General features: G+C 43.1%; 2 protein-coding genes across 4 annotated transcripts; both read left to right on the top strand.

Annotated features, from left to right (window-relative positions):
• The first annotated feature begins 1,752 nt into the window (after nt 1–1,752).
• tgfbr1b (transforming growth factor, beta receptor 1 b) lies at nt 1,753–42,748 on the top strand. Its single transcript, XM_082545795.1, has 9 exons — nt 1,753–1,855; nt 21,873–22,118; nt 23,334–23,597; nt 28,462–28,692; nt 30,678–30,845; nt 31,943–32,099; nt 32,417–32,541; nt 32,629–32,759; nt 34,401–42,748. Exons 1-9 carry the CDS (start codon nt 1,792–1,794, stop codon nt 34,524–34,526), a joined length of 1,512 nt encoding a protein of 503 aa, XP_082401921.1. The 5' UTR covers nt 1,753–1,791; the 3' UTR covers nt 34,527–42,748.
• A 12,319-nt stretch (nt 42,749–55,067) lies between these two features.
• On the top strand, nt 55,068–136,378 carry LOC309713866 (uncharacterized protein). 3 transcript variants are annotated; one of them, XM_082545770.1, is made up of 9 exons: nt 55,068–55,113; nt 56,443–56,521; nt 73,650–73,697; nt 81,143–81,223; nt 83,229–83,359; nt 88,632–88,746; nt 124,349–126,731; nt 126,815–126,906; nt 134,277–136,378. In XM_082545770.1, the coding sequence occupies exons 3-9, from the start codon at nt 73,653–73,655 to the stop codon at nt 134,358–134,360; spliced, it is 2,931 nt and encodes a 976-aa protein (XP_082401896.1). In that variant the 5' UTR covers nt 55,068–55,113; nt 56,443–56,521; nt 73,650–73,652; the 3' UTR covers nt 134,361–136,378. The 3 variants fall into 3 exon arrangements, with proteins under 3 accessions (XP_082401896.1, XP_082401897.1, XP_082401898.1); XM_082545771.1 differs by lacking the exon at nt 55,068–55,113 and having other exon boundaries at nt 56,322–56,521; nt 124,352–126,731; XM_082545772.1 differs by lacking the exons at nt 55,068–55,113; nt 56,443–56,521; nt 73,650–73,697 and adding an exon at nt 74,498–74,510.
• Nucleotides 136,379–144,179: the final 7,801 nt, after the last annotated feature.

Genomic DNA, 144,179 nt, shown 5'->3' with positions numbered 1-144,179 from the left:
TCCGTTTATCATTTACTGCAATTTTCTTTGTTTTGCTTTTGTAGTTTTGTTATATTTGATTTTAATTAAAAAAATTTTTTTACAAAATTGATGGAATAGAAACAAATGTCATCTTTTTTTGACATAAAACTGTTTGTCAATAATGTCACATTTTGAAGTCCATAATGGCATTTCCTGTCTGCTTCTCCACTTGTAAGCATTAACCAATCAAAGAAGAAACACTCAACTCTGTGAAGCTGACCAATTTGTCTTTGCTGTCATACTACATGTTTTGTATGTAATCAAATTGTCTACATATTTCGCAGATACTGTAGGTTGGATGTGTTTTGAAATTCCATTGAAATTTTTTTAAATTAATTGTGTTTGCTGTTTTTATACTACTACTACTACTAATAATAATAAACTTTACCCAGGACTCTATAACCTTTGATAAGCTTAAGCTGCAATTTTGACTGCAGCTGTTGAAGATCCAGCTATGGCTGCGTTGCTGGGGCCAGCACTCATCTTTATCATGTATGCTGCCTTCATTGCTCTGTTATCAGCAGCTGTTTGCAGCCTGGACATAGTTTTACTTTAACGTGTTCTTATGGCTTGTTCTGGAAACTACAAACAAGTTATTTAGGAACTCTTAAAGCCATTTAGAAAGTCCAAGTAAATGTTTAACAACATATTTAGATGCACATTTATACATGCACAGATTATGAAATGAGGGTTTATGTGTTATTTCATTTTGCAATTCATGGCTAATTCAGGTATTTACTAGTTGTTAATTAAGTATTTTTATGAAGTGAGTCAACCAACTGAGCCTTCAAAGCATTTACAACTTAAATCTTAAAATGCAAAAAGCCTTCCCTATCGTCATAACTGAAAAAGCATAAAGGAATACAGGACATACAAATATTTGTTGTGTGATGCAAACATAACTCACCATTTGTAGAAAACAGAAATGTATGTCAGACCAGAGCCCGAGTTTGCAGAATGGTTTGAAAGGGAGAGGATGCAGACTTGCAGAGTATTTACTCTGTGGAAGCAGCTTCCAGTTTGGATTCAGGAGACAGACACTATCTCTACTTTCAAGATCAGGCTTCAAACTTTCCTTTTTGCTAAAGCATATAGTTAGGGCTGGACCAGGTGACCCTGCATCCTCCCTTAGTTATGCTGCAATAGGTGTAGGCTGCCGGGGATTCCCATGATGCACTGGGTGTTTCTTCTTCACTCACTATGTGTTAATACACAAATCTGCAATAACATTTTTTGGAATTATTCATCGCTGGCTCTCTTCGACAGAGTCTTTGTCCTGTCTTCCTCCCCTAAACCCGTTTGGTTGCTATTTGAGTTTGCTGCTAATATTAACAGAGCAGCTGGTGACATGTTCTTTCTGAATGTTAAAGTCACCCACAATAATTATTTTGTCTGCACTAAATCAGATAAAAACTCTGAGAAATGAGTGTAAAGAAAAGCACATATCACCTTTGTAAGACTTTATTATTCTATTCTCTAAGAATGGTTTGGTTTCTATTAGAAATATACGAACACGGTGTAGTACTGAAGTAATATAAATGTAACTGAATTATAACATTCTTTGTTAATGCAGTGAACACGGTTTGTTTACAGGCGCGTTACAGTTGCTCTAGTGGGCGGGGTGTCGTACGTTCATTGGCCAATCAGCGCGCTCTACTCCTGAGCAGGTCCCGGCCAGGCGGGCTCGTTGCTCCGTCAGCCTATCAGCGGCCGTCTTCTTCTGCGCAGGGAGAAGTTAGCAGTCGAGTGGCAGTCTGGTTCGCAGCCACGATGGGTGCAGTACGGCTTTTTGTGGTCGTCCTTCTTTTTGGGACAAGGATACAAGAAAATAATGGTAAGTGATCTGAAATGAACACAGTAGATGTGCGTGTGTTTTCGTGTATTTGTCGAAACTTGCACTCTTGGTTCGACTCGCTTCCCTTAGAAGTGCTCTTTGTTCAAGAACCCCCAAGAAGCGGGTTGTGTCTAACTAAAATGGCGTAGGGTCTGCGGCCAGTCTGCTGCTGTCTGCCTGATGAATGTTTATAGTCTGGGGGGAAAGGATAAGGCAGCAACAAGTCACACGGCGCTGAGACGGTTCAGCGTGCTAAGCTCGGTTTTGGTCACCCGTTCCGACCCTGCTTTGGACCAGCACAGGACCGTCTGAAGGAACAGTCCGAGTGTGGCTGATAGAAAGTTGGCCGCATCACGGACGGCTGTTTGCTTTTTGTCAAACATTAATTGAAATTGGGAACAAGCATTTTTTCCTGCTGGGATTTATGTAAATATCTGTATTTACCATCTCAAACGCGTTGTTAGTGTTCTGGTCGGGACTCATCTTGAGGAGCATTACTAACCTTTGATGTGAGTCTGATAAATAACTCCGTTATTCTACGTGGATAAATGCTTAAAGAGTAACTTGCTGGTTGACTTCAGTAGTTTTCTGCCTGACGAGCAGACGCTAGCCCGTTAGCTTCTGTCAGACTGTAACTTTCAACAGGAACTCGTGTAAATAAAAGTCGCTGCTGCGTAAATGCCAGAGCTGCATCGCTCCGCTGCATGTTTGCAGCAGCGTAGTCGGCTACAGTGGAAGTGTTTAAGGAAACGCAGCTTTGAAGTAGCCAGCACGGTTAGTGACGAGGGCAGGCGCGTGCACTGCTGCTCGTGCACTGCTGCTCGTGCTCGCGAGTGTTGAGCCCAGATTTTTATTCGTTTTTCATGAAAAAAACATCGTGGTCGCTAAAACCATCGCGTGACTCTTACAGGTGAAGGGTTTTCTTAAAGGTACAGCCTTCACCTGCATCTGTGTTCTTTGCGCTTCATTGTGTGACATTCCTTTGTGTATACAGAGAGGCTCGTGATGAGTGGGGAAGCGTGATTTCAGCTGAGGTCATTAAAGCCCCCCGTGGGGTCCTCATATACTCATGATATGTTGGCTCAGGGACACAAACAAAGGGGAGGCACTTCTGCTCTTTGTTCAGCGGGAGGCTTGTCATGTTGCACGTTTGGAGCATCATCAGTCCTTCTTTCTTTTGTTATCCTCACATTAACGCAAGTCTGATTTTAATTGGACCACGAGTGGCTGTGGATTACAGTGTAGACTGCATGAGAGCATCTTCACTGCCACCTCTGTGCCACGTTGCTGTTCAGCACCACACCCATGCAGCTCCCACTCCTGCTTCAGCAGCATCCGCACACAGCTGAGCACAGGCAGCAAGCTAAATTGGATGGTGTCACTAGTACTCATCATCCTCCACCCTAACGGGCACGAGGTGGTGCTTTGTCACTTCCCCCCCTTCCTTCTTCCCTCCCATTTTCCTCCTCCATTTTTAGCACAGTAAGTAATGAAAATCGTGACATATCTTGAGACGTAGAAACCGATCTCCTGCAGACTAGCCCACGTACACAGTACTACATACAGAATTCAAAGTATACGCATGTTTGCAAATGTATAAATGCAGCAGATGAGCTGGAAATGGTGCACGAACCTCAGAGAAGCAGTGCCATTCAAGAGCTGTTGTTTTGTTTCCTAATGTTGAAGTTTTGCTAGAAGAGTGGACGCTCAGTAGAGTAGACGAGGGTGGGTGACGTTCAAGTAATTATTGAATAGTGTTAGGGTTAGGCCACGATGTCACATGGTTACAGTGTGGTAGGAAGCTAACTTTGAATCGATTATGATGTTTGTTGCTGTTAGGGCTGCCACGATTGGTCGACTAGTCACGATTACATTGACGACTGATTTAATAGTCGACGCGTCGTTTGAAGCTGTGTAAGATCCAGAAAGATGCAGGAATAAGTAGCAGGATTTAAGACAGGCTTCGCAGCGACGCGGTGAAGCCTGTCCAAATTCAAAGACTCCCCCAAACGCGGCCGAAAAATGCGTTCTTCATTTCCCCAGATTTGAAGGGTGGGTCGGGTGTGTCCTTCGTGGCCCACCATATCCCAGAATTCATAGCGCGGCCCAGCCAATTCCAGTGTCCAACAATGGCGGCAGCTACTTAGTGTTAATATTACTCTTATTACTCTTTCTGGGTCACAAAATAAACGTTTAACATATTTTCAGGGGAGAATGTAGCTGTGTAAACCTCAAACATCTGCTCAGTTTATCAGGACACCGTGTTTGCAAAAGTGCGCCGATGTTTTCAGCTGTTCCCCACCAGCTAGAGGGCTCAGTGGAGCCGGCGAGAACAGCGGACTCCCAGCACATCGTTTTCAAACCCACCGCTGTCTTTCGCTACTGAGGTTAAACATGATATATGAGTCACTTAGATAACTTACAAATGTTATTGTTTGGCTTTTTTCAGTGTTTTATTTGTTGCTGAGTAAATCGGTTTGGCTGAGATTAAAGTTATAGTTTTCACACAGCTGAATAAACATCAAGCAGACAGCTGATTAAACAGAAGTGTGAGACGGTCGAGAGTTTACTCCGGTGTCCTGTTATATTTTAGATAGCAAGGAGTTTATTAAACTTCACCGAAACAATCTGCAAACTTCATTAAACTTTAATAAACTATCATCTTGTCTTTATTTGTAGTTAGCACCTGAAACACTTCAAGCTGTAAGCTAATGATAGTTATATAAGAGCAGATGCTGCTGGTGCAATAAGCTGTAGGTTTACGTCCAATGGATGATGATCTGATTAGTCGACTATCACAATAATGGTCTGTGGCAGCCCAGTGCTGTGTTTGCTGAATGAGAGGAGAGCCTCTGTGTTAATCCCGCAATGCTGTTTGATGAATCCTGCAATAAGAGCCAGGACGGGCTGTTTGTTAGTGACCCAGTGGTAATGGGATTTTGTTCCACCAGTGGACGCTCTGCTTCCTCTTTGATGGAGGGTTGAACAGATGTTTTTGTTAGAACAGTAAAAATCGACACAGACGGTCAGTTGCTGTTTTTTGCATCTGGTTGTGTTGCTCATGCGTCACTGTTGGGTGTTTATACAACATGTTATTGTTGTGGAGGTTTTTCCGTGCACCGTGTTCTCCCACCATCGGGACTAGCAGTGGAGGAATGCCAGGCATGTGGGTGACCCCAGACAGCCGTTGTCCTTGCTTAAAGAACCACAACTAATTTGAGTGGTCGTAGCCACACGAGCAGCCGCTGGCAACAACGTGTTGATGAATAACCCTCGGTCACTGATGGAGAGGCTGCTGCCCGTGTTTCTGAGGGAAAGCTTCAGTCTGGCGTATGATGTTAGGGCTGAAGCTGCTGGTTACTGTAGTGATCGATTATTAATGAGCAGTAAGAAGAGAAAAGTGTTTTTAAGTTTAACTGCACACGTCTGTCAACAACAGTTTGTATTTCCTTTGCTTACTAAAGTTTGATTTGTTTAAAGAAAACATTCTGTTAAATGCAAAAGTAAATAATCTCAACTCCAGTCAAATAAAGTAAGCTCTGCATGGAGTCTAAACAGACTCCGTCAGACTCTGGGAGCCAAAAGAGTTCAGACACTATTGTATCTGTGTGTTTTTGTGCGTCAGCATGTCTGTGAGTCTGTGCCCACTTTGCAAGAGACGTGACCTGGACGTGTCTGTGTGGTGGTCACAATGCGAGCTTTTCCAGTTCTCCAGATACTAAGGAAAGGAGCCTCGCTGCCTCCTTTAGCAGAGGACACTCTTTACCATCCTGTGTGAGTGTAGAGGAGAAGATGCTGTGCTGTAATCATTTCATGCCAGGACCTGACGCTCAACATCACACTGCTGGGATAAAAGCCACTTATTGTTCAGGTCAATATCTCAGCTCCAGATTAGGATGAATATTAACCGATAAAGGTCGTGCATTAGTAAAGTCCTTTTTACTTCAGTACAGTTCAGTGTGATGATTGGAGGGAATTTTGCATCAGTCGGGGAGGAGGGGCGGAGTTACACGGGAACACAGCAAATATAAGAACATCATTTTCTATGCTGTGATTCAGTGTTTACTGTGTGAGGCAAATGATGGTGATGATGTGATAAACTAATAGTAAGCACCGTCTGAGTGTTGGCAGCTGTTTCTGTCTGTAAGCTGGTTCACGTCATAAACAGCCTGTGTGGAGCAGCTGACCCTGACGTTATCTACAGTCAGGTCTCGAGCAGCCCAGTTAAGGTTGGGCGATACGTACATTTCTTTCCAGTGGACAATCGTCAGTCCAGTGAACGATGATAGGTGACATTTTGATGGGCGGAGCCTTGTAATCATGCACAGACTGATTTACACGTTTTGTTTGGAGGGGATATTTGACCTTTTGCTTGTTTCAGTATTAATGCAGCTGCTGTTTGGATTATTCGTTTATTTGAGGTAAAAGACTTAACGTTACGTCTGAGATTTATTAATGTTCGCTGGGTGAGACATTTAGATTTTTACTTACTTTGTGTTGACATTTGTGTCTGTTGTTTGGTGGAGTGTGTGAGACAGATAAACAGGTTTAGAGTGGAAAAACAAAGCCAGTGTCTCTTTGTTTCCCATCATTGTAGTTTTTAATTAAAATTCAATGTTTTTGTTTCTGAACGCAGGCTGCTGCCGGTCGTTCTGCTCTGAGTTTCAGTAACTGAATCGCTGTGCCGTTAATACAGCTCTATTATTTTTTTGCATTGACTCGTTCTCTTAGCTTCCACCAACATTATTAGCAAACGTACTCGTGGGCAGATAAATAAATCGCTGGTGTGAGAGCGATGGGCGAAAGGCTCAGCCTGTCGTCGAAGGTCGATATATTCATCCAGCCTTAATCCCAGTCACTGTTACTGTGCATGAACGTGCGCAGTGCCTTCAGTTGTAATAGCACATTGTAACTAGGGCTGAACGATTATGGAAAATAATCTAATTGCGATTTTTTTTGCCCCGATATTGCGATTGCGATGCGATATGCGATTATTTTTTTAAGGTCTTTGTCTTCTGTATTATTAAACAAAGACAAGCAATACATCATATAGTATGGCCAATACTATATTACATTAATTTTAAACTGTTCTTTCCTGGTAGACAGACCTCTGTTATGACATGAGGTGATGCATGAATTGATGACTGACATTTTTATTTAACTTCTTCAATCACAACAGTATATTTGAACATACACAATAGTTTATTTTTAGCTTACAAACATCCGAGCATAAAGTGCTGACAAGGAACCCTGGTGTAAACATTAAAATGAAAGTCAGTACAATGTGCAGATTGCAGAAATATACATAAACAAAATCAGTGGCTTTACCACACTCAGTTTTTCGACATCTGTGAACTACTAGACAGTCATTCAATTACAAAATAATATTAAATAAATAAAACTAATAAATAAAAAATACACACATCTTACTGATCTCTGCAGTCAGTAACATTACACATAAAGTGCAAACATAATAGCAATTGTATAAACACACACACAAACACGCCTTTAAAGTTTAAAGGCGTGAAATTGGACGGTCTAGTTCTGATTAGCTAATCAGAAGGCTAGTTCTGATTAGCTAATCAGAACTAGCCTTCTGATTAGCTAATCAGAACTAGCCTTCTGATTAGAATAGAATAGAATAGAATAGAATTCAACTTTATTGTCATTGCACATGCACAGGTACAGGGCAACGAAATGCAGTTTGCATCCATCCAGAAGTGCTTAGTGATATAGATATATTACAATATATATTAGCAATAATATAGATATGTGAGTATATTACAGAAATGGGTCTATTATGGTATGTTATAATGTACACGGTATGAAGTATGTTGTGAATATTCTATAAGTATGTACAGGCTGTAGTGAGTACAAGCTATGTACAGGATATGAACAGGATATAAATATGAAAAACTATACAGAATATGAAATAAATAACTTTACAGAATCTGGGATATACAGCTATACAGAAATGGGAACTATGCAAGTTGTAAACAGTTGTAGGGTTAAAAATTATCGTATGTACAGAATGATTATTTACACAGAGCTATACAGTAGTGCAGTTAAGATAAGTGAGGGTGTAGATAGTTTCTACAGAGGCTATATAAAGTGCTAGTGGTTGTGAGTGGTGGTTCAGTCCATGTTATTATTGTGTTTGAGGGTACAGTTGTCCATTGTGGGTGTGTGTATGTTCAGTCCATGAGTTAACGTGGGTCAGATGTCAGGAGGCAGAGTTCAGGAGTCTGACAGCTGTGGGGAAGAAGCTGTTCCGGTACCTGGTGGTCTTAGTCCGGAGGCTCCTGTGGCGCCTCCCAGAGGGCAGGAGGGTGAAGAGTCCATGTGATGGGTGACTGGGGTTTTTGATGATTTTCCCAGCCCTTTTCAGACACCGCTTCCTGTAGATGTCTTTTATGGCAGGAAGTGGTGCTCCGGCGATGCGCTGGGCAGTTTTCACGACCCTCTGCAACGCCTTCCGGTCCGAGGCAGAGCAGTTCCCGTACCAGACTGTTATACAGTTGGTCAGGATGCTCTCGATGGTGCAGCGATAGAAGTTCAACAGGATGTCTGAGGACAGGTGGTTCTTCCTCAGAGTCCTCAAGAAGAAGAGGCGCTGGTGAGCCTTCTTGACCAGCTTGGAGCAGTTGGTCGTCCAGGTGAGATCCTCGGAGATGTGGACTCCCAGGAACTTAGCTAATCAGAACTAGCCTTCTGATTAGCTAATCAGAACTAGCCTTCTGATTAGCTAATCAGAACTAGCCTTCTGATTAGCTAATCAGAACTAGCCTTCTGATTAGCGTCACCGCTGTCTCGGTGGAGTTTAATAAACTCGGCCGTCTGCTTCTTGCTATCTAAAATATAACCAGACACTGGTGTAAACTCTCGACTGTCTCATACTTCTGTTTAATAAGTTTTCTGTTTGACGTTTAGTCAGCTGTGTGAAAACCAAGGAGGAACCCACCCGGGGGATTAATAAAGTTTTATTTTATCTAATCTAATAACTTTAATCTCAGCCAAACCGATTTACTCACGAACAAACAAAACACTGAAAAAAGCCCAACAATAACATTTTTAGGTTGTCTAAGTGACTTATATATTACGTTTAACCCGAGCAGCGAAACTCCGCGGTGATCTGAAAATGATGTGCCGGGAGTTGTGCCGTTCTCGGCCGCATCAGTAACCCTCGAGCTCCCGGCTAGCTGTCGAGCTGGTGGGTAGCAGACGCCTCTGAAAACGTCGAAGCACTTTTGCAAATATGGGATATCTTGATAAACCGAGCAGATATTTGATGTTTACACAACTACTTTCTCGCCTGAAAATATGTTAAAAGTTTATTTTGTGACCCAGAAAGATTAGTATGAGTAATTTTAAAACTTAGTAGCGGCCGCCATTGCTGGAAACTGGAGTTTGGCTGGGCCGCGCTATGAATTCTGGGATATGGTAGTAATTTGGACAGCCTTCGGCGCGTCGCTGTGACGTAATCGGTCTACAAATGCGGCCTCAGGAGGATGCAGCCCATGAATTTGGACATGTCCAGAGTATAATTGCAGCCTTTGCGGTTAGAAAATTGCACTTGATCATGTCGCGATATTATCGCAAATGCGATATATCGTTCAGCCCTAATTGTAACATTCAGGCATTGATCTTACACACTTACATGTATTTGTTACAGCTTCAGCAGAGAGAAGCAACTCGCTGTGTGCTTTAAGGACGCCACATTTGTACAAATGGCTTTCGTGCTCTGTGGGCAGATGTTGGAGGTTGGAGGTGTTTCCCTCTGTGTTGTCATCAGTGTTGGCTCATCACACTCATCATTTGATGTTACTCTGTAAAATGCCATTTAACAATTTAAACCTACACACACCCTAACACATTTGTGCCTGTCCTAATGAGGACACACACGTGATGTTTTTCTCTGTCGAGCCCACAGCAGCAGATGAAAACGAGCACGCAGAGACTTGGAAAGTGATCAACACAGTGACTGTGCTCTACAAACAGGTGAAGATGCAGCCGACTGCTCATCTTGCTGAAGTTCAGGCTGCTGGACTGGAGTCTGCGTTCACTCAGCTTTAACAGCACTCTCGGTTCTTGGCTAGGTTAGCGTTAGCATGCTGTCCATGCTGAAGTTGTGCTAACAGCATCGTGCACTCGTTTCTGGCCTGGAGCAGTCTCCACTTTACCATCGCGCTCGTCTTTTTTTGTGCAATGTCCACGCTGTGGACTGCACCGCTGTTTCCCTCGTCCTCCGACACATGTACTGAAGTCAGCTGACCGTAGCGAGGGTGCGAGAACCAACAAGTGGGATGGATAGGCAGGCAGACGAATGATTCTAAGCAGCTAGACTACTGTTCGATATAACGATATATACCGTCTGATGATATGAAAACATCTATTGTTTCATATTACCCCATCGTTTGTTTCGTGGTGTTGCAAAACAAACTGTTTACTGGAATATTTTTCATGGTTTTGATGGTCACTGTAGAATTTCTTAAAGTTCTGTCTTTGTCTTATATTTAACCTCCTAACAACCGAACTCTTCCACGGCATGCATGTTCCACTCAACGTCCTCGTAAGTGGATATCAGGCCCAGAAACATTAAGTATTTTGGTCTAGACAACCCACATATGTGGACGCCAGGTCCTAGGAGGTTAATATAACCACACTACGGACGGACAAGCGTCTGCTTTTATGCGTTGTCGTTAGCAACAACGACGCGTGGCTCCGCCGTCCGCTTGTTTGCTTTCCACATAAACCTTTCACAATAAAGCTAAGATCCTGTTGAGATTTTTCAGAATAAACTGAATTATGTGAAATAGTATGCAGAGTGTTTACGGACCAGAAGCAAAAAAAACCCCAAAAACGTCGGGTGCTAAAAAATAAACCTTAGAACAGGCTTTCCCCCGCAGCACGCCGTGTAGTAAATACAAAGAAAACTCTAGGTACACGACGCCCAGCTGAAAACACTTCACACAAGTCGAGCTGATTCACAGAATATATATCGTTGTTGGGACGATAAATGTCTTCTGTCGGGATATGAGATTTTGGTCTTATCGCACAGCCCTATGGACTACTGCTGGGTTCTCTACAAGAACCGGTTCTGGATTCCCGTTCCTAACCAGGACTGACAGCACGTGGTGTTCTGCAGTAAACTGGACTAACCAACAGCAGGACCCTTTCAGTAAGTTATCGGCACGTTTGTAAGTCGATCGATAATGAACGTCCTTAGCTAGCTAGTTAAGATGAGCAGTTGGTTGGCGTTGGTGTTGGTTAGCTAGTTTGTGAACATAAATGAGTATAACCTGACTAAAGAATCACTCTGAGCTGAGGGATGTTCCTGCAGCTGAGATGGGTTGTGTCAAAACGTTACCGTTACAGTACTACAGTACAGTTTATTATTCAACTAAGAGCAGCAGGCTGGACTTTTCAGATCATGTGTAGAGCTGATCATTAAATAAGTGCAAAGAGCAGCATGTTTGTGTGCCTGCACATGTGTGAGGACAGTAAGCTGTCATTAATGGAGGATTTAATGCAGAAGAAGAAAATGTATTCTTCACTCACTGCCTGTAAAATTAGTGACATTTTCCAGGTTTGTTGTAACACACCTGATGGAAGTAAAAGAACCAGATGCAGGAATGGTGTCTGAGTTTTTCTCTGGGGTGGATGTATCTGTGCATAACAGTGTGGACTCTGGGTCCTGTAGTTAAATAAAGAATAAATTGTACGTCTATGAAACCTGCTGCTGCTGTTTTTATTGAAAGTGTCCATGTTAGCCGGCTGTAGAGGGCTCTGTGAGTGGACCGGATCGAACCTTCAGTTTCAGATCATCTTCAGTCTGATGTTAAAATCTGAAAGCACCGCTGGTTTAATTTCCAGATAATTCTGACTCTGGGCTTGTGTGTGTGTGTGTGCAGCTGATGCCATCGGTCTGTGGTGGGATAAGAACTCAGGAGAGCCGACTCTTAGAGCACGACAGTAACATAGGTGTGTAGCATCGCTAGCTAGCAACAAGCTTGTGCCTAATCTAATCCAGTCACCACGTTAAGAACAGGAGCCACAGAGGGATGTTACGTGTGGTATTGAACTGTAACATGTTCACATGTGAGTCTTTGTCATTAGAGTGATGTGGTTGGATTTACCTTCATGAGTCACAGTTAACCCATCAGCTAATCGTTTGAAAACCGCCACATAAATGTATCCAGCGGCTGCGCAGTGACTGCACCTCAGGTCACGACTGCGCAGACAACGTGGCAGCTCCAACAAACAGGAAAAGTTTGGCTTCATTTTTGTACCATGGGAGGAAGTAAAGTGGTGTCTTCTGTGTGCTACACACTCATTGATTCACACAGTGTGTGTTGTCATGTAGGACGGGGCCAGAGCAGCAGAGCAGACGCTTCAGTCTGAGCTGTGAGTCAGCGGCTTCAGACGCCGGCCCGTCGTGGCCTCCATTAAAGTGCTCCAGGTCTCCCCGCCTCTTCAGCCGGGCCTACTTTCACTCACTCACTGTCTGTGAGAGTGATGTAATCATCTGTCAGTGCCCCACTTCATGATATCTAAGGTTGAGTTTAGATTTTTGTATTTAACTTGTAATGTCTCTGCCTAACCAGAGAGGGAGCTAGTGCTCCAATGACTCATTGAATAACTCTATTATTTACCTTAAATCATAGACCCTCTGTGGGGTGTGTTAGCTGAAGCATGGTCGAGCACGGTGACTGCAGTAGAAACGTGTCTTTGTTTTTAGCAAAAAAGCCCGATGACAGCAGTGAAGATGATGTTTCCATCGTTTGCAGGAGTTTGTTACACACACTGTGACAAGTAAAGACACAGAGCTGTGACCAAGGAGGTGAAACACATTTCCCAGCATCCATCAGCAGCGCCTGTGATCACTGTTTACACTGTAACAGCTGGAGGGAGGGCTCGCTCACATCACCTGTTTAACTTCCACACAACTTTATTCCTTTGTTCTACAAACAGTTTTACAGCATAAACATTATTATATGATGTTCAAACAGAGACTGGTGCACAGTGCTGGTTTATAGGCTGAGCCTTTACTCTCCAAGCCTGCAGCTGACTGAAGCACCTTATATTGTTGTTTCACTGAGCTTTTTATTTAAAGCATGTTTTAAGTGCAACAGGAGTTTTTCTTATGAGCACTGTGTGTTACGTGCAGCTGTGGTTTGCATTGTCGGGAATATTCATGTAATCATTTGGTGATTTAGAAAGTGTATAAATGATGGTCTGCTCTACTCTAATGTGAGGCTGCGTCTCTGTAACACTGATGGAAGCTCGGATACTACCCCACACACACACACACACACACACACACACACACACACACACACACACACACACCAAGAACACCTGTTCAGTCATTACATTTGATGACATCTGTGACACTGACGAGGATCCTTCTGTATGTGACCTGTAGATCAGTGTGATGCTGGGAAACCCTGGGCTTGGCTAGAGGTGAGCTGATCATTACTAAAATAAAAGTAAAAGTCAGACTGTCACATAAAGACTCCCAAACTTTGGAATACAGATGTTCAAAAACTAAACAGATCGTCTGCAGGATCTATGAACAGCACCAACACGCTCCCTTTCCTTCCTCCTTAAATATTTTTATTATTAGTTTGAATTCAGGATTAACAGTTTGGACAAACACTCATCAGACCCGATGATATAAGCTGTGAGACGGTCAGCGGGGCTATGAAGGCTGTGTGTGGGGAGGCGGTCACATCACATCGTGCAAGGAAGCGACAGCTTAGACAACATCAGAGCACTTTTGCAAACAGGCCCCATCTCGACAGATGTAGCCGGGACCCCCCTCCACGTGACTCCTGCTGGTGCTTCCTGTGCTGGTGCTTCATGTCAGTGAGACGGCTCCTCAGAGAGCCTTGTCCTGTGCTCGCCTGTGTTCCAGCTGGTGACAGGAGGTCTTGTGGTCTGGACTTCTGTTGCCTTCTTGTCTCCGGGGTGGTGGAGCTGCAGTTTGTCTGCAGGGTGAACAGCTGATGATATTGCTCAGTTATTTCTTTGAAATTTGTGCACCCATTCCTCACCCCCCACAAATAGATCTACTGTATTGGGGCTGAGTCACGACGTGGTTCATAATTAGCATTATGGTAAAGAGCAAATCCCACAGAGCCCTTGTTCATCATGGTTGCCAGACTCACAGAATTAAAAGAAATGTGCACGTTTCACAAGCTGCAGCATGAATGTGATGCAGTGTTGATGCTGAAATGCTATATTGTGCAGCCCTATATAAAAATGAGAGGGTCCACCAAGCATGGCAACAAGAACAGTCTCATCCTGTGTAGCTGTTGAAGTCGTGGTTAGCAGACTGTTGATCACAGGCTCCACCTTTTCCTTCTGAAAAGTGTGAGGCGAGCAGCTGACCGGCTGCTGGCTCTCTAACCTTCAGCACCTTTAGCATAGGCTGCTCAATATTTATGAGCGCAGGGCCTCAGACAGACGTACGACCTATTGATTCTCTGTTTAATCATGCAGACTGTGGGAACAAGAAGCTGGCTCAGCTTTATGTTGCCTTCTCTGATATGATAGCTGGGTGCTGTGGTTGTTGCAGGTTGTGTTTAAAAATGCATCGTTTGCATAAGGAAGTGTCTGCCTCCAGTGTGATGGAGCACAGGCTGTAGGGATCTGCTAATGCCTCGGCTTCCACCATGCTTTCCAAAAATGGGGCTTGATCTGCAGTTAGTGTCACAGACAGAGAGCTGCATCTGTTATAGTGTTTGAATAGCCCAGTGCTCAGCTTTGTGTTCCACATAAACAATAGAGCCATCCACAGAGCAGGTTTCTCATCTGCTTTGTAAAAGGGGGCAGATCCCGGGGCCCCTTTCCCAGCATGCATGCATCCACACATTCAGTCATACAGAGATCACAGCTGGCGTGGACAAAGGGCTGGACATAAAGGAGCTGACCGGGTGGATGTGGCAGTGGGCAGGGCCGTGACCTTTGGAAATAACTGTGGGAGCTGAGAGGTACCTCTGAGGAAGGGGAATGAAATGAAGATGGGGGTAGGGCAACATGTAGGGTGTGTCTGTGATCAAAACAAAGCAAGAGCTTGTGTGTTCAATCGAGTGTGAGCTCCACGTAATGACCGATTGACCTAAGAAGAGAAACGACACCTCCTGCCTGCACACGTACTGATTTAAAGTATTATAACGTTGATCATTTGTACATGCTAGCAGAGATCACAGGCTGCACCCAGCTGACCAGGTGTTGACTAAGGCTCAGACACCAACATGGACAGCTGGAGACCCCGCCTGAGTGCACACATAGGTGCATTGTAATGGAAATCCTCTGCTGACGAGTCCACGAGGCTCTATCAGAGCTGAACGTCACGTCCAAAATATCATATCTGCTTAATGAGTAACTTGATATCAACTACTGTTGAGACTCAAGTGTTATGTGATGTAGTGACTCCAAGTTTCAAGGTACATATTAACTTGTATTATACATATTTTGGTTCAGAGGTCGCGACCTCTATAGATCAGCACAAACTGCTTTGTTGTGTGTCTGACAAACAAAAGCTAAACCAGTTCCACACCACTGAAGCTGCAGCATTTTTACAAACCAGTTCTGCTTCATCCGTTTCGTTCAGCGATCCGCTTTCGCCCTTCTCGTTCTCCGTCGCCGCCATGCTTTTTCCACCATGTGCGTATGAAAACACTGCGCATCTGCGTTTTACCCATATTCTATCGCCATATTTCATTTTCTTATCATTGCCCAACATTATACTGGCATTACCGTGAACGGTATGATATGGCCCAGCCCCAGTCAGAGGTCAAGTTTTCTGCAACATTTTTGAATTCAATGAATCAAGAAGGTCACCTCGGATCTTCACGTTGATATCGTAGGTCCATCTGCTAAAACTCCTGGATTAGTTAGGATCCCGGCCTGCTTGCTCTACGCGGCGCCTTCCCATCATGACACCACGCTGGAATCCACTGGTGTTTGTAGAGGCGTCTGCATGCCCAGGTGCTGGATGTTATACACCTGTGGCCATGGAAGTGACGGGAAAAACTGGATCCAGTCATTTGGTTGGGTTAGTGAATACTTTTGGTAATACAGGGTAGAAAGCAATACTGTGTTCAGCCACGCCCCAGGCCTAACGCCGTCAACCTGACTCAGCATCTGCCCGGCACGCACCAAGGATCACGCCCAGCCTTCATCCAGCTGTGCCCTCTTCTCCTCAACCAACTCAACCTTTGAATCTATTATTGTACGATCTACAATATAAAGGAGGCGACTGTTGTGATTTGGCGCTGTATAAATAAAATTGAATTGAACCACTTTAATATTTAGACTGTTACTCTGTCAGCCACTGGGCCTGTTCCAGTCAACCCACTGCTTCCAGACTGGGAGTCCATGTGAGGACAGATTACCCAATAGGTTTCAGATCTTTTCAATCATACTTACCTGTACATGCCCTTATCGTATGTGCAGTCCCTCACATGTGTCTTTGCACATGTTACACTGAGTGATGTACTGAACAGTTGTAAAGAGATTTCCTGTCATTGCTCTGCACTGCATCTCCTCATCCTGAGTCCCAGCAAACTTGAGGTTCTTGTGTTTGGAGCTGAGCGCTTCATTAAAGAGGCTGGTCGTTACATCGGCCCTCCCACCACGTGCTAAGAATCTTTTTGTTATATTTGATCAAAAACTGAGCTTGGAATAGTTCAAAGGTCATCTGTGGCTCCTGGACTACTTCCTGTCATTTACTTAGGAGGTTAAAAGTAAAGATGGCACCATACCACTTTTTTATGTCCAACGCTGATATCATAAGGTTGGATATCTGCCCACAGCGGTATGAATCCGATACAGTCTATTTTATAATCGATACAACTGTTTGAATGTTTCGCTGCATTTTGTAACATTGTAACACTAAAGCTGTTCTGTCACACCTGTATGCCTAAAACACACTGCAGTGCAGTGATGCTAATCTTTGCATTGAAACTTTTAGCAGAACTTTAAATCGAAGTATTTAAAGTAATATTTAAAAATGCATTTAAAATGCAGATTTCAAAAAGTGCAATATCAGCACAAACTAATGTTTATAGTCAACAGCTGAAAAGAAACAAACAGGTTGCAGAGTGGAGCCTTTTATACTTACAGCTAGGGCTGCTCAATTAATCGAATTTTAATCACGATTACGATCTGGGCTTTCAACGATCATTAAAAATGACTGAGCCGATTATTAGCCCCTCCCTCATTTATCCGCGACACCTTAAAGGCCGGTCCGTGAAAATATTGTCGGGCATAAACCGGTCCGTGGCGCAAAAAAGGTTGGAGACCGCTGATTAAGAGGACCCGAGGGAAGCTCGGAAAGCTAAGCAGAAGTTATTTGGAGAGGAGAGTGACTGCCGTTGGTTGAAAAGAGAGTTTAAAAAAAAAACTTCAGTGGTGTTGCACACTATTTTATATTATTTTTTAAAGTCATTGTTAACCCTTTAAAGCCGGTCAGAGCAGCACGCTCCGTTTTGCGTAACTATTGTTAAATCCCTGTAGAACCTGAACCGTGTAAGCTAGCGCAATAATTTGTTTTGCATATGAAACCGGAGGAGTTGTACTTACATCTGATGCCATCAGCTTGTCCTCGGTCACGGTTTCCTTCCACATATAGCTTTGCAAAAATTGCATAAAAAGCGCTTGCAGGAACAAAAACATAATATTCCAGAAACACGCTTTGCCGATCCGATCAGCTGTTCGTAACACTTCCCACAGTGAAATGATGCACCTGCTGTTTTCTTTGCAAATTTGCATCATAGGATTGTTTTTTGTTTTTCCTGCAGTATATAAAAATTGGTGTATCTCCAAAATAAAACTATGAAGACACTCAAAATAAATTTCCTGTTGTTGTAAACTATTTTTTGCAACTTTATTGTATTTAAAGTTTTGAGGGATAAACCTCTTAAATTTCTCCAAGTAGAAATATATGTAAACAAAACAAAAGCGATTTTCAATTTTTTTTGTAGTTTATTGCACTTTTTTGCAATTTATGTAGTTACTATGGACTTAATGCATACATATTATTAAAATATGGGCTATAACAGTTGTATTGATGTATAGCAACTTGAAATGCTCCCACAAATGGCACTACAGCATGTAAAAAATATAATATAAGCTCTGGCGGACTTGGTTCTATGGTAGGTCTTAAAGGGTTAAATAAATATCGTCAAATAATCGAGATCTCAATTTCAGTGAAAATAATCGTGATTATCATTTTTGCCATAATCGAGCAGCCCTACTTACAGCTGAGTATAAACAGACATCCAGAGTAGAAAGCAGTGAAATGCAAACATGACACTCAGTGTGAGCTCTTTCTATCACCTTTAACCTCAGACTGAAGTTAAACTCAGCCTGAACCAGGAAATAACTGCCAGAACATTCACCTTCTTTTGTTTCATTTTTTGTAAATAGATCACTTTTACATTTCCATATATGACATTTAATTTGTATCATATTTGCTTATCTGTTTTCTTTTACTTGGTTTAAATGTGTTGTGCAGTTTATTTCGGTTTGTCAGGTTCACACTGATGGTGTTACAGTCCCAAAAACACTGTACGTGTCAAATATGATACATATGATCTGAAGAAGTGTTCTCATAGTTTGTTTTTTTGAGCCACGAAACTGTTTATCCTGTAACAGTTTTTCACAGTAAAGCTTGAGCCTCGAAGCAACGACAGCGACCGATGCATGAAACGATACATTTTTAGACACAAGTTGTAACGGGTATTTATTACACAGCGTGCTGCGAGGAAAAGCGTCTAACGTTTGAGTCTGAGGTTTATTTTTTAGCACCTGGCGGCTCTTTTTTAATTCTCATCCGTCAATACTCTGCATACTTTTTCATGTGATTCAGTTTATTTTGAAAGGTCTCAACAGGATCTTGAGCTTTATTGTGAAAGGTTTACGTGGAACATAAACGAGCGGACACGCGATGGTGTTACCGTCGTTGTTGCTAACGACAACGCATAAAAACAGGCGCTTGTCCGTCTGTAGTGTGGTTGTATTAAATATAAGAGAAAGAGAGAACTTTAAGACATTAACACAGCCACTACAGTGACATCAGAACCATGAAAAATATTGCCGTAAACAGTTTATTTTGCGACACCACGAAACAAACGACAGTGTAAAATGAAACGGTAGATGTTTTTACATCGTCAGCTGATATATATGGTTATATCGAACAGCCCTACTGCAGGTTGTTTCAGGTTTTCCTCAGGTTACCACTTGAACCGTCTGTTATGCTATATTAATGTATTCACTTTAATATTTGGTGCAGCTGTGCACAGCTATTAGCTGAAGAAATCAGATGGATGGTAATGTCCCTGCTGAAAGGACCTCCCAGCGGGGTTTGGGAAAGAAGGAGAACATGGAAAACTGTAAACGGGCTTTGGTGACAAATGTTCCCAAGAATCCAAAGTGAGATGGTTTCTGTGGAAAACGCAAACAGCTGGACATGCACACACTTATTATTTTCATGGAGGTGCTGGCGCTGATACTTTGTGCTTATTACTGCTGTTTTTAAAGACTTTAACTTCAGTGTAGTTGGATTTACCACACACACACACACACACACACAGACGAGAGCAGAGATGTGGCTGTAAATAAAAGCCAGCTGACAGCAGAGTGACTCACACAGCTCGTCTGTCCCTGCAGACACACACTCTGTTACTCAGGTGTGTCTCACACGTCTAGACAAAACAACGGAAATGTTGCTGCGCCACATACTCGGAGACTTCTGCTTAAAAACCAGAGTGGAAACAGAAAGCGTGGCTTGCAGACGCAGATTAAAGTGAACCTCTGTGCTTTGTGTTGTTTGTGTTGTTGGGAGGCCACATTCCTATTGGTCTGTTTGTATGAGCGGGTTCATATCAGGTCAAAAATCACAGCTTTGTTTGAGATGCAGTGAGGCAATAAAAGAAACAGTCATAGTCTGGAATTGTGAGGATTTACATGAGAGGACATAAAGAAATCTCTGTAGCAGGTTTAAAGTCACCACAAATAAAACAAAAGCAGTGGTGTGTGGAACAACTACACCATCAATGAATGAATGAGACCAGTGACTAAAAATACCTCAGTAATCACTCACGACATAAACGTTCGAACTTTCCTTGTCGACACACTCACAGAGCACTCCGTAGCCTAGCAACATGGCAGAATAACAAATCTGTACGGTCCAAACAGCAGGTTTTAATCAGTGGCTGCTTTCAGGGGGAAACGAGTGTGGGAGATTATCATGGCAAGCAAGGTGTGGATTCCTTGGTCCATTGTAGTTCCCTGTGGACCCACTGAGGCAAGTCATTTAAGCTGATCAGAGGAGTCGAGCAGCATCTTCACCAGCAGCTCCCACAGACAGAAGTCTTTTCCACACACACACCACAGACACGTGCCATAACACTGACAGCCACTCATGAACAGGTTTTTCTACACGATCTTACACAGCACGCCTCGCTCAGTTAAGCACCTGCTCCTAGAATGAAGCGCTGTCCATCAAACATTTCCACACTAAACACATCAGGACCAACTCAGGCTTCACCTTCACCTGGCTCCTGAGCCGCAGACAGGAATGCTGGTTTCATTTTACATGTTTACGTAGTGTGGTACGTCGCACACAGACACAAACGACTTCACAGAAACTACAAATGATTATTGTACAGTCAGTGACAGCTGCCTTCTTCACCAGGAGCGATCAATGCGTCTCACACAGCTCTGCTTGGTGTTTTCTTTCCAAATATTCCCTCCTTCCTTCCTGATTCTTCCCACTAGGACAACAGTCCCAGATGCACCCAAACATTTGTTTTGTTGTTGTTTTGGTTTTAAACACCATTTAAACACCAGCTCACTGTGTGTGTGTGTGTGTGTGTGTGTGTGTGTGTGTGTGTGTGTGTGTGTGCGCGCGCGCGTGTGTGTGTGTGTGTGTGTGTGTGTGTGTGCGCGCGCGTGTGTGTGTGCGTGTGCGTGTGTGCGCGTGCGCGCGTGTGTGTGTGTTCGTCACATCCCAGAAGAGTTTAGGTCTCTGCGTCAGATCACTGCTGGTTCCCATAACTCCCATTCCTTAGAAATGTTGGTTTCTGTAGAAGTGCCCACACTGACATATCGTCACTTCTGTAGACGTGGAGGAAGTTCTCCATCACAAATTGGCCAATATGGGAGTTTCAGAGTGAATTATGCAGTGTCAGCATTCGTCACCATTGATGGCATTGCTGCTTCAGGTTTTCCTGATCATGTATCACGAGTTACTCGTTGCAGGTGTTGTGCTATCAGCATTTGTCAGCCTACTGAGACCCACTTGGGCCATAATACCAGCAAATGACCATCCTCAGCCGTGCATATGTTCCAGCACTGATATTAATATTGGTTAGCTCTGATGAGTAGTGCAACATAAAGCTGAGTGTAAAAGAGCTGAATGAGATACTCATTTAATGACTGCTTCTTAGTCACGGCCCAGTGAAGCTTTCTGAAGCTCAAAAAGCTTCATTACTCACAGCTTATCGACACAGTTGTCTTTGGTGACATCTGGTGGCCAAACGATGAAGCGCAGCCTGAAGCTACAGATGGAAATGAACTGCTTCATTGTGACTGCCCACTCGAGAGCTGAGTTGGCAGCTCCTGTATAATATCATGTGATGACACTATCGGGCTATTGTGGTGCGTTTGTGTCTTTGATGAATAAATGATCCATATGTGGCGTGTTCTCTCTCCGTCTGCGTGCGTTCTCTGGTCTCGTGGTCCAAACACATGCAGATAGGGGGCTTAGGTTAACTGCCCATAGATGTGAGCCTGGTTCTGCCGCACGTTTCTTCCTGTTTAAAGGGAGTTTTTCCTTCCCACTGTCGCCAAAGTGCTCATAGGGGGTCATATGATTGTTCTCTGTATGGTTTATTGTAGGCTCTACTGTACAATATAAAGCAGCTTGAGGCGACTGCTGTTGTGATTTTGTGCTGTATAAATAAAGTTGAAGTGAATTAATCCTCCCCCCTTTTTCCTCTTCCAGGCCTTCAGTGTTACTGTGACCGCTGCAGCACCAACTCCAGCTGCACGACAGACGGTATCTGCTTTGTAGCCATCCAAAAGTCAGGCAGCCGGATGACCATTGAGCAGCGCCAGTGTGTGCACAATCGTGACTTGATCCCACGAGACCGACCCTTCATCTGTGCCCCATCTACCAAAGATGACAGTGGCATTTACCCACTGTGCTGTACCACAGACTACTGCAACAAAGAGCCAGTGACCCCCACTGGTAAGAGGACACCAGCCATATTGCCTCTTCATGCCTTCCTTTAATTATAAAGTACAGCTACTACGCTACTGCAGGTGGAAAAGCTTCTCAGTCGTTAAAACAAAGTGGAGCGAGAGCGTTAGAGTAGGAGGGTCTTTTTCATGAGTGCAGTGGGCACTTAGTGGACTGGTGCTGTACTGGTCTGCTGTGGTGCAGAGGGAGCTGAGGGTGACTGCACTGACATGCAGTTTAGAAAAACTGTTTGCATGTTTTTTTAAATAAATAAAAAAACACAACCCAAGTAAATATAAAATGCAGTTTTCATTAAACGCTGATTTATTAAGGTGGAAACGAGCTACGCAAAACTATCACGTGAAAAAGTAATTATGCCCTAAACCAAAGAACTGCTTCAAGAACTGCACTCGTGTGTTTGTGATAACTGGGAGTGAGGCCCACTCGTCTTTTCAGAATCGTTTTACATCAGCCTCATTGGAGGACTTTAGAGCACGACTGGCCTTTCATTGGCTCAAGTCTGGACTTTCCCAAAAATAAGTGTTGTAGTGATGTAGTGCGAGGTGGACTCGGATGGGTTTCAGGTGCATTACCCAGCTAAGCTTGAACAAACTGAGGCTGAACATAGTATTTCATAGTACTTCTACTTTTGTACTTTTGTGTTAGAGGTGAGAATTCCTGTTTTTCTAATGATGACATTTCGTTCGTCCTCCTCGCTAAATCCAAACAGCAGCGACTCTCATTCCCTCGCTGGTCTAAAACGCCGCTGTTGTCTGGTAGCAGACGAACACGCTCGGCGCAGTGCACCAGGTAGATCGTTAGATAGATGGGGGGGATTAATGATGCGTTCGCGGGGTCACATCTGCTGGTGAAGCTGCTGTGAAGTGCACGGTTGTGATGGTTTTTACCATCATGATGACGTCAGTATGGGCGCTGCTGGTGAAGAGAAGGTGTAACCAGCTGATTGAGTACACAAACCTAAGCTACACGTAGCTGCACACCAGGTTCAAAAAGCCCGATCCAGTGGGGATGTGTTTCTACCGCACTGCATGACTGAGGTCCTGAATCCACGTAAACCTGTGTCGTGCACTCTGAGATCCACAGAACGAGGACTTGAGGCTCGTCGTCACATTAACCTTTATGCTTCCAGGCTGCAGTCAGGCCAGCGCAGGTCCAGGCTTTGGGTCAGCAGGTATTCTGACCAACACTCTTTGTGTCTTGCAGGCCCCACAGCGACCCCTTCTCCTCTGGGGCCGGTGGCCCTCGCTGCTGTCATTGCTGGCCCTGTATGTGTGCTCTGCTTGCTGCTGGTTTTGGCGTTCTACGTTTGCCACAGCCACAGAGGCCTGGGCGCCGGGGGAGCCGGGGCCCACCACCACCATCGGGTGCCTAATGAGGAAGACCCCTCCATGGACCACCCTTTCATCACTGTGGGAACAACACTGAAGGACCTAATCTATGACATGACCACTTCAGGCTCTGGATCAGGTAAAACGCTACATCTCAGGGTCTGATTTGTGCAGTGATCAGCTGAAGGAGGATTTAGACATTTCAAAGGTATATAAAGGTAAAACAGCAGCATGGATTCATAGAAGAGTCCAGGGGCCAAACAGACACTTGACTGAAACAGAACTGTGACAGAGGTCTCGGACTGAGCAGCTAGAAGCGTACATGTAACAGGGGCAGGACAACATCTGCTCAGAGATGCTTCCAGGCTTTTTGATGACAGCAGAGGAGATGCTTCACAGTGCTGAACGTGGCCCTGTCTTTGTTTACCTGCTCCAATTCAAAAAGTCAGACTTGCTAATAGGGCTGGGCCATATTATACCGTTCACGGTAATACCGGTATAATGTTAGGCAACGATAGGAAAATGAAATATCGCGATAGAATATGAGTAAAACGCGCATGCGCAGTGCCTTTGTTTTCATACGCACATGGCCGATTGTTGAGTGAAACAGATGAACCAGAATTGGTTTGTAAAAATGGTGCAACTTCCGTGATGTGGAACTGGTTTGGTGTTTGTCCGTCAGATACACGACAAAGCACATTTTTTTGCAGAACATGCAAGCGGCCGTTGTTATTGTCGTATTTGTCGGACTAAGATGCTCTTAAATCTGGGAGTAATCTGGGTCCCTAACTCTGTATATTTGACTTCAGGTCAAACAACACTGCAGCATCACTGAGAGTTGAAAACTGTCTAAATGATTTCATCTTTAATAAAACGATCAGCATTGCTGCTTATCCAGGTGTAACTATGAAGTTTAACTTCCAGGCGTCCATGAAAAAAAAGTTATTACATTTAACGGAGTTAGAAGTTAGCAGCAAGCTAGCGGAAGTTAGCTCGCTAGTTTCGCTAGTTACCTAAGCATGATATAGCATGTTCTGACTGAGAGATTTCTGAAAAAAATCAAACGTACAGCTCTGCTATCACTTCCAACATAAATGAAGACAGGAAACTAAACAGCAGTGACGTTTGTAGGGTTACTGAAGTTGGGCTAGCTGGTTTAAAATGATGTGCTACGTGATCGCTAGCGACACAGCTATGTTAGCATAACATAAACAGTGAAGCTGGAGGACGAACACTAACACTTTTCCACTTATAAAAGTTAACGTGAAGGTTCTTCATGGTTAGAGACAAATGCAATCGCATGGCAGGATACTGTAAACGGACCAAACTTCAGTCAGGAGAACAACTGAGATAATCCATCCACAATACGAGGTTAGTCATTAATATACTGCAGCAACATGGGAATAGAGCAGCTGCCAGAGAATTCAACATTAATGAATCAATGGTACAGAAGTGGAGGAAGCAAGAAGAATGAGTTTAATAAAGTTTGATTTATCTGACTGCTTTGTTTCGCTTAATGTGCCTTATAATCCCGTGAACCTTATGGTCCGAAAAATGCGTACTGCACACTGCAGTTTAATGTTGCAAAGCACCTCTTTTTAACTTCAGTGGATATTATACATGGTTATGCTCAGGATATGTCAGCCCATTTCTACTGGAAATGCCTTTGGGTTAAACTTTCAGCAAGGAATTTGCATTTGCACTGTTACATTTTTATAAAGCTTTAATGTACATAAAAACCAGCTTCTTGTTTAAGTGAAAATAAATGGAAGGTTGTCTTTTTGCACTAGTAATGTTGTGGAGTTGTATTTTGTCTCGCATCAATTATATCGTCGGTTATATCGTTATCGCAAATTTTCAAATATATATCGTGATAAATATTTTTGGCCATATCGCCCTGCTCTACTTGCTAACATATGCACAGTTTTTGACCAAAATAGGTTGATGAGCATGTTTCATAAATCTGACAGCAAGTGTTTGTTTTTTGCACAGGAAAGAAGTGATGTTAGTAAATGAGGGCCGTCGGGCCAAAGTGGACATGGTTTCTTTCCTTTAAAGCTTTTACCACGGTCAGGGTGCTGGTGATGTGTGCAGCACGACCCGGTTACTCGTCTTTGCACGTGGTGCAGTGAAAGAGTTGGAGGTTGGAAGTGCGTGCGTGCTCGGATCAGCTGCAGGAAAGGGAAGCATGTCAGACATTTGAAGTGAATGCAAAAGGTGACTGTAATTATTTCATTGTGCATCAGGAGGTGAAAAACATCACACTTCGTTCACAACTGCTTTGGGAAATGTTGATTAGTCCTAAAATGTTTCAAATGTTCCTTATTTATTCATAACCTCAAACTATCAGACTGGAGCTCGATGCTGGAACCTTCACAGCAGTCCCAGTTCCTTATGTGTCCCCTGGGAAAGTTCCTGTTCTGGCTTCAACACATCCACACGCTGCATCATTCCTGACAGGCTTTGCATTCATGCACACAATAAAGGTGTAATAGGTGGAATCACCAAAACTAAATTCCCGTGCAAACGCACGCATGAATCCCGCTTCGTCCAGCTGTCGTAGGGCCAGAATGATGACTTACAGGTAGGCAGTGTGTCACAGTGGGTGTGCACGCCCACAGACTGGCTCCAGACAGCTGTTAGGTGACGGCCGTGACCACGGCGCCATCGCGCTGTTTCAAACAGGAAGAAAACAGCTTTAAATGATACGAGATCTGGTCGACTGGATACGTTTTTGTATGCACTGATCCCGTCCTATAAAATGTGTGTTCAACGCTGTCCTGCATGGTAGCCATGAGTGATGACGGCACCTCCAACATGCTGCCGAGCATGTTCTGTGTGAGTCTGCACTTTTTTCCTGTGTCTCGTGAGCAGTTTTCCAAAGCAGTGAGACGATTTTCACACTTTTAGAGTTGTTCTTGGATCGTAGTTTGATGACTTTCAGTCTTTAACTCTGCTGCCATTAAAAGTCCATACAGTTGGATTAGAGCAGCATTCTGTCACAGGACTGTTTGTGCATACCTCTTCTTCACTGCTTCCTGTCTGTGATCAGAGAGCATGCACAGCTAGTACATCCCACCCATCCATCCACAAAACACCCACAGACTGGTCGGCAAACTCACCCTCTGATGTCACTGAGAGGATGACGAGCTGGTCCAGTGTTCTACCAACAGAACCCTAGAACCCTCGAGTGCCACAGACTTTCCCAGGCAGGCTGAGGACTGCGATCACAAACCCATCCTGGGGGGCTCTGCTCCAGATCGCCACGCAGCATTGCAGAGCTGTGTCAGCCAGGACATCCCTAACCTCCAGGGCCAATCTCATCCACCCCAGGGGCCCTGCTCCCCAGCCTCTGCTTCCATTACAGAAGGCAGATCCTCAGTGTTCCTTTCATTGTGTTAAGGTCAGCAGCATCCCACCACCACTGTAAATGGTGTGTGCAGAATACCACCTAAACCACTCCAAGGCTGGCCCAACAGGCTAACCAAGCCCAGTAAGACGGCTCCCTTCACCTTGCACCTTGTTGCAGCTGCAACTCCTTGCAGCAGCCTCAGAGGTGAGGAGCATGGTCCACTCAACGTCCTCAGCCTCCCTCAGAATGCGATTAAAGCAGATAAAGATATCATGGACTGAGATGTTGGCTCTCCCGCTGCACGTTTGGGTACACGTGTCCAACCACAGATCTGATGACACAATTTCTAAATCTGTTATTGACCTGTGACCTAGTGCGTCCTGGTGCCATGTGCCGCTATGAGCACCTCTGTGGTCCAACATCGGTTTGCACGGGTAAAGACTTGCCGTGGAGCCTGGGTCCAGGGTAGGTCCCAGACGGGGTGCACTGGACCCTCCATCTGTTGTGATTCACAGGAGTTAGACGGCTGATTCAGATGAAACCATCAACTACAGCAGGCTGTTTGTTTAGTTGATGGTTTTGAGAAAGTCTGTGAAATAAGAAATATTGGTTCTCTCCCCCAGTTTAAATCCCAACTCAAAACTCATCTGTTCAATCTGCATATTCACTGTGAATCCACTGTTTGTTCATTTTATCTTGTGCTTTTATTTTATTGTTCTTATTCTGCCATTGTTTTACTAAGTGTTTTATCCTATTGTAAAGTGTCCTTGGGTGACTTGAAAGGCGCTCATAAATAAAATTTATTATTATTATTATTATTATTATTATTATTATTATTATTATAAAAGCGGCTGAGGAAGGATCAAAAATCCTGTTTCAGTTGTTTTTATTTATTCATATACGACACAATGAAGTGTGTGTGTGTGTGTGTGTGTGTGTGTGTGTGTGTGTGTGTGTGTGTGTGTGTGTGTGTGTGTATATAATGTATTATTATAAGGGCAGCCGACAGCGCTGGAAGTCAAGTCGATAAATGGTAAATGGCCTGTATTTGTATAGCGCTTCACTCGTCCCTAAGGACCCCAAAGCGCCTTACACATGCAGTCATCCACACATTCACACACTGGTGATGAAGCTACATTGTAGCCACAGCTGACAGAGGCGAGGCTGCCGGACACTGGCGCCACCGGGCCCTCTGACCACCACCAGTAGGCAGTAGGTGAAGTGTCTTGCCCAAGGACACAACGACCGAGACGGTCGGAGCTGGGGCTCGAACCGGCAACCTTCCGATTACAAGACAAACTCCCAACTCTTGAGCCACGATAAATGAATGAATAAAGTTAAATTAAAGGAAAAACAAGTGGAACGTTAAAGTTCTCAGGGGTGTTGAGGTGGGCGTGGTCCCAGCACGGCAGGAGGATTTGTGGATCAGGAAGTCTCTCTTCATTTAAGGCTCTTAAGTTTATGAGTCATCAGGGGCAAAGCAAAAACATAATCACATAATCAAGTCACCTGGATTTGACCAGATCAAACTCTATGCTAACACTGATTACTGACAACAGTCATGAGGTGGATGTCCAGATGGGGACGCAGACTTCAGTTCTGGATGTGCGTGGCAGGACCATCACTCATATATCCGTCCACTTCCTTTCAGGTCTCCCACTGCTGGTCCAAAGAACAATTGCCAGAACTATCATCCTCCAGGAAAGCATTGGGAAGGGGCGTTTTGGTGAGGTGTGGCGCGGCAAATGGCGCGGCGAGGAGGTGGCTGTCAAGATTTTCTCTTCCCGAGAGGAGCGCTCCTGGTTCCGTGAGGCTGAGATCTACCAGACTGTGATGCTGAGACATGAGAATATCCTGGGCTTCATTGCTGCTGACAACAAAGGTGAGAAACCAGCAGGCAGCGAGTGAATGGTACACAGCACGGGGTCATAGTTCACAGTCAGGAGGACGCAGAGTTTACCACACTGTCTGTCACACACATAAATGTATTCATTCATGTGTCCATTTACCTTTAGTTAAGCAGCTCGACCTGGCCCAGGTAACAGCCAGACAAACATATTAGAAAGTGTATAAAATCCCACATCAAACACACCAAAGTGATCCCTTAAGCAGGTGGTATGCATATACAGTACAATCAGGTCCAAAATTGGTGTTTGTACTTTTGGTGCCCCTGAGCAAGGCACCGTGCCTGCACGCTGCTCCCGGGTGCTGGATTGGTGGCTGCCCACTGCCTCCCTGAGTGGCTTAAATGCAGAAGATTCATTTCCTACAAGTCTAATAGAGTCTACATTGTTATTATTATTGAATATCAGAGCAAGAGGCATTTGTCAGGAAGTGCACCCGTTACCCCTCAGCTGTGGAAGGCTTATGGTCGTCACCCTGCTGAGCGGGCAGGCAGTGCAATAACAGAGTTTAAGGCTACGTTCACACTGCAGGCGAAAGCACATCCAATCCGACTGTTTTGACCCTGTGCGACCCATATCCCATCATGCTATGACAGTGTGAACGGCACAAATCTGACCTGGGTCACTGTCGTATGTGGTCCTGAATCCGATACATATCCGATGTTTCAGAAAGCGACTGCTGTTTGATGATGTCGCATTAAATCCGTCTTTTACGTCACTGACACAAGACGGACGCCAATTATCAGCGCCGGAGAAGACATCGTGAACGCTTCCTGGACATCCGGTGTAGATGTCAGTGAAACTGTTGGGAAGACATTATGAACAAATCTGCAGCTATGCTTTGAAGCAGCGCTCCTCTGAAACAGCAATAAGGATCATTATTAGGCCATAAGCAAAATTGGGAAACGTAAAGTCCGAAGTCTTTACATTAAGGCCATCAGTCAAACATACTGTTGGTCTGGCGTTTGCTGTCACATTTTATTTGTAGTGTGAACAAGCAGACAAAAAAATCGCATTTGAGCATTAAGACCTGCAGAGTGAACGTAGCTTAAATGTCAGGCTAGTTTGAATTGGTCACGTCTTTATATTGTAAGGTAAAGACCCGACAACTATACAGAGAAAACAGCACAGCTATGAGCAGCACTTTGGTGACAGTGGGGAGGAAAAACTCGCCTTTAACAGGAAGAAACCTCCAGGCTCAGGGAGGGGCGGGGCCATCTGGGGTGAGCGGTTACAGGAAGGACACGCTGAGCCAGACGTTAATAATCACTGATGTTCTTTTTCTTGGTGAATTAATTTTACACTGTAATTGAAATAATTCAGCTGAATTAGAATCTTCTTGCTGTTGATTTCTTTCCTTTATCATCGTTGTTTTCATTGTTTATTCATTTGTCCCTCAGACCCACAGTTTCAGTAACTTGCTACGTGCCTGCACGTCTCTGTCGTGGAAGTTAAGGACGTTAACGAGCACGTCTTCAGGTTTGATGAAGTTAGTGTAACGTTCTCTGCACACGTTCATTCCAGTGAACGCAGACGGGCAGCTTTCACTGGTGTGCAAGAACCTTTAATATTGATTATGAATTTCATAATAATGGTAACACTGGTTCCCCATCAGTGGGGAAAGGTAGCACTGGTCTTTAGTTGTCAGCAATGCTGATCCCCAGCGTTATCACTCATCAGCCGGTGCAGCCCACAGCTGCCCACAGCTGCCCACTCTACAGTGAGCTCTAACTTGAGAGTGAACGCAGATGTTGGCATGTAGAAAGCTGAAGGTCTGATGGATGTAAACCCAGATTTGAATCATTTTCTTTCCACCCTGCACCTCATCCCTGAGTCGGAGACACAAAGGTTAGGGTGTGGTGCGTATCACACACTTCAATCAGCTGCTGGCTGAAACTTCAGCCACTGTGTCAGTACTGAGAGGAGTGTGATAACGATCCATGTTTCTGTGCCCGGCGTGTAGATAATGGAACGTGGACTCAGCTGTGGCTGGTGTCGGACTACCATGAGCACGGATCGCTGTTCGACTACCTGAACCGCTACACGGTCACAGTGGAGGGCATGATCAAACTGTCTCTGTCAACAGCCAGCGGCCTCGCCCACCTTCACATGGAGATCGTTGGCACGCAAGGTGAGAACCTCACGCCTGTATGTATCCAAGGTGAATCGGCGTCTAAATGTTTGAATAGTAAACACAAACGAGCGAGTGTGCCAGCTGTGCTGCTCAGCAGCCTGGAGACATGCTCAGAGGAGGCGTGACAAAAACCTCGTTCAGTAGCTCACATGAGGCGACTGAGGCATGTTTAAATCAGCCTGAGGAAACATGGAGTCTGTCAGATAGAGGCAGGCATGCTGGAGTATAGACATCAGTCTGAGCCGTCGCACACAAAGCCAGTGCTTATTGGTCAGAAATCACCCTTTGTTTTTGTTTTTTTGCCTGTCCCGTTTGGCTCTTTTGCATCAGAATTATTGTCTAAAGGCACAGCCCCGTCCTCCAGGGTATGAAGCAGGTATGGAGGAGATCAAGACTCCAGACATCCAGAGGCCCCCAGAACACAAGAGACCAAGGAAGACCCACAGAGGGGCAGCCGCGCCACTGTCCCTTTGTTGTCCAATACTGTCCCGACAGACGTGTATGTGACGCAGCTCGCTGCTGTAGTACACTGCTGTGTGTAATGAAAACTGGGTCACTGTCCTATTGGAAGTTTCTGTTCCTCTCATGTCCCCTGAAGTATATCAAGACAGTTCTGCAGAGCACAGTGGGGGCAGCTCTGTCCTTACAGGTCCCAGGCCGGGTAACTAAACATATCTCAGTGTTGTTTGTGTTTTTGTAATTATGGAACAGGGCGATACTGAGAGGACGGCATTCTGCATCGGATATGCAGTGATGCCCACTGTGGGCAGGCCTCTGAGTAAGGAGCCTAAAGGGATTTTAATTATAGCCCACGTTTGATACCAGTCACATGAGGACAAGCTGAAATGTGATTGGCTGCAGCAGAACAATAGGTTTGAACTGAAAGCACTTCATAGCATATTCATAAAAGGCCCAGTACTCACATTTGTCAGAAGCTGCGTTACATGTGCTTCACAAAATATAATACATGCACTAAAATATTATCAAGTTAGGGAGGAAACGATGGAACGAGTATTTATTGTAAGTTCATGTAAGCGTGGGTGTATGTCTTGGTTAGCTGTGGGCGTGTGCTGATTGTAGCTCTGGGTGTGCAGGGAAGCCAGCTATTGCCCACAGAGACCTGAAGTCCAAGAACATCCTGGTGAAGAAGAACGGGACATGCTGCATCGCTGACCTGGGTCTGGCTGTGCGGCACGACTCCGCCACCGACACCATCGACATCGCTCCGAACCACAGAGTCGGGACCAAAAGGTAACCTTTGACCTTTCACTCTACACCTGTAAAACGTTAGTAATGCAAGAAGATGATGGTTGCAAAGTAGTGGTAGTCCTTTCAGTTTTTCTATTCGTGTGTGTTTTTATAAAACCAGTATCTCTTCTTGATCTCCAGCACTGGTGTCATGAAGCTGCTGTTTGTGTCATTCTAGTACATTACTGCCATCTCAAAGCACTGTGGGTAAACACTGTGGGTAGTCACTGTGGGTAACAGTGCACAGTCTCAGTGGGGACTGTATTTGGTTGTGTTTTTGGACCAAGCGTTGCTCACCAGCCCGTCGTATCCGTCCTCAGGTATATGGCTCCAGAGGTTCTGGACGACTCCATAAACATGAAGCATTTTGAGTCTTTCAAACGAGCTGACATCTACGCCATGGGCCTCGTCTTCTGGGAGATTGCCAGTCGCTGCTCCATGGGAGGTGAGGGTCAAATAAAGTTCATTAGGTGGCAGCAATGAACTGACTAGAGCTAGTTTTTGCAGTATTTACAAGCTGTTTTTCTGTCAGGCATTCACGAGGACTACCAGCTGCCCTACTACGACCTGGTCCAGTCAGATCCATCAGTGGAGGAGATGAGAAGGGTGGTTTGTGAGCAGAAGCTTCGGCCCAACATCCCCAACCGCTGGCAGAGCTGTGAGGTAGGACGAGTCTCACTCACTGATAGTTATCACCCACTCACTTATCCACACCAAGACCAGTGGGCCCAGTTCATCCAGTGTTACCATCCACATAGATGCGAATGTTGTCATCATCCAGTACGACGATGACGTTACCAAGAGTACCTTCATGCAACTACAGTACTGTCAAAAAGTGTTCTTGTGTTTCGCTTGTTTGTCAAAGATACATGTTTAATATTTCAACACAAAGATAATTAAAGTAACGTGAGAGCAGTTTTGAACTGATAAGAGAACAAAGCTATGCTACCTGGCCCTGCAACAGAAGGTTCACGGCTCTGTCAGGTGCAGAAACCAGGCTGTGAATCATTGACTCTGCCTTGACCATCACATGTTTGACGGTTGCTATGATGATCTTTTTATGAAATGCTGTTGAACATGTAATAGTGTGCAAAGCTTCCAACGAGTTCAACTTCCTCTCAGATCTTGGTAGAATATGTTCCCAAATACTGAGGGATCATCCGGTTGTTTTTGGCAAACGTGAGACCAGCCTTGGTGTTGTCTAAGGAGCTCGTCTGGACTTCTTTAAGCTTCTTCAGTTCCCAGATTTAAGCCCTGTGGGAGTGTCCCCCCAAGAGGTCCGTGGGCCCCCTATTGATCCTCTACCTAATCACATGAGACAAGGTGTGAAAACAGGTGTGGGTCACAATCAGCTGTGAGACCTGGCCCCACCCTATCATGTGATTTCCTGAGGTCAGATGGCCCAGGATGTGAGTGGGTGTTAAGGATCTCAAAACTGGATTATAGATGGCAGACAGTTGGTGTGGTAAGCCCCGCCTCTGTTCAAAGATGGTCGCTCACAGTGCTTCTTTCACTCGTCTTTTAAACCAGTTCCTCTTAGAACTGAAGAAGCTTCTCGGATGAAACGTCTTCGAGGAAACGAGTCCAGATGCTTTTCTTTCCGAGCTCGACTACGACGAGCTGGATGACTGACAACCTTCACGCAGGCTTTTGTGTTCTTTTTGGTCGTCAGTGCTTTTGACCTTAGAGCTCTGCCATGTTTTCTCCTTCTTATTGTTCTGGACTGATCTGTATATCAGCTCTGTTCTCCTGTACCTGAGCTTGGGAACAGCTGAATCCGATGAGTGGGATGGGTGAGGGACTGTGTGTGTCGAGGTGAACATATCAGGTGGTGTTTCCAGCAGAGTACATGCAAAGGCAAGCCGTACAGATTAGAAGAGTCTGCTGGGAAGTTTCTGATTTACTGAGGGAAGAAAAAGACATTTCAGAGCGAGACTGGCTCAGACAGCCATAGAAAGCTGTAGCGTTGAGCAAACGAAGAGTAGTTTCAGCTGTGTACGACACGTCGCCATGGCTAACACTGACACAGCTATTCACACCTGTGGGCGACCAGTGTCAGAGTCAGGGGAACTTTATTAATCCCAGAGGGAAGCTGGGGTAACCTAACCCCGCCAGCTCCATGTGTTTGGAGGCCGGATTTGAACGAATACCTTTGGGACATGAAGGTGACAGTGAAGTGCAACCTCTATAGAAGAACAAAAAGCATCATTGGTTTGAACATGGCGCCCTGCAGCAAGTATGCAGACTGCACACTTATGTGTGCGTTGAGTTGATGAGGCTGATTGTGTGCTCTTCCTCCTGCAGGCCTTACGGGTGATGGCAAAGATCATGAGGGAGTGCTGGTACGCCAACGGAGCTGCACGACTCACTGCTCTGCGAATCAAGAAAACGCTGTCTCAGCTCAGCCAACAGGAGGGGATCAAGATGTAGAAACAACTACCACGCCCACACACACACACACACGCCCACACACACGCCCACACACGCCCACACACACACACGCACACGCCCACACACACGCCCACACACACGCCCACACACGCACACGCCCACACACGCACACGCCCACGCCCACACACGCACACACGCCCACACATACACGCCCACACATACACGCCCACACATACACACACACGCACACGCCCACACATACACACACACACACACGCCCACACACGCCCGCACACACACACACACACACGCACACGCCCACACATACACACACACACACACACACACACACGCCCACACACGCCCGCACACACACACACACACACACGCCCACACACGCCCACACACGCCCACACACACACACGCCCACACGCACACACACACGCCCCCACACACACACACACACACACACACACACACACTATGACTTTCATCCATAGCATTATTATCTTTATGATTCACTGATTGCCCCTCCTGCTTGTTCTGAAGGGAAGTGATACGTTTCCTCTGTCACCTCATTTCGTTCATGGACTGACTAATCAGGACTTAAACTGAGAATGTGTGTGTGGGCTAACACACACACACATGAACGGCTGATTGGATGGATCAGATGAAGGATGGCTGGAAGGAAGAAGCCTTCACTCATTGTTCCTTTTTTCTTTCATCGTATGAAGTGTATCCGTGCCTCCATCGCGCATCTCCTCCACAAACAGACACACACAGTCCCGAGCTGGTCAGGGTCTGTGAAAGCAGAGCGACAGCTGGAAGTGACCCGGACGCCTCTGAGTCACAGCCCCACATCTGTACATCAACATTGTGCTCTGACGCTTCAGTTCAAGAATCCATTTAAAAATAAGACTTTTCTGTGGAACATCTTGTTCTGTTAACATGTTCGCTCACACACCCAGCCTACAGTGCTGTGCAAAAGTTTTGAGCCAAGCCCATTCCTCTCTGTTTCCCTTAGAACATGAGAAACGTGTGCAGACACTGACGTTCTAATTCTAATAGGCTTAAAGGCAGGAGGTTGATATTTGGCCAATCAGAATGAAGACTAACAGCTGTGGCTGAGGCCCAAACAGATGGACGGTCAGTGTTGTGCTCTTTCCCTACACAGCGATGACATTTTGAACCAAAACCTTCACGTTTTCATCAGACCTGCTGCTGCTGATTCTTCAGCTCCCTCCTTGTGTAGTTTGGCATCCCTCAGCTTTGTCTCTCGGTTTATGTAAGAATGGCTCTTTGACTCCGCCCATCCACTGACACCATTTCTGACCACTGGCCAACCATAGATGTAGCAGCGGGAGAGCCAGAAGGATCTCGTCAGGTCTTTGCTCCAATAATTATCGTCTGCTGTAGATTGTAACCCTGCCAGTGTGTGCTTTGTCCTGATTTCCTCACATTGTTAAGGACACCACACACTAATCACCTTCATAGTGCAGAAATACACTTTCATGCCTCTTTGAATTTGTTCCTAGACTCTATTGAACACACCAGAGTGTTTTATAAAAACCAAGTGCCTAAAGAAATGACGTAACCTTAGTTTAAAGGATCGTTGTTAAGGTGCCTGTTGTGCACAGAGACAGCGCCGGTTCATCCTTTGAGTTAGGTTTTAATGCATGAAGGATTCACGTCGGTGTTTAGTGGCCCAACAAACAAACAGATTCCTTTGAAAATGGTCACAGTGGATAGAAAAGCCCAATTGACCTTCAGAGAGCTGCTACACTTTAAAAGTCAAACCTAAACAGTGTAGTGGAGACTTTTGCACAGCACTGTACATTTTGAATGTATATTTGAATGTACCTTTGAACACGGGCCACGTGCGTTTGGTTTGCAGCAGGTTTGGGATCACAGTGAGGACAGCATTGATAGGAACACTCTCATTTGTAGCTTGTACAGATTTCTCTATGTAGACGCTGCATTGGAGCTGGCGCCATGCGTCATATCCAGCCGCCATGTTGCTCAGCAGGTCAGACTGCTGGCTCTCATTTAAAAAGAAAAACAAGTGAGAACCACAGAACAAGGCTCCACCAGGGAATACTTTACTGCTATTAGCAGGATGTCACAATTCACATTTTAATTAATGTAAAATATCAGAACGATGTGGATATTTGTCAGCAGAGAACTGCACAAAGCATGTGCACAACTGTAATGTTTACTTCAATAACAGGAGTATCTTTGTTACTATGAATAATGTGAGTATTTTCGCAGCGAGTGCCCTGAGTACAGTTCAAAGACAAGCTGTGGCTTTCTGAACAACACGGCAGCTGTAATGACGCATGGCTGCTGTGGGCAGCTCTGTGGAGCTGAGTGGGTGCTGCCACCAGAAGCAGGACCAGCGTCTGCCGTGAGCATTCCCGTTTTCCTCGCTCCTCTTGTGTTACAGTAGCTCTGGGGACTGAACCGGCTCGCCGACCCGCTCTCTGATTTATGCATCACCTTTATACTTTCTGCTGTTCGAGCTGCTCCGCTCATTCAGTGTGGTTTTCAAAAAGCAAAGCGGACGTGGCGAAGTCATTCATTTCTGGCAAACATGCTGCAACATATGCAATATACAGTAGATAAATGTGTCTATTTTCTATACTGTGCTCTGCTAAACCACAAACGGCAAGAACAACAACCAACAGCTGCCACCATGCCTTCCAAGCCAGTCGTTACTGGAAAGTGCCGTGCTTCAAAGCCACCGTGTCCTGTGTTGGCTGTCGTGGGTTTTTGCGGATGCAGCTTTGTGTGTTGTGCATCAGAGGAGGCTTGGCAGAGACCCCACTGAGCAGCAAGCTCATCCTATGCATACCCGCGATACAGTGAGGATAGGAAGAGGAGACGCACACCGGACGCCGCTGCGCCCACGGCCCAACCGACACACTGGTGCCATACCATCAGACCTCCCCTGGAACACCTCGCCACCTCAACGAGAACTTCTCATACAGCTCATCCTCTGGAGCTCCAGCACCGTAGACTGTTTGCAGACAGAGCTCTCTCGAAAAGAACCATAAAGACTCGTAAGCATTAACGATGTCGCTCTCTAAGTGTAAACTCGGACTCTCCGATGTTCTGTTTCTGTGTTGACGACGACAGCATGAATCAAACGATGAACATTCTTTCTCTGTAGGATATTTAACAAAAAAGCAGTGAGGTGCATTCATTTAAATATAGCAAATGCATATTTACTAAGCCATAGGTTTTTCAGGTTGCATATTATTATTATGATTTTCTTTTTTGTCTTTTCTACTAGAATGTACATTTACAAAAACATGAGATGATCAAACTCAAACCGACAATTTTGTCATTTCAGCTTAGCAAGCCTTAAGGGACCAACACGTAAGAGTCAGGATATGCTCTTCATTCTGTGTGTCGTTTTTTAAAAATCGATAAATCTATTATACACATATATAATGAATGCTTTGATGGAGTAAGTGTCATTATTCTATGTAAAGGATATATAGATGTATATATCGCACCTGACGTTCCAGGTGTGTTTGTCCTGTTGCCAAATTGCCATGACATCAAACACACAGGTCCAGATCTGGGTACTTTGACTGGGACGTCTGCCACACCGTGATTTGCACAAAGACACCACAGAGTCTGTTTGTTGTTCAGCAATAAGTGCACTTCTGTACTGCTGTGGTGTTTATCTGTAAGTCGGCTGTCAGCGAATCAGTCTGTCTTCGTGGTTTCTTCTCCTTTTATCCATTTATAATGTATCGTTGTGCTGCTGCTTAATTGGCCAGCTCGCTTTCCAGGTCGAGGCGAGAGCTGCCGTTGGATGTGAATATCCATCTGTTGCCTGAATCATTGTGTGCTATGTTGCTCTAACGCAAACTCGCTCCGAGCGAGTCCTCTGCTTCTCTGTGCTGATCGGTTAACACGGAGGTCCGTTTATTATTTTAAGGAAGGGGCAGCTGAGGTTGGGACTTGTTCTTTGTTGTCAAAGCGTAAAAACTGCATCACTGAAAAGCCGTCATTATGGGACCTTTCAGTTGGCTCTGAAATCCTCAGTGTACACAACATTTTCAGGTAAAATCAAGACAAAAAGCTCCAGTTGGCTGAAGCTAAATATCATTTCACCAGCTTCTGAAGCCTACACAACATTCTCACAACCTGCTGCTGGCTTCTTACAGTTCTGCCTCTGTCATCATAGAAACATAAGACAAAAGAAAGATTGGCCCCTGCCATAGCCTCTAACTATCTGCTGGAGGAAAACAAAACAAGGGGACAGGCTGGTTAAATGTTGCATGTCTGCAAAAGTTGTTGAACTAGCAGGCTTGTCGAGGAGGTTAGGGCGTCACGTGTCCAAGCTGTTTACGCTCCACGGTGTAGGTTGGAGGTTTGCTGGTAGAGGTCTGGGAAAGAGATTACATCCCTTTAAGCTCTGCACAGGTGGGCCTTTAGGTTGGACTGGGAATGTGTGCCATCCACAACAAAAGCTCAGTGAACAGCTCTCCTTATATGCCTTTAATAGGTCAATCTTCATTTTGTCTTAAAGTCACCAGCAGCCTTGTACCTTCTCTTTTCCAATCCCAACATAAGTGTATAAAGATGTTTACCCAGCATTTTTCTCTCTTGAACAGAACCACTTCGGTCTGTTGAGTCTGTCTTGGCTTTTCTTGTTCCACGTTCTCGAACTGATCCAACAGCTACAACGGCCACGCTTCACTGCAGCGGTTTCAGTGGCTTAACAGCTCTGTACCGAGTAGAGCAACTCACACTCACCCCTGCTTGTTTTTCAGTTTATTTCTTTGTGAACTAACACGTTAAGGCTGGAGTAGGAGTCAAATAAAGCATTCGGCTTGACGCAGTGATTGGGGAAAAGAGCTCGCACTTGATGACAGTGCCTCCTCTGGTCTCTTAAGGCAGTGCAGAAGATGATCTCAGTGAAGGTGAAAATCTAGGCACTAAATTCTTTCATCAATACTAAAGTGGGCATGTTTATCAGATTGTGTTGATTGGACCAGACACGTTCCATCAGACACTTCATTTCAAATACACAACTTTTCTTAATGTACAAGTATATTTGATTTTCACGGTGGACATTTTAATGCATGGTTTAACTCTGATGTCCAGTGGCTACCTTTTGGGAAGCTGTTGGGTTTCTCCTTATAACATTTCTAGGCTTGACCTGGAGGATCATCTTACTGCTGTGATGATCACACTAGGCCCATAAGCTGTCCTGGTGTTTGGTCATGAAACTTGGATTTTTAAATATTTGTAATTTCTTTTCATTCATCCATCTGTTCCCTTTTACTAACCTTAGCAGGGTTGCAGGGGTGCTGGAACGTATCCCAGCTACCATAGGGCGAGAGTCGAGGTGCAGGTCACAGGGAGAGATAGCTAACACACCTGTGGGCAATTTAGATTCACCAATGAACCCATTAAATACATGACACTGGACAGTGGGAAGAAGCCGGAGAAAGGATGTAAACTTCATTCGTTTTTAGTTTTGTACGTGCTTGCTTGAAGAAGAATGAGTTTAAAACAGTAGAATTTGGAAACAACCACAGGTACAGTCAAATGCTCTTCAGTATTCTCCTTATAGGAACACTTTGAATGGTGTGCAGAACCCATTTAGTTTGCAGAGGCTTGCTTAATGACGAACACAATTCTGCACCAAGAGAGTTTAATACAATTCATTTTGTCCTCGGTGCTAGCGTCTGAGGGTTCTTAGACATAAGCAGCTCCTTCTGGAGACTAAAAAGGGCTTTTTTGTTCCCTAACACCAGTCACAAAATTCAGGAGATCTCCCAGTTGATTTTAGGTGACCATATTACTTATGAAACCTCCGTGACCATTCTGAAATTGAAGGTGCTCTTGGTCGGTCATTGTTCTTACAGTTGTGCAACCATGTAGAGCAGGGGTGTCAAACTCAAATACACAGTGGGCCAAAATTCAAAACTGGAACAAAGTCGCGGGCTAACGTTTATTGAAAAAAAAAAAAAAATCTTCAGATTCTCAGATATAAGAATGAATCTCTTCTTATAGACTCAAACAAGTTTTGCTGAAAAACTGAATATGGAACAAGCAAAGCTTAATACTAAACAATATATATATTAGCTGTATAATACCCGAATCATCAAAGCGTCCTTGTGGTTGGCTGACCGTGAAAAGATGGCGTACTGTCGGTCAAAGCTCCATCAGCACTACAGCTGTGTTACGTGATCGATGCTTTTTGGACCGTGGCCTTCATCACGGTGATGTTTTCTGGAAAGCAATGGGAGTAAACAAGTCCTTTCCCTTTAACACAGTCTGACAGCAAAATGGGTCATCGCTGCTTTGGTCCTCATCACCATTGCAGCCTAGCTAAATATGGAGCTTTGTAAAGTGTGATTAACTTTGCAGAAGTGTCTGTTCTAACCCAGTCCATGGTCTTTCATCAACATTATTGAACTGTTTGTTGCCTAAAACTAACCAAAGAGCTGGAGGAGGTGACCGTGGACCATGTCCCATCTTACACTGCTGCCCTGCAATCTGGCTAAATCCAACCAAAAGTATATGTTTAGTTAAAAAGCCCCAAAATAACCGGAATAAAAAGTCTGAATCGATGTTGGATGCCCAGTGTTAAAGTCCGGGCCACCACACCTCCAGCCTTCAGACTTTGTAGCTCTTTGTCTAAACGGGCACTTGACTTTAACACGAGCCGATACGAAAGGACAAAACTAAAACTCACATTGCTATGAGACTGTGTTGTTTCCTTCATACTTTTAAGTAAGAAGTGTTTGTTTAGTTATTTGGATCATCAACCATGTTTCAAACTGTTAGCAAGAAAACCTGTACCTCATTTTGGAGACTCGCGTTCTGCTTTCTCTCTTTGTAGCTCTCAGTTAAATGGGGAGAGGTGCGCTGTGACGTATAGCCATGCAATCTCAAACCTCACTCCACCGGTCAGTAGCAGCATGGCTCAGCTGTTTGGTGACTCAGACCCATTAAAGCAGCACCGTAGAATATGCAGCCTTTCCACGTTTTACTTCGTGTACACGTCAGGCCTGTTTTCCTGCTTTGTGCGGATTGATGGATGGCCACAACAGGGAGGTGTCGTGAACTATGCCAGCAGCTTCAAACCATGCACTGACAGCTACAGCTGCGAATGTATCAGTCATCTCAGAGTCAACATCCCAACCCGAGCACAACCTGCATATCTCAGCCCAAACTTGTGTCTGCAATCGTGCAGATATCGCCCGTCTCCTTCTCTCAATATGCAAAGCCGGGCTCGGTGGCGTCTGCCCACAGAGTCCCGTTGGATCACACATGTTCAGAGACCTACCTATGCTAGCAGCATCTATACACTGTGACCGCATTAGGGTGACGTGCTCCTCTCCTGAGTGCCCTCCATCATCTCACAGACCAGAGGAAGGCGGTGTGGGTCACTAAAGGGCTCTGCCTCTGCTTGGAACAAACCTTTTCCAACCTGGTTTAATACTGCAGCGTGGCCTCTTTGGCAGCAAAGGTAGTAGAAAGCTTTAACATGTTTTATTTGGTGCCTAAGTTTGACTTTTGCTTTTGACCTGCAACGACGAGACTGCATGTGTCTGCATAACCCGCTTCATAGATGTCATCCAAAAGCTGAACGTGATCTGTAAAAAGCATCCAGTAATTAAAGTGTTCAAAAGGACACTTAATCAAAAAGAAAATACCTCTTTGAAAGACCAATGTATTTTTACCTCACTGTATATATTCCTGATTTGTTTACTCCGACTTTGCAATTGATCTGTTTTTGTTTCTATGAAATGCTTAAAGATTGGTTTCTTCTTTTTCATGGTACTTTTCTGTCACATGGCGCTGTAATGTGTTAGTGTTGTGAGCGAGCAGTATACTCTCCTTCCTCTGTTACCGTGCTCTGTGTGTGACCTGTCGCTTGTGTTCTGCGTGAACTGTATAGTCGATGCGCTTTACAAATGTCCACGCCCTCTTCTCTGGTTACAAATGCCTTGTTCAGTATGGTTTTGTTTTTTTGTTGAACAAAGGAGGGGAAAAAAAGTGGAAGTGGGACGCTGGAAGAGTGGGGTGAGACTGTTGAGCAGAAACCCCTGAACTGTGGAGGTCACCTCAAAACTCTGGATTTCTAGACGTATGTTATAATCTTGAAATGTTTATATAGTGTGGAGAGATGAATGAGAGGTCAGCATAGAGCTAGAGGATAGACACATGTTAACTTCTAACGTAGCTGGAGTAGAAAGTGGTGTGAATAAAGGAACCCTGTTTCACTCTCACGTTTGTCAGCTTTATTTGAATGCTGCACACTCGGCGCTCTAACAGCACGTGGAACACATCGTTTAAAGAGCGCGATCATGATTATGTCTAAATGCATGCTCGACCATCCAGGCGAGGACATCCCCAAAGGTTGATCCTGTTCATGTGGACATAGCGTGACTTCTTCAGTCTCAGCTGACTGCAGGTTTCCCCAACCATATAAACAGCACCTCTGCACAATGACTGCAACCAGCAGCACTGATAAACAATGGGCTGGGAGGTCAGTTTGCAGTCAGCTGAGCCTGAAGAAGTCACGCTACGTCCAGATGAACACAATCAACCTTTGCAGTACATAATGACTGCTCCCCCCACAGTTTTTCACATACTGTTAGTGTAATACAGTATTGAGCCAGAGCCACAAAGCCAGACATACTTACACTTTTTACAATTAGTAATCTCAGTCAGTAGTTTTTTTAGACCTTTTAAAGTTTTTCTTCTTTGTGTTTTTAGTGTAATCATTTTCAGAGAAATCAGACCCATTGCTAATTCGAGCACCTAACTCTTTAAGTCATCTTTAGGTGATTCTCAAAGAGCTGTTAGTAGACACAATGGATGAAACTGAACAACACAGGAAGGCTGAGCCCCTAAAACTCCATAATGAAAACAGTGTCATGGAAATCTGAAGCTGTAAGAGACTGAAATGTATGGATTTGTCTTTGAGCGGACTAACTGGTAATTCCCCCACACTATCAAACACTGTGGCTTTGACATCGAAACACCTGGAAGCTACGAACCATCTAGTCAAAAGAGCACTATTTCAGTATCATGGGTCACGAATGCTTGGATATAAAAACTGTAACAGTGGAAAATATTCAATTCACTAATCAATTCAATTTTATTTATATAGCGCCAAATCAAAACAAGTCTCCTAAAGGCGAAACGTGGCAACATTTTATGAGCACCGGCTCTCAGTTTGAGAGTCATAATCAGTCTTTAGATAAAAATCATGCGTGTACGTGTAGCTATTGTTACAGTCTCTCGTTATTCTGAGCTGTAGTTATCCGTTGTTTATCCTAAACAGTGAAAAGATGAATCGGCTGTTACATCATTTTAAACGCTGATGACTCCAGTGACCATCTGTCATTTATCCCAGCGGATGTATGGGAGTCTTAAGGCTGTAAGAGACCTACTGACATCAATCCAAATGGAATTATACAGAACATCTGTTTGTGCACCACTTCATCAGTTTTACTGATTATTTTCATGAATGCTTTTGATGGTCCGAGTTCATCCTATGCTAAAGGAAGTAATCATGGGAATGCTCATTATAGTTAGCACTATAATGAGCACAATCAGTTCTTTCCCCAGTTTCAAAATATATCAGCGATTTAGCAAATATAATATGATCTATAAACAGACCTGTCCAGGTGTCCAGTGGTTAATTGCAAGTACCTGGAGGCAGGACCTCACAGCAGAGCATGCGCCATAATGTGTTGTATGTTATTATATGTATTTTGCATTTATTTTATTTACCAACATCAAGAAGTGACAGGCAAAGAAATACCACACCATGGTGCATGTTTACATAAGAACGGTTTATTGATTAAATCTATCCATGAGACTAATGATGGCCCGCTTGAAGCTAGCGCTCCAGTGCGTACCCAAAAAACAACACACTGCAGAAGCACTGTGTCGTTTGGCCAGAGTCACGTCATCAGTGACGTCCGAAGCTTCATTTAGAACACAAGTAATTCAGTGGTTTATAGGAAAGTGAATCATTCGCGGGATTTTGAGTTGATTTTGGTCAATTTATTTTATCTGCTGAAGTGAAAAACTTGAAATGTCCAAAATCATGTTTTCATAATGTAAATATTATTACAGCATATGACTTTAGAAACACTTCCATGTGAATTAAAGCTGATAAAGACTAAAAAAAAAAAAAAAGTATTTGACACTATACGTACATTACATTGCTACACATTTTAGAAAAATCATTTTGTTTATTGTTTTCAGGTGATAGTCTGCAGGACCCAGGAATACCTGCATATCTACCAACTTGCAGTGTAGTTCCTGCACTCCACAGCCTCTTCTGTTCCATGCGAGAGGATTTTCTCCAGGGCAGGAGAAACTATTTCTAAGAAAAGAAACAGACTCAGCCAGCGCACAGTAACACTAATCCTCTTTTTAAATGTAAATAACAAAAGGGCTACCTTACATAGATCATGTTTTTACTTTGCAAGTTCTTGATTAGGGGTGGGTTTTGATTATCGCCTTTCTGATTACAATCCATGCTAAATTGAATAAAGTGATATTGATTCATTAAAATCCCGTGTCGATTTGTAAATTAACGTTATTATGCCTGAAACGCCAGCATCTCAGGTTAAACCTCACAACATGTCGTCAAACACCATGCAGCTAAAACAGTAACTGGGAGCAGGTTTACGGATTCTGCATACAAACGTGAACACAGAGCGCGGACCCGACGCGTCAGAGTCAGATTTTGGTGCGTCGTCGGGTCCGCGCTGTGTTTGCCTCTTTTTTCTTCGCTGGCTTCTGCAGCTGCAGGTTTCATAACTCTGTTTACATCTCTAATTGAGTCTCACATGCGTCAGCTTTCTTTTAGATACGAAATTATGGATATATACTGATAAATGATCAGAATTGTAATATTTCTGACTGAGGCAAAACTTTCCAGATTCCAATCAAATTGAATCGGATCCTGTATCGAATCAAAATGATTCTACAAATCAGTGACGATGCAGCCGTACTCAGCTCCCTAAGCATTTTCCCTTTCCAGTTCACAATCAATCCCACCCCTAGGTCAAAAATATGTATAGGACAATTGGCCTCATCTAATATTTTGTATGAACCTGTCCAGCTGTGATTAAATGACAAGTAGATGGAGGCAGGACTCCACAGCAGGAGCATACTCCATAATGTGCTGTGCATTCTCATATGTATAATGTATATATTGCTCACTTATTGTATTTACCAATATCAAGGAGTCATGAGCAAAGAAAGGCCACACCATAGTGCATGTTTAAATAGGGAAAGTTTATTGATCAAAATGTATTAAGCAAATACGCATTACAAGCCCCCCCCCAATCTCGAAAAAAAACAAAACAAAAAAAACAATTGCATGTTCAAAGCAACGCAACGGTGGCCCAATATCAGAGAGAACTCCACTCTCTGGAGTGAGCAGTGATAATTGAGCAGTCCGTTTTATTTTGCAGATTCAAGCTGCTCTTCATAATTTTCACCACCAGATGTCACCGGAGAGGACTGTGTTGAAAAGCTTCGAGTAATGAACAGTTTTTCAATACAAGCTTCAGTAAGCTTCATTTGGCCATCACTACTGCTTCCCTTTCTTACTATTTACTCTTATTGCCACAGACTGCGGAAGTAGACTGTAGGAAGTTGACGTAGAGGACCCAAAATGCAGACAAAATAGAACGTGGAACAAAACTTGAATTAACAGAAAGCGAGCCGTTTAATGAGGCTGGTAGAAAAAGGTACAAACAAAGGGCAAGGCAAACTGAAATAAAACTAACATGAACCTAAACTGGGAGAACTAAACAAACAACATGAAAGCCCTAGACATGAAACATGGCGTGAACAACAGACAACCTCACAAAGAATGAACAAACACACTGGCTGTATCCCTATTCAGGGTCTGCAGCCTCAACGATCCTCAAGGGCCGCGTACTCAAAGACCGCTAAGGCCAGAAGTGCGAGGCTTGTGAAATGGGACGGTCCAGCCTCCGTCCCGCTGCCCAGGTTGCCTAGCAACCATGATACTAACAGCTGGAAACGTGTCATACAGCTGTGTTTGACAGAGATGAAGGAGAAAATCTTTTGTTCATTTGTTTGTTTCTACATGAGCTTTGATCATTCTCTGTGAGATTAAGCTCAGCTATTGAACGGCGTGTATTTTAAAGTAAAGGCTTTAAAACCAAGTTAGTACAAACGTCACTGATGTCACATGACTTTGCCGACATGTGGCCAACAGTAATGTTTTAATGTTCTTCGTTATTAAACATTTGCACATAAATAAGTGACATAATATTCAGTACTTACTTTTCACAGTTTACTCTTCGGCCGCTCCGCTTCTGCCGTCTGCGGCAGAATTCTCCACACAGACTGCCGCGCTATGAATTGTGGGATATGTGGGACCACGAAGTCTACACTGCCACAGCCTTAAAATTCAGGGAAAGGAAGGACGCATTTCAGGGCCGCATTTCGAGCAGCCTTTGAATTGGGACAGCCTTCGGCGCACCGCTGTGACGTAATCGGCCTTGAAATGCGGCCTTTAAGGCTGCAGACCCTGAATTGGGATACAGCCACAGACTAAATACACACAAGGGTGATTAGGGGAAGTGGAAGCACATGGGGCAACAGCTGACACTAGTCTGACATAACGAGACAAAGGAAGCAAAGCTGACTACACTGACATAGGACACAGACCTTCAAAATAAAACAGGAAACATGAGACGCAGACGCGACAATATAAACTTGACAACATAAGACACGCAGCATGAAACAGGGAGAGGGAAACTCAAATACAGGGGTAGAAAACACAAAGAACCTAATAAACAAATGAACTTACCCTGAAGAACTTAAATATAACATCCAAACAAACGAAAACTCAAAACGCTGGGCCAACAGACCCAGGACCATGACACTTATGTCGTAATCGCCTTACTTAAGCATGGCGAATGGTATTGATGTGGGGGTGGCTGCTGTGCGATTCATTAGCTGGAATGTGAAGGGTTTGAATGGGCCTGTCAAAAGAGCTAGGATTTTTAATCATCTTAAGTATCTAAAATGTGACATTGTATTTCTCCAGGAAACCCACCTGTTGGTAAAAGATCACATCAGACTTAAGAAAGGATGGGTAGGAAAAATGTCTCAGACCCGCAGGGGCGTTTTGTGGTGGTCTCAGGACTCCTGTACCATAAGCCTGTGGTCCTGATAAATATTTATGCCCCGAACTGGGATGATGAGAAGTTTATTGGCAAAATAATATCACTAATTCCAGATATGAACTCAAAACAGCTGATTTTTGGTGGAGACTTGAACTGTGTGATGAACGTAGCACTTGACCGTTCCAGCTCTAAACCTACAAATCTCTCCAAAAAAGCCAAGATATTATCTGTTTTTATGGCCCAAATAGGATGTGTCGACCTCTGGCGGTTTTTATTTCCACAAAGTAAGTCATTTTCTTTTTTCCTCTAATGTACATCATAGTCGAATAGACTATTTCTTCATTGATCAGAATCTTCTCCCCTTCGTCAGGAAAACTGAATATTTAACCACTGTAGAGTCAGATCATGTCAAAAGAAATAGATGACTTTCTCATTTTTAACCAGAAAGACAATGTTTCACCTTCTCTCTTGCGGGAGACACCAAAGGCTGTAATCAGGGGAGAAATCATCTCATATTTGTTTAGAAAAAACAAAATGAATCGAATTAGGCAAGAGGAACTAATTACACCATTTCTATGGTAGATGCTCAGTACTGTCTCTCCCTCTCCTGAGCTTTATAAAAGGAAGCTAGACCTCCAAATACAATATAATTTGTTATCAACCGAAAAAACTGAACGTCTTCTGTTAAAGTCACGAGGTTATGTATATGAGCATGGCGAGCCGCACAGCAAATTCCACAAATACGAAAAGATGATGGTGAGTTAACAATTGACCCCGAAGAAATTAAAGAAACCTTGACTGCGTTTTATTCAAATCTTTATACATCTGAGACTACAAGTGACTGCTCTGATATGGAGCATTTCTTTGACAATCTTCAGGCTCCTCTTGTAACAGCGGCCCATAGGACTGAAGCTGAACTTCCACTCAATCATGCAGAAGTGACTACTGCACTAAAGGCGATGCAAAATGGCAAAGCACCGGGCCCTGATGGGTACTTCCACAGACAATGACTGAAGCATCTATTTTCCTCCTGCTGAAATCAGGTAAAGACAGCACAGAGCCTGGTTCATACCGTCCTATCTCACTCCTAAACTGTGATGTAAAAATCTTGGCTAAGGCTCTTGCCCTACGCCTAGAAACTACAATCCATGACGTAATATCTGCTGACCAAACTGGCTTTATCCCAGGCCGTCACTCATTTACGAATGTCCGTCGGCTCCTAAATGTTATCCACTCTCCTGTGTCCGGCGAGGTGCCTGAGGTGGTTATCGCGCTAGATGCAGAGAAAGCATTTGATAGGGTGGAATGGGGTTATTTATTCGCTTGTTTAAAAAAATTTGGCTATGGTCCTAATTTTATCTCATGGATTAGACTTTTATATGCATCACCCAAAGCCTCTATAATCATTAATGGTAAACGTTCACGATATTTTAAGTTGACAAGGGGTACCGGTCAGGGCTGTCCAATCAGCCCATAGTTATTTGCCCTGGCCATAGAGCCCCTCTCTATTACACTCAAAACCTTGCCATCAATTGCAAGTATTTGTAGGATGGATAAAGAGCATAGAGTGTCCCTCTATGCAGACGAGCTGTTAATGTATGTATCTGATCCCGTTTCAAGTGTCCCCCATATCATCCACACCCTAAGCAGCTTTGGCTCCTTCTCTGGGTTTGTCAAGGGGAAATTGTATTTAGTAGTCAGTATAATCTTTTAGTGATATAAGTTTGCATATGGTAGAATACTGCATGTAGTTATTTGTTTTAGGAAATATTTAACCATGTATACTTAGAGGCGTATAATCAATTGTGTAGTGACAGGATGTGTGATCTCTAGCAGGCCGCAGGCTTGGTGTGCACCCCAGGAATGCACCCCCACGTCCTGGGAGCATGAGAGCTCGTACCTTGTTTTTTTGTTTTATGGCAGGATTAACGTAGCTACGTCTGCTCTAGTCTAAGTGCTGTAACTGCTGGACTTCCTCACCCTTTTCCTGACCAAGGATGTACCTTTTGTGCTTTTATGTTATATGACCCTTTGATCAGCAACACACACACACACACACACACACACACACACACACACACACACACACACGCTCACGGAAGTACACTCAACAAAAATATAAACGCAACACCTTTGTTACTGCTCCCATTCCCCATGGGATGGACGTAGAGACCTAAAATTCATTCCAGATACACAATATAACCATCCCTCCCAAACAGTGGTCACAAATCAGTCCAAATGTGTGGTAGTGGGCACATCTGCCATATTGAGATAATCCATCCCACCTCACAGGTGTGCCACATCAGGATGCTGATCTGACATCATGAGTAGTGCACAGGTGTACCTCAGACTGCCCACAACAAAAGGCCACCCTGGAATGTGCAGTTTTGTCTCACAGCAAAATGCCACAGATGCCACAAGCAATGAGGGAGCGTGCAATTGGCATGCTGACAGCAGGAATGTCAACCAGATCTGTCGCCCGTGCATTGAATGTTCATTTCTCAACCATAAGCCGTCTCCACAGGCGTTTCAGAGAATATGGCAGCACATCCAACCGGCCTCACAACCGCAGACCTCGTGTAACCACACCAGCCCAGGACCTCCACATCCAGCAGGTTCACCTCCAAGATCGTCTGAGACCAGCCACCCAGACAGCTGCTGGAACAATTGGTTTGCACAACCAAACAATTTCTGCACAAACTGTCAGAAACCGTCTCAGGGACGCTCAACTGCATGCCCGTCGTCCTCATCGGGGTCTTGACCTGACTCCAGCTCGTCGCCGTAACAGACTTGTGTGGGCAAATGCTCACATTCGATGGCGTCTGGCACGTTGGAGAGGTGTGCGCTTCACGGATGAATCATGGTTCACATTGTTCAGGGCAGATGGCAGCTGAGAATGTCCCAGTTCTTGCATGGCCAGCATACTCACCGGACATGTCACCCATTGAGCATGTTCGGGATGTGCTTGACCGGCGTATACGACAGCGTGTACCAGTTCCCACGAATATCCAACAACCTCGCACAGCCATTGAAGTGGAGTGGACCAACATTCCACAGGCCACACTTGACAATCTGATAGACTCCATGCGACGATGTGTTGCACTGCATGAGGCAAATGGTGGTCACACCAGATACTGACCGGTTCTGGGTCCCCAGACCCCCAATAGCGCAAAAAACTGCACATTCCAGGGTGGCCTTTTGTTGTGGGCAGTCTGAGGTACACCTGTGCACTACTCATGATGTCAGATCAGCATCCTGATGTGGCACACCTGTGAGGTGGGATGGATTATCTCAATATAGCAGATGTGCCCACTACCACACATTTGGACTGATTTGTGACCACTGTTTGGGAGGGATGGTTATATTGTGTATCTGGAATGAATTTTAGGTCTCTACGTCCATCCCATGGGGAATGGGAGCAGTAACAAAGGTGTTGCGTTTATATTTTTGTTGAGTGTATAAAATAAAGACCGGGGCAGTGCTCAGGGCGAGTCTCAGTTTGGAGGCTGCCCTTGCTAGCAAGAGGTTCTGTGTGTTTCTCTTCTCTGAGTCTTTACTGAAGAAGTGTTTTAGAATATTTTCCCTAACAGGGTTGAAAATGTTTGATTTCTTTTTGATTTCTAAAATAAGCGTATATAATGGTTTTTCATACACACATTGCAATTGTGCTCATAGGAGTGCTACTCAGTCATGTGGAGGTCAAAAGCTTCGTTCAGCGTGACCGACTGAACTGATATATTGAAGGGATGACTTGAAGTATGGAGGGATAAAATGCAAACACACTTACACACATAATTAAGCTAATCCTTTTGATTAGAGAGTCCCAAACGTGGTAGTCTGAACTAACTTTGAATAACTGAACGAACAATTGATAAGCACAGTAGAGTATTAAGGCATAGCAGGGAGAGGTGTTTTGTTTATCCTTTACAGGAGATTTCAGGACCACAGTGAAAATCATGAAGGGGTTGGCAAGAAGGAAGCACCAGACCGAACGGAACCACCAGAAAGGGGCACCCAAAAGAAGCACAGAGAATCGCAGTTTCAGAAAATTTGTTGTTTAGGAAATTAAAAGCTTGTTAAGGTTAAATGTGAGCATAAAAGTAATGAAGAGTAATGAGAGGGACTTTAGTAATAGTTTGCAGGATTTCTATGTTAGGTAAGTTGCCCAAAATAGTGTTAAGGTCAGATATGTGCTACCCCTAAAGGGGGTGGAAAACCAGGAGTAAATTTTTAAAGAGGAAACGGGTTAACTCTATAGCGGATATTTCCAAAGAGTGATAAAAGTAATGTAGGACCTTTTACCAGAAAAAGCTAATTATATCTGTTCTTAGTTCACAGTAGTTATTGAGGGAGTCAGTTAATTAGGTTAACTAAGAGAAATATGGTGAACTTTCTAGGGAAAGGTAAAAAGGGGGAAACTGGTAAGGAATAAACATATTCTTAGTGCTTATTTTCTGAGTATATTGTTTTATGTATTTTAATATTGAAGGCTTGTAAAGCAAGGCCACTTTTGACTCACAAACTAAGTGCTCAGCCAGACTGAAAAACAGGAAGTTGGTGTAGAGCTGTACAAGCATATAAATAAAACAGGAAACCAGACAGAAAAAACAGGAACTAGTAACATATAAGGAGTGTTTGTATCGAGGCTGTGTGTGACGTGTAAAGTACCAAAATAACACCTATATGAGACACATTTTAGCTTCTAATGTCAGAGATTCTGCAACTGGCTTTGGGCTGTGCAGGGCTCTCTCTTCCAGAAGATGATTGAATAAAGAATTATAAATGTTTTGACCACTCTGAGTCGGGTTTTGTCTGTTCTACCATGGGGATCAAAGAATCGGGGTTAATAGGGTACAAACTGAACTTCAGTGAAAGCAAATGCTATCCTGTTAATGACCTGGCTCTTCAAATACAGAACAGTCTATACCTTTCAAAACAGCCCAAAACGGCTTTAAGTATCTAGGCATGAATATAACATGAGATTTGCACAATCTCTATGAAGAAATTTTCTGCCCACTACTTGAAAAGGTCAAATCAGACTTAAAGAAATGGAAGCCACTTCATTTATCGTTGGCAGGGAAGGCAAATTGTATAAAAATGAACATACTCCCCAAGTTTCTTTATCTATTTCAGTGTATCCCACTTTACCTTCCAAAATCATTTTTTAAATCTATTGATAAAGCTCTGATCTCATTTATATGGGATGGGAAAAATCCTAGAATACGGCTGGATTTGTTACAGAGGCCTAAAAACCTAGGTGGCTTATCCCTTCCAAATTTCGACCATTAATACTGGGCCTCAAATGTTCAAAAAATAATTTAATGGTTCCACACCCCAGATGAAGATTGGTGCCAAATTGCAGCGGCATCTTGCATTTCCACCTCCCTTAGAGCCTTGGTCACCTCCAGCCTTCCAGTTTCCTCACGGCAGCACACCACCAGTCTTATAGTTATTAACACCCTCAAAATATGGGTTCAATTTCAAAAGAACTTTGGGTTTAAAACTCTTCTCCATTTGAAACCTATTCATAATAATCACCTTTTCCCTCCCACCACATTAGACTGAATTTGCTCTTTGTCATTTGTCATTAGTGACAGGACCATGCCCGGGTCTCCCGGCTTGGTCTCCTGCCCTTGATGGATTTCTATCGGGGCCACCCCACCACCCCCTACCCTGCCAATCCTTTCCTCCCCATCCCCAGTTGGCTCAAATTCCCACTCCATCACACCACCACACATGCAGCTCCTTGAGGTACAGGTGCGTCACTGAGGTGGCCCCTCCTGGCCACCTGTGCCTCAATTTTATTCCACGACTTAGACACATTACTCACACTCTCATAACATATACATATAGGGCCTTGGGGGTGGGCACGCCCAGAGGAGGATCTGTTTATTCAGCCTCAGCTCTGGCACCGGTGCCCACCTCTCAATTTGAAATACATGTAGACACTGAAGGTTCTCGGTAGGGGTGGTGTTGACACCAGCTGCTGTCTGGCAGAGAGTTGTTGGTACGATGCCCCTGTTTTTAAATCCACTTTAGAATGTCACACGGCAACACCACAATGAGAGAGCATAATGAAGGGGGTCTTCACACCCCCGTTCTCTGTTCGCCATCAGCAAGGAGGAGGAGGCCGTCTGGCCGGGGTTTGGGCTGTTGGGCTTCCCTGCTGCTGCTTCTTTCCCTCTCCTTCTGTCTCTTCCCAACTTCTCTTTTCTTCATCTTTTCCTTTCCCAACTCCCAGTCCTCTCCGTTCTGATTGTAATAACTTAAAAGTAGATAAATAATAAAGGACAGGGAAAAAGAAGGAAAAGGAAAGAAATGCAGAATCAGAGGAATACTAGGGAACACACATCTCACAAAGATATGATGTTGGAGTTTTCTTTGTTTTCTTTGTATTATTGTAGGGTCTACCTTACAATATAAAGCATCTTGAGGCGACTGTTGTGATTTGGTGCTACAACAAATTGAAAGCTTTGAGTTCCTTGTAAATATGGTCACCACATAGAGCCAGGTAGTCCAGTTTCACTGTCATTTTTAGCAGGCCCATTCTCATCACGTTATTATCCCAGCTCATCAACACACAGTTACTACTGTAATGCTGGCAATGGTGGTTGGCACTCCTGTTCCTATAGCAACATCTGAAGTGGAGTGTTGTAGCTGCTCTAAAGATAGAGCCTTTGAAAAACAGCAGTTGGATGGTGGCATTCAGCAAAAACCTAAACTGACTGGTTACTGCAGAGAATGAATGAGGCCGTATAAAGTGGCAAAAAAGTAGAAAAAGAAATAATTTTCACTCTGCGATATATGGTAGATGACACACATTTAAGGTAGATTCCCCCACTGAACAGTGACAATCATGGATTACATGATGTATTGTATGATTACGTACCTGTAGTTTCTACCTGGTTATCGGTTTACTTCTCTAAAATATGAAACAGGCCTTTCAGCCATATGTAACAGAGTCACTGTATTTAGGCTATAAAATCTAAACTCATATTCACTAGAATTTTCCACATTCATATGATAGTGTAACCTGGACCAAAGTAAAACTGTGAAATCCTCTGATGCCCTGTGTATTGATTTCATATGACTGTCGTTTACTAGCCTATCCATAACAGCCTGTTGTCAATCAAAAACTATTAACACATAAAAGCCGTCTGAACAGATCAATAGAGTCTTTGCTTTGATCTTTATACTCAGTGTGACAGTGATGACTGCTAAAGAAGAAAAGGTCCACTTTGCCTTGTACACAGTAGCCGAGGGTTTGCCTGCAAGCCCTAAGACAAATTTTTGCTGTATGTCATTCACCTTCACTCACTCCTGAATGTTTAATCGCCGTCTCCAATATCAATCAATTTTTTTTTAAATTGAGGATTCTCTACAAAATGCATGGCAAATTGTACAACAGTGTGCTGGAGTTCAGACAACGTAACACTGACATGAGCTGAAAACAAAAAGAAGTAGGTTTCCATTGCACTGTGTGTGTGGGTGGGTGTGTGGGTCGGTGTGTGTGTGTGTGTGTGTGTGGGTTTGTGTGTGTGTGGGTCGGTGGGTGTGTGTGTGTGTGTGTGTGTGGGTGTGTGTGTGTGTGGGTCGGTGGGTGTGTGTCGGTCGGTGGGTGTGTGTGTGTGGGTCGGTGGGTGTGTGTGTGTGGGTGTGTGTGTGTGTGGGTCGGTGGGTGTGTGTGTGTGTGTGGGTGTGTGTGTGTGTGGGTCGGTGGGTGTGTGTGGGTCGGTGGGTGTGTGGGTCGGTGGGTGGGTGTGTGTGGGTCGGTGGGTGTGTGTGGGTCGGTGGGTGTGTGTGGGTTGGTGGATGTGTGTGTGTGTGTGGGTGGGTGTGTGTGTGTGTGTGTGTGTGTGTGGGTGGGTGGGTGGGTGTGTGTGTGTGTGTGTGTGTGTGTGGGTGGGTGTGTGTGTGGGTCGGTGGGTCGGTGGGTGTGTGGGTTGGTGGGTGTGTGTGTGTGGGTCGGTGGGTGTGTGTGGGTCGGTGGGTGTGTGTGTGTGGATGGGTGTGTGTGTGTGTGTGTGTGTGGATGGGTGTGTGTGTGTGTGTGTGGGTCGGTGGGTGTGTGTCGGTCGGTGGGTGTGTGTGTGTGGGTCGGTGGGTGTGTGTGTGTGGGTCGGTGGGTGTGTGTGGGTCGGTGGATGTGTGTGTGTGTGTGGGTGTGTGTCGGTGGGTGTGTGTGGGTCGGTGGATGTGTGTGTGTGTGTGTGTGGGTGTGTGTGTGTGGGTCGGTGGATGTGTGTGTGTGTGTGTGGGTCGGTGGATGTGTGTGTGTGTGTGTGTGGGTGTGTGTGTGTGGGTCGGTGGGTGTGTGTGTGTGTGTGGGTCGGTGGATGTGTGTGTGTGTGTGGGTCGGTGGATGTGTGTGTGTGTGTGTGTGGGTGTGTGTGTGTGGGTCGGTGGGTGTGTGTGTGTGTGTGGGTCGGTGGATGTGTGTGTGTGTGTGGGTCGGTGGGTGTGTGTGTGGGTCGGTGGGTGTGTGTGGGTCGGTGGGTGTGTGTGTGGGTCGGTGGGTGTGTGTGGGTCGGTGGATGTGTGTGTGTGGGTCGGTGGGTGTGTGGGTGTGTTGGGGTGGGATCAAGGGGCCGGGGGTGAGGGGGGGGTTCACATGTGTGGAGCAATTATTTGGCGAGTGGTATTTGTGGCGCATGGCTGGGCCTTGTGACAGACTCATAGAGAGCAGAGAGGGAAAGAGAGAGAGAGAGCGGGAGGGAGGGGGGAGGAGGGAATCTTCTCAGTAAATCTGAATCTCTCTCAGCTTACACAATCTCCCGACAAAACCTCAGGCTCAGTAATGCTCGGTACGCTGCAATAGTACCATCCGTACCCTTTCTGCTGCTCGAGGACACACAAAGCACAAATCTGGTGAGTAGATCTTTGTATCCTTGTACTGTTTGTGTTTGTCTCTACGTTAATATATGTGATGTATTTCAAGCTTTGCGTGGAATGTGGCTTTCACAGGTAGATACTCTTCTGTCAGACAGAGTGCTGCATGTAGAGCCCCCAGTGTTACAAACTACTTTGTGCCATCAGTTACTTTGATGTAATGTATGTGTGGAACTGAAATGTCTCAAAAGGGTCTCTTGATTCTGTAAGCTTTTAATTCCTTTAAGCTGTCAGCTGTGTGCAACATCTCAGCGGGGGTCGGGTTTTAAATAACCAGTGTGTGTACTGATGCACTGGCATATACAGAGAGCAGCTAAAGAATCACTACGTTACATCTCTGAACATTATTCCACTGTCAGAAACAGAAAGAAAGACATTTGAAAGAGTGTGTGTGGGTGTGATGAATGTATATGCAAAGACACACATATATGCACTCCCACATACATACTGTTGTTTTGGGCTGCCTGCAGTACAGCAGTCATCCAGTGTCTTTTCCTTCCCACTCATTTCAGGTTGAGCTATAATTCAGCCGGTTTAAGGCTGCAGAGAGGAAATAATAATGAACTAGAGCTCGTTTTTACTAATTTCTCACAATTTGAAATGAGGGTTCAGTTTGTTCTGGTGAATGGTGCGGCTGCTCGGTTGTTTTGGCAGATAGTTTTCTGCGCAGTTTTTGCAGTGAAGGGGCCGGCTGCTCTTGGGAGTGTTGTTGCTATGGCAGGATACGCTTGCTCTGTGACAGTATTTAGATGGGTGGTATGTGCCTAAGTAAGATGCACATGATTGCCAGGACTCACCAGTACAATCTGCTTGACTTGTCCCTGGCTTTCAAAGTGGAGCTCGGGAGCATGGCTCAGGGTCATCCACTGATCAGAAGGTCAGTGGTTTGATCCCCTGCTCCTCTCGTCTACATGTTAATATGTCTTTGGCCAAGTGACTGATGCTAAATTGTCCTGAGGCAACTGACAGTTACACTAAAGTGCATGAAAGTGAGTCTCAGTGGATGCTGTGAGAGCATAAATGAGCACCAGTCCATTTACCAAATAATTAGAGAGGGTAAGAGTACAGACATGTTCCATCCTCTACACTGACAGTACACTGTTTATGCTGTCTGTCAGTGAATGAATCTAAGCATCATCAGGGTGATTCTCTTCATCTGGACGTATGCATCCAGACATCATCATCTTAACTTCAAATAAATCTTTGCTATACTTGATGTAACTCTGACCATGAGCACCAGAACCACTGTGCACCAGTCACACACTGTTTTCTTTCAAATCCATCACATTATTGCAAGCTAACCGATTTATGCTGCAGTAAGCTGCAGAGTATTTTCATGCAACCTTTAAATAGCACAGTTAGTCTTCCCCAGCTTGTTTTACAGCACAAAATGTCCAGTTTATCAAACACCACTGAGCAGTCCTTACCCTTAAATTTAAGCTCTCTCTCCTGTCCTGTCTTTCTTATCTTTCTCCATCTCTGAGTGAAGTTAGCTCTTTTGTTCTCTACCTGTGAAATACAGCGGCTGTACCTTTAGTTAGCAGACACTTTGTGTGACAAACTGTGAATGGACTGGTTCTTATGTAGGTCTTTTCTGCTCTATTTGACCAACTGAAGTGCTTGATGCAATCTTTGCATGCTCAGATGGACACAGACAGTTTGTGTTGGTTGATGTTTGCTGAACTGATAACGCTGTATTTGTAATTACTTGCCACTTAAAAAACATAACTCCCTTTATCTTCCTCTCGCGCTTCTTTTGTAGCACTAGCTGGATGCTAAAGTACAGCAATTGCAACTTATAGACGCTCGTTCTGGTGTTGCAAAAAAAGAAAAATACTCCAAAACAAATAAACAAACAAACAAAACCACCCGTCGACTTTAACCCCTGACTATAGCACACGGTTTTACCTATTTCGTATCTTCTTATGTGACATACCCTGGTGATTACTACACAAACTGCGCTTCATCTGTTTGGGCTTAAATGCGTTTGATGTCTGAAGACATGCAGTGAAAAAATAGCTCTGCATTAAACAAAAAGAAACAAGCCTGTTTAGAAAAAATAAGGAGTAGAGAGTACAGATTTTTGTTTAAAATAAACATTTTCATACCGTTTTAACATGTTTAAACTGTTCAGTTGTGCTATTTCCTTTTTCTTAATTCTGTCTCTGGCAGCTTTTGCAAACAGAATTATGATCTGAATGCACTGCCTTTCCGAGATCAGTTCTATTTATTCTCTATAGGCTCCTCTTGTTCAGGGTTTTTCTGCTTATTTCTTCATTTCTATTCATGTTATTTCAGTTATTACATTATATATGGAATACGGTATGTACGCCCATTTCCTACACCCTGCGACAGGGGCTGTAGGAAACCAATAGGATGGTTTTCTAGACCAGTGTTGATATTTCCATTTACAGTAACTCTGCTCTGGGACCTGCATACATGGAAAGCAGGAGGGCAGCGACAGCAAGATCTTTAGCACAGACCATAGCATCAATAGCAGCAACACAGCCATCAACAATGTCCCAGAGCACCGTTGAGTGAAGGGTAGCACCCATTGCCCCCACCACAGAGTAGCATGGACTGTGCAGAACCAGTTGTCCACTCAATTACAACAGAGACACAAAGCAAAGGGACAAGACACACTGGTCTGGGTCTGGGAAAAGCTGCACCCAACTGTTGCTCCCTCACCCAGACATCCCACCACATCCAACGGGCCTGCGGGCATCCATGAGCCCCCAAGGCCCAGACCAAACATCCCAACATGGGCCAACCCACCCTACAGGGCGAGGCAGCCAACCCCGTGCTAGGAGGGACCCAGCCAGAGACCAGGCAACCCTGAGCACCAGGTCCCCAGGCCCCGCACCCAGACTCACCCAGAAGAGGCCAGCCACTCAGCTGGGGGCCAGGAGCCCCCACCACAAGCACCCCAGGTCCCACATCCCAAGAACACTAGGTAGTACCCTAGACACTCCAAAGCAACAAACCCAGCTATCCAGTCCACTGGGATCTGCCAGACCCCTGGAGTCCCAGAGACCGCTTTCATCCATGTGCAAGTCAAACAGAGAAACGAGAGTACAGCCGACCACTGCGACTAGTTGGAATTGGTCAGTGGACCCAGAGAGACCGCTGATGATAGTAAAGGCACATGGTGTTGGCCTGTGCACTGCTAATCCATCACAGATAAGATTAAGGAGGGAGGAGCAGGGATTAAAAAGCAAGAGGATGTTGACTGAGTGGCCAGACAGAGAAGGAGGTTTTGGAATCATGTCACTGGGCCTGGAGTCTGACACCGATCAAAGCACTGGAATAGAAACCTAAGACAATGTAACTGGTTAAAAAGAATTGTTTGATTTTAATTTTAATTTACAAAAAATGTAAAATAAACATATTTGACAAAGATTTGATAAGGATTAAAAATGTAAAAAATTCATAAAAGAAAGGGGATCACTTATTGGATTGTGTTTATGTTTGCAAGCATAAAATAAATATATAAATATATGTACTATAAATAAATCCCTGTGGTTGTGTGAGTTCTCCGTCTTCCTACAGTGCAGAGACATGCAGTTAGTGGGGTTATATGCTGATTTTAACTTGCCCATAGGTGTAAATGGTCATCTCTGTGCTAGCCCAGCATCAGGCTGGCAGCCTGTCCAGGGGTACGCTGCCCTTTGCCCTATGGTAGCTGACATAGGGTCCACCTCTCTGCGACCCTGATAAGGATAAGTGGAAGGGAATGGACGGACAAATTGAATGCTACATCAGATGTATGTGCAGAAAGCAGTGAGTATGTAAAAGTGTATTAAAAGCGTGTCAGGTGTTTAGGAGTCTAATGGCAGCGGGGAAGAAAGACTTATTTAGCCTACAGGTCCTAGATTTCACACTTCTGTATCTCTACCTGAGGGTAGACGTATGAACACCTTGTTTTAGAGGCTGATGGGGTCTTTGAGGAGGGAAGTAGCTATCCTGTGGATTCTGTGATGGTAGACGCTCAGCAGAGAGGGCAGTGGAGTCCTGATAATCTTTACAGCAGTCTTCAACACTTTCTGGAGTCCATAGCATAAGTGTTGCCATACAACACTGTTATGAAGCTGATCAACATGCTCTCAACCACACAGCTGAAAGAGTTGCTGAGGATCATAGGCAAGATACCAAACTTCCTCAGCCTCCTCAGAAAGTATAGCTGCTGTTGAGTCCTCCCAACTAGCTGTATGCTGTTAAATATCACTGATGCTCTTCAGTCTCCTGAATGAACAGTGCCTGGTGCCTGTCTCCTCACCTCCATTCTGTAGGCTGCTTTATCACCAGCAGTGGTGAACGTTGGGATGATGTTATCCTTGTGACAGGAAACACAGTAGCCTGTGAACAGGCTTTTGGTGAGGAAAAGGTTGACTACACTGAGACTACACTGTAAAATCTGTCAGTGGATTCTAGATTTTTGATTATAAGGGGTGTAGGAGCCATTTTTCGGTTGATACCTTATGTATGCCACTAGAGGTCATTTTTTGAGTTTTTGGTATGGTGAAGGTTTTTAAGGTAGACGCACGTAATCAGCATCAGGTGTGTTGTTAATCGGAAGAAGGCAAACAGTTTGTGACCGCTGCGCTGTTGTGTAAAATTGTGTTGGGATAAACATCTAAAGTACAACTGGAGTTATTGGACTGTTTAATAAATTCATGCATACCAGTGACATCATGTCACCCCCGTCACACCGAACGCCTCAGTGGCTTCAAGTGTAGGCTTAGCCTCTACGTGGTACAATATTTTATTTTTGATCTTTAATTAAGTCCTACCATTAATTAATTCTTCGATCTTAAATATGATCAACCTATCTCTAATAATCAGCTATGTACCACAGGCCTTCAAGCTGGCTGTAGTTAAACCTTTACTCAAAAAGCATCTCTAGACCCAGCAGTCTTAGCTAATTATAGGCCAATCTCCAACCTTCCTTTATATCAAACATCCTTGAAAGAGTAGTTGTCAAACAGCTAACAGATCATCTGCAGAGGTTTATTTGAAGAGTTTCAGTCAGGTTTCAGAGCTCATCACAGCACAGAAACAGCTTTAGTGAAGGTTACAAATGATCTTCTTATGGCCTCTGACAGTGGACTCATCTCTGTGCTTGTCCTGCTAGACCTCAGTGCAGCGTTCGATACTGTTGACCATAATATCCTATTAGAGCGATTAGAACATGCTGTAGGTATTACAGGTACTGTGCTGCAGTGGTTTGTATCATATCTATCTAATAGACTCCAGTTTGTGCATGTAAATCAGGGGTGTCAAACTCAATTGCACAGGGGGCCAAAACTCAAGGCAGACTTTAGGTCGCGGGCCAAACAAGATAAACATTTATTGAACACTAAAACAATGTTTTTTAAACATAAATATTGTTACGTTTCGGTGTGTCAGTGTTTTGTTTTGGCGTGACTGTTATGTGTTTCCTGTTTTACTTTGAAAGTCTGTGTTATCTTAGTGTTCAGTTTACGTTTCCTTGTCTCGTCAGGTCTAATTTGCCCCAGCTGTGTTTCCCTCCTGTGGTCCATTCCCTAATTGCTCCTATGTATTTAAGCCCTGTGTTTCTGTATGTCAAGGTCGCGATCTTCCCCCCGTTGTAAATAGTTTGACGTCTTGTGTTTGGTGATGTAAATAAATGTCGTATCTTGCTTTAAATCTCGTTTTGGGATTATTTTAGTGGGGTTTTTTTGTGTTTTTTTTTCTTTATTTTTACTTTTTTTCGTGTTGCACTCCGGTTGCCTAGGCCGGGGTGTAACATATGGGGGCTCGTCCAATCGCTGGAGGGTCCGAGGGCCGCTTCAGCCTCCGTCTGTCTTCGCTGGAGGGCCCGGGGACCGCTTCAGCCGTCCGCCGTCGCTGGAGGGTCTGAGGGAGGGACCGCTTCAGCTGTCTGTCTTCGCTGGAGGGTCCGAGGGCCGGTCCAGCCTTCATCTGCCTCCGCTGGAGGGTCCCGTGTGTGCAGCTGGTGGGCTGCGTGTCCGTGTGTGCAGCTGGTGGGCTGCGTGTCCGTGTGTGCAGCTGGTGGGCTGCTCATCCGCCTTCGCTGGAGCGTCCGAGGGACCGCTCCAGCCTTCATCCGCCTCTGCTGGAGGGTCCGGGGGACCGCACCAGCCTTCGTCGTCTGCTGGGGGGTCCGTGGGACCGCTCCAGCCTCCATCAGCTTCGTCAGCCTTCATCCGCCTTCGCTGGAGGGTCCGAGGGACCGCTCCAGCCTTCGTTTGTCTTCGCTGGAGGATCCGAGGGACCGCTCCAGCCTTCTGCAGCTGGTGGGCTGCGTGTCCGTGTGTGCGGCTGGTGGGCTGCGTGTCCGTGTGTGCAGCTGGTGGGCTGCTCATCCGCCTTCGCTGGAGCGTCCGTGGGACCGCTCCAGCCTTCATCTGCCTTTGCTGGAGGGTCCGGGGGACCGCTCCAGCCTTCGTCGTCTGCTGGAGGGTCAGTGGGACCGCTCCAGCCTTCATCGGCTTCGTCTGTCTGGATCAAACTTTTCACTTGGTGTTAAATGTTTGATTTTTGGGTAGGGGGAAATGTTACGTTTCGGTGTGTCAGTGTTTTGTTTTGGCGTGACTGTTATGTGTTTCCTGTTTTACTTTGAAAGTCTGTGTTATCTTAGTGTTCAGTTTACGTTTCCTTGTCTCGTCAGGTCTAATTTGCCCCAGCTGTGTTTCCCTCCTGTGGTCCATTCCCTAATTGCTCCTATGTATTTAAGCCCTGTGTTTCTGTATGTCAAGGTCGCGATCTTCCCCCCGTTGTAAATAGTTTGACGTCTTGTGTTTGGTGATGTAAATAAATGTCGTATCTTGCTTTAAATCTCGTTTTGGGATTATTTTAGTGGGGTTTTTTTGTGTTTTTTTTTCTTTATTTTTACTTTTTTTCGTGTTGCACTCCGGTTGCCTAGGCCGGGGTGTAACAATATGAATAAAAGCAGACAGGAATATTATTCCAGATTAAATAAACTTAGAGAAAATAAACTTTAACTTTAAATATTTTGCTCTCCATAAAAATATATCCTGTCAAAATTATGCAAGTTAGAAATATGAACATCCTGCTATAACCCCAGAAAAAATAAATGAAAATTTTACTTTTAAGTAAATGCTAAAATACAAACAAATCAAAACAATGAGATTTTGTTGCTATTATGCCATTTTATAAAAAATAAAATAAACTTAACATATTTTGCTCTTCATAAAAATATCTCCTGTGAAAATTATACAAAATTCAAAATATGAACAAGATGCAAAACCACCCCCAAAAATATAAATAAAATTTCTGCTTTTCAGCAAAAGTTAAAATAACAACAAATCATAACATTCAGTTTTCTTTGCTCTTATGCCATTTTGTCAGAGCTGGATGCTTGGCATTTTTGTTTGTCAACAAGTTCGTTTAGGTTTGGTGTGCAGTGCGCTCAGTTTACCTGCAAAGTGCGCATTTGGGAACACTGTTGCGCCGACTTGGTTCAACATTACTTGGCAACAGGGAAAGTGAGGCAAGTTGCACTGGTGCATTTGTGACTCCCATAAGAGCAGCTTCACTTGAAACGCCTTCACCGCATCATACATGTCCATGAACTGACAGGTTTCCTTGCTGAGCTCAAAAACTCTGTTGAGAACTTTTCCCCAACTCAGCCAACGGACCTCTGTATGATGAGGAATGTCGGCAAACTCTGAATCTATTTTCCACAAAAAAGACTGAAATTGGTGGTGATTTAAACCTTTAGTTTACAGTTTGCGTTACGGTGATCATTACATGCTCCATTTTATGACTTTACCACACAGCGTTTCCTGGTGTGTGATGCAGTGATATGCTGTTAACTCGCCAGTACAGTCCTCCTCCTGCATCTTTAATCACATCCTGCTGACTAGTGCACTTATTTCACTGGTAGTTACACTTTGACATACGTTTTCAAAAATGTTATCCCTCCCAGGAATTTTGGAACATTTTCCTAAACTTCTGCCCAATGTTTACAGCATTGATGAAACTTGATATAATCAAACATTCACCAGTGCTATTAGTAGCTTTTGGAAAATTTGTAATATAAAATACATTTTTAGGCTTGCTTTATATCAAATATAATAAAAAATGGGGTGGTCAAAAATATTAGCCCTATTTGCTTTCAAAACACTGAGAGTAATTAACCAATCAGCTTTGAAATCACATCTGTGCAGTCAATTGACTTCCTAACAAGATTCAATTGCATAAAAAGGGTGCAAAGAACAGGACACCTGAACACATGAGAGGAACTAGTGTTACTGACCATTGCCAAAAACAAAATAAATAATTCTGGAGTTCAGAAAAAAGATAGTAGAGGCTCATGATAAGGGGCAAGGCTACATTGCCATTTCCAAGTAATTCAGTGTCTAGAAATGCTGTATGTTGCATCATTGCCAAGTACAAGGAGACGAATTCTGTAAGAAGCACACCTGGCCGTGGCCGTAAGCACAAGATTTCAAGAACTCTGGAGAGGAAAATAGTCACAGATGTCTGCAAGGAACCGCGGGCATCTGGAGTTGATGTTTCAAGGACCACAGTTGTGACTGCTCTTCATCGTGGTGGACTTCAGGGGTATCGTCCCAGAAGAACCCCTCTACTCAAAGAGCAGCACATCACAGCCCAAATGAGGTTTGCCCATGAACATTGGAAAGGTAAACATGAATTTTGGAAGTCTGTGCTTTGATCCGATGAGAATAAACTGGAACAGTTTCAGCACATAGTTGTTGTTTATGTTTGGTGAAGAAAGGCACAGGCCTTCAAGCCCAGGAACACAGTTGGGAACATCATGCTGCGAGGCTGTTTTGGAGCCTCAGGCACAGGGAGCCTTGTTTCATTGCATGACATCATGAAAAAAGAAATTATGTTGACATTTTGAAGGAGAATATGCAGAAATAATCTAGGCTTAGGTCGTCGCTGGGTCTTCCAATAAGACAATGACCCAAAGCATACATCAAAATTAGTCCAACAGTTCCTCAAGGATACCAAAAGCATGATCCCAGAGTGGACTGCACAGAGCCCAGACCTCAATCCTATTGAGAATCTGTGGCGAGTGCTCAAAGTGAATGTCCATGCTTGGAAAACATTCAATTTGGACTAGCTAGAACAATTTGCAATGGAGGAATGGGCCAGAATCCCTCAGGAGACCTGTGCCAACCTAGTAAAGAGCTACTCTAAGAGATTGTTGTCAGTTGTGGCTCAGAAAGTGTACAGTATTGACTATTAATGGCCATGGGGCTAATAATTTTGGATGTCTCATTTTTGCCCTTTCTTGTTTCAGCTTGGTGTATCAATAAAATATCCTAATTAAACTTAGTGGACATTGTTATTTTGGGAACAGATACACTACACAAAACACAGACTTGTTGTTAATGGTCATTTTCACACTTAAATCAGGTGTATTCTCTGATTTCATAACGGGGGCTAATAATTTTGGCCTCAACTGTACTTTCATCCACAACAAGAGAGTATGCAATAAAGTCTTTGCTTCTTTCACACAACTGTGTTCTTAAATCAGTGGCATCCTCACAAACCCGATGAGCAGTCGTATTTCTGCTCAGGCTCACATTTACCAAAATCTGCGTTTTGTCTGGAGACATGACATCGCGTAGACGTAAACATATATTCATCCTCCCACCGGGCGCTGAAAGGCTCTGCTTTAGGAATCAACTTTTCTCTTCGCCATTGTGAGGGGTTAGCTTGGCAAACACAGAAGTTTGACTTGATTGAGGCAGGAATGTTCCCAGGTAGCCTAGCGTTTGGCAAGGAGGCTGCAGCGCTTCATTATTGGATCTGTAGTTTGTGTGTTATTAGCACCTCATATCGCCAGGCCATGCATAACAATAACAATAAATCTCTATAAAATGATCTTGCGGGCCTGATAGAAATGTACGCTGGGCCGGATGTGGCCCGCGGGCCTTGGGTTTGACACATGAGATGTAAATGGAGAGTCTTCTTCACACGCTGAGGTTCATTATGGAATTCCACAGGGTTCAGTGCTAGGACCAATTCTGTGTACATTATACATGCTTCCCTTAGGCAGCATCATCAAAAGGCATAGCATACATTTTCACTGCTGTGCAGATGACACCCAACTATGAAGCCAGATAACACCCCTCTAATTACCGAATTTACTGCTTCTAAAATCAGATAAAACTAAGGTTATTGTGCTTGGCCCTAACCAGATAAGTGGTAAATGGACTGATTTTTATACAGGGAGTGCAGAATTATTAGGCAAATGAGTATTTTGTCCACATCATCCTCTTCATGCATGTTGTCTTACTCCAAGCTGTATAGGCTCGAAAGCCTACTACCAATTAAGCATATTAGGTGATGTGCATCTCTGTAATGAGAAGGGGTGTGGTCTAATGACATCAACACCCTATATCAGGTGTGCATAATTATTAGGCAACGTCCTTTCCTTTGGCAAAATGGGTCAAAAGAAGGACTTGACAGGCTCAGAAAAGTCAAAAATAGTGAGATATCTTGCAGAGGGATGCAGCAGTCTCAAAATTGCAAAGCTTCTGAAGCGTGATCATCGAACAATCAAGCGTTTCATTCAAAATAGTCAACAGGGTCGCAAGAAGCGTGTGGAAAAACCAAGGCGCAAAATAACTGCCCATGAACTGAGAAAAGTCAAGCGTGCAGCTGCCAAGATGCCACTTGCCACCAGTTTGGCCATATTTCAGAGCTGCAACATCACTGGAGTGCCCAAAAGCACAAGGTGTGCAATACTCAGAGACATGGCCAAGGTAAGAAAGGCTGAAAGACGACCACCACTGAACAAGACACACAAGCTGAAACGTCAAGACTGGGCCAAGAAATATCTCAAGACTGGTTTTTCTAAGGTTTTATGGACTGATGAAATGAGAGTGAGTCTTGATGGGCCAGATGGATGGGCCCGTGGCTGGATTGGTAAAGGGCAGAGAGCTCCAGTCCAACTCAGACGCCAGCAAGGTGGAGGTGGAGTACTGGTTTGGGCTGGTATCATCAAAGATGAGCTTGTGGGGCCTTTTCGGGTTGAGGATGGAGTCAAGTTCAACTCCCAGTCCTACTGCCAGTTTCTGGAAGACACCTTCTTCAAGCAGTGGTACAGGAAGAAGTCTGCCTCCTTCAAGAAAAACATGATTTTCATGCAGGACAATGCTCCATCACACGCGTCCAAGTACTCCACAGCGTGGCTGCAAGAAAGGGTATAAAAGAAGAAAAACTAATGACATGGCCACCTTGTTCACCTGATCTGAACCCCATTGAGAACCTGTGGTCCATCATCAAATGTGAGATTTACAAGGAGGGAAAACAGTACACCTCTCTGAACAGTGTCTGGGAGGCTGTGGTTGCTGCTGCACGCAATGTTGATGGTGTTTGCAGGTGTTCTGTCTCTTTTTTCCATCTCTTTCAAGTATGGAGAAAAGTATCCTGAGAGATCAAGAAACTTCTGAAGGGGTGAAACAATCTCTGTGCCCATGCCAAAACACTTCTTCCTTTTCCAGCCTCCTCACAGCTAAGCCTCCATAGCTTAGGTGTGAACAAGGTCTTGTCATTAATATAGCTCACCCTGGTGCGTCATTATACGCAGCTGTCCTCACAGAAGCTGATGTATGATGTCACAACATCCGTATACTCTTCCAAACTGTTGGTAGCAGTCCTGAAAACCTCCATGTCAGTGCAAGCCGGACATGCCTGCATCATTAGTGCGCTACCTACATGTCTTCAATACACGTTTAGAGAGTTGTAGTTTCTACCAGTATGAAGGGATCAAGTAAACCATGAGATTCCTAATGCAGCATGAAGGACTGCATGGTAGGCATTGCTTACTGTGGTGTAACAGTAGAGTTGTCTGGTTGGGCATTGAATAACGTGTATGCATTTAGGGAGCTTCTGACTGAGGTTTCTTTGGTTAAAATCACCAAGGACAATGACTAAGGTGTCTGGCTTTGTCTCCCAGGCCTCCTGTATGTTGGCCTGTGGTGGAATATACACACCTACCACACTGAATGAAGTAAACTCATGTAGGGAGTAAAAAGGTTTGCAGTAAATGACTAAAGATTCCAGATGAGGAGCACAGTTTGAATAGTTATTTAAATAACACCATCATTACACCACTGTTTATGTAAAAACAGAAACCTCCTCAAGTCCTCAGGACTTGAAGCCCTGATGTTCAGGAGCTCATCTCTGGTGTAAGAAGTTTTGGTTGTTGTCTCTTCCACTAGTACCTACTTGGCTTAGCTCATCTTGTGTTTTAGGGTTTTTCATTAGGTGGTAGTACCTGGAACCAGGTTCTTTTTTTATGACCTACTTGGCTGGGGTTCCAGGTAAAAAAACGTTTTATGAGGATGGCCTGAGGACCTGACATGCTCAGCTGCTTGTAGGGGTGGCTGTAGCTCGGGGGTAGAGCAGGTCACCTACTGATTGGAAGGTTGGTGGTTCAATCTCTGGCTCCTCCAGCATGTCAAGTATCCTTGGGCAAGATACTAACCCCAAGTTGCTCTCTGATGTGTTTGTGTGTGAATGTAGTTAGACAGCACTAAGTATAGAGAAAGTGCTTGTGAATGCTTTATAGAGCGCTTTGAGTACTCTGGGAGAGTAGAAAAGCACTCTATAAGAATCAGTCCATTTACATTTGTGATAGAATACGTGATAAGCGCAGGAGAACCTGGAGAACACTTGATAGACATGAAAGGGTCTGGTGGCAGAACGATGATGGTCTGGGGAGGCATATCAAGACCCGATGATGGTTCAGTGGGTCCTGAATTCCTCCCCACGCATGACAATGCCCAGCCTCACGTGCCTGTATGCAGGCAGCTCCTGGAGGATGAAACAATTGATACCATTAACTGTCATGCCTGGCTGACCTAAATTCAGTAGAACACCTCTGGGAAGTGTATAGGAATTTCTTTTATTTATGTATTATTCACATTATTTTATTGTATGATGCCTTGGTGCCACTGGATTTTCACATGTCTCACACTCATACAGTTAGACAGACGTGGGGGTCTGGTAAGGAAGTTGGGAGAAGCAGACGACTCCACAGGAAGAATCTTTTGTGTCTTTGAGGACTCTGGGAGGCAGCAAGGGAGTGTGAACCTTAAGGTGTGAAACAGCTGTGTACTGCCTTTTGTTCCTGGAGAAGGTATTTAACTGAGAGCCATGCTGGGCTCAGGGAGACTCTGCTGACTGTCTGCCCCACGATCATGCAGGCTCTCCACCAAGCTTGGTTTTTCTGTTCTTTCAATTCAATTTCAATTCAATTTTATTTATATAGCGCCAAATCACAACAAAAGTCGCCTCAAGGCGCTTCATAGATGCAGAGAAAAACCCAACAATCATATGACCCCCTATGAGCAAGCACTTTGGCAACAGTGGGAAGGAAAAACTCCCTTTTAACGGGAAGAAACCTCCGGCAGAACCAGGCTCAGGGAGGGGCGGGGCCATCTGCTGCAACCGGTTGGGATGAGAGAAGGGTTCTTTGTGTCTTGATTAAAGAATGTTAGCTACTGCTCACCGCTTGTCTGCAGGCTTTATTTAATGGAAAACGTCCACAACAGACGTTACACCAGGCTGAACCTCACACTGTCCAGAAGCTCAGGCATGACCAAGTCCAGATTTGGAGGAAACCCCCAAGGATCATAATAAAAGATCAATTAAAAATATAATTCTTTTTAGTATGTTAACAGAGAAATGTAGTCTGAGTATTGGAAATGTCTATTCTAAAGTCCAGATTTTGTGTGTGGACATGATCCACCATCAGCCTTTTATAGCCATGTCTGGGTTTGAGAAAATAAGATCTGTGTCGGTGATCTGTCATCGTCTTTCCATGATTGTGAACAATAATGAGTAAACACAGATTATTATTATTTGATTTTGCTGATAGTTAATTATATTAAATGCCGGTCAGAACATGATCAGTTAAATATAAATATGTTTAAGTTTAGTGTAAGACAATAATGATTTGAAAGACCTCACTGAAAACTGGTGTAGAAATGACCTTGAGAGATATGAGTGTGTGTGTGTGAGAGCGCACACACAGGACATAGATCTGTGAATGTCTGACTTTTAAAGTGTTTGATTTAGTAAGAAAGCAGATTGTATTGAGTAAACTGTGACTGACAAACACAGAGTTTAAGGTGAAAAGTATTTGGATTAAGACAGATTGTGCTAAAGTGAACGTGAAATCTAAACTGAATGAAGCTTATTATTACGTAACCGAATGTTTAAATATAACAGAATTTTCCATTTTAAAAGAAAGAAATAGAGAATGAAACGTTGTGGCTGAAGAGCGCTGGATCTGTATGTAAACACTAGATCCCAGAGAGAGGGAGGTGGGACAAGTGAGCAAAGTATAAACTGGAATGTCTGGAGATGTTCTGGGCCTGTTCCTGTGAGATCAGTACAGATCTCAGAAGTCCACCTTTGGAAATTCCAGCAGAGATGCTGAGAAGGAGCAGACCACGATCGAAACTGTAGACTTGTAAAGTGGACGTGGCTCTATCTTCGCTCATCACTGCCATGTTGGAGTGTTTCCAGTAGCTCAAAGCAATGAGACGGACCACATCTTCATTGCTAGATGTACCTGTGTCCCTTCCAACGTCTCCCTACTCCACAGTAGGTTAAATAGATAAGGATGACTGATGGGATATGGCTATTATTTTGTGATACATATTATTTTTATTTCTGCTTTTGCTTTGCTCCTGCAAATTTACTTTAATAAAATCTCCCACAATTAAAGTCTAAATCGAGGACAAAGGTTTCACAAAGGGGTAAAAAGTGTGAGTTTTTAATTATTTTAGTGTAAATGGCCCTCACAGGTTTCTCCAGCCTTTTAAAGTAACAGTAGATTGGGTCCAGGCTTCTAAAACCAACCCAGATTAACAAGTGCCATGACTGAGAGGGGAGCTGACATAACAGCTGGGACTGACACAATCTGACCTGTAAGGCTGCTCAGGTTTCTCTATATCAGCTCAATCAGGGAAGACACCAGGACATCAAGTCCAGCTCAGTCCCCTCACCCACATCAGCTCCAGCTGAATTCTGCATTACCCACTGGGTGAGACTGATAGGATCAGAGATTAGGACCTTTTTATCAGACTTCCTGTGTAGGGGTCGTTGGCCCTGCAGATGGACAATGTTTAGCACTTTATCATCACAGGACATATCAAATTAACTGTTGTATGACTGTCCTCATATCTACCCCACAGACATAAATAAATTCTTCCAAGTTTAAGTCTGATGTTAATCATTAGAAAATCATTTATATAGAATTTTACACACATCAGTACATATAATGGTAAAGGTATGAGACAGTTTGTTTGTTATCTGGGTTTCAAATACTTATTTTGTTTTGAAATTCATCATTAATTCATGAGGCTCCCCGTTTGTAAGTATTTTGTGTGAGCTCATCTAAACTAAGGCCTATCTATATGTTACAGTGTGTTCAAGAATGCAGTGGAAAGGTAGCAAACAAAAGCCCAACAAAGAAAAACAAAAACATCTTAGCTGCTCTCATCAGGAAACAAGCATGAAGTGATACAGAACATGGACTGCAGGTGAAGACGAAGATCATCACTTTCATCAAAAAGTGTGTAGCCCCAGATCTAATTTCATAGTGTAAAGCGACACAGTGAAGCCACATGGTACTTTCATATACTATAGCTTCATCAGTTAAAATAAAAGATGAGAGGTTATCACCAAACACACCCAGTGCATGCCCACCACTGACCAGGAACCAAAGTCTGATCTTCAACAGGTAACAAGTGCAGTCAGGCTTGGAGCAACCTTTCTACCTGCTCATATTTCTAAAGTAGAACCACTGTGGAAATCAATTTAAAGCCTTTTTGGTTTGGTTTACATCTGTGTTGTTGGGGAAAGATGATATTTCTGTCCTCATTATCATAGAGACTGTAGATTGTAGGTTTATGTAGGTTTGCCGTATTGGTCTATCTGATTCACTTTTGCTTTTATTGTTTAATTTATTTTATTTTCACTTGCTACACACAGGACAGACATGACTGGGGGAAAGAAAAGGGAGAAAGAAAGAGGGAAAGAAAAACAGCGGGGAAGAGGAATGGTGCTAAAGGGCAAAAAACAAAAACAAACAAAACAAACAGACAAAAAATACAAATATCAATCACCTGGATCACCTGTTGAGAAAGAAAAAAGAGAAAACAAGCAGAAAAAAGAACAATAGAATAAACAACATCATCGTGATGATCTATGTGAATATAACAGTAAATACTAAATATTAAACATTGATGATTTAAACATCTAGTTGGTGTTGGTGTGGAGAGTAACCTTCAGTAATAGTAATAAATCACACAGCAGTAGTACATTCATGTAGTTGTAAAAAGCATGATAATATATTAAGTAATCCAAAGTATTCAGAATACGTTACTCTGATTGAGTAACGTAACGGAATACAGTACAAATTATATTTTGGGGCATGTAATCTGTAATCTGTAGTGGAATACATTTTAAAAGTAACCTTCCCAACACTGGTGAAATGATGTATGATGTGCTATTATTCACTTCATGTTTTAAAGCTAAACCCACGATAGCAAAATATATTCTTGATGTTTATGATGATGATTGATGATCAAATAAAAGCTAAAAAGAAATCATTATCAATATAAAGAGGTAGAATACTCTGTTTGACAATGCTGTGTGATGGATGAATGATTTAGAGCTACTAATACAAGTCAGTAAAATGTATTTTTAAAGCACAGGTTTTGCTGACCAAAGTGCCATACGGATTATGTATTCTTGTAATTATTTACACAAATGAGCATCAAAGAGTAAAATCTGGGAACATAGAACACAGAATTATGAGCCCTTCAACAATAAGCAGTTACATATCAGAAGAACATCCCAAAGGGAACTTCCTGTCTCTGACATAGCTCATCTGCTGTTTGTATAAGAATTAAAAAGTCTATGGGTGTGATTGATTTTCTGTGTCTCTGTTGTATGACGGAGAGAGAGAATGTTCCATAAAGATGTTGTAGAGTGGGTAATCACAGTGATTCGTGATGGCTTCTAACTTCTTTAATTTGCTGTGTTCCTGTGTGGCTCCACAGTTGCAGCTGATTAACTGTCACATGCTTTGTCTCTCACGTAGGACATGGAGGAGGCCGACCTGCTGAAGGAGAGGCTCCAGGCCATCATGGTAAACAGCAGTCCTACAGTCTCTGTAGTTTAAGTAAAAAGCCAGTTTCCAAATAATCTGTGTTACATACTGACTTGAAGTAAACTTCATTTTTAAAAATTTGGTGGTGATGGGTTCTAATCCATTTGTGTAGATGGCAAAGATAGCACTAAAGTTGACCATCATATCTAGAGGGGCAGAGCTGGAAGTCTGTCATCGGAATGATCTGATTTGTGTCCACATGAGTTAGTTAGTGACGTCAGGTGAGTGCGTCTTTATGATTTAGTAAAACAAACAAGGAAGTAATTCCACTAGTAGCTTTAGGCTAGAAACAGTGTGAACAGTAGGTCCATCTTCATAACATAAGTTCACATTTTAATACAACAGACGCTTATGGAACTGTAATAAAATGGGCAGCTTATAATCACACTTAGCTTTAGAGTCTGAGTAACTGTTTTGTCTTGTTTTTGTCCTGCTGAAAGTTCATATTAGCTTCTGAAATGTGAAAATTATATTTTACAATGAATGACTGTAGTGGAATTTGTCTTTAGTTTTTACCAAACACAAATGAACAACTTGAGAAATAGGCGATGTAGGATTTTGAAATTCATGCCGTAGGTGCATCTACTAAAAGATTCAGATGAGTTTGAATCCTGGTTACCTTCATGTCTATGTCCAAGGTCAAGGTTCCAGGGTTTCTGAACATCTTGTGAATGCGATGATTAAAGAAGGAAGTCGCCTGGCACTTTACATTCATTCCATAGGTGCATGTTTTAAAAATGTCAGTTGAATCCTGGTGACCCCGACGTCAAGTAGAGGCTCCAGGCCATCATGGTAAAGAGCTCATAGTCACACTCTTTGATGCCATCATATATATATGTCAGCAAAATACCTGTGTATCAGTAGATGTTTCTCATTGTGTAAATCTCTGCATTCTTGTAATTCAGAGCTGTGATACTTTACTTTAGCAGGATGTCAGGATGCAGAACTAAGAGTTGTTACCAAAGCACAGCCTGAAAATAAAACATGTGGGTGTGTATTTACAAGATGGCGTAGAGAGAAAATCCAGCCAGAAAAGAGTTGTAGCTGTGCAAGTCAACTCGCCTGTCAATGTGCAGAGAGGCTGCATCGCTTTCATCTGAGGCAGAAAGATATTAACATAAAGCACTAACTGATGATGACATAAGGTTCAGTGAATACTTACCAGCACTCACTAAAACTAGAGCACAGACTTAATGTACGAAACAGCAGCCCATATTGTTTCTTGGTTAATTCTATTAAATATGGCATCAGTAGCACAAGCACAGGTGAGAGGCTGCCTCTGTTGGCACACCTGTCAGTCAAAGCGATGGTGTCCCTGGTAACTTGTAGCTCTTCCAACATTCAGGTGAGTTATAAAAACAGTTGTAATGAAGGAGAAGATGGAGTCCAGGCCAAAACTTTTGTAGTGCTAGGCTGTGAACATGTTAATTTATTGGCTGAAGTGAAACAATCGAGGGGACTTTTGGAGCCAGCTTTAATTGGCAGCTAGTATAACTGGAGTAGTTCTGGCACTTCTGTGTTGGCTTTATTGTTCATCCACAGGGGCTTCCACTTTTTACAATATCTAACTTGGAGTTTTACTATATTTGTTATTATGTTATCAGTTTCAGCTTAACATGTTTCATGGAACTTTAATGAACTTTAACCTCCTAGGACCTGGCGTCCACATATGTGAACATCACATTTTGGGTTATTTAAACCAAAATACTAAATTTTGCTCTACAAGGGCCTGATATCCACTTACAAGGACATTATGCTGCTACTATTCTATCAAAATGTTAAACGAATATCCTGATGTGTGGCTCTTATTTTTCTTAAAAACAAAAATAAGGTAAAAAAAAAAAAATCTGGTAATTCTTTGTTTTTACATTCATTGGGCCCCAATATGCCCAAATATCAAAGAGAAATTAAAAATGCATGCAGTGGAAGAGTTCGGGTCTTAGGAGGTTAATGTGACTATAGCTAGTCATGTTGGGGCCACAGTTTCAAATAGCATGGTCCTTCTTCTGTAACAGACAAAAACCCACAGGTTCACTGTGTAGATCGCATAGTCCCTCTGATGGATACCAAATCAGTCAATCAAACATCTGAAGTACTCTCTTTTTAATCAATGAATCTTTGGGAGCCTTTTACAGCTCAATATTTAAAGTTGGGCCATAAGTTGGAAACAAGAAGGGAATGCTGTGGAAACCATTTCAGGATTATTTAAAGCCAAGTAATTATCTTATATTAACACTGTTAATTAACAATTACCAATTAATTAAATTAGCAATAAACAATTAACTGAGTACTGTTACACTGAAATTTAAGCCCAGAAACCGAGCACAATAATGTAACCTATGCCCATGAGGTGAAGTCAATTAGTAATAGTGTCGTTAATTTCACTGATAGTGGGTTACAAATTGTTAACAATGTTTATATTATCTGTGCATTAGGATTTTTATATTCTGACTTAGGTACCAAAGTCATAATAATAAGGTAATATTGATTAATAATAAACAGATTATTTTTTCCATTATTTTAATTCCAACAGGATTAATGCTGGAATTATAATAACAAGAAAGAGTACAGATAGAAATGAAAAATGTATCGCCAACTGCTGCACCTTTAAAGCATCAACATACAAAAATGAGAAAATACACAGATACATAAATCAACAGTCTTCTAGTAGTGTGAGTATGAATGTGACAGAAAGAGAGAGACAGAGAGTGAGTGTCTCGGTGTGTGTGTCTTTAAAACAAATGCACTTGATAATGAGGGTGGAAAGGTGCAATAATGTCCTCCCAGGTCCTGGAGGCAGATGGAGTCTGAATTAGGACAACAATCACAGCCATCCTCAGCTCCCAAGAGTACTGATGACCTGAGGCCACACGTCTTGGTGACATCCGCGTGTCCATCCAAGCAGGAGGAGGGAGGCCACAGATGCAGTGCCCACGGTCAAAGGGTGAGTGTCTCAGAAGACCAGAGACAACAGGCAGTCAACCCTTCCAGAAACTGCCACCCTGGTACAAATCAAGAACAGGTGCCAAAGAACCACCTGGCATCTGGCTGCCCCTTCCTCAACATTGAGAAGATCAAAGCCACCCCTAGCCACCAAGGGAATGGGCCAACAAGCACACCTGAACATCAAGCCACGCACCCCGGAACCAACAATCACCCACATCCCAGGGAGGGGCAGAAGCATCCAGGGGGGAAGCGGTGATAATGTATGAACGGGAGGTAAAGGACTATCCTTGCAAGGAGAGAGCCAGTAAACGACTGACTCAGTAGGCACCCCATTCCCAACATCCCACCACAGAGCAGGAACAAGTTGGCCTATGGCCTGCAAGGACAATGCCCCAGAGCACCACCGAGTCCAGGGCAGCAGCCACCACCCCCACCAGAAAAAGTAGACTGGAGTGTTTAGAGGAGTCCCAAGACTTGGGGTTTAGACCACCCCTGCACAAGGAGGGAGCCAGAGACCAGGTGACCCGGGGCACTTGGGCCCCAGGTCCCACATCTACCCTTGCCCAGAAGACTGGGGGGCAGCACCTGCCACCACAAGCACTCGTATACCAAGACCCACCCAACAGCAACCACTGCTGTCCAGCTCCCACGAGGCTGGCAGACACGGGGAGTCCCAGAGAGCATCCTTATCCACCTGAAGGGCATACAGGGAAACGAGACTAGAGCCGACCACCCCCACTAAGTAATGGAGTTCATCAGTGAGGACCAGAGAGAGACAAATTCATCCAATGTTGTTTTTTAAAGAGACAGACATTCGGTGAGTCCCGGCATCCTCAAGGCTTGTGCCTCCCAGCTTTGTGGAGTCTTTCATAAACTGTTCATGCTGAGTCTGAGTCTGCAGAGGGTCCCAGTGCTGTGAAGACGCCATGCCTCGTCCCTGTACAAAGACACCACATCCCAGTTCCCCCCAGGATTACAGGCCTGTGCCACTGACTTTCCACGTCATGAAGACCCTGGAATGGTCTTCATGACCATCTGCCAACTATAATCAGGTGACATTAGGCTCCCCTTCAGTTTCTTTACCAGCCCTGCCTTTGAGCAGAGCAGGCCATCATCTACCTGCTCAATCGAGTCTTCACCCATCTGGACCAGCCGGCAAGCACTGTGAGGGTCATGTTTTTTTACTTTTCCAGTGCATTCAATACCATCAGGCCGACCCTCCTGGGTGATAAGTTGACAGCGATGCAGGTGGATGCTTCTTTGGTGTCCTGGATTGTTGATTAGCTAACAGGAAAACCACAATATGTGTGTCTTCAACATTGTGTGTCTGACAGGGTGATCAGCAACACAGGGGCACCACAAGGGACTGTCCTCTTCACTTTCCTCTTCACCCTCTGATGTTATAAAGAGAAAACATTGACTGTAGGACAATGCTCAGGATTTTCTAGGAGTCTGTTGTGGTCAGTGCCATCCTCTATGCTGTTTCAGGCTGGGGCAGCAGGTTGAGGGTCACAGATGCCAACAGACTCAATAAACTGACCGACAAGGCCAGTAATGTTGTGGGGATGGAGCTGGACTCCCTTAAGGCGGTGTCTGAGAGGTGGATGTTGTCCAAGATAAGGACAATGCTGAACCATACCTCCCTCCCACCCACTCCATGACGTGCTGACCAGTCACAGGAGCACGCTCAGTGAGAGGCTGAGATTACCCAAAAGCATCATTAAGCGACTCAGGAAATCATTCCCTCTGTATCTGTATTATCTCTCTATTATCTCTTTGTACAACTCCTCCATCTAATGCACAGAACACACTGCAACAGTTACACCCTTTGCCCATCTTCCATAGTGAAAATAGCAAATAAAGTTTTACACTTTAGAGTAAAATGTCAATCAAATATATTTAATCTCTGTAATATTCTGAATATTTAAAATTGGGTTCATTGTATATATTATTGTATTATTGATTTAGTTCAGTCTGTTCTTACTATAACCACATAATTTCCTTATGGATTAATAAAATATTCTGATATGGATTCTGATTTTTTATGAGTGTGTAAGGTCCATTTGGAAAAACTTTGTCCTGTGTAGTACGTTCTGTAGAGAACTTTGTATTGTTTAAGTTGTAAGTCGGGCTTTTAGTCATTTTGAGGGTGCTCAAGCATATTTGTGTCCAGATGTTTTTATCTGGACTGGTGGAAAGATCTTGCTGCCACTTAGCCTTTGGGAGGGAAATTGATTAGTCAATTTTAAACAATAGATTATAAATTATTGATGACAATTTGGGGGTATAGTTCTTTTAAAAAACATGCTTCTGTTAGGATGCCTGGGTCGTTGACCCAGGGTTTTGAGTTTATTATATTATTTATCATTTCTAGTCTTTGGTTTCTTTGAGTTCTGTCTTATAGTTTATGTCTCTGTGTTCTCTAGTTGCTCTGTCTCCCCTGTCAGCTGTATCCCCTCGTCAAGTTCGCGTCTCTGTGTTATGTTTCCTGTTTTACTTTGAAAGTCTGTGTCTCATGTAAGTGCATCTGGTTTTGCTTCCTTTGTCTCGTTAGGCCTGATTTGCCCCAGCTGTGTTTCCCTCCTGTTGCCCCGATTGCTCCCTCTGTGTATTTAAGCCCTGTGTTTCTCTGTGTCCGTGTTGTGATCTACCCTTATTTTGCTGTGTGTTCTGGCTGCATAAGTTTACCTTGGAGTCTCAGTTTTCTTACTTTTTGGAGTTCAGCATTAACGCTGTATTTAAGTTCACCTTTTGTCTCCGACTGTCTGCACTTTGGGTGCTTTTCCTGCCTGCGCACAGCCTTCACATGACAGCTTCCCAAGTGGGATTCAGTTGACAGGGATTCAGATTTTCCTGTATGATGGTTTCAGTTGCAGATATATTAAAGAAATTCACCTTTGCTGATTTTATATTTTGATCAAATTTCTTCAAATGAAATAAAGTTTGGGTCTTGTATGATTTTTTTTTTTAATTTCTTTTTTTGTCTTATTCTCATGCCACGATGAGAATGTTAGTATTTTTCTAGTAGTTAGTATTCAGTGATTTTTCTTTATAGTTTTATTTTAAAAACTTTTTAGTTTACATGGGATAAGTGCAGACTTTTTAAGAATTGTAAAGAATTCCCACCAGGCTCTTAGAAAAGTGTTTATGTTGAGGCTTTTAAAGCTATGATGATATGTTGTGATGCTTAATAAAACCATGTAAGAAGAGTCACTCTGTTCCGTACAGCTCTGGACATCCTGAGGGAGTGGTCTTCACTTTGGTACCCTCAGAATTTCATCTTGGCTTTTTGCAGTTGATATGGTTCTGTTAGTTTCATCAGGTGGTGACCTTGTGCCCCAGCGTGAAGTGGCAGGAATGAGAATCAGCACCTCCAAGTCTTTTAATATGTTTCTCAGTTGGAAAAAGGGTAGAGTGTCCAAAGCATGCTTGTGAGTTCTGACCAGCAGTTTCAGTATCTCAGAGTCTAGTTCATTAGTGAGAAGAGAGTGGCCCGTGAGATTTACAGATGGGTTGGGCGGTGTCCGTGGAGACGATGAACCCTCACCAGCAACAGTCTCAAGGCACTTCACACTGTAGCATCGTTAACTTAAAATACAAGTTACTTTGAGGCAACTGTTGTTGTGATTTGGCACTGTAAAAAATAAAAATGAATAATTTAAAGTGAGTTGAAAATATATTTTAATCATAAGCTCTGAGTAGTTACAATGAAGTCATGATACAAGTAGCAGGAATGGGTTTCACTGGTCCTTCCAGAGGGACTTGGAGAGTCCTCGCTCTTCCACGTCGAGAGGAGGCAGCTGAAGTTATTCAGGCACCTGAGCTCCTAGACGCCTCCTGGGTGATGTGTTTCAGGAATGATCTAGTGGGAGGAGGCACTGGGGCAGACCCAGTACTTGGTGGAGAGATTATGTCTCTCAGCTGACTTGATAATGACTCTGTGTCCTCCCGGATGAGTTAGAAACGGTATGAAGAGAATTCTGGGCTTCTCTGCTTAGAATGCTGTCTGGACTGAGACAGAGTCATAAATACTAGCAGACATCAACAGGGAGATCCCCTTTTACTCCGGCTTAATTCCACACTGATCCTGGATCTAGGAGCTAATATTAGTGAGCAGTGAGGCTTAGTTAAAAATAAAGGAACTAAGCAGCGTGTTTGCCTGATATCCAGGATAACAACTGCACAATTTATTCTGTCCAATGTATCTGATCAAATTTCTAGATGTCTTTGCTACATAGTGTACTAATTAGCAAAGAGTGTTGTTGAAATTATAGCAAACAGACAGACACGTACACACACACTCAAGCAACAGGTAGGTCACGTCATGAAGCCTGTGCTGCTTTTTGTCTATTTATAGCTGTTGCTGTCCGTCTGTCAGCTCAAGGTTGAAGTGTCAGCACGAGGAGACAACAGGTGGAATAGTTTCCATGCTGTAATTGTGCATATGACACAAATGTATGTTTGACCTGCCCTCACAGGACAAAAGAAGAATCCAGGAAGAAATTGCCAAGAAGAGGAGACAGATAGAAGAAGAGAAGTTAAAACTCCAGTACATAAAGGTATGTCTCTAATTTACAGCCAAAAAGCAAAAATTTCCAGGAGAAAATGTGTCAGTGTGTATCAGTGTACAGGGAATGTGAGGAACTCTCGCTTGAAGGTTTAATGATTTCATTTACTGTTATATTTCTCCACATTTTCCTTGATGCAGTCTCAGAGCTTTATTTCACAGATATATACTCACTGCAGTAGCATTGTTCATATTATAGCTACAGCTATTCCTCTTCAACACAACTGAGGGTATTTCATACATTATTGTAAAAGTCAAATCTTCTTTTTTCATTCCATCGTTCCAAGTTATATTTTTTTCATGTTAAGATAAATTGGGCACACATCTGAAGTTTTCTTAAGAAGCAGTTACGCACAAGTTAACCCCAGTTACAGTTAACCACAAGGGGGCTGTCTAAAACTGTGTCACGCCACTGAGCTGTTTCCTGCATCTTTGGCAAACTGGTCACTGCTGGTGTTGTAGTGGTGCGTAATGATATCACCTTCTTATATCAGTGACTACCAAAAAATATCTAAATTCCCTATGGAAGCATGCTGGAAAAATGAATAAATCTAACAATAAACAACATATTTAAGAGTTTTTGTTGCATTTTAATACAATGTCCATTAAATATTATAAAACAAGGTATCACCAAACTGGATGTTAGAAAATGTTTTGGTTATTTTACAAAAAAGCAAAGTAAATACAATCAAACTTTATTTTTAGTAAATGATACTACAGAGTTGTCTTTGGAGGCCTTTCTAGTTATCATCCCCACATATTCATACTCTGACTGATACATCAGAGGTGGGGTTCCATCCTGCCCAAGGATATTTGGAATACAGACTGGGAACCACTAACCTTCTGATTACCAGATGACCTGCTTTGCCTCCTCAGCTAAGGCCACCCAGCTACTGGGAATGTACATAATTTAAACTTTTGAATGCAATGAGGGTAAGGAGAAGGGCAACACACAGGCCTGACCCATGCCCAGTAAAGTCCAGGTGGGGAAGCAGTGATTCAGTACAAAATACTTCGACTGCTCTGAGACCATAATCCAATGGAGCAACAATGAGTAGCGATAAAGCTAAAAATGATAATTGCAGTTCGTAAGTCTTCAGTAGTTGGGCAGTGGTTGATTTGGTAAAAATATTTACCCCCCAAAACTCCAGAGTCCTCTCTTCTGATGTTGCTCTCCATTAATCCATGGATGAATACGAACCCTCGGCCTTCCCAGAAGCTCTTTTATACTCATTCTGCACCCCCCCCCCCCCCCCAGTGTTTTTCACGTGAGTGGAAAAGGTTTTAAAAAACATGCTTCTGTTAGGATGCCTGGGTCAACTCCCCACTCATTTTCATTTCCTGTTGCCACACCGTGGAACTGTCCACTGATATTGGTTACATTCAGTCTCTTTAACATAGTGAAGGTTTTTGTTGGACACGGGTTCGTTTAATACACATCTACATATTTATAGCAGAGCTTTGAGAACATCCGTACTCTTCCAGTCATGATTACAACTTGTGCTTACAAAAGCTCCTGTGTCTGAGTTTCCAAACTGTACATGCTAAAAACTAAGATCCATCTCATTACTATTTGGACAACATTAGTTTTTACAATTTCACTAAAGATTTGTCTCCCAGAGTCCATGCCAACTATACTGAGAAGCTCTTTGCTTCCCATTCTGGCAAATCTAAATATGTCAGACTGAGACTAACAGCTGAATGGGAAGCGAGGGACTGGCTCCACTGCAGCTGCTGCTTCATAGTGTTGGATCTAGTATGCTGTTTGTGAAACTGAGGAGTGTGTGCAAACGTAATGTTCCTTAAAATATCTGATAGAGAAATCAGCTACACATTTTTCTTTGCTTAACAGGATAGGAAAAGAGTTTTTGAAAGCAGAGAGTGTCAAATGGAAAACAGAGCAGGTGTCACCGTAGATTTGAACATTTTAAATATGAGAAGAACACTGAGCTCGGTTTGAGGCTAAAGCAGAGGCCTGTGTGTTGGTTGACTGACAGAAGAAGGCTTTGAGGGAGCAGTGGCTGATGGACGGTCTGAGTCAGCAGTCGGAGGAGGAGCAGGAGGCCATGAGGCTTCAAGCTCAAGACGAACAGCAGCAGAGTGACCACCTGCAGAGCAACATCATCAGGTAATCCAAACCTGCACTGAAGCTCACACTACATCCCAAAGTGGACACATGGGGCACAGCTCAGTATGAGCAAATCAAGTAGGTGAAGGTAACACTTTATAGTCACTGTCTGCCTAATAATGCCACAATATTAGGCATTAGTAAGGTATTATTAAGTGTTTAATTCATCATTTATAAAGCACTACTCCTTCGTATGTAATTTATAATTACAGATATTAATGTTTATTCTTGATTAACAAGCTCACATACAGATACAGATCATGATAGCCCGCTGATGGGTGGACATAATGGTACACCTCACCTGTGATGTGGATGATGCAACCATGAGTAATAACACCCCTAAATGAGAATTAGGAAAACTAGTGGAAATGTCTTGTGTATTCACCGGGGGGGCAGTGTGGAGGCGCGTTCATTTACACCAGGGGTGTCCAACTCCAGGCCCCGAGGGCCGGTGTCCTGCAGGTTTTAGATCTCACTCTGGGTCAACACACCTGAATCACATGATTAGTTCTTTACCAGGCCTCTGGAGAACTTCAGGACATGTTCAGGAGGTCATTTAGCCATTTTAATCAGCTGTGATGGATCAAAGACGCATCTAAAACCTGCAGGACACCGGCCCTCCAGGCCTGGAGTTGGAAACCATGATTTAAGCCCTTGATACTATATATACTTATACCTTGTAAATTTGTTCAGAGAATATATAATTATGACAGAATAAGCCTTTCTATAAAATATTGATACAGGTTTTCAGCAAATAAAATATGTGCACACTGAACAAGCCAAACAGGAAGTGATGCTTGCATTCTATGATTATTACTAAGTTGAACATGAAAGCATTAAACGATTATTTCACTGAACTGCTAATATTCAAAGTTTAGTCTGTGTGTATTTCTGCCAGAAACATGTATTTGGACTTGCACTATATATTTCTGATGATTAATAAGGTGAGCCACAAAGCTCTGGCACTGTGCCTAAAACTATTAGTAATTCTCAAGATTTAGGTTTTCCAACTAATTTAACAGTCATAGTGGTAATGATCACAGTCACACCTGCTTACTCCAGTTGTCTGCCGCTAATCTCAGTCTATCACCTTTGTGGTTTTTATGTGAAAGGGACACAAGGGATGTGTTCCACATGTAAGAGTCCAATGTGCAGTATTTATTTTATTTAGCTATAGATGGAAAAACTCCATGTGCTGACAGGTCGGAGAGAATTACATTGGGGCAAAAAAGTATTTAGTCAGCCACCGATTGTGCAAGTTCCCCCACCTAAAATGATGACAGAGGTCAGTAATTTGCACCAGAGGTACACTTCAACTGTGAGAGACAGAATGTGAAAAAAAAAAAATCCATGAATCCACATGGTAGGATTTGTAAAGAATTTATCCGTAAATCAGGGTGGAAAATAAGTATTTGGTCAATAACAAAAATACAACTCAATACTTTGTAACATAACCTTTGTTGGCAATAACAGAGGTCAAACGTTTACTATAGGTCTTTACCAGGTTTGCACACACAGTAGCTGGTATTTTGGCCCATTCCTCCATGCAGATCTTCTCGAGAGCAGTGATGTTTTGGGGCTGTCGCCGAGCAACACGGACTTTCAACTCCCGCCACAGATTTTCTATGGGGTTGAGGTCTGGAGACTGGCTAGGCCACTCCAGGACTTTCAAATGCTTCTTACGGAGCCACTCCTTTGTTGCCCGGGCGGTGTGTTTTGGATCATTGTCATGTTGGAAGACCCAGCCTCGTTTCATCTTCAAAGTTCTCACTGATGGAAGGAGGTTTTGGCTCAAAATCTCACGATACATGGCCCCATTCATTCTGTCCTTAACACAGATCAGTCGTCCTGTCCCCTTGGCAGAAAAACAGCCCCATAGCATGATGTTTCCACCCCCATGCTTCACAGTAGGTATGGTGTTCTTGGGATGCAACTCAGTATTCTTCTTCTTCCAAACACGACGAGTTGAGTTTATACCAAAAAGTTCTACTTTGGTTTCATCTGACCACATGACATTCTCCCAATCCTCTGCTGTATCATCCATGTGCTCTCTGGCAAACTTCAGACGGGCCTGGACATGCACTGGCTTCAGCAGCGGAACACGTCTGGCACTGCGGGATTTGATTCCCTGCCGTTGTAGTGTGTTACTGATGGTGACCTTTGTTACTTTGGTCCCAGCTCTCTGCAGGTCATTCACCAGGTCCCCCCGTGTGGTTCTGGGATCTTTGCTCACCGTTCTCATGATCATTTTGACCCCACGGGGAGGGAGATTATCAGTGGTCTTGTATGTCTTCCATTTTCTGATGATTGCTCCCACAGTTGATTTTTTCACACCAAGCTGCTTGCCTATTGTAGATTCACTCTTCCCAGTCTGGTGCAGGTCTACAATACTTTTCCTGGTGTCCTTCCAAAGCTCTTTGGTCTTGGCCATGGCGGAGTTTGGAGTCTGACTGTTTGAGGCTGTGGACAGGTGTCTTTTATACAGATGATGAGTTCAAACAGGTGTCATTCATACAGGTAACGAGTGGGGGACAGAAAAGCTTCTTACAGAAGACGTTACAGGTCTGTGAGAGCCAGAGATTTTCCTTGTTTGAGGTGACCAAATACTTATTTTCCACCCTAATTTACGAATAAATTCTTTACAAATCCTACCATGTGAATTCATGGATTTTTTTTTCACATTCTGTCTCTCACAGTTGAAGTGTACCTCTGGTGCAAATTACTGACCTCTGTCATCATTTTAGGTGGGGGAACTTGCACAATCGGTGGCTGACTAAATACTTTTTTGCCCCACTGTAAGTTATTAGGGTTCAACCTGGTCTGTACATCTTTTTTAAACTATGTTATTGGAAAATTATTAGCAGCTGACATTTTTAGACATTTCTATAATTTTTCCAGGGATTGTGCAATCAAAGCTTGATCATCATCATTGAGCCCTCAGCCTGAATGTAGGGAATGAACCAGGAAACTGTAGGAACTGTCTGAATCCTGACGATGAACAAATAAATAAACACTTTAATGAAACAAATTGTTAAATATACTACACACAACATTCACAGACGATGGAGTATGCACGGTGACACGTCTGTCAGCTTTGACCATTTTGTCTTGGTTGCTGTTAGTTTTCTTCCTTTTTATAATGTCTCAAAATGTCCTAGGACTACATGTGTTTAATCACCAGTTGCTATTAGAAATCAAAGCATCTTCCGATCTAGTTCTCAAACAAACTGAGACAGGACAAGGTTACGGACTTCCTCCACCACCTTTGAGTCATCTGTTCTGGGTTACCTGTGCAGCCATCCTCATGCCACACCCTGGAACAAGCGCCCAAGGAAACGGGCCTCTTCTTAAAAAACACAATCTGGACACAACCATTCTGGCTAATTACAGGCCAATCTCAAAGCTCCCCTTTCTTTCAAAAGGTCTGTGAAAGTGGTCTATTTACAGCTGCACCTTGATCTTAATGGGATGTCTGAAAAGTTTCAGTCTGGTTTTAAATCAGTACACAGCACTGAGACAGCACTTTTAAGGGTTTTTAATGGTATTAACTCTGGATTCTGGCAGCCCTGCTGCCCTCTTGTTGTTGGACTTGACAGCTGACTTTGACACAGTCAGCCATTATATCCTCCTATCATGGCTGGAATCATATGCTGGCCTAAAAGGGTCTACTCTTCAGTGGTTTCCTTTCTACTTATCTTTATTTTTTTATGTGAACATGGGCCTCTAGTGCTAAAAAAAGGACTCTCTCTAAATTATGGTGTACTTCAAGGCTCTATCTTGGGACAAGCCTTGTTTGCACTGTATATTGATTGATTGATAATACTTTATTCATCCCGAGGGAAATGTTATGTTGGCACTGGGGAACTCCAGGCCTCGAGGGCCGGTGTCCTGCAGGTTTTAGATCTCACTCTGGGTCAACACACCTGAATCACATGATTAGTTCATTACCAGGCCTCTGGAGAACTTCAAGACATGTTGAGGAGGTAAATTAGCCATTTAAATCAACTGTGTTGGATCAAGGACACATCTAAAACCTGCAGGACACCGGCCCTCGAGGCCTAGAGTTCTTCCACCCCAATCTACATGGACGTTAAAATCACCCACATCAATTATTTTATCTGAGCTCAGAACTAAATCAGATAAAAAGTCTGAGAAATCAGACAGAAACTCTGTGTAAGGCCCAGGTGGACGATAGATGATAACAAGTAAGACTGGTTTCTGAGTTTCACAGCTGGGGTGGACGAGGCTAAGCATCAGGCTTTCAAATTAATTAAAAGTCTGTCTGGGTCTTTGGTTGATTAATAGGCTGGTGTGTAAAATTGCTGCCACACCGCCCCCTCGGCCTGTGCTTCGAGATTTCTGGTAGTTAGAATGACTCGGGGGTGTTGATTCATTTAAACTAACATAATCATCCTGCTGCAACCAGGTTTCTGTAAGGCAGAGTAAATCAATTTGTTGATCAATTATTAAGTCATGTACTAACAGAGACTTGGAGGAGAGAGACCTAATATTTAATAATCCACATTTCACAGTTTTACTCTTTGGTTCAGATGTGGATACTGTATTGTTCTTTCTTTGTAATTGTTTATGTTTAATTTGCTGGCTTTTAGTTTGTTTTTTGTCTGTTTGGGAGCTGACACAGTCTCTATGGAGATGGGTTTGGGGGGTAGCAGGAGGAGAGAAGCTGCAGAGAGGCGTGTAAGACTGCAACTCTGCTTCCTGGTCCCAACTCTGGATAGTCATATTTTGGGTGGTTTAATAAATTTGTCCATATTTCTAGAAATGAGAGCTGCTCCATCCAAAGTGGGATGGATGCCGTCTCTCCTAACAAGACCAGGTTTCCTCCAGAAGGTTTGCCAATTATCTATGAAGCCCACATCGTTTCTGGGACACCACTCAGACAGCCAGCAATTTAAGGAGAACATGCGGCTAAACATGTCACTCCTGGTCTGATTGGGGAGGGGACCAGAGAAAACTACAGAGTCCCACATTGTTTTGGCAAAGTTGCACATCGATTCAATAGTGATTTTAGTGACCTCCGATTGGCGTAACCGAGTGTCATTACTGCCAATGTGAATTATGATTTTACTGAAAATCTTTTGAAAATGCAAAATACACAGCTACCCAGTACAACCCATAATGCCATATATTAAAAGTCTTGTACTTACCTTGTTGAAGCTATTCAGAGACACCCTAACATCCAAGTGTTTTGGATGCACAAGTGATTTCCTTTTGTATTTGCTAACACTGTTCATTATATTCAACTGTACAGAATGGAGAAGGAGATTGAGGCCTTGGAAACACAAGAACTCAATATCTCTGCCAATGAAGAAATTGTGGTGAAGCGGCTAAAAGAGGTGGAGAGAACAGCTGAAGACATTATCAAGGTAAGCAAAAATCAAGTGCCTTTTAACACTCAGCTTGCCTTTTTGGCTGTGACACTAATGCATGTCACTTATTAAATACATCTGGGCGGATTAGTGCTACTAGTACGCTAGTATTTGCTTTTCACCTTAGTACGATTAAGAATAATGGACAATGAAAAAGGAAAACAATAAAAGAAATCAAAGACACACACCTGTATTTTGATGTGTTGATGTGTCAACACAGCTCCCAATAACAGATGATGCACATTAAAGGCTGTGTGACACAAAGGACCCATACATACACACTATTGGAGTACTAGTTATGTTTTATTTGCAGCTTTTTTCCAAGATCACTCAGTGGAGATTTTCATGTGGAACAAGGCTTCCCACAGAGGGCCTTCTTCACCTGTATGAACGCTGTCTGGCACTGCTCTGTCCACTGGATCAGATCTGGGTCACCCTTTTGGGTTAGAGCAGTCAAGAGGCTGGCCAGCTCTGCGAAGTTTGGCATGAACCGGTGGCAATAACCAGCCAGCCACAAGAACTGCCTCACCTCTTTTTTTAGTCTTGGGACATGGGCAGTATACGATGGGTGTTGTTTTCACCTCCTGCAGGCCCACTTGCTCACCTCCCCAGATACTGTACCTTCCCTTTGTCTGCTCACACACTTCTTCAGGTTGGCTGTGAGCCCCATCTGCCTCAGAGACTCTAGGACTATGGCCACCTGCTGCACATGCTCTGCACAGGTGTCACTATGGATGATGATGTCATACACCAGGTTCATGAGACACTGGAAAGTTGCTGAACAAGCTGAACGAAAGTGTGACAAATTGGTACAAATCGTACAGAGTGGAGAAGAATGACTTTCTTTAGACTCTGGAGATAAGGGGATGTGCCAGTAGCCACTGGTTAACTCCAGTGTCATGAAAAAGGTGCAATGCCTATCTGATCCAGGAGCTTGTTGACCCGGGACATGACATATGCATCAAACTGTAACAATTCACCTTGTGGTAGTCGCCACAGAACCGTATAGATAAGAACTATGGGGCTAAACCAAGCACTTCTTTCTGAACATTTTTTCTTTATGTTGAGGTAACCTGTAGGGCTGTGAATGCACCATCTCACCAGGACACATTTCAAAATTGTGCTCTGAGTGTGGTATGGCCAGGCAGGGGGGAGAACACATCTGCAAAACACTGTTGCAATGCAGCAACACCCATTCTCTGGGCTTGTGTGAGATGGTCATTACAATGGGGGGAGTTGGGAATAGTGGAATTTGGCACTATCATCTCTCTCCTTCGCCAGGCTAACCAGAGAATTTCCCAAAAGCTTTAAAGCACCAACAACTGGGTGTGTTCCTCTTCTGTGCGACTGTTACAATTCACCCAATACAGTCTATGTCTGATTAATACAAAATTCAGGTAGGCCAGTGCTGTGTCGGGGCGCACCATGTGACCAGTAATTTTTATCACTTGGTCAAAGGCTGAGTATAGAGTTTTGTCATGAGACTGCTGTAGTGGGAAATCTTCCATGGAGTGAATCAGTGCCGTCTCCTCCCCAGAGTCAGCGATGGATGGCCTCGGATCACCGCTGTACACAGCATATACACTACATGCTGCTAGAGGTCATGAATGCATCCCCACACACTGCCCCAACAGGTTTTTAAATCATGGCCAATCCGTCCCCAGAATTAAAGGATGTGTCAGGCATGACCTAACCACAGCCTTCCCACTACGCTTTTTGTCCTTGTACTTAATTTCTGGCAGCACAGTAGGATATTTGTGTATGTCCCCATGCATGTACTTAACCTCCACCCACTCTACCTTCAGCAATGCCCCGGACCAAACCAGAGTTTGGTGGACCAAGGTCTGTGTGCACCCTGAGTCTACAATAGCCTGGTGTATACCCCTTACCACCTTACCACTATGCGTCCCTCGTGGACTGAGGGAAGGTGTCAGAGGGCAAAGTGATGGCAAAGGACCACTCCGCTGTTCCTGTCGGGAGTCCCTTGACAAACTGCTCGAGAATCATCAGATCCAGCAGCTGAGCCTCCACCTTTGTGTGGCCGGGCTTTTTGCGGCCCTATTCAGTACCCCAAGAAGTTTTGGTGGCAGTCCTCGGGCACATGGCCTAGGCCAGGGGTCGGCAACCTTTCTGATGATGAGTGCATCTAAAATTTTCCTCAGAAGTCAATAAATTGCAGTAGCAATTTATTGACTTCTGCAATAAATAAATAGCAATAAATTTAATAACGCTCTATATTAACAGTTACACACTATATAGAACCACTTTATAGAATTATATTTGTTGGCAGATGTTGGCAGCTGTCAGCGAATAGTTATCAAAAAAAAACAAAGACTTTTTATCTATAACAGCAAATACAGAAAATGCAAATGCTATTTATGGTCTCCTCACAACAATGATAAGAAAAATAAACTGGGCCAATATGGCATGTTTGTTAATACAGAGACACACATGTTAATATGATCTCTGGTCTCCCACTCAGAGACACAGGTCTCCGAGTGTCCAGCATTCAGAGGCTACCTGAGGACTCGTGTGAGAGAAAATCTGCTCAGACAGACATGTCGAGCCAAACACTGTCAGTAAGGCCTCTGCAATGTTCTGAAGACAGTTAAACTTGTCAGGCAGTGATGTCCAGCAGGTGAACATGCAGCTCCATGAACACGCACAGCTGTGGATTCCAGCTGCGTCCGTAGTTCTGCAAACTTTGACCCCACAGAGTCGAGCTTTTCAGTTCTATCAGCTGCATTTCGATGTCCTCTTTGTCGAGCCAGTTAATGCGAGACAAACCCAGCTGCTCATTAAAGCTTTCTGGTTTGATCAGAAAAGAAAACATTGGTCCAAACAGCTGAAAGTCCTGAAAACGCATTGTAAATTCTGTCTCGAGTCTACGGATGTATCCGTGTGTTTCCACGGTGCTGCGCTGAGCGAACAGCTGCTGAATCTTTTGAAGTGTTGGAATGTGGAAATTTCAACATTGCTTGAAAAAACTGCCAGCTAGCAACGTCCCTCTCACCGGTAGGCTAAGTTATTTTTAGCCAATTACAAGTTCCATCTGGTAGTTGGGGTTGTTAGCTAAGATACCGTCATTAAGAAGCGGCACAACTAATGTGTCTATGCGAGCTAATTTGCGATGTGCACCGCTGTCCCAGCCATTCATTTTTTAATGCACCTGCTCAGATTAACTCACTGCGTGTCGTGCCCAGGGCTGGACTGGGACAAAAAAAATCAGCCTGGGCATTTTGACTAGAGACCGACCCACCAGGTATTAAAGCCATAAAGCCTTTGAATGAAAACAAACGCTGTTGTGACAGTGATGTACAGTCTTGTTGGTATATGTATGATTTTTATACATTTTAAATCAGATAAAAACTTTGGTTTTTATCTGATTCAGATAATTATTTAATAAAAGTGAGACATTTTAAATGAGAATAAGAAAGAAAAGTATTTCTTTGTGCCCCCCTCTCCCTGTTAATGCCTACCTGGCCCCCTGGCAAAACTTTGCTAGATCCGCCCCTGCACAGTTACCAGCTGTCAGCTACATAGAAAAGGATCCTGGTGTTATTTGTCTCTCAGAAACAGTTCATAACTTCAACTCATTCATGTCACCTAAAAGGTAAACCTGTTTCTCCATCACCTGTTCAGCTCTGATGATTCAGTAAGGACATCTCCTGGTTTCATCTTCATGTTTCCCTCTCACCAGATAACCAAACCATATCATGACCAGCAGCTTTACAGCTGTGGCTCCAGCAAACAGCCGATCAGCTGATCATTGATCAGTTTCATGATTGAAGTAGCAACAGGAGTGGGAGGGGCAGAGAATGACAAAAGAAGAGGCAGCTCTGCAGCAAAGACACAGAGTAACTCCAGCTTTGTGTCTTTTTCTATTCTAGCTGAAGTCCGGGACAAACTGTTCCTTCTCAGCTCAATACGAAATGCGTAATATTTTCTCTGAATGCGGGACGATTCCGTTTGTATGGGACGGTTGGCAACTCTAATAATTAACCTTATAAATAAAGTTCACTATCAGTAACATCATAGCACGCACCCAGCTGTATAGAAACTCCATCATGCTAGCTAGCACGCAGTACGAGTTATTGCAACTGACTGTAAAAAGTCAACACAACGAAAATAAACTCCATCTAAACTCGGTTTATATCTGACCCAGAGAGACTGCAGGTCATAACTTCTTACCTGAAGTTCAGTTCACCTGACACTCGGACCAGCGGCCGCCTCGGGTCTCTCCTCCTCCTGCCTCCCCTTCCCTCATCCACCTGCTGGCCTCAGTGGAAGCTGTGCCATAGCCACCACCAGAGTTATTTTTACACATCTGGCCAATCCACCACCTCTCATTGTTTATACCATTACAAAAAAAATCATCGGCCCATAGAAACGAAAAATCACAGTCGGCCCAGATGGCCAGTCCAGCTATGGTCGTGCCATCAGTTAACCCTTCGCGTGCCAGCTGTGGCACGTGTGCCCAGGGTTGCCGATCCCTGTTCTAGAGTTTTTAATTCTGCACCTGACCCCACTGCCACGTTAAGTCTTTTATTTGGTCTGCTGTTAGTGATGTCATGTTGCCTTAATGTCATATTATCTTCATACGAGGAGCAGGGTATCTTAATCTTATAATGTTACAACCACATTTGACTTGAACACATTTGACTCGAACTAGGGATGAAGTTGGTAATTAGTAATATTTTAGTTAATGTTACGTGTTAGCTGTTTCATTACAATCAGTTGAGAAAACTATATTTTGATGATGAAGGCAACAGCATCAGCCTTGAGTGTATAGTTTTCATTGCCACACAACTACCAGCAGAAATATATGCCTACAAGAAGAAAATGATCACACAAATAGAATTATAGTGTTAGACTTTAAAATGATAAACTGATATACACACAAAGCACTGTGCATAGTGTACTATAGATGTGTACTGTAGTGTTAATCTGCAGTTAGATCAGTTAAGGTCTTAGACTAAGGCTTGTTCATTGTCCATTGGGGTCACCTTTAAAAACACTAAGTACTCAATTACTGCATTTTTTAAGTGTGCAGAGTAGCTAAATGTGTTTTGCTGGTGTGGTTTCATGCAATCCACGCCAGTTTTACCGAGGACGATGATGATTTGAATTTTCATTGTTGTGAACAGATTCTAGCACCTTTTTAAAGGAATGATGTTTTCTCCTGACTTCCTGCTAACTGCTATGCTATCTGTAAGCTCTGCTTGTTTCTAATAAGATGTTCTCACTGAAGACTGTGTGGGTGGGCTTTGTTGCACAAGCGACTGCTTCGAGTGAATTAGGTGGCAGATAAATGGATTACTCACATTGTGAGGATGCAGTGCAAGGACTAATATGCCTGATTTGCTTTGCTTTCTGTCTTCATTTAACCTAGTGAAATTACTAATGTGACAGCTGTGGACTGCCGTTACTAAACAAGCTGAACTGTAGCACTGCTGTGATGTTTACTTCATGCTTCTTTCACTACTTTGAACCTCAACTACCTTGTCTCCACATATAGGAGGTACACGCAGAGTCCCAACCAGGTGTGCACTTTTTTTAGCTCTTTGATGTGCTGTGAGTAATTTCTCCTGGTAAATGGTTACAAAACTTATTAGAGCTTCATTAAAGCATAATAGCAGCTTTTGCATCATGGGATACTTGGTTATCCCGAGTGTGCTCAGATTACTAGAAACATAATAAAATGTTTATGGCATGATAAAACTGAGCATCAGTTGTGAGAATTCATTCAGAAGATGGATATCAGTTTTCATTTTGATCTGTAATTTCTTGTATAAGTGTCTTTGTTGTCACATACTGGAATAATGTGTCATATTACTAATATAATGAAATCTTAAAAATGGTGACATATGTATATATTTGCCCAAATATAGCTAATCTTGGCTTATGTTGTGCTTGCTTTCATTTCACTGGTCTTATATTCTTCTTAGATGTGACCCATCATGTCCCTTCACCACTACCAGATATGCTATCACTCATTCCACTGGCAGCAGCAGAAACCCATCCTGTATGTGAACTCGGTAGCCATGAACCAAAGAAAGGTATACTTCTGACAGGCTGTAAAATATTACATTGGTGCAGATGGATTAAAATGATCATCCTTCAGCATGATGCTAAGAATACACTGATCAGCCACAATATTGAAACCTATAATATTGATGCTAGTCTATAACAATGTTACCATGTTTCAGTGGTTATGTGACTGGTACATGCTGTTCGTATCATACATCTGATGCCAGCTGTCAGTTTCCTTGCACTGGAAAAATGTAATGTACATTACATCAGTCTTGATGCATGCTCAGTCATCCAGGTAAATCTCCAAAAAGTTGATTCTGTTCATCAGGACGTTTTCACTGGGAGAAATGTTTCGTCATCATCCAGGTGACGTCTTCAGTCTCAGCTGACTGCAGGTATCAATCTTATAAACAGGACATTTACATAATGACTGAAACCAGCCCACTGAAGGAACAATGGGATGGGAGGTCATTTCCTTCATCGTGATTATGCAAATTCTCATGACTATTGATCAACAACCACTGATCAATGGCCATGAGTCCCATTCACAGAGAGTTGGGGAATGGCTGCAATCACAGCATTGTAAGATGGTGACAGATGTACCCTTAGGCCCCTCCTCCATTCAGAGATGGTCTTTCCCTTTTCACGTAAATGGCCTCCTTGACTCCGCCCTCAAACCAGCGTTCCTCCCTGTCCAGGATGTTACATCCTCATCATTGAAAGAGTGTCCACTGGCCTGTAGGTGTAAATAGACTGCAGAGTCCTGGCCTGACGAGGTAGCTCTTCTGTGTTGTGCCGTCCTCTTTGGTTGTTTGGTTTCCCCGATGTATAAATCCTGCCAATCCTCCTGCACTTAACAGCGTACACTATGTTACTCTGTTTGTAAAAAATAAGACCCGAGCATTATGGCTGTTTTTAGTGATGATGTCAGAGAAGTAGGACCTCCTTGCACTCCTCAGTTGTAAATTATAATTGTGAAGTACACTATGTTACTCTGTTTGTGTCGGGGGACCCGATCCTTGGGGTGGATCAGTTTTTGCCGCAACATGTTTTGGGGTTTAAAGGTCACAGATACGTGGTGTTTAGAAAAAATGCGTCTCAGCTGCTCCGATACTCCTGACACGTACGGGATCACTACAGGTTTTCGCTTAGTCATTGGTTGTCCTTCTCTCCTGGATCAGCTGGTGGTTTCTTTAGGAGCCTTTCCAGCTCTGACAAAAGTCCAGCTGGGGTAACCACATTTACTCAGGGCCTTCCTGATGTTCTTCTGCCTCCCTGGCTGCTGTGTCAGTGGGGATGGTGTTCGTTCTGTGTTGTAGTACCCTGATGACGCCCAGTTTGTGCTCCAGTGGATGATGAGAGTCAAACCTCAGATACTGATCCGTATGTGCAGGTTTACGGTACACGTCAGCTTTTAGATGTCCTCCATTACTGATGGAAATCTCAGTCTAAGAAGGCTAACCTGCCACTGTTCATATCCTCCCTGGTGAATTTGATGTGTCGGTCCACCGAGTTAATGTGATCCGTGAATTGTGGTACATCCTGAGATTTGATTTTCACCCAGGTGTCATCCACATACCTGAACCAATGGCTTGGTGGTGTTCCAGGGTAGGATAGCAAAGCCCTCTTTTCCACTTCTTCCGTGTACAAATTGGCCACGATGGGTGAAACTGGGAGCCCATGGCACACCCATGATTCTGCCTGTAGAACTGACCCTTGTATGTGAAATATGTGGAAAGAAGACGCAGTTCAAACACACTTGGTCGGTGCTGAGAGCGGTCCTGTTGCTGCAGTCAGAGACTGAAGAAGTCACGTGGATGACTGATGAAATGTTTCTCCCACTGATAACGCTGCGTCCAGATGAACAGAACCAACCTTTCGGGTACATTACACAACTTATCTATATAAAACTTTAGACACATAACACACTGATCAATAATTAGTCATTTGTTATCTTGTAATTAGCCAAACTAATGAAAAAAGGTCTGTTACAGTTGGGTAACGATGATGTGAATATTTGAGCGACGATGAGGTTGAAATGAGTTTAAGACTCAAAAAATGTGTTTTAAAGTGGACTTTTAGCTGCATCCTGTCCAAGTTCTCAATATTTTATGTTACATTTGTTTACAAATTGAGAATTAGTTCAGGACTACATGTTGTAAAAAAACATTTTAAAAGGCACAGTGTCTGAAAGTCAGAGCGAGAACCATCTAAAGTCTCAATACAGCAACACTGAGTTTGATTACCCTGACTCGTGTCTGCTCTCAGTCCTTTTGCACTGCAGGACAAATCCAAAAGACATAAGGATTGCAGATTCAGACTGGATGTGTATCCACTTTGGATCCAGCTTATTCTTTCCCAAAATGATCTGTATTCTTTATTTAAAATGAAAACTGTGCTGAAATATTTAAAATCAATGAAATCGTAGACTTTTTTGTTTGCCTTTCCTGATAAAACATGCTGTCCTGTATTTTTCAGTAAAATGTTGGGTAATTCGTGACCACAGAAAGTATAAAAACTGGTTTTCAATGGTTTTCATTCTTTTGTCACGCACATGCTTAACTGAGCGTGAGCTTACTCAGAGTTGAGACTCTTGGACTTGCTTACATAGTGTTACTCAACTTAGACTTCATGGTTAAACTGTTGTTGAATATGTTATTGAGTTTGTTGAAGATACTTCCTGGGGCTTCTTCCAGAGGCCTGGGACCTACCACAAAGCTCAGGCAACATACCAGGGGGATGCTTCCCTTATTCCATTTCCCAGATTATATCATTCTTTTTCCACAGAAAATGATCCCTATGACTGCTACCTATTTTATGACGTGGTGATTAAAAGTCTATAAATCTGTTGTAAAAAGCACAGGCAATAAATGCTGACGCAAATCTTAATTTAGTATTTTAGTGATAGAGCATAAAATAAATATTGTAATTCCAGAAAATTATCAGTTTGTATTTCTAAGGTGATGGCTGTACTTTAGAGCACTGCAACTGTTTATTGTCCCACAACCTGATAAAGAAGGTTTGTGACTTTGTCACAGATCAAAGTGAAATTAACATGCGTGATTCCACAGGAATTCTTGGTGTGTGTCCTGTGTTCTAGTAGCTTCAGTTTCAACAGTGTAACATAGACTCAGCAGCAGATTAGAATCAATTACAATATTTATACATTTTTGATATCACCAAGTTAATACATGCATGCACAGTTTGCATTTCAATGGTTGTAGTAAGATAGACTGAAGCAGCACGTATCAAATGCATTCCCCCAGCAAAAAATCTATATTGTACGTAAAAGCTTTTGTTACTGTAGTTGTTTCCTGAGCATTTCTGATGCCTTAGTTGTAGGGATACAATTGAAGAGTGAAACCAAATCAAAGGACAATATGATTTTATCTGATTCAGTGTACGTTTGTGGACAGCATTAGGGAACACACACATAAAGAAAAGTGTTATCACATGTGGTTATTCCAACTGGGTCTTCAAGACGCACAGGAAAGAAGGTCAGAAACCAACTGGGGAGAAACAGAATGACAAATGGAACGACACTGCCATCCCTTATGTAGCAAGTCTGTCAGAGAAACTCCAAGCACAACATCAACATCCCAATGCACTTCCGACACGGGCACACCCTTAGATGGAAACTAGGTCTGTCGAGGTCTGTGGAATTACAGACTGAGTGTGATGTGTAGGACCCAAATCCAAACGCTCGGAGACAGAATCATCTTAATAAAGGCAAACCATGATGATGACCCACGAACAAAAGACTAAGCATAAAATACAAAAAGAAACCAAAGTATATCAATAGAACTTAGGAACATAAACCATTTCTCAAAACCCAACTCTAAACACAGAAAGAGCCCGACCAGAAAGACCAGAACCATGACAGGTAATCCCAAGGACAAAACTCACAAACAAACAAGCTAAGCAGCATAGTGTATGCTGTGGGGTGCAGGGAGAAGTGCTTAAAACTTCTGCATTGGAGAAACTAAACAGCCAGTCCATAAACAAATTGCACAACATAGAAGAGCCACCTCAACAGGACAAGAGATAGCTGTACTGTAAGGATACAGGTCATTCATTTGAGGATGCCAATGTTTACACTTTGGATGAAGAAGACAGATGATTTGAGAGAGAAGTAATATAGACCATGCAGTCCTCAGATCCCTTCCCAGGTGCCTCAACCCATCAGTTGACCTTAGTATGTCACATGGTTTCCCGTGAAACCCCTGGTGTTAATAACTCATGCCTTTTTTCATACCCTGGCTCTTGTGATGACGCACATGATTGATAGTGGGTCAGTGACCCTCTTCAGGGTCAACCCCCACTAGTGTTTGAATACCTGGGACTTTCCACCATTTGGTTTTAGAAGTAAACAAGTCTTTTGGATGAGAGGTGAAAATCACAAAATTTCACAAAAGTCCACTGGCTTTGTTTCCAAGCTCCTTAGCCTACTGTGGCCTTAATGACTGAGAACCTACACAGACATATTGGCCTGTAGTGTTGTTCACCACATTCCCACTGAGCTCTTGATGATGGCTCTTAGGCACTTGTTCATCTTGTACAGTTCTAAGCATCCCAGGCATTGAGTCACAGGTTTTCTTGTAGTTGATGGAGATGTTGCACAGGTTGTTCAGTCTGATCTTGCAATCTCGAGTACCTGCTCTGTCTACTAGCAGCTGGTGTTTTTCTCCTGCTGGTTTCTGCTAGTTCCTTTCTGGGCTCATGTATTGAGCCATGTACCTGTTCATCTTAGCCACTATGACGACTGCAGGAGCTTTCATGAGGTGCTGAGGGAGGTTTTCTGTCATTAAATACAAAGAAAACTCTTCCAAATCAAGCATTAGAAGAAAATTCAGCAATATGAACTTTATTTGAACAATATTTATTGTCCAGTACATGTCCTAAGAGTTCATCTATGTCTTTCATTCCAGCTACATTTGCTATGAAGATCAGTGTGGAAAATGATAAGAAAACAGGCAAAAGTCATGTGGTGTCAGCTTCAACCATCATCCCAGAAACCATCCAAAAGAATGGGATAAAGGTGTATGATGATGGACGTAAGTCTGTGTATGCACTGCACCCAGGGACAACTAAAATCCATAGTGAAACAGTTGGAGAGATGACCCCTACCGAGGTAGAAGAGCTTCTGCATCAGGCCGCTGATAGGAATGTACCTACTGAGGTGCAGTACCATCTACCTGTCTATTCTGTGCCCTATATAGGGACGAATAGGCCATCAACACCAAGGAAATCAACTAAATCACTAACAAAAAACTCAAAACCCAGCCCCTTACGGAATGTAAACTCATTCAAAACTGGATCTCTAATCCTAAATGAGAAAAACCACTGCAGCCAAGGCCTGCAGGAACAAAAACCCCCAAACAAAACTCCTCTATCGATCTGTCAAGACTCGACTTTAAAAGTACGAAGAGTTGGAGAAGGGGCCAAACTGCACTCTCGAGAGCAGGCCAAGTGTGAGACCTTTCTAATACCACAGTCACACTTTAGCACCAAGTGTCCAAGAGCATTTGCCAACAGCACAACAGATACAAGCAGTCCAAACACAGCAGCTCTTGTTTCAGTTAAATTCAGGCCTGAAGGAATGCCTGGACCCAAAGAGCCAGTCTACAGAACATTAGATAGATCTAGTTCTTCACTCGTCCACCATAAATTTGATCCTGATCCCTTGCTAGGCACCTCAGGTGACTCTAACAAAGATTTACCTTCTTGTGCAGAAAATAATGTCTCTCTGAACCTTGTCAGCACTCTGCCAGGGGAGCTAGAACCCATATCAATGATCTTCATGGGCTACGAGAATGCTGAGGAGGAGGAAGACATTCAAGCTGAGTTGGTGATTATTGACAACAGTTCTGATAATAACGACAACGATGAGGATGAAAATGAAATCAACAGGGAAGAGTATCTTTTATACCACCCACAGGGGTACAGAAGCAAAGTATTTCAACCCAAGGTGCATACAGCTAAGGTCATAGAGCTCAGAGACATTACAGATACCTAAAGAGACCAGGAGGATTTAGGACTCCACAAGCCAACATTCATCCACAAGTATGGAAAGCACAGTCCTTATTTACAGGAGCGGTCAAAATGGAAACTGAATTGTTAGGAAAAGAACTGGGAATAGAATTTGTTAGGTGATTTTTCTTCCCCAACATTTGTCTTTTTTTCTGGTGAATGTGCTCATGCATGCATTTTCTGCTGCCAAGCCAATGTAGTACTTCTCAGCCTGCCAATCTTTAATAATAATAAATTGTGATTCGTGCCATTATGAAACCTTAACTTCTCTTGAGTGATAGAAACACCTGATAGACTTTTTGTTTATTAGTAACTGTGCCACTGGAATTTAAATTTTATCATTCAGTTAGTTTGCTGCTTTGTAACTGAGTTGCATTAAATGGTACTGTGCTGTGAATCAACCTGTGCTCATACCTTTGATCTAAGTTCATTTGTTTGGTCAAGTCTATGTCTTAAATTTCTGATGGCAGTTATCTACCAAATTTCCTTGTTTCTAGTGCACTTTAGGAGTTGGAATGGGAAAGTCTGGTATTGGCGGGGCATAAACATGTCAAAATATTAAAACCTTTGTTGTAAAAATATTAAATATATCATTTTATTACGATGTCCGTCCTCATAATTTAGTCAGCTTGAACTTTGATTAGATGATTTCTAATTTTACCTTTCATTTAAATGTTTTCTGAATATCAAAAATATCCTTCCTTTGGGACTGCACCTGCTCACTCCTTTTTTGTAAATAGCCTTTGTGTTGGACTTCATATACCATGTTTTCTGCACTATAAGGCGCACCTAAAATCCTTTAATTTTCTCAAAGATCGACAGTGCACCTTATAATTGGTGCGCCTCATGTATGAATTCTGGTTAGGCTTACTGACCGATTTTATGTGGTACACGGCGCTCAAAAATCTATCAAAAAATGTTGTAGTATGACTTTGCTAAGCTACGAAGCCGCACCGCTTGATGGATTGTCTGAGCATTACGATTACCGTAGTCAGGAGCCTCGCGGAGTAATCTGGGTCCAAAACTCCGTCAGCTTCAGGTCCCAAAGTCAAACGAACACTGTGGCGCCAATGAGAGTTACAAACTGTCTAAATTCTTTCACCTTTAATAAAATGATCAGCGTTGCTGCTTTAGTTTAGTTAGCAGGAAGTTAGCTCGCGAGTTTCCACCTAAGCATGATATAGCATGTTCTGACTGAGAGATTTCTGAAACATTCAAACGTACAGCTCTGCTATCACTTCCAACATAAATGAAGACAGAAAACTAAACAGCAGTGACGTTTGTAGGGTTACTGAAGTTGGGCTAGCTGGTATATAATGATGTGCTACGTGATCGCTAGTGACACAGCTATGTTAGCATAAACACAGCCCGTTTCACAGTGTAGGGTTGCCAACCGTCCCTTAAAATACGGAATCGTCCCGTATTTAGAAACAAAAGTACGCGTCCCGTATTGAGCTAATAAGGGACGCACTTTGTCCCGTAATACAGTGAGAATCAAAAGTAGTCTATAAATGTTAATGGAATTAACGCTTTGTTTGAAAACATAATTCCCAGCCCCTCTCCTGCTTTGTGACCAATGAGCTGACAGCACACTTATGACAATTCGAGTTTGACAATTCAGATTACCACTCATCTCATTGGTCGAGGAAAGGTCGCTTACGGAGAAAATACCGGAAGACAACAGATGACCACAACAAGAAGCATGGCCAACAGGGAAACAAACGCCGACACTGCGGTGCAAGTCTCGGACGACAGTACACCTAAAGCTGGACATACACTGCGATTTTTTCAGTCACGTTATTCAGCTCCTGCTCAAACTGCACGATTGACTCACAGGGGTTAGAAGTTGGTAGGTCACGATGCAGGTCTCACACTATACGACCCGATGCTCTGATGCGACCTGAGAGCTCACACTGTGCGTCCATAACATGAAGGTTATAACAGAAAATCTGTCGCTCTCTCTCTGTCTTTCACTCACACAGACACACCACCACCATCAACTTTGTTAAATTGCTAATGAAAAACATGATCAGGCAGCTGTGATTGAGCAGCAGTGTAGATCCAACTATTTTCACGGTTGTTGTGGTCGTGATCATTTTGTGGTGCCACATCGAAAAGGCTCGGATGAGCTTTCCAAAGTTCTACAAGTTGTGCCTCCATCGCTTGTGTCCAGATCACACGCTGCACAGCCGTGCTGCGCCGTCTTTTTCACCGACGTTTATGTGTTTGCGCGTGAGCAGTGTGAGCGGCTCACGAGCGATTGATGATTGGGAGCTGGTCGTGAGGTGTTAATCGCTTCTCGTTACCCCACATATACTACACGATGCACGATGAAGTAAGCACAGTGTAAGCCCAGCATTAGAGCAGCAATGTTTGTTCGCTCAGAAAAAGAAAAAAAGGCTGCAAAAGTACAGGGAGGAATGGGAAAAACACCTGGCTGGAAAAGTGCACGATAACACCTATAAAGCGCACTGCACTGTGTGCCGGCGCACTTTTTCCATAGGCATGCTTCTAATGGTGGGCACATGAAGAACATGAGGGGCGTGAAAGCTCGGGGAACCCTTAACCAATTTCTTGTCCACCAGGCCACGGCAGAAGCAGATATGGTATGTAAACACTGGTTTGTTGTTTAAACCCTCTGGTTAAGGTTAATATGGGCATGTGCAGTGAATATCAGCGCTATGTGGCCAGAAGTGTAATAATATAACTTATTTTGTGTAATAAACAACTGCAAGGATAGATGATTACAACAAATAGATGACTAATACATAAAAGTAATACATAGATGAATAATGATGATGAGTTATGATGCGTAATCATGGGAACAAGCGGGTTTTAGAAACAGGAGCAGCTGATTAGCATTAGAAAAGCTGAAATACTCAGCTGAAGCCAATTGTACTAAATGCACTAAATGTGCACTGTTACAAGAATGTTTTTCGTTCTATTGTTTTCTATTAATTTATATGATTTTAAGTTAAGCAGGACAGAGTTCTTTTAAAGAAAGATTTACTTATATTCTCAAAAGTTAAGCATGACAGGCTTCTGTTTAAGAAAGAGACCTGTTTTACTGTGTTAATGTTGTCATTTTGAGCTAAAAATAAATGGCTAAATGATCATTTGTTTGCCATGTGGTCATATCACAAAGAATATGCATCTGCTTAAATCAAATTCAAGTCAAATGCTTAAAAAATAATTTCACACACAAAAAAAAGAGCTACCACACTGGGAAGGGTGAAGACAACTGGGTTGCCCGGCCATGGCCACGAGGTGTCCCTTATTTATTTTTCAGGGACTTGGCAACCCTAGACACAGCTATGTTAGCATAAACACAGTGAAGCTGGAGGATGAACGCTAACTTTTTTCCTCTCGATAAAAGTTAACGTGAAGGTTCCTGATGGTTAGAGACAAATGTAATCGCATGGCAGGATGCTGTAAACGGACCAAACTTCAGTCAGGAGAACAACTGAGATGATCCATCCACAATACGAGGTTAGTCATTAATATACTGCAACAACATGGGAATAGAGCAGCTGCAGAGAATTCAACATTGATGAATCAATGGTACAGAAGTGGAGGAAGCAAGAAGAATGAGTTGAGTAAAGTTTGACTTATCTGCCTGTTTTGTTTTGCTTGATGCACCTAATAATCCAGTGGGTGTGATATATATATATATATATATATATATATATATATATATATATATATATATATATATATATATATATATATATATATATATCAGGGACTTGGGTAGCTGTACTTTTCTGCAACATTAACATTCTATGCTGTAGAGCTCAGGTGGTAGAGCAGGTCACCTACTGACCGGAAGGTTGCTGGTTCAATCCCTGGCTCCTCCAGTCTGCATGTCAAGTGTCCTTGGGCAAGATACTAACCCCACGTTGCTCTCCGATGAATCCATGCTTGTGTGTGAATGTAGTTAGAAAAGCACCCAGTTTAGAGACAGTGCTTGTGAGAATGGGTGTGATTGGGTGAATGTGGCATGTTGTATGTATTTGAGTACAGAGAGTAGAAAAGTGCTATATAGCAATCAGTCCATTTACCATTCTGTCCCAGCACAAACCATTTGCCTCTTCCTTCTAAAGTTGATCATTAGCCCTCTGTTCTTGTTCACATTCAGATGCAGATGATTTCTCTAAGCACTGCTCCTGCCTGTCAATAGCACATGCAGCCACTGCAGAATGAGCACAGACTGAGCTGTACTGACAGTCTGAGGTGAAATGGAATGGAGACAACACAGTACCCTGTGGAGCTCTGAATTTCACATCACCAAATCACACACACACTTTTATGGTACTACACTGACACAGCTCATCCTCAGATCCTGTGCCTGTCTGTCAGGCGCTCAGTGATCCATGAAATGGTGGATGAATTTAGAGAGATGTCCTGTAGCTTCTTCTCTCTCAGTATCAGTGGCTGAATGGTGTTTAAAAAAATCAAAGAAGGCGAGCCCCCCCCAAAGACTAACCTCTTTGCTGCATCCAGTCACAGATTTGGTTTGTATGCTAACTGCAGAAACTCTCTAGATGTTTTCACCTGTGGTTTTAGCTGGGTCAAGAAATACACTGTGAGGGCAACTGGTGAATACTCATTAACTTCAGATGTTCCATTCTCTGTTAAGATAATCATGTACTGCTCCACTAATGTTGAGGTCGAATCTCTGAGCTGACAGAAAGTGCTAGGTACGGTTTTACTGCACCAGCAGTTTGGCGTCATTGTCAAACTGAAAAATGAAGCCGTAGCACGATGGAAAGCAAATCTTACTGTATTATTCTGTGTTTATACTTCCCCAATAACCACTGGCTCAAATGCAGCCCCAAACCACGACACAGCCTTTTTAACTGTCTCCTGACCTCCAACATACACATCCACAATTAACTGAATCAAGATGTCAAATTTGGGTTCATCACTCCATAAAACTTGTTACCACTGACTTTCATGAGGGTAATGCTCCAGTCTTCATCAACAGTAACAGGGTGGAGTGTGTACCATGGTTTAGATTCCATGGGATCTCCTAAGGTCTATCAAGGAAAGCTAACATCACAGCTCTGTTGGATAAGGTCACTTTTCCTAAGAAGGCTAAAAATGCTCCCCCTACAGGTGCTGCCGACCAACTACAGCCGGGGTGTCCAAACTTTTTTCACTGAGGGCCACGTACATAAATATATAGGAGGGGCTGGGCCGCTTACTAGAAATTAGGTATATAACCTTAACTTTAGTGTATTAAAGTTAGAAAAATCACTTAAAAGTGGTCAAATGTGTTATATTGTTGAATATAATTAAAGCTGCCTTCATCACAGCTTTCCATAAATGGATCTTTATTGATTTATTCAGAAAAAGCTTTGGTAGCTCGTTCTCAGAACAGCCTTAGATTTCTTCTTAGACAGCACAGAGAAAAACAATGAAGATGGGACGGGTACATTTCAAGCCTGTTATTTAAGTTATTAGGCTCAGCAACACATCTATTAACGTTCGCTTCAAACGATTATCAACATTAACAGGCTGAACTGGACTTAATAACAGGAGTGCATCATTTTAGTAGATTATTCTGGTGAGTATCAGCTGCGCTGGGTATGTAAATCGGGCCATCCAGCTGTGGTGCTGATCACCACTCGTGCCAAAATTCAAATGTCACTTGATCGAGGAGCAGATGTGCATCAGATGAGATCAGCTGACTACGTGTGCGTGCGCTGTGCGTATAAAGAAAGTGTTACGCAAAACCAGGGTAGTGACAGAATCAATGCGCTTTATTGATATTTGAAGCATGTGTGCACGTGCATGCTTATTAACACACGGGTACTGTGGAATAGATTTTTAAAGCGCTCGTGCTCTCGTCCACTCCCTGCAAAAAAAATAGCAGCTGTGCGGCGTCTGTGGCGTCGGTGCTCTCATCACATGCGATGGAGTAAAAATCAAAAGCGCAGCTTCATCAGACAGGTGCAGTTTAATGTTGGCTGACGAGTTTTCAATGTGTCGCACGACTGGATTTCTGGACACGCTGACGTTGTTGAAGTTCTGCACTTTTTCCGGGCACATTATTTCGGTGACTTTAACGAGGCCGTGTTTTATGAGGTCTCCATCTGAAAAAGGCTCGCCATGTCTTGTGATGAGTTGGGCGACCTCATAGCGGCTATTGGAGCCTTCTCCTGGACCTTTTGAGCACAAAGAAATACTGTTGCTGACCCTGCAGGAGAGCTACCCTTTGCTTTAATTTCTGCTCTGGCTCAGCACCAGTGTCGGATGCACAGGCCTGATGTTTGGTTTCATAATGACGTCGTACATTCTCCTCTTTCATAACTGCCACAGTCTCAGTGCAGATCAAACAGACACACTTTGTCTTGAACTCTTTGAAGGAATCTTCACTCTCCCACCATGTCTGAAATTTTCTGCACTCACTTTCTACTTTTCGCTTCTTTGGTTCTGCCATGTTTAGTAACTTGGGGTAAATTTCTTCTGTGATTGTCCTTTTTGGTGGAGCAACTGCCTTGATCAACAGCAGCTCCCCCTGGTGTTAAAACTAAGAAGTGCAATACACTCAAGCAAAAGTTGAAGTGCGGCCATATTCTATTTAATTTATAAAATGACGGGCCAATTAAAAATGGCCCTGAACTACAGCTATACCACAGAGACCTTTTTCATATCCTAACATCTTCACAGCAGCAGATCAGGAAACAGCTGCTTGGGTTAAGAGACTGAACGATTTCTTGACAAAATTTCTTTGCCGTGCTGTAAAAGACTCACTGTCAGTTTTGTAAATGCTCGATTGCAATTTGCAGCAGATTGCTGCTAAGCCTGGCCCAACCAGTTATTAGGTTTACGGGGAATCACTTTTTCCCACAGGGCCACGTGGGTTTGGATTTTTCCCCTTTAATCATAAATGCCTTCATTTAGAAAGTGCATTTTTACTTCTGGTATCTTTGTCTAATATTTACATTTGTTTGATGATCTGAAGCATTTAAGTGTGAGCAAACACAAAAAAATAGGAACTTAGGAAGAGGGCAAACACTTTTTCACACCACTGTCCATCCTGGTTAAGAATTTGTCACAATGTTACTGGAGACCAAGGAGATGAGTAAGTATCTGGTTAGACACAAACACCAGGAAGCTTACTGCAGTCCTGGGGCCCGTTCTTCGTACCTCGCTTACTACATCCAAGATCAAATGACACATCCAAGACCAAATCATCGCGCTAACTTTGAGCTCGCTAATCTGGTTCTCCGAACACACCTGCTGTTGACGATTAGTACAGCTGGATGAAGTAATGTGAGATCACTGGGTGGCTTAACAGGAGCTACGCATCGATAGTAGAAACATTGATCGGCAACCCTTTGATTGGTCGGCAAAAATGTCGAAGGAGCGCGCTCGGTATTTTTCGGCAGCAGAGCAAGAACTCTTGAGTGAGGGATTTCAGGAGTTTCAGAGTTTAATTAAAACGCAAGGGAACACTGCAAAGGCTGCAAAAGCAAGGAGAGAGGGCTGGCAGAGAGTTGCTGACAAATTAAACTCGTAAGTAATTCAATAATAACAATAATAATGGAGTGGATTTATACAGCGCTTTTCAAGGCACCCAAAGCGCTTTACAATGCCACTATTCAGTCACTCTCACATTCACACACTGGTGGAGGCAGCTACAGTTGTAGCCACAGCTGCCCTGGGGCAGACTGACAGAAGCCAGGCTGCCATATCGCACCATCGGCCCCTCTGGCCAACACCAGTAGGCGGTAGGGTAGATTTATTGTATCACACTATATTATCCAATATTATATTACATTATATTATATTATAATATGTTATATTATATCCCCTTTCACATTAGAGCCACAACAGGACCCACTAGAACATGGGAACAGGTAAAAGTGAAATATAAGAATATTCCACAGAATGGTAATATTTATCACTTATATTGCTTTTAGTCTCTTGGAAAGAGACCCTGAAATAATCTGTTTGTTTGTTCATAACAGCAACCAAGAAAAGGGCAGAGCAAAAAAAAAGACAGGTGGTGGTCCTGCACCCCCTCGTCAACAAGTTGGTTAAGTGAATAATACCCTCACGGGAAAATCGATATCTCTCTATGAGCACACTGTCGCGCTGAGCTAAAGGATCCTGTCTGTCCCGCAATATACGCTGAATTCTGAGGACTCTCCTTATCAATCTTGCACCTTCCGCAATGGGTTGCTCGCGTATACGGACAGGACATGGCTGCGACAGGCTTCCCAAATCCACCTTCGCTTTTATAGCCGTGGTCTCTCATCTTGATTACATGAAGTAATTTACAATTGCTACTCTGAAATATGAATTACATCTGTAATAATCACATACATGTAATAGAATGTTAATAGTACATTTCCCTTTTTTAGGAAATGACCTGTATGTATCTGTGTGACATCAATAAAAGGATCAAGTGCTGCATTATCTTTAGTTACATTGATGTTATTTATTTATGGTGAAACAGTGGTGGAATATCGCTGTTGCTTTCATATAAATGAAGCGGACATACCTGAGTGGCCGCGATCTAATCCTGTTTACATAAAGTAAACCTGCTCCCGAGCAGGTTTACGCTTACGGCTCTGTTGCTATGACAGCAAGTCCCGGATGAGCTTCGGGGAACCGAACGATCCAAGATCACGCGGAATCATCAACAATCTAATCCAGCTAACTTACTTAGCGCGGTACGAAGAACGGGCCCCTGTTATTGGGTATGGATGTCAGGATTGGTGTTGGTTATGAAAAGAATCTCTTAATGAAAATGTTGAAGCTTCTGGGATCTCAGAAACATGAAAGTGTCTTAAATCAGTTTAACATAAACCAGTGGCCTTGGAAACACTTCCAGTTCTCTGAAAGTCTGTGAGTAAATCTAGGAAGAGCTAACACTTTCCTAAAGATATTATGGTCTCACGTGCTAGTTTCAAGTCATATTAAAACAATATGCAGTCAATTTGTAAATGATAGTCATTATAAGAGACGGTACTAGGTAATATTAAAGTTCTAATGTTAAGCCACACAACATTAAAGTAACAGTTACCGTTTTTAATATGAAAGAAAAAGAATCTTTAGATGCTGTACAGAAGCACAAAAATGAGGCTTAAGCTCGTGCAAATTGATCTGGTAAGCCAGAATAATAAATAAGAACAAATAAGAAAAACTCTTGTTTCTTTTCAGCACTGTGGCCAGGTGGACAAAGAGTCAGTCTGTTGAGCAGAGGATTTGTTTAAACTTAAGAACTTCATGAATTTCTTCAGAAATAACATTTTAACCATTAAAGAAACAAATCCTTACCAACTCACATAACTTCTTATTATTAGGAATACCCAGAATAGAAAAGAATAGCCCCTCACTGTCATTGTACATGGACAAAGAAATGATGGGTGCTCCACACCAACTGTACAGGAATAAAATATAAACAGTCAGACACGAGGAATAGATAAAAACAAGGCAGAGGAACACTTTGGAGAACAAAGTGCTTGGAAGCAGTGCAAAAGGACTTGGTCTGAGTATTGAGTCCATATGTGAGTGGCCTCAGTGACGGCATTTACTCAGACCATGGCTCAGATTGGTGAGGTGAGTGGGCAGGGGTGGGGTGTGGGGGATAGTGTTTTTTTGTCTGAATGACCCAGGGGAAGAAGCTTTTAGTAAGTCTGGAGATGTGGGACCTGATTGACCTGAGGTGCTGACTGGAGGGGAGCGGGTCAAACAGGTGTTGAGCAGGGTGTGAGGGCTCACCTGTGCTGGCTTTGCTGTTCCTGAGACAGGAGGATCTGGCGATGGCCTGTCAGAAAGCAGACAATGATTTTTTTGGTGTTACTGACCCTCTATGCAGCCTTCCTGCTCTCAGTCGTGGCCCCTGAGTACCAAACACCAGGCAGGAGGCCTGAGGAGCGGTAGAAGGCCAGCTGGTCCAGGTTATTCATCCTCAGGACAGAGACGAAGTGCAAACGCTACTGGGCCTTCTTTACCCCGGCGATGGGGTTGTGGGTCCAGGTGAGATTGGCGGGGAAGTGGGTCCCCATAAACTTGAAGGTGCAGACAGATTGGTTCTGATCTGTCTGAGCCTCCTGAAGTCCATTATGAGTTCTTTGGTTTTAAGGATGTTCAGCTTGAGGTTACTTTCTGAGTACCAGCCGGACAATTCTCTACCTCTGCCCTGGTAAATGCTGCACTATGTCTGGTATTATGGTGTTGAACGCTGTGCCATAGTCCATGAAGAGCATCCTCACGTGGCTCTTCCTGTTCTTCAGATGGTTCAGCTCTCTGTGAACGCTGATGGTGATCCTCTGTGAGCACACTGGTGAGGGTGGAGGGAGGGGGTTAGTCTCTGCTGAGACACTATCTGCTCGAAGCACAGCATGACTACAGACGTGAGGACTTTAGGTCTAAAGTCACTGTCAGTACATGCTGCTATCTTGGTTGTATAGCGTACAGCTACTTTCAGTACAATTGTTATTTATTTAGACTATTTCTCTCTAATGAATCTTTAGTTCGTCTTTTAACACCATCGTGCCTGAACTTCTCTCCTCCAAACTGTCAGTGGATCACCAGCTTCCTGACAGACAGGAAGCAGCAAGTGAGGCTGGGGGAGATCACCTCTGAAACTCGGTCCCTCATTGGTGCCCCTCAAGGATGTGTCCTCTCACCACTACTGTTCTCCCTCTACACCAGTGACTGTTTGCAGATGACACCACCATCATTGGCCTCATTCAGGATGGTGATGAGTCTGCATACCGGCAGGAAGTTGAGCGGCTGGTACTCTGGTGCAGTCAGCACAATCTGGAGCTGAACACTCTTAAGACTGTAGAGATGACAGTGGACTTCAGGAGACATCCCTCAACTCTGCTCCCCCTCACCATATCAGACAGCCCTGTGTCGACTGTGAAGATCTTCAAGTTCCTGGGTACAACCATCTCCCAGGACCTGAAGTGGGAGACCAACATCAACTCCATCCTCAAAAAGACCCAGCAGAGGATGTACTTCCTGAGACAACTGTGGAAGTACAGTCTTCCACAGGAGCTGCTGATCCAGTTCTACACTGGTCATTGAGTCTGTCCTGTGCTCCTCCATCACAGTCTGGTATGGAGCAGCCACTAAACAGGACAGGAGCAGACTGCAGCGGACTGTACGGGCAGCAGAAAGGATCATCGGCGCCCCCTGCCCTCCATCCAGGATCTGTACCTCTCAAGAACCAGGAAACAGGCAGAGAAAATCATCACAGACCCCTCACACCCTGCACACAGACTTTTTGATCTGCTGCCCTCTGGCAGACGGTACAGAAGCCTGCAGACCAGGACCACCCGACACAGGAACAGTTTCTTTCCCCTCGCCATCTCCCTTCTAAACAGTTGACCTGTCACACTGCTCCCACTGCCAGACTGCAGCTGCACCTTATGTACATTTTGTAGTATTCATTCCACCTCATTCATTTCTGTCATCCTGTGTTTTATGTATATAAGTTTAGATTAGTTATTTATGGTTGGTTTACACAGCTTGTGTGTGTGTGGGGGGGGGGGGGGGGGGTGTTGCTTACATTGTGGACATTACATTATTATTACATTATACATTGCTGTGCTTGAGAGTCACCATCTACCGGAACCAAGTTCCTTGTATGTGTCTGTGCATATACATGGCCAATAAACGTGATTCTGATTCTGAGTCTGACCTCCCTGGTCTAACAACACAGGAGAAAACAAGGCTTCCCAAAAATATTGGGGAGCTCACTCCTACTCACTCCGCACTTCACACACACGCCGGAATAACTAAATGGCTAAGGCTGCGTTTGCTCAGTCTGGACCTGGACCTGGACGCCACGGCTCTTCCATCGTCCTTTATTGGCTATGTCCGCAGAGGCCCATCCTTCTGTCCACCAAAACTGATCACAGCACAGAAACAGCTTTAGTGAAGGTTACACATGATCTTCTCTGACAGTGGACTGCTCGTCCTGCTAGACCTCAGTTCACTGTATGATACTGTTGTATTTGGCCATGAAAATCTTAGAAATGGTGTCCTATCAGTCTATGTGTCCTCACCTTGGCCTCAGTGAGATGTGGCCAGGATGTCCTTTAATGCAAATATTAAACAAACATGCAGAACTGCTTTCTTGTATTTGTGCATCATCTCTAAAATTAGAAACGTCCTGTCTCAGAATTATGCTGAAAACCTAGTTCATGTATTTATTACTAATCACATTATCTTAAATGGTAAATGGCCTGTATTTATATAGCGCTTTACTAGTCCCTAAGGACCCCAAAGCGCTTTACATATCCAGTCATCCACCCATTCACACACATCCACACACTGCTGATGGCAGCTACATGTAGCCACAGCCACCCTGGGGCGCACTGACAGAGGCGAGGCTGCCGGACACTGGCGCCACCGGGCCCTCTGACCACCACCAGTAGGCAACGGGTGAAGTGTCTTGCCCAAGGACACAACGACCGAGACTGTCCAAGCCGGGGCTCGAACCGGCAACCTTCCGATTACAAGCCGAACGCCCAACTCTTGAGCCACGATCGCTCCCTGAAAACTCTTTAGCTGATCCAAAATGCCGCAGAGAGTACTGAAAGAGAGCAGGTTTCTCCTTTACTGCCTTCTCTTCATTGGCTTCCTGTTAAATCCAGAATTCAAAATCCTGCTCCTCACATACGAGGTCTTAAATAATCAGGCCCCATCTTATCTTAATGACCTTGTAGCACCATATCACCCTATTAGAGCACTTCGCTCTCGCTCTGCAGGTCTACTTGTTGTTCCTAGAGTATTTAAAAGTAGATTTTCAGAGCCTTCCTCTGCCTTAAAGATGAAGCTTCAAACTTTCCTTTTTGCTAAAGCATATAGTTAGGGCTGGACCAGGTGACCCTGAATCCTCCCTTAGTTATGCTGCAATAGGATGATAGCATGATACACTTCATTCACACTCCTTTCTATTCGCACTCGTCATGTGTCGATCACTGTCCTGTGCTTGCTCACAGCAGGTCTTCTGATGGTTGGGGTTTTCTCTGTATTGGTGTGGGGTCTATAGCTTGTTGTATAAAGTGTCTTGAGCCAACTGTTGTCATACAGTTGAAGTGACCTTAACTGAATTTAATGTAGGTTTAATTTCAAAAGATAAGTAGTGAAATTTACATTCATTTCACTACATGTCCGTTCCTCCCCGAGAGAGAAAATAAGCACGTGTTTCAAATCAGTCCCAGTGTAGGATAGAACGAGTCCAAAAGGACAAGATGATCTCCTCTCAGCTTGACTGTGTTCATCAGAGAAAGCTCAAGCATTGGCTGCCTCCAGTGTAGCCCTCCTTCACCATCTGTCCAATCAGAGGCAAACGCAGCCATGCAGAGCTGCCAGTATAAAGCTGCACTCAGAAACAGAGCAGAGCCCTCTGCATTAGCCTGCTACCCTCTCTCAGGTAGGTCCATTCACACACACACACAAAGTTTACCTTTGTTAGAGTGCAGAGTCACACCACAGTATCGACTTCGTCTTCTAACATGGAAATGACGCTGTTTGTTGATGTGGACGTCGTGATGCTGCGGGGGGGTTAAACTGCCCTTGAGGAGAGATGCTTTTGTTCTTTATGTTGTTGATAGAAATCCTATTCTCAGTTTTCACTTCAGTGCTGACATTAACTGTAAAATTCTACAGATTTCATTTAGCCTTGTAATGGAGTGTGCTTGGAGATATGCTCACTCACTCACAGTTGTTCTTATGGAGTGTATTGTGGTCTAGGTATAGGAAGGAGCCCAGTGTGTGTGTGAGGTTGGATGAGTGGCTGTGTTTTAAATTCATTTGTATGAATTCAAATTCAAAGATTTTTTCTTATTCTGCAGAAAGTGACACAGTAACATCAATGATTGGGAACATGTTGTGTTGCCTCATTTTTATAATGGTGAAAGAACTCTGAATAGAAATCATGCAGCTCATTTGTGTTTTCCTTAAGATGGATATAGGAATGAACTTCGTATGCAGAAACACGATACACAGTGCTGTGAAAAAGCATTTTGCTGATTTGTCACACTTAACGCACTTTCTGATCATCAAACTAATTTTAATATCTTAGATACGAAATGCAGTTTTTCAGTTAACAGAGAAAAAGGCTTAAAAAGGGAAAATGAATTCAGCCTTAATAAATGGTTCAGTGGGCAAAGAACAGCCTGTTTCATGAGATGACATCTGAATCAAACTGAAGTCATTTTGTTCATTTGAGCCCTTCAGAGGTGGAGCTGCTGGGTGTTTCAGACCATCGTCCTGCTCCATAACACAAGTGTGCTTAACCTTCAGGACATGAACTGTTGGAATGAGACTCACAGGTTTCTCACATGTCCATCATTTTCTTTAGATCGCGATGCTTTTTGATCTTTTGTTCCACTTCACTTTGTCAGACAGGTTCTATGCAAGTGAGTCCACAGGTCTGCTAATAATCATGTCTGGGTGTAGATCCTGCCAGGCATGATGAAGGAAATCATTATTTAAAACTGAAATATGTAAGTGTGAGAAATTTGCAAATAACTAAGAAGTCATGAAAAGGGCAAATGTGTTTTCACAGCATGTATGTAATCATGTCTGTTGTGGCTGCCACCAACGTGCTGAATGCTTATTATTAACATCACGCGTGTTCGTCGCATCTCTGCCTGCCCTTACCCCATGTTGTCATGGCAGATGGCTGTGGAGAGATTTGTTATCATAAGTCACACGTGAAGAAGAAAAAAACATAATCGGAGCAAATATTTTCATTTCATGAGTGCAACTGCTTGTAACTTCAAAAACCCACGCATACAAGTCATATGCAGCGTGTCTGCTCTGTGCACTTAGAGAGGAGTCAGGTTTGACTGCACAGATGTCCCATTCATCTGTACAGTATTACACAGCCTTCATGATTTTAAAAACAAAACGAGGATCAGGTACATCTAGCTATTGTAAACTCTGGTCAAAATACAGACATGTCGTCTGCAGCAAACACAGTACTGAGCATGAGAAACCTGCCCCCGAGTTCAACGGTTTTTAAGATGTTTTTTGGTATTAAAGTGAAGCCGGTGATAGATCAGGACATCCACACGTGCACAACACAAATAACAACGTCGTCAAACTTTACCTTCAAAACATCAACAAATCATCAAAAAGACACAAAGTTACTGATAAGTAGCACAGATCACTCTTTCACAATGGCAGATATTTCATAGAGAACTCTAATGTTATGTAGCATTAATATAACACAGTCTAACTAATAAACTGTGGTGTGATTTACCCACAGTGAAATAGCTCCAGCTGTGGTTTACAGTTTAATGCCTCAACAAGTATATTTTAACACATAACATCTGTACTTCTACTTCAGTAAAAGTGTCTTTTTACAGAATGTACATATACTATTACAACTTTTATATAGGATTTGGGATAGCTGATCATCAGTATTTGATCAAAGTGTTTTCTGGCTCTTTATGGAAACAATAATTACTAATAAGCACAGATCAAAGCACTGACACAAACAGCTCTGTAATGATGGTCCTGTTAGTCTCTTTATGAACACTGTTAAGATTTTAAATGAACAAATACACAAACTTATCAAACTCAAATTAAAATAACTGTAAGCAATATTTGAGCAGTGACAACAGACAGCAGATAGATGGTTTCCCTGTGGACTGTGGGTGAAAGGCAGGACACCAGAGTGACGGATCCACAGACACGCTGAAGTTAATCTGCCGTGTAGTTGCACACAGATAACCACAACACATAAAAACCTAACACAAGTAGCACGCAGTGGCTACAAGCATTGCATGTAATTTGTTCTAATATCCTTCAGATTTACACATGATGACAGCAGAAACCTGTTTAATCAGACAAATGAGCTCCTCATCAAAGAGAGCCGGTCACACCGTCCTCTCCTGTTTCCAGATGAAACACTGGAGCCTGAACCCACAGACAGCTGAGCTCTGGAGCCAGATGTTTAGTACTCACTGGCAACATGAGCACGGCCTGTATCTGATCACATTTTTAAAAGTTCAGTTTACTTTGTTAACTAAGAAACTAAGAATCTGTTTTCTTGCAACTGACTTGCCAAGCTGTCCTTTGATTTAATGCAGTAACTGTCCATCAAAGTGACCAGTTCCTCATTCTTTTGAGCTCGGCCTCCACACATTGAACATGAAGATTAAACTTCAGCAGCACACGCAGATCAAAAGATCAAAGTCAGCCACAATCATCCCAGTGCCGAAGAAGTCTCCCATCTCCAGCCTGAACGATTACCGCCCTGTGGCCCTCACACCGGTAATCATGAAATGCTTTGAGAGACTAGTCCTTCAGAACATCAAGGATTACCTCCCCCCAGAATTCGACCCCCACCAGTTTGCATACCGTGCAAACAGATCCACAGAAGACGCCATCGCCACAGCCCTCCACGCTGTGCTGAGTCACCTAGAGCAGCGGCAAAGCTACGTCCAACTGCTCTTTGTGGACTACAGCTCAGCCTTTAATACAATCAACCTGGACATCCTCATCACCAAACTGGTCACTCTTGGCCTCCCTCCTCTCACATGTGCCTGGATAAAGGATTTCCTCACAAACCGACCCCAGACTGTAAGACTCCGCCCCCATCTCTCCTCCACTCGCACACTGAGCACCAGCTCCCCACAGAGCTGTGTGCTGAGCCCCCTCCTGTATTCTCTCTACACCCACGACTGCAGTTCGACCCACAACAACAATCTCATCATCAAGTTTGCTGATGACACCACGGTAGTCGGACTCATCTCGAAGGGAGACGAGGCAGAGTACAGAGAGGAAGTTCTGAAGCAGGCAGCATGGTGTTCAGAGAACAGCCTGGCACTGAACACTAAGAAAACCAAAGAGCTCATTGTTGACTTCAGGAGACACAGCACTGACTTGGCCCCCCTCTACATCAACCGGGAGTGTGTGGAGAGGGTCCACACCATCCGGTTCCTTGGTGTCCTCATCTCTGCTGACATCTCCTGGACAGACAACATCTCAGCGGTCATCAAGAAGGCCCAACAGCGGCTGCACTTCATGAGAGTCCTCAGCTGAACTCCAACCTGCTGCTGACCTTCTACCGCTCGTCCATTGAGAGCCTGCTAACCTACTGCATCACGGTATGGTACGGCAGCTGCACCAAGGCGGATAGAGCGAGGCTTCAGAGTGTGGTCAAGACAGCACAAAAGATCATCGGCTGCCCTCTCCCCTCCCTGATGGACATTTATGCCTCAGCAGAGCAGCAAACATTATCAAGGACAGCTCCCACCCTGGCTCCAACATGTTCAGCCTGCTTCCCTCAGACTCAAAAACAGTTTCTTCCCCAAAGCCATAACCACCCTGAACTCACACATGCACAGATAACACAGCCCCCCACTTCCCACTTCCTCTATGGACCACCACTGTGCAACACCAATTCTATGTGCAATAACTATATACATAACACTATTTATTACATATTACTTACGTCTTGTATATTGTACATTTTATGTATATATGTTTTTCCCTATGTTAATATTGTCCATATGTACATAGCGCTGCAGAACTGTGCCCCCCAGCATGTTTACACTGAGTAGGAGATGCTCTGTATCTCATTGTACAACTGTATAGTGACAATAAAGGCATTCTATTCTATTCTAGACACCTGCCTGCTTCTTGTTGTCACACGTAAAAGTGTGGAGCATCAGTCCACAGCTGGCCAGCCTTTCCTGATTCTGCTGTTTACTCACCAGTGTTTTTTTCTAAAGGTTCATCTGATGTGAATCCTATTGTGATTTATAAAAAAAAATAAAATGGCCAAATATTAAAAGCCTGAAAGAAATCTGTTGCTGTGATATAAGCTGAACACCACTGCTGAAAGACTTCGAGGTCTTTCTTTTCTTCCAGATTTAAACCAATCACAGGTGAGCCCTTTGTGAACGTGCATTTGTCAAACCCCACAATTATAAATGTGACATTTAAAGAAGAACAAAATGTTTGAGACGTTGCTCAAGAAGTGTGGAAATAAATGGTTTTCTGATAAGTAGACAATCATTTAAGATGATAATTCAAAAAGCTCTTTTGTCTTTGTTTGGTTTTAGACATTTTAGCATTTCCTTGTATTGAATCTAAATCCAGTAGTTGATCCTGCAATTGAATCCACGCCAAAGCACCTTAATGTAACTGATTTGGCGCTATATAAATTAAACTGAATTCATTGGTCTTCCTTCTCTCACCCCAACCAATCACAGCAGATGGCCCCGCCCCTCCAGAGCCTGGTTCTGCCGGAGGTTTCTTCCTGTTAAAAGGGAGTTTTTCCTTCCCACTGTCGCCAAAGTGCTGCTCATAGGGGGTCATATGATTGCTGGGTTTTTCTCTGTATGTATTATTGTAGTGTCTACCTTACAATATAAAGCACCTTGAGGTGACTGTTGTTGTGATTTGGTGCTGTATAAATAAAATTGAATTGAATTTGAATTTATATTATAAATAATACACAAAAAAACAGAAAACCCCAACAATTAAATGACTCCCTATGAGCAAGCACTTTGGCGACAGTGAGAAAGAAAAACCCCCATTTTATCAGGAAGAAACCTCCGGAGCCATGACGGGGATGAGAGGAGGACAAAGCCACTGCTTTATAGAGGTCCCATATATAGACAGTGTTCTGTATACAGAGGAGGACAGTTTGCTGATAAAATTTAAATCAGCAAAACAATGAATGAAGGAATGACTTTTCCAGAATCATCCAACCACCAGCGGCAGTGAACTCTGTTCTGGCCCAACATCATACTTCCTGTTAAAAGGGGGTTTTCTTTCCCACTGTCGCCAAGGTGGTGTATGGTAGCTGTGTTGGTTTTTCCCAACGATTACAATCTTTCTATAGATGCAACACATATATGGTGCTGATGAAATTCATCTGAGAGAACGTGAAAAAGAACAACACAGCTGGATTCCAAACATTTTTGTTCTTCCTTTTAAAAAAGGAAAAGGAAATTTGGAGATTTCACAAAATCTATCCAACACTAATCCGTGACTATTGTTGAATGTATTGTTTATACTAACATGAAGAATCTGATACCCATCTGTATCAACTGAATATAAAAAAATACACAAAGCTGTGCATCCAGTGGTCAGATAATCAGATAGTTATTTGTCTTGTATTCTCTGAGTGCTTCCAACACATGTAGAGTGTTACAGCTACTAATGAAGAACTAATTACTGCTTAAAGAGGTGTTGAAAGTGACAGTCAGACTGAACAGTATATCCTTGCCTTTTCTTTAAACACAAAGCTCATTGCTACAGCCAGGGATGGAATAAAAGTGATGCCCTTCAACTGCTTTTTAGTTTTAGCTTCCCTGTTTTCCACCACAGTCTAGGTTCTGTCACTAGTTACCTAACATTAGCAGTAACCATCCACAGACATTGTGCATTGTCTTAGATCCGGCTTGTGTTAAATCTATGACAGGTTTTAGTGTAGGGCCCCATGATGTAAATTAGACTTAATACATGTCGTGTTTCATGTCCACTTTGAGTACAGCACTGCTTCCAGTCACATTTAACAGGCTGCTGATGAGTTGTTGCGGGGGAGGTGGAAGTGGAGGAGGTGACAGCTGAGCATTGCAGTATAAGTGCCAGGCCTTTCAGTGGTTACCATGGCACCAAGTCTGTCGCATTCTTGTGTCGTTACAGGAGAGAGTGTGTGTGTGTGTGTCTGTGAGTGTGAAACCTTCCACTGGCAGTCTTTGCCACTGTCACTATCCAACTGCAGATGAAACCAGATAGAAAACAATTTGATTCATGGTCCAGGAAGGTAGGATGAGACTGAAACACAAAGACGGGGTCTTCTACAAACACTGAGCTCAGCTTTGAGGACCTGAATATAACAAAGTGACCAAAGTACAGTTAAATATTACTCCTTGTTGGTCCTAATTAAAAGTAGGATCGGGAGGAATTTTAGCCACATGTAAACAAGCATCGCTAACAGAACCTAAAACCTATAAAGGGCTGTGGTCCCAAACCATACCCCACCTCGAAAGGTTAAACCTTACAACAGCGGTCCCCAACCTTTTTTGCACCACGGACCGGTTTATGCCCGACAATATTTTCATGGACCGGCCTTTAAGGTGTCATGGATAAATACAACAAAATAAAACCAGTACCAGTACCGAAAAAAAGAAGATTTATTCATAACACACGGGAAAAGACCCAGGAAAACAGAGTTAACGATAAAAACGATAACAAAATAACGCTGAAAACCGATAAAAACCCTGAAAACCAGACATTTCACACCTGAGCCTCAACTCTCGCGGCCCGGTACCAAACGACTCACGGACCGGTACCGGTCCGAGGCCCGGGGGTTGGGGACCGCTGCCTTACAACACACTAAGACTACACGGTAAATTTATACAGTTAAAGAAGGAAAAGACCGGCCATAAAGTCCATGAGTTTTATTGTTGAAGTTTCTAAGACCTGTAGGATTCCCCAGTGAGCAAACAGGTGTTGGCCACCATGTGAAACATCCATTAAAATATTGCTTCATTCTGGAAAGTTATGGCCTGGGTTTCAGTATCTTCCAGGAAGATGCAGCTGATGATATTTTTTGCACTTTTTGCTCTTTGAAAAGCCATTTTTGTCTCCTGCAAGATGGAAAGGAACTCAATTTGTTTTTTCTGCTTGATTCATTATTTTCTATGTCTATATACAGATGCTGCCTACCTCGTTTGTAAGAAGTAGCTGACTGAGTTATTCTTGCCTCCTTATCAGCTCAAAGCAGTCTGGACATCCTCCTCTGACTCCTGACATCAACAGGGGGAACTGCTGCTCACTGAGTATTTTCTCATTTCAGACCATTCCCATGGTTGTACATCAACCTGAATTACTCACAGCAGCTCATCTGCATCAACAATCATCTTTATGTTGAGGCTTGGTTTGAACTTCAGTGAGCTGTCTCAACTGTAGCTACGTGCCTACACACTTTGACTTGCTGCTGTTTTAAGACTGTATATATTTTCTTCATCTGTTGTCTCATGCATATAGTTCCACATGTATGATTTGCTTCTGTCAGTGCTATCAGTTTTGTTTCAACAAATCGTTCACGTTTCATTTTTCTGTCTGAACACTTTTTCTCTAGCTTATGTCTACATTTTTACAGAACTATTTCCAATGTCAGCAAGGCTTTGATAATAAAACGAAACATTTTGATAACAAAGTCTTCATACTGTGCTGAAAGTGTTTGAATTCCTATTCATGTTTAGACAAATGTCAAATAAGGTTTAATTGTTTTCATGGCTTTTGCACAAGCAAGTCTGTGTTATGAAAATGCCATAACTTGATAAGAAGTGCATGAAGAGCAGTGAAGATGACATCCCTGCTGGGAGAACTGTAATAACATCAGGAACTTAATGGTACTATGGACGACAACACTTAAGACGAACTCTGAGGCAATCACACAAGTTACCATCACATGTGGAATATACCAATGTGATGCACTGTTCCCCACTGTTGATCTGCACAGGCCTCAGTCCTCTAAGCCAGCAGTCCCCAACACCCGGGCCATAGGCCGTGAGAGTTGAGGCTCGGGTGTGAAATTTATGGTTTTCAGGGTTTTTATGGTTAACTGGGTTTCCCTGGGTCTTTTCCCGTGTTGTAGTTGTGTCTTATATTGAAAGAAATGTTTACGCGTTACCATAACGACCAGAGAGCATTAAGGGGGAAAGAGGAGGATGTTATTGTTGGCGCATTTCAGGAGGCCGCTGCTAATAAAGTTACACAGTTACACAGTGAATTCGTGTTTATTTACAAAATACCACAGTTTTTGCCTTAATCGTATCATTTTATTTTGTTGAATTTATCTGCGACATCTTAAAGGCTGGTCCATGAAAATATTGTCTGAGATTAAAGTGGTCACAAGGTTGGGGACCGCTGCTCTAAGCCAGCCCACCACTGAGAGTGGATATAGATTCAGGAGTGGAGTAAAATCTGCAACCTCTAGAAAAATGTACCGAGACAGTCTTGTTAAAAATCTGCTGCTATCTAGCAGGATGATGAAGACAAAATGAGGGTGGATGCTTCTGCAGTTGCCTCACGGTACAAAGAAAACAGAGAAAACCCAACAAAACATGAGCCCCTTTGAGCAAGCACTTCGCTGACAGTGGGAAGAAAAAACTCCTTTTCAACAGGAAGAAGCCTCTGGCAGAACCAGGCTTAGGATGTGCTGCAACAGGAGAAAGACACCCTGTGGAAGAGAGCCAGAGATTAATGATAACTAATGACTAAATACAGAGTGCCGTATAAACACAATGGGAGTTAACAAGGTGAGGGCCCTAACAGCGGCCATAGTAGTTTTGTTGGTTATCAGAATATTATTTATTATTCTCTAAGGCAGCGGTCCCCAACCCCCGGGCCTCAGACCAGTACCGGTCCGTGAGTCGTTTGGTACCGGGCCGCGAGAGTTGAGGCTCAGGTGTGAAATGTTTGGTTTTCAAGGTTGTTATCGGTTTTCAGCGTTATTTTGTTATCATTTTTATCGTTAACTCTGTTTTCCTGGGTCTTTTCACGTGTGTTATGAATAAATCTTATTTTTTTCGGTACCAGTACTAGTTTTATTTTGTTGTATTTATCCGCGACACCTTAAAGGCCGGTCCGTGAAAATATTGTCGGGCACAAACCGGTCCGTGGCGCAAAAAAGGTTGGAGACCGCTGCTCTAAGGAAATGATGTGGGTTACAGTTGCTCCAGACAGTAACAGACTAAACTAATTAAGTAGTACAACATGTTACAGAGTTTACATATTTAAAAAATAGCACTAATATATAGAAATTGCTCACTGTACCGTATCACCCACAGGATGATCTGGTACTGTAAGGTCACTGAAATAGGATGAGGCCTGATTACTCAACACCTTCTTTTCCATGAGAAGAATTTTAAAATCTGTGTGGCAGAATGGGCCAAAATGACACTACATGCGACTAGTTTCTCCATACAGCAGGCAGCTTGAAGCTGCCATCATCAACAAAGGCTTTTGTGCAAAAGATTAAATACATTTTAGTAAGCATATATCTTTTCTGTGTGTTATTTCTAATTTAGTTTTAATAACAGGAAAGTTTGCAGCTTAAATACATGCACAGTTTATGTAAACTCTGTAACATGTTGTACTACAGTCTAAACAGCATATATAGGGCTTATGGTCTGAACAGGCTACATTTTCCTATGACATTATTTATCAAAAACGCTGCAAACAAGACTTGATTTTTTTGACAGATAAAGCTGCAACACAAGATTTCAGACACATTTCCTGATGTAGCAGCAATCAGCCCCTACAAAGCTTACTTAAAGTGTGTGGTGGTACCCAGACCCAGTTCTTACATAAGGGTAGACACAATAGACAAAAAATACTCTCTAATTTAGCTGTTTTTTATACGCTGCCTTTCTTTCTGCACTCAATGACAGAGGAAACAGAGAAATTAACACACACCCACACACACCTCTATATGTGTGTGTGTGTGTGTTTAAAACAAACAAACAGCAATTCTCCGTTCTAAAAAACAAATCTTTCCTTCTCTTATTCTCTTTTCTCTCAGAAGGCTACCTCAGTGGATAGAGAGGCAGATGGAAAGGAGCTGAAGAAAGGTTGCAGCACAGCTGAGGATCACAACTCCATGTCCATCACCATGGAAACAGCAGAACAATCAGCGTTGGAGATGGATTGTGAAGTGGATGTTGGCATGGCTGATTCACCTAAGCAACAGGATTTTATTGCAGATGATGAGCTTGTTTGTTCAGCGACACCGCCATTAGTCCCAGAGTCTCCGTTGGAAAAGGTAACGCTCGACACTTTATTAACTGACATGCCACGCAGCAGAGACGCAAATGACAAGCTTGACTGCTCTGACCCCAACGTCTGCACTGAAACGGCTTGTCAGAATCAAAAAGAAGCTTTGGTTTTGGAGCCGGCCTGTGAAGAGCTCAGCAGGAATGAATCAGTCACCTCATCTGTGTCCGACCCACTCTCCAGTGTAGACAGTGTGTGTGAGAATGACCCCCAACATAAGAGGAGGAAAACACCAGAACTAGATCCTGCGCAAGAACAGACCCCTGAGCTAGAACAAGATGCTGTACCAGTACAAAGCCCAGAGCCTTGTGAAGATCCTGAGGAACTAAGTCTTGAACTAGAGCAATACCCTGAACTAGAGCAATACCCTGAACCGGAGGAATACCCTGAGCCAGAGCCGTTCCCAGAATCAACGCAATTCCCTGAACCAGAGGAATACCCTGAACCAGTGCTAGACCCTGAGCCAGAGCCGTTCCCAGAATCAACGCAATTCCCTGAACCAGTGCTAGACCCTGAGCCAGAGCCGTTCCCAGAATCAACGCAATACCCTGAACCAGTGCTAGACCCTGTGCTAGATCAGTATCCTGAGCCAGAGCCTGGGGCTGTTGACAATTATCTGCATTCTGAACAAGATGGCTATCTAAATCTGGAAATATATAAAGACCCAGAGGCCCAAGAACTCATATTTGAACCATCCGTCACAGAGGAGTCTATGTTAGCACAGTGCATTAGAGAAGAAGCTATGTCAGACGTCTCCACCGAATCCTGCCATGAACCTGGTCCTGATGAAATGGAAGAATGCCTGAGAGTTGAGATTGCAGCAGCATCTTCAGATAGTGAGACGGATGAAAAATGGAGAACAATATTCTCCTCTTCTATTAATAAAGAAGATGATGATTCATACTTGGATAGTCTTCAGTTGAGTGCCCAGGAGCTCTTTGTACAAAAAGCTGAGATGACAGGTGCTGAAGACCAAGACAGCAACGCTTTTCATGAAGTGTGTTTTGAGGTCCCGCAAGTGGAAGACGTTCTGGAACAGCCCGAGGTTAACGTTCCTTTTCCCAGCCCTTCACAAGAGGTTAAATATAACCCGTTAGGCCTTCAAGGCTTGTCTAAAATATCTGAAGATGAGAGTGAGAATGGTAAAGATGCCAATTATAACCACATCACTCACCAACCGCACATCAGTGTAGATGCAGTCAAGAAGCTACCTAAAGACTTCTGTGTGATACAGGAAACCAAGAGTGAGAATGTTAGTACAGAGCACGTGGACTTCCAGCTGGCTCGTAAACAGTGGCGGGAAATGGAGGAACAAACCAAAAACAAGGTAGTCTTACCTACAACCAAGCAGCTGAGCTTCCACGGCAGCCACAGCTTCATGTACACTCCAGTACGCAACATTGACCGACCTCACAAGAAAGCACATGATCTGGAAAACTTAGATCTGGTTGGGGAGTATCCTCACACCCAATTCAGCCCCTGCTCAGAGGATTCTGGTTTGGATGATTCCAGTTACAGGTCCCCTTATGATGATCCAGAAGCAGTTGAAAGGGATATTCGCATATCACTGGAGAGGGAAGAAAATTTCAAAAGGGAGAGGGGCCTTTCCAGGATGGGCAAATCTACTGATTGTGCACCATCAAGAAGTATCCCTAGATCAATAAGCACTCCACTGACGCCGTCATTCATCATCACCTCCTCACCTACCAAGGAACCATTCAAACATGAAATGTCAGCGAACAATGTAATTATTCTGGACCCTAGCAATGATTTTACCTCTAGTCCCAGGCATGTTAAAGACAACATGAAAGCTCAGTCTAGTGAGTGGCACTCCAAAGAGACCAGCTCCAGTGTCATCATCCTGGAGACGTCCAATTTGATTATTCGCAGTGCCTCTGAGTTCTCTCTCAGTAAAGCATGTGAGCAGCCCCAGGAAAAAATGTTCCTGAACAACCCATTTTTCAAACTACGTTCGAGAAGCACAATATCCTTGGTGGATGAAGAGATCAAGATGGTAAAGCAGAGGGAGGATGAGCTGAAGAAGGAGAGGGAAAATCTGTATGCCAAAGACAGGTTCTGCGCAGAAAGAGTATTGTCAAATCGCATGGAAACGTTGACCTTTAATAACTCAGGTATGCTAGCATGATATTCACCATGTTTTTCCCTCCATTTGCCTATGTTAATGCTAATTATCAATTGTGGTGTGTCGTATTAGTTGATGTTCCTGTGAAGTGCAAGTCGTCTCCATCTTCACCAATGAAAACCACCCACAGGATGGATCGTGCTGCTCTATCGTGTGATCACAGAGTGAGTTCTTGATGAAACATCTTTGAATTTCTTTGTCATCAACCAAAACATGCAATTTCATGCTTTGCATTTCATATTTATACTGTCATTATGAAACCTGAGACTTGATAAATAAGCTCAAACATAATGTGCTCATTGTCTCATTTATAGTGTAAATAAGATATGAGGTGATTGTTTGTGTGTTTTCATAAATACAAATTTTTTCATGGTTAATTCCGGCATTTACTAGTAATTTGTGTGACCTCATCTAACGTGAGGACTATTTTTGCCTTATAAACATTTATAAATAAATGTAATGTCTCTGGCCTGTGTCCAGACATGTTGACACCGCTGCAAGTGATGGAGCAGCAAGTTCAATCTGTGTCTCTGGGAATAAAGGGGGTTGGTATCCTAGGGAGATCTCAACAGAAGACAAAACTGTGCAGATGAGGTGTGAGACATGTGTACATACTCCACCCAGACAAGATATGATGACCAAGTTGATGGATTGTTGGAAGTGAAGCAGTGAAGCGTAGCCTCCAGCTCCTGATCCAACCCTTCTGTTTGGCTGTTGGTCTGGGGATGATATCTGGAACTGAGACTGACCCGGGCTCTGTCATGTTCAGTTTCTTCAGAAGGAATTACAGGAGAAATATATGTAATTTAAAAAGATTTAATTTGCTTCAGCAGTTGGAATTACAAGTTGGACTGGACCTCCATGTGAACACAGCCACCTGTCTTCACACAAAGGACGGCCCTGGATCGGGCCGTATCGTTTTTATAACCCAACAATAACACACTATTATTATAACTGTCTTCTTCCCCGAACCATCCTGATGTCTCCATTTGGCCTTCTCCTCACTCACGACTAGGGATGGGTATTGATAAGATTTTCACGATTCCGATTCCATTTTCGATTCTGTTTAACGATTCGATTCTTTATCGATTCTCTTATTGATTCTTTTTAAAAAAGGAGAACACTAAGGTCGATTAGCTTAGAACTTTGTTTTATATCTTCTCTTTGAACAAGATAGAAATTTAGGAGTAACATGGCCTTACAAACCCAACAGTGAGATCTTAAGAGATCCAGCCTACAGCTCTTCAATGGGGTGTCACAGGGTCCCCAGGAAAAAAAATTGTAAATGTAAAATAATAAAATAAATATTCTTCTGTAGCAATAACAAAGTATAACATAAATTATTCTGTAGCAATTACACAAGAATATCCAGAAATGTCCCTGCCTACAATTAAACACATTCACTTACCAAAGTGAAATCGGGGCATCTGCTGTGGCAAATGGGTGCAAACTTTTGACCACAAACTGAGTCACTGCTCGGTGACATTCGTCTATCCTGGCCTGAAAGGAGACGCTACCGGTAGACTGCAGCGAGAGCTGCCAGCATCTGAGCCAGACTCTGTCTCATCATGGTCACTAAATGCACAGTAATGGCAGGTTTGTAATAAGGCAGATCGCGCTAACATAATATGGACTGTTAGTTGATTATTTACCTGCTGCATTAACGGGAGAGGACGTGCAAACGTTACCGCTGCTGCTGGGTTGAGATTCACGAGTCCGGAGCGGAATTAAAAACACGACATTCATTTAAGGTCATCGCGTGTTTTGTGAGCAAATGCTTTTGCATATTCGTAGTGTTTCCTCCCTTAAATGAAATATCTACTTTGCAAGTATTCCAAGTTGTCCTGTTGTCATCCGTTCTTGTAAAGTATAACCAAACTTTTGAGCGTGTGAGCCGCCATGTTTCCTGCCAGGTAAATGACGCTCCACAACGTGGTGACGTCATTTGGGGCGACTGGAATCGATAAGGGAATCGTTTGCAAAAATGGCAAACAATTCCAAGGAATTGAAACAGTGGGAACCGGTTCTCAACAAGAACCGGTTTTCGATACCCATCCCTAGTCATGACCCTCATTATCTGCTTCTTTTCCTGGAATGACAAGACAGAAAAGAAAACACCTCCCTGCCTAGCCTTGATCATTTTAATAATATCCTACTACTGTTTCTATTTAACTCTCTTCGGCCTAGCAAATATCCTTCTAACCATTATCTAGTGTGATGTGTAAGCATGTAGCAAAACCCTCTGCTTCCCGTCAGTTCTCAATATTTGGACTTAGTGCTGTCTAACTACACAGTCACACTCCGGTGGATGCATCGGAGAGAAACTTGGGGTTAGCATCTTGCCCAAGGATACTTGGCATGCAGACTGGAGGAGCCTGGGATCAAACCGCCAACCTTCCGATCAGTAAGTGACCTGCTCTACCTCCTGAGCTACAGCCACCCCAAGCCACCCCTGAACAACGTTTTAGATCCTCAAAACATGGAGCGCCAACTTGTTTTTGAGCACATTGCGTTGTGTATATAAAAATAATAAAAACAGCTTTAATTAATCATTTTAAACCCTAGCAGCTCCCAATGCAGAACAGAAGGACTTCCACACCTGTGAAGTAAACTGAGGACCTCGATCAGACAGGATCTGGAATTCCGTGGAGTCGGAAAACATGATCTGTCAATAGTTTAGCTGTCTCAACAGCTGATGGCAGTTTGTCCAATGCTAAAGGTGGGCTGAATTAGAAATCCTATCAACACTGGTGAGTATTACAGTTTTTCCCGAGGAAGCGGGGAGACCAGTAACAAAATTTATGTGGAACAGAGTCTCTGTGGAATGGCTAGTGGTTGGAGCAACCCGAAAAAGCACTGGTTATGGTGTTTATTGCAGGCAAGCTACTACGTACTCTCTCACATCCTTTTCTACCGAATCCACCAAAAGTGACAGCGAAGCAAACATATGGTCCTACTCATCCCAGGATGAATGGAAAAATGGAAGGTATGGATCCAGTGGAGTACTGTGGCACATGTAGAGGTGGGTACAAACTGGCAACCAGGCGGGCCAGTGCCTGGGTTAGGCTTCTCCTGAAGGGCCTGCTGGATCGTGTCCTTGATTCTCCAGGTTACTGCACCCACCCTGCAGGAACCAGGGAGGATGTAGCCAGGCTCAGCAGTACTAGTGTTGGTGACGAACTGGCGGGAGAGAGCGTTTGACATTTCTGGACCTTGAACGATAGGAGTTAAAGTTAAAATGTGCAAAAAATAGTGACCAGTGAGCCTTGACGGGCGTTCAGTCTCTTGGCTGTTCTCAAATAGGTTAAGTTCTTGTGATCTGATTCAGCTTCAGGTGGCCAAGTGAACAAAACCTTTGCTGACATGAGGTAAGTTACAGGTGTCTTGATGCATGCTCAACCAACCTGGTGAGTAAGTGACTTCTTCAGTCTCAGCTGACTGCAAGTTTCCCCAATCTTATAAACAGGACATGTGCATAATGACTGAAACCAGCCCACTGAGGAACAATGGGCTGGAAGGTCACTTCCTTCATCATAATTATGCAAATTCTCATGACCATTGATCAACAACCACTGATCAAAGCCCACTGATCAATGGCCATGAGTACCACTCACAGAGAGTTGGGGATTAGCTGCAATCACAGCATTGTAAGATGGTGACAGATGTGCCAGTGGTTGTTGAGTCATGAGAATTTGCATAATTATGATGAAGGAACTGACCTCCCAGTCCATTGTTCCTTCAGTCGGCTGGTTTCAGTCATTATGCAAATGTACTGTTTATAAGATTGAAACCTGCAGTCAGCTGAGACTGAAGACGTCACTTGGATGAGTGAGAAACGTTTCTCCCACAAAACACTACGTCCAGATGAACAGAATCAACCTTTTGGAGATAAGTTACAGGTGCTGCTACCTGACTGTTGTTGTGGATAAAATGGGAAACGTCTGTACAAGTTTGCAAACCCAAGGAACTGTTGAAGGTGCCTGCGAGTGGAAGGAGTGGGCCATTCAGCGACTGCTCAGATTTTGGCAGGGTCCGTCTTCACCTGCCCCCCTGCCAGAAATTAGTCCAGAAAAATGACGGATGGTGAATGCAACTCGCACTTCTCTGCTTTACATACAGCAGCCACTGAAACACCGTGTGAAAGCGGATTCAATTATCTGGGAGATCCTTGGAAAAAATGTCATTGAGGTGGACAAACACGAAAAGGTTTAGGAAATCTCTGAGAATGTTATTCACTAGTGCCTGAAAAAGTGATGATGCATTTGTAAGACTGAAAGGCATGACTTGGTATTCAAAGTGACCCAGTGGGGAATTAAAGGCTCTCTTCCATTCATTCCCATATCTGATGTGGACTAAATGGTAGGTGTTTTTCAGGTCCAGTTTTGTGAAGATGGTGGCACCATGGATGGGTTCAAAAAGATGATGGGATGGCTGCCAGTGAATCCAGAATATAGAACAGAATGGAAACTAGGACCAGAGGAGGTGGCGCGGGGACCGGGATCGGAGACTAATGAAAATAGGTGGGCTGAGACTTGAGACTCCTTTCAGCCCTCTCTCCCTCAGGCCATTTTCAATCCTAAGAGAGAGAGAGAGAGAGACCAGATCCTCGAAGGACTCAGGCATCTTGGGAGGCTAAGTTGTCCCACATCTGATCATTCAGGCCTTGAAGGAAAATACCCTGAAGGGCGCGATCGGGTCAGCCTGCCTCAGCTGGCATGGTGTGCAAATTGATCAAAAATTCCATGACGCTTCATGAGAAGGGTTGCAAAGAAAGCTGCAGGCACAAGGAGACAAGGTAAGTATGCAACAATCAACAGCTAAATCACAAGGAAATAGAGCCATGTTGTCACCATGAGTCGCTGATGGACTGGAGAAGAAGAGATGACCTCACCGGGCTTAAATGCAGCCACGCTGATCGTCACTGAATGAAACAGGTGAGTGTCCAAGGTCCTGCCCAGGATCCGGGAAAACACAAGAGGAGACGGAAAAACACTGGCCGTTCACACGGACATCATATGCCTCATCACCTGAGCCAAGGTGCAAGAATTCCTCCGTCTAAACTCACAGTATAATAAAAACACCATGTTTGTAGCCACAAAAGGGAGGTGCACTGTTATTGTAAACTCAACACATTATTACACTAAGAATTCTACACTCCTCAGTGACAACGGCACCTATGAAGCCCACACTACAGTTTGTTTTTGCCTTATTTTCCACAAAATTGACACCAGATGTTTTGGTTTTTATTCTTTCTCATATTTCTAGTATTTTTTTCTTCTCTGTCCTAATTTTACCAGATAAAGAACTGAAGGCTCTGTTCCTCTTACATGTCAGTATTCTGGAAACCTCGAATGGGAATGTTTGTACCTGCCAATACATTTGTCTTTGTTCTGTATCTCTATGTGCATCATTTGTGTGTTGTTTCTGTTGTGAATAGAGCTGAGACTTGTTGTACTTGAGGTACTTTAATTTTCATTTATAAATGCTTTATAAGGCAAAAAAAATAGTCATCACTTTAAATTTAGGATATTTAATTAATTCATTAATTTTCTTTTATTAATTCATTTAATGAAGTTAGTTAAGCACACAGAATGCTTAACCAACAACTATTTACTGCTTGAATTAGCCATGAATCACAGTAAGAAATGACAAATCACTTATTTGGACTTGTTAAATGATACCATGCACATGTTCTACTGTATATGAGCTGATTAACCAGGAGAGGTTAATACGCTTCTGGCGACTTTATAAATGAGGAATTAAGCGCTCACTGAGGAGGGACATTATTAAACTTCAAAGTCTAATCTTTTTTTCAGAGGACTGTAGTCTACTGTGCAGTCCTGTGAAAAACACGACTGCAACAACTATGTTGTGATTTAAAAGCATGTGGAGCCACGTTTAGCAGCGATAACTTGAAGTATTTGTTTTCAGTGATCATGTCCATGATCTCATGTCACTCCCCTCAGCTCGTGATCATAGCTGAGGGGAGCAACGTAGACTGACAGCTTCACTTTTATGCTCAGCAGAGTGTCTGTTAGTCACACACTCTGCTCTCACACCCTCGTTTGTGAACACAAACCCAACAGACTCCTCCACTCGGGGCAGCAACTCGTTCTGGAGCTGGAGTGGGCGCTCCACCCTTTTCCAGCTGGCAGCTTCTCATTCATGTCACCTTACACTGAGCTGTGCAGCTACTTCAGTGCAAGGCTGGAGGCAGAATTTAATCATGAGGCCACTAAAGAGGAGACACCTCACCAAGTGGCTCCTGTATCAGTTCACATGACACAGTCCCAGATCTCGTCCCTGGTGTTTGCACCCAACTACAAGTAGCTGGTCTCTGCTCATGGATATGCCCACAACAATGCTGTTGTCTGGAAACATCCCTCTCTCAGGAAAGCCGCAGAGCTCAATGGCCATGACGACAGAGTTCGGAGTTTGACTCTCAGTCCGGGCTGCTCTGATATTCCTTCCATAAAAACTATAATCAGAATTTGTGACCAAGAGCAGCCTTGTCAGAGTCCGACACCCACCAGAAACAATTTTATTATTTTTATTTTATTATAAACAGATACTAAAGCTTCTGCGTAGATTATTTGTTCGTGTAAATGGAGAGTCCTCATGCAATAAACGTTAACTATGGAGTTCCACAGGGTTCAGTGTTAGAGTCATTTCTATTTACATTATACTTGCTTCCATTCAAATATTATTGGGATTAATACTGGAATCTGTGAGTGTTCAGAAATGGCTACAAAAGATCTTCTGTTGAAATCTACAATTCTCCTTCCCAGATTTTCACTGAGATGAATTTTATTCTGAATGTTGGTTATTCTAGTGAGTGCTGCTGAACAAATCCAAAGAAAATATTACTCTGACATTCAAATGCACACTGAGTGTATGTAACTCCTGATCACAGGGGTATATTTTATGGCTTTGTTTGTTACAATAGTCTTTATTTTAGGCAGAAAAAACAGACTTGCTTATTCAGGAAACCTTTTACATCCTTTTTCTTTGTGGTGAAATACTTTTACTAGGACATTTCGCCCTCCACACAATTTATTGTAGCAGCCAAAACTACAAGCTTTATAAAATAAACTCTACTTCATGCACCCGGCTGTATCATATTTGATGTCCAATTTTCACCATGAATTTAGTCAAAGTTAGTATGCCATGCACAGTAAAGACATGTCTCTTTAAGACAAATATTTATATTTAAGTAATGGAAGCCATGTTGAATCAGTCTCCCTCTGAAGTCATCTTGCATTATAGTTTCGATGATGATTTGTACATCTGAAAAAAGTATGTGCGTCAAATATAGCAGCAGCTGGCGTGACAGGGTTGTACCTCGGAAAGAAAGAAGTCACATCCTGTCTTAACTGACAATAGTTTGAGTCACAATAGAATAACAGAAAGAAAAGGTAGACTGTCATTGCAAAACTTGCTTATCCCATCTTTATTCTAATAAGCTGAGAAAGCTGGTGGAAGAGGTGGAGGGAGTGGTGTGAATGCAGTAAACCAATAAAGTGTCTTTTGCCAGTTTCCAGAGATCCACACTGGAGGAAGACGCAAGAGTGCCATGGCTTTGCGCTGGGAGGCGGGAGAGTTTACAAAGAATGAATGAAATGCAACAAGTCAAAGGTTCACTGCTGTGTTATTCTCATTCAAGTCAGATGCACTGTTAAAATGGTTTGTTTCATGTTGTGACATAACCTAAATTCTGCTTCGTGTGATGCTTGGGCAAAGAGTGTTTATCCTTACGTTAGTCTGAACAAAGTTTATTGAGCACTGATGGCGGATCTGATAACGCTCAGTTCTGGCCAAGAGGTGCCTATTATGTTTGTGAACACCCAGACGCATTTGACATTTGTTCATTACTTGTGAATAAATACTCATATTTGCTGCTGTTTTAAAGTCTTAATAAGCTACAAAATCTGTAATTGTTTTAGTAAAGTGATGTTTCTTAGACAACTAAAAGCAGTGCCAACATACTTTGTATTTAAACCCTAAACAACTATTTTTCTTCTTATGTTTTGGCTTGTGAGGAAGCACAGAAGGTCCTAAAACTGACAAACAGTGCAGTAAAATAAGAACAGACCTCAGCAGTTTGATATGGCATTGAGTGCATGTCCTGTTAATGCACTACAGTGTTTAGTGGATCCTGGTCTTTTGCTGAAGATTTCCTTCTGTGGGAATAGATTGGATAAAGGATCATTTCATTGTTTGTGCCATGTCAGATGACTGATTGGAGTTAGTCAGTATTAAACCTCCAATAATGTGAGTGTAAAACTGTAAATGGACTGCATTTATAGAGCTCTGTACCTTTATTAACCAAGAATGTGACCCTGAAATGTCTCTGCTGGGAGAAAAGTGCATCAATTGTTCTGTTGTTGGTGGCAAGAATGAGCATAGCAGGCTTCATATAGTCCCAGGCTCTCAGCATCTTAAGGCCCTGTGGATTACTCACAACAAGAGGAACTCACGGTATGGTGGATGCTTCATATGGCTATAGTTACCATCTGTTTGCTTTTCTATTGTTCTGTCGTTGCAGTTGATGTGCTTTTCTGCTTTAACACAACTGAATTCTCCAAAAAGGCTCCAATATGTTTCTGTTTCTGCTGTTAGACAAAGGAACATGCATGAAAAACAAGAGACTAGTTAAAACCAGCTCAGTCCCTTTAATGCCATTTTCTTTCTCGCTGCTGAAATCATCAGAACAGCAACGTTGTGTGGAAAAACCAGAAGGTGTACATAGACAGACAGCTTTGCCTCAGTTTTATATGATGAATAGACTCGTCTGCCTTTAAAAACATATGAAATTAGACACAAAAAAACTTAGTGTCAAAGGATGAAACGAGAAACAGAATCATAAAACCTGGAAGCACAACAAGGGCTCTGTGAGAACGATGACACAATCTGAACCAGTCCTTCAGTGAAAGCGTTTGTTCTTTCTGCCCCTGACAAATATATAATACTGTCCACTTTTTGCTAACCTTTGAGACATTATACATGTCAGTCAGATTTTTGATGTTATTGTATGTCTTGATAATGAAAATGTGACATTGGTCGGTGTATATTAACTGTATTTTCATATTATGCTGTTAGTTGCAACTGATATTTAAGCTGGATGAACACAGGAGGAATATCCATGCATCCAACTGAAACAACATAGACATCACTCAGACAATCATATTATAAATGTCAAGATTTTTATGAGACTACATATAAATTTATAATTCCTTTTCAACCCTCCTTGTGGGGGTCAATGAAGCCATGGCCTAGCTCTAAATTACACAGGGTAATTAAAGGTTACTCTAATAATTAACAACGTATTTATTTATTGTTACAGTGGGTTCCTTTACATGAACAAACACACTGATGGTTTTTTAATAAATGTTTCAGCCTCTCTGAAAAACAATTTATACAAATTCAGTGCTTTCACCTAAGAGTCTATTGATCCTAAACAGTTTATTTTTCATTTCAGGTTTGTATGCTTAATTGCTGAAGTATAGCTTACAAAACGTAAGGATTGCTTGCTGATGTTTAAACATTTTGTGTATAGCCTCCTCTGTCGCTTTCAGGGGCTGACTGGGGCTCTATTTGCAGGGGATTTTCACCGTGTATTCCTCATGCAAAAATGAATAAAGCTATATATGATATATGAAGAACTTTGTCTAGCTTTGTTTGCTGTTCATCAGCCTGTGATGCCTGTTGTGAAAATATGGTTGTGCAAAGGACACAGTAATCCTGAAAGTCACACTCAAAGGTTTATGAATGACAAAAAACAAAAAACAGCTTATCATCTTTATCATCTGGTGAGTATAAAATGCCATAAAATCATTGTGATTCTGTAAGTCCATGAATAATGTCCTCATCTTTTTTGAGATTCACTAAAAAGACTATTTAATTTAAATAACTGCCTCATTTACACCAGAAAATAGATTTTTGTTGTTGTTGTTGTTGCTAGAAATGTTTGTGGGGTTTAAAAAAAAAAAAATGTCATGTTTCAAGTTTTTGCTCTTATGTAAAAAAAATTCCCAAGAATGGTGACTGAAAGTTTTCATAACTTGTTCATAAGGATCCAAAATGAAGGACCCCAGACTCAGGGAAACACTCAGAGTTGCAGCTTTATTTGCAGATAATTAATAATGCCACTATAGTTGCACATTTCTGTCCCAAGCGTCGAAAAAATAATTCTTCCACTTCTTAATGTGAGCTGTCCAGGTTTATATCTGACTCGTACACACAAAACAAAGCTACCACAGCACGATGTCACGGTCAAAAAACTGTTTGCAGCTACAGCGCGCATCTCCCCCGCTGTGCTGGCTCATTCTAACCACACAAAAGGACAAAACACGGGGCAGAGGCAAAGGAAACGGGAAGGGAAATAACTAGATGGGGAAACATACATGTGACAGGACAAAATAGAAAAGGAGCTGATGTGAGGAAAACAGGAACACAAAGGAAGGATTAAAGCTGAGGCAACTGGCAACTAAATCTACTATAGTGCAAAAATAAGAAACAACAAAAATACAAAGCAAACCTGGAATCTCCATGACAATAGTGTTTACTGATGTTTTTACTGCTTCCTAAGTCATGTGATTTATTTTTAAGAAAACCTCAAAGATCACATTTTGTTTGGATAATTTAAGCAGGTTGGATAGGTTGCACTTCCTGTTACAGCTCGGTAATAAAGGGGTAATAGTAGGGTAACGAGGGGGGAAACAAGAGTGTAATCATTTGTAATCAAAGTTATTACCATGCAATGACCAGAGTAATAACAATGTAATATCCAAGTAATATCATGGTAGCAACAGCGGTTACAGTTGAGTGATTTTACCATGAAATTTATGTAACACTTTATTACCACTCAGTTACCTGTGGTAGTTTCTGTGTAATAAGCAGGAAACGGAGCTGCAAAACTGCCTGTTTCTATTTAATAACATATTAATAACCAGGTAATAAATAACCGTCTAAAACAAACTTAAAGAATAGTAATGACTACCAGGAAACACCTGTGGCAGTTTCTGTGTAATAAGCAGCAATCTAATACTTTGGTCATGATAGCTGAATAAAACAAGCATCAGGAAGTCTGCAATGAACTGGAAACACTGAAAGAGGATCCTCTTTCACAGCTTAGTTTATCATGGATGACAACACATAGCATTGTATTTCAGGAAGGAGAGAAGGTGGAGCACATTTTTAAACCGACTCTTAACCATCCAAACATCCAGCCTTTCCTCCAGTGAGGAGCACAAAGCCGCCCACTGCATACTGAAAAATGAGAAGTTTTAAAGAAAAACAATGTTAAACCAAGCGTGATGTAACTGGCAGTTCTGTGAGCAACAATTTGAAAGATACAGACTGTCCTATTGAAAAAGTGCACCATTATAATTTTGTATGAAGTAAAATAAATAATTCATCTTTTTCCTTTTCTAAGCAAAACCACATATTAGAATATTTCATGTCTGTCATTAAAAATAAACCACTGCAAAATGCACTGGGGGTAGATAGCTATATTCTGAGTACAGAGTGGCTAAAGCTAGCAGTTGGCACCCCTCGTCTTTGTCTTTATCCAGGGTTCAAATAGGAAGTGCAGACTCCCAGTAGGCAGCAGTCTGCCACCTGCTGGCAGGCAGCTCTTTGCAGGCTGTTTCTATTTATACTTATTACACAGAACCCACCACAGGTGTTTCTAGGTAATTATCACAGACTTTTTAAGGTTGCTTCAATATTCTATTAATATGTTTGTCCAGTTTGTCCTGTACTGATGAGAGTCCAGGTTCCATGGGAGGCAGGCCTTTATGTGCTGTAGGATAAGACTCAGGAAACATTAGGTCTGGAGTTGGTGAGACACTTTAGGGCAGATGACATGATCTGTGATCCATGTGGTCCACACTGCAAAAAAACAGCTGCAAAAAACTTTGTTGTTTGCAAAACTCAGTTACTTTTTTGAAGAAGTAACTATATAATTAATTGCCCAACGTTGGTCATTATTTACTGTATTTTGCAGACAGAGTTACAGACTCTCTCCCAGACCACAGACTCATAATACAGTCAGAGCTTTATTTTAAAAGAAAAGAGAGCGAGAGAGAGAGAGAGAGAGTTTTCTTTTCAAAATTGGAGTTCAAGTTATTTTTCCTTCTAATAGTGTTAACATGCTGCACAGGTCATGAACAAGATTGTTTTTAATTTTCATTGTAAGTGGGCTAAAGCATTAATTAAAAGTAGTCTAACATAAATGTAAATGCTGTAATTTGATTACTTTAATAAACATGTAACTTGGATGCTGACGTGACCACAGCGCACACGTCTGATGTTGCTCACAGTGGTCCAAAGGACGCTCAGGGAGTTTGTGTGTTCGCTCAGACACATGAAACATTAGAGGGAACATTGCTCTAGACATGAACAAATTAGAGTCTTCACACACTAAGGTTGATTATGGAGTTCAATGGGATTCTGCTCTTGGACTACGTCAGTTTACATTATACATGCTTTCTCTCAGCAGTATCATTAGAAGGCATAGCGCACATTTTCACAGCTCTGCAGATTATACCCATGTCACGGTCTGTGGATGCAGACTGAGTGGAAGTTAGAAAGTGGACCCAAAATCAGACATGTGGAACAAAACTTGATTTAAACAGAAAAGCAAGCCATCTAATGAGGCTGGTGGAAAAACAACAATAAAGGCGAACCAACAATAACCTAACTGGGATAAATGGGATGGGATTTACTACATAAATACGCATGAGCCTGAGGAGGGAAAAGGAAACACTCAGGGAACACAGCTGGGGTGAATAAACATAATGACAAATGAAGGAAGGAAACAAAACTGAACACACTGAACATGAGATGCAAGACTGTCAAAGTAAAACAGGAAACACGCAGACTAAGACTTGACATGGGACAGGAAAGTAGGAACGGGAGACAAGACACGCACATAAGTGAGGAACAAATACAGAGGACATGACGGGAGAACACACATGAATGCACATGACACACGGGGGAGACCGAGGAAACATAGAGTACAGACTGACAGGAGACACTGGGATGAGACAGTGACAGGAAAACAGAAATATTACTAAAGAGAGCAAATCCAGGACTCATTCACTAATAAATGGTAGAAAACAAAAAATTACTACTATATAAATAAAACAAAACCAAATCATGACATCAGTTTGAAGATCAGCTGACTGTGACAGGAAGATGGCCCCTTTGCTCAGCTTGACTTCTACCTGTCTGCGTTGTATTTTTTTTTTTTTTTTTTTTTGCCTGTCCCGTTTGGCTCTTTTGCCATCAGAATTGTTGTCTAAAGGCAAAGAAAGATGCCCAACGGATTTACTTTACCAAATTGACCATCCCAGCCTTGCCGTAATGGTCCATTTGATTCACCTTTTATTGTTTATTTTATTTTCACTTACTGAATACGGGACAGACTTGACTGCGGGAAAGAAGGGGAGAAAGAAAGAGGGAAAGAGAAACAGCTGAGAAGAGGGACGGGGGAGAAGGGCAAAAACCAAAAACCAACAGAATGGGCAGAGAAAAAAAATGCATATATCAATCACCTGGATCACCTGCTGAGAAAGAAAAAAGAAAACAAGCAGAAGAGAACAAGAGTAATAGAATAAACAACATCACAATGATATATGGGAATATGACAGTAAATACTAAATGTTAAACATTATTGTGCAGCACATAAGATCAACAGAACACAGTGTGCTTTGAGGTAGGAGCCAAAAAGGGTGTAGTTTGTGGGTGTGATCACCCGTGTGTACACCTGTGAGCATGGACGCGCTTGTTTTTAAAAGGTTCCTTCATGTAATGATCTGCTAGAGGGTGTGGGGGGGCCACAGCCCCGTCCTCCAGGGCATGAAGCAGGTATGGAGGAGATCAAAACTCCAGACATCCAGAGGCCCCCAGAACACAAGAGACCAAGGAAGACCAACAGAGGGGCAGCCGCGCCACTGTCCCAGAAAGAGCTGAGGAGAGTCCCAGATGAGGGCTCACTCAGCAGCCGCGGAGCAGAAACCAGGGGGAGTTGCAGTGACGCGCCCGTGAGCTCCGCCGGCAGCCAGCCGTGCCTGAGTGACCGAGCCCCAGGCCGAGAGGCCGGGGGCACCCCACCTCCGAAGTGGCCCGATAAGCGGCCGCCAAGGAGTGAGCCGGTGTGTACCTGGACGCCCACCCCCGGACACAAAGAACCACCAACGCACCGATGTCTGAGGGAGTCCGACACTGGCAGGGGAAGTGGTGGTAGGGGGAGATAGGCCTTGTGGAGCAGGGAAATTATTTTACTGCTATTGTTAAATAATTGTCATTATTACCATTGCATTAATAATATAATCTGGAGTTTATATTGCATTCAGGGGTTGGACAGTGTGTGTCTTTCAGAAAGACTAAGTTGCAGGCTGACAGGAAGTTGCAGGTTTGCAGAGTGTGCCTTTTGCAGAACTGAAACCGAAAGCAGAGTCTAAGTGCAGGTTATTTTGAGGAGCATTTGAGGACGAGACACAGACAGTAGGTGAAGAGGTGACACAAAGAGCATGTGAGGTCAACACATACACACACATTAGTTAAATTTATTTAGAGGAACCGTCCTTGTTGTCTCGGCAAGAAAGAGGAACAATTCATTTTAAGATAAGAACGGAAAGTACCAAGCCATGAAAATAGAAGATGATTTTCTAGGTGAAAAGTCATGGTGATGTTGATCTGATCTATGTATAAAATGTACCGGTGACGCATGAAGGGGCGTCAGTAAACAAACCCTGATGCTATAAAATATCTGTTCATGCTTTGATTAAGTCGAGGACTACTGGCTGTCTGCGTACAGAGTGTCTTCCCACACGTGTGTTCATTAAAATCATCGTTTGACTTCACCCGGCCGGATCGGTGTGGTTATTCTTCGATCACCTCTTGTACCCTTCCTCAATTTGAACCTTAACATTTGGGGGCTTCGTCCGGTTATTGAGGAGGGAGAGTTGGAGGTTTAGACGGAGAAATCCGGGGTCTTAGGTGGTCTGACGGGCAGACATGAATTCCAGTGGTCGAAGTGAGTGGGCATAAGCCGGCTTATCCAAAAGGTAAGGCACTACCTGTTGAATTATTTCCAAAGTGTGCCAAATTGGAAATGATAAAATTTAAGTCTACTCACTGAAGTTACTGGTGGATGTCTGTTTTGATTTTGATGAGAATCTCATGACAGTACTGAGGATTTAAAGCAGTTGGACTGCTGGAAAGGATTTAATGCGGTTGGACCGCTAAAAGGATTTAATGCGGTTGGACCGCGGGAAGCAGTTGGACTGCTGGAAATGATTTTAGTAGGTTAGGGAATTTGGTTATTTTTTGGTTATAAGGTTGGACCTGCTTCAGTCTTACACTTTGTTGGGTGTTTTACTGTTGTTCCAAAGTATTATAAATTACTCAAGAACGCCAGTTGGACTGGTAGGAAGCGCAGTTCTCGGAGGTAATGCTCCCTCCTGGCCGAGGACGCTTGGCCCTGACCTATCGGCGAATAGGGTTAGTACGGTCGGCAACCGGGGAGAACTTGGGAACCTCCAAAATAGCTAGTGGTTGGACCACTTTACCGTTTGGAACGGTAATCTGCGCTTTTTTGGGCAGCAAAGGTTGGACCTTGGGTGTTGGACACTCTTAAATTGAGTTAGGGATTTTAGAAATGAGGCCAGAAACAGTAGAGTCTGATACTGGTTAATTGGTCGCAAAAAACTCAGGGAGTTTATCCGCTGGGCGGTTATTTTAAATTTGTCTAAAATTGTGTAGGCGCTAAAGCTGACAGATCTGACAGTGGTTGTAAATATAAGACGTCGTTGTAATATAGAATAAGAAAATTTGGTGTGAGAGATCTCTGTGTGTCGAGTCAGTAATGCACTGACTGCCTGCTGCTATTTTTAGATGTGTGTGTGAGTGTGAAAATGCAAGGCAAGGCAAGGCAAGGCAAGTTTATTTGTATAGCACAATTCAACAACAAGGTGATTTAAAAGTGCTTTACAGAGACATTAGAAACAAGAACAAATAAAAAGCATGATTTAAAATTGATTAAAACAAGCAAATAAACTAACTAACTAATTAACAAACAAACAATCAAAACAGTATATAAAATCAAAACAGATAAAATCAGAACATGCTTACTAATGCAAATGAGTAAGCAGTGAACTGTTTAAGCCACAGTTGGTTTTACAAATAGTGCTGCAAACATTGTTGAGTGTGTGTTTAAAATGCCATTTATGTTTATTAGAGGACTATAAATAAAGTTTTGAGTTGCCGTAGGGGATGCATAGTAACTGACTGAGTTTGGATGTAGATATATAAATATATTGAGTGCACTGTATATACTTAAGACTAACACATGACTTTCAGTAGTAACTTTTCTCCAGCATTAGTTGCTGGTGTGTTTTATTTTTTCAATTTCTTGTGTGTGCGGTGAGAATTAATAGAGGTTTCAATTTTTGTTTGTTTGTTTTTTACTTGCTTTTTTTGATTATGACAAGCATGTCTAAAATACTCTTAGGAAAGTGTGTTTTGAGTTATATTCCTCAACTCTAGTCACACTTTAAGTGTGAATGCGGTGACTAGAAGGTTTTGAATGATGAATAAAGGTGTGAGAGGTATTTCTTTGGTGATGTAAAGTAGGATGTTTTAAAGTTTGAAAGTGTTTTTAATTTAAGAGATGCATGAGTGATGTTATAAGAGTTTAGTTTATTTAAAAGGTGTGTGTGAGAGGATTATGAAATCATTGTGTGAATGATGCTACATTTTAGATCAAAAGTTAGTAGAATTACAGAGGGTTTGTAGATTGTAAATACAAAATAAGTTTGATTAGCCTGGAGAAACAGCAGAGCAGCTGCGTGCTGTGTGTGTGTAACAGGAAATGGTGTGGGTGACAGGAAGTTTGCATGCCCATATAAGGTGACGAGTGAGCACCCAGAGAGAGAATCAGATGAGCTAAACTCTAGGCAGATTAAGTATGGAGGTTTTGAAAAAAGAAATGAAAAGGATATTAATTGTATGTTTTAGTGTGTCAACACAGATTACAGATAAATAAAGGTGGACTTGTCTCAACCTGGAATTTTGAGTACGGCGCCAAAACCACTAGAGTAGCATAATTGGGAGAAAACAGGCCAGATTTTGGCTTAAAATTTTACAGCTTGACCTCGCACTTGTCCCCATCCTGAGAAGAAGCTCAAAGGACAGTTAATCTCCTGATGAAGACCAACAGAACATCGTGGACTTGAGAAGAATTAATAGCAGGCAAAAGACAGTGCAACGGAAACCACACTGACGACACCAGCAGCAGCATGTAAGGAACCACGAGGTGGAAACATGTACTGTAAATTACAGGCTGGGCAGTTGAACAGTGGGATAATGAACGGTGGTAAAGCACTGGACACTGATTGTCAGATTTGCCATGCTTGGAGTAATCTTGAAA

The sequence above is a fragment of the Aulonocara stuartgranti genome (assembly GCF_965226115.1).
Source record: "Aulonocara stuartgranti genome assembly, chromosome: 9".
Taxonomy (NCBI): Eukaryota; Metazoa; Chordata; class Actinopteri; order Cichliformes; family Cichlidae; genus Aulonocara; species Aulonocara stuartgranti.
Note: the sequence above shows the minus strand (reverse complement) of the source record. Positions and strands in the feature narration are given on the sequence as shown.

What these genes read in the sequence shown, in the direction of transcription:
- tgfbr1b (XM_082545795.1), top strand. Translation starts at nt 1,792, where the DNA reads ATGGGTGCAGTACGGCTTTTTGTGGTCGTCCTTCTTTTTGGGACAAGG. An exon ending in AGAGCCAGTGACCCCCACTG is followed by an intron (nt 22,119 to 23,333) that starts GTAAGAGGACAC and finishes TGTGTCTTGCAG; the next exon opens with GCCCCACAGCGACCCCTTCT. An exon ending in ACCGCTGGCAGAGCTGTGAG is followed by an intron (nt 32,760 to 34,400) that starts GTAGGACGAGTC and finishes TTCCTCCTGCAG; the next exon opens with GCCTTACGGGTGATGGCAAA.
- LOC309713866 (XM_082545770.1), top strand. Translation starts at nt 73,653, where the DNA reads ATGGAGGAGGCCGACCTGCTGAAGGAGAGGCTCCAGGCCATCATG. An exon ending in GTTGACCTTTAATAACTCAG is followed by an intron (nt 126,732 to 126,814) that starts GTATGCTAGCAT and finishes GTGTCGTATTAG; the next exon opens with TTGATGTTCCTGTGAAGTGC. An exon ending in CTCTATCGTGTGATCACAGA is followed by an intron (nt 126,907 to 134,276) that starts GTGAGTTCTTGA and finishes GTCTTTTGCCAG; the next exon opens with TTTCCAGAGATCCACACTGG.